This window comes from Sceloporus occidentalis, unplaced genomic scaffold (genome assembly GCF_023333645.1).
Source record: "Sceloporus occidentalis isolate IW3139 unplaced genomic scaffold, rSceOcc1.0.p SCAF_2, whole genome shotgun sequence".
Taxonomy (NCBI): Eukaryota; Metazoa; Chordata; class Lepidosauria; order Squamata; family Phrynosomatidae; genus Sceloporus; species Sceloporus occidentalis.
Genome location: NW_028316982.1, coordinates 19769703 through 19894431, shown reverse-complemented (window position 1 = coordinate 19894431; position 124729 = coordinate 19769703). Strand labels below are relative to the sequence as shown.

The 124729-nt window shown below is 40.7% G+C and overlaps 2 protein-coding genes across 2 annotated transcripts; one reads left to right on the top strand and one right to left on the bottom strand.

Moving 5' to 3' along the window:
• The first annotated feature begins 13178 nt into the window (after positions 1–13178).
• Positions 13179–34588, top strand: CLDN11 (claudin 11). Its single transcript, XM_089507674.1, has 3 exons — positions 13179–13635; positions 22166–22330; positions 33375–34588. The coding sequence occupies exons 1-3, from the start codon at positions 13410–13412 to the stop codon at positions 33602–33604; spliced, it is 621 nt and encodes a 206-aa protein (XP_089363800.1). The 5' UTR covers positions 13179–13409; the 3' UTR covers positions 33605–34588.
• A 23719-nt stretch (positions 34589–58307) lies between these two features.
• SLC7A14 (solute carrier family 7 member 14) lies at positions 58308–115504 on the bottom strand. The gene is made up of 8 exons (XM_089508858.1): positions 115413–115504; positions 91069–91574; positions 71131–71367; positions 69611–69828; positions 66823–66969; positions 63688–63896; positions 60677–61554; positions 58308–59643 (listed from the first exon to the last, which is right to left on the bottom strand). The coding sequence occupies exons 2-8, from the start codon at positions 91370–91372 to the stop codon at positions 59324–59326; spliced, it is 2313 nt and encodes a 770-aa protein (XP_089364984.1). The 5' UTR covers positions 91373–91574; positions 115413–115504; the 3' UTR covers positions 58308–59323.
• Between the last annotated feature and the right edge of the window lie 9225 nt (positions 115505–124729).

Below are 124729 nucleotides of genomic sequence, written 5' to 3'. Positions count from 1 at the left end.
AACGTTCCACATTTATTATGGCATAAGATTTCATGTACTGCAGTCTTATTTCACCAGATGCTCCTGATGTAGGTTTCAGTATACCAAACCCTGATATGCCACAAGACTGCTCATTAATTCTCTCAGTATTTCTGTTGGTTTCCATTTACTGAATACAAGTAAAAGGATAATTACTGAGATCACAAAATGATACCTAGATAGGTTACATCTACCCATTATAATAACTACATATGTGCAGGGGAAGGGAGTCTTACCTTTGCAGTATCCCTAAAGAATTTCTCCTTTAACATTAGATTAAGCAAAATATCAAAGTGTACTTTGGACAAGTTGTACTTTTCTTTTTGTTAGGTCTTATATCACTTAGCTTGAGCATTTGAAAGAAAGATAGTTACGGGGTATATTTTACATTCTTGAATTAATTTTATCATATATTTAATATATTGATAGTTGCAGAATCATTTGTACATAGTCAAGGTATCACAATACAGTCCTTGCAGTAAAGCATACAATGGGAAGTGCTACTGCAAAGCAGTTTGCCTATTCCCTGCTTCTTAGTCCCATGGTCTTGGAGCCACTAGTGACTGTACTGTCTTCAGTTTGGAAGTACAGAACATTCAGTTATAACAGCTATGTGAATGGCTTAGTGCTACAGCTTGGTTATATTTTCATATGATTAAGTAGTGGAATTCAAAATGCTTTCCAAATCTATTCCCTACATTTCTTTTAACCATTAGAAAATCATAAATGTAGATGTTCTCCCACAGAAAAATATAATAAATACATTTTTAAAACAACAACCCTGATGCAACAACACACTTTGAAACATGTTAATTTGTGCTTGAAATACTTTAGTTTATGCTGCAGCTGTAAAATATCTGTCCAGGAAGAGGCAGCTTGATCTCTTAACTATACTTTCTACAACGTGTTCATTCATTACATCTGTGGTAATGCAAGGCAGTCCATAATTTTCATACTGGATATATTTTGAATTTTTGGGGGAATGGGTTGCAGATGCCCTCAATTATAAAATTAGAAGTTAAACTTTTTACAGACTGCACAAATGTACTTTTTAGTACATCCAAATTTAGAGGATGGTTTGAATTTTTGTATTTAGTTTGGATTTTACAGTGCTTTGAAATCCTCAGGCACTATGAAATATATTTTCCCCAAATGAGTATCCAGTGAAGTATAGCAATCCATTTTATTACTTCAAATACCTCACTTTTATGAAAAAGGAAGCACAGTTGTAATGTATCTGAACCATTTTATTGAATATATACGGATAATTGCTCTAAATGTTCTGATGCAGCTGTGTTGCCTTCCACAATAAGCAGGCTTTTGACAGAGAACATTCTATTTTGTGTGTATTCATGATACGTTTGAAAGTATTTATTGATGCTGATATCTTAACATTTCCACAATCTAGAGGAGCATGTGATCATCTTTTGTGTGCTCAGTGGGAGCCTGCAACATTTTTGTCAAACAGCATTTTCCTCTTGCCATGTAGTTAATCATTCTTGAAGTTTAAAAATCAGCTTGGAATATGGCATGTAGTTTGTGGCTCAAATATACAGTATAAATGTCACACCCAGCTAATCATACACAATTCCATGGACAACTTCAAAAAGTACATTTCTAGATTGTGACCAAAATCTTTAAAGAATAATTTATAAAGTAAAATTTATAAATACAAAGAAAGGTTTTACAATCAAAGCAACAAGCGAGTAGAAAAACAACTTATGCCTAAGACAAACAGTATGGTGAAAACCAAAAGTTTTCTGTTTTTTGCCAATGATGTACAGTTCTACGGTTGGAGTTGCTGTGGTTGCATTACATGACACAAAACTGTCCTCTACCTCATGTGATACAAAAGCAGATATTTTGTATGGTTTTAGTAAAAACAAGATGCATTTATCTGGTCACTTAGTTTACAAATTTTGAATTCTATTTATTGAAACACAACATACTGTGCTCTTAGCTTATACCTCAATTGTATTTTGTGCGGTTTTCCATTTTTCATGCATTGTAAATATCCTGTATAGATTGTGGATCCACATTCAAATAAACAATTCTAATGTCAAGTACTGCACATTTGTGTGTTTTGTACATGTATTTTTTTTACTTGAATGTTTGTTGAAGGCATTTCTCAGTGCAAGTTTTGTGCACTGACAGTGTGCCATTCACTCTAGTAGATGGAATATATCAGCAGTCCTGTAAGGCTGGAAAAAAATCATTAGCTGTAAGAGTTGAAAACAGTTTGAGAAAGACTATTATGTATGTGCAGTTCTCTTGTCCCGTGCCTACCTCTATTCAGATGGATATTTAAGGTTTTCAAAACAGTGGAAGACCTGTTAATTTGTGGGTAGGATCTGAATCTCATTATTTAGCAGAAAATGGATTAGGGGATAGAACAATTTATAGGAAAAGTTTACATCATTTAGGGTCTTTAGGTCAGATAGAGGCATTATAAGTAGAGGTACATGATAGAGATGTATGAAATTATACCTAATGAGCAGGTAAGTAGGGAGAAAATATGTTGTGGTACAGTTACAGAATTAGCAAAATGTAATGATGGCCGTTAACTTGAAAGGATTTGAAAGAGGATTAGACAAATTCACAGATTAAACTATGAATTATTATTCATTGTGTCTAGACAGTACTTGCTGTATCAGAGGCAATGTAATAGGAGACATGAGCAGGAGGATGCATTTGGGTCAATACTCTACTTTGAAAACTTCAATCTCTTTGGCTATTACAGGTACAGAATACTGGACAGATTGACCTTTTGCCTCAACCAGCACAGAACTTCTGTTCTTAGGAGTCTGTATTAGGGACTAAATCCAAGATTGGTCTCAAAGAAGACCCTTTGAAATCAATGGAACTTACATTAAGTTTGACTAACAACTCCCATTCATTTTAGCGGGTCTTCTCTAAGTAGGAGTAATGTTGAATTTAGCCCATAATAAGCAGTATCCTTTTTACAAATTATATGTGGTTCATCTGGAGACAGGAGGAGGGAAACATATTACACATGAGGAGAGCTAGGTTCTGTTTCAGTTTTTAAATATCCCACTCAGTATGTAGCACCAAAAACAAGACGCTAAGTTCTTGAAGAATGAGTTTTTCTACTTCAAGACATTTTGACCTTGTGAAAACTTTTAAACAACACTCCCCTGCCATCTTTTCATGTGACTATTGGCAACTGCCTAGGAGGATGGAACTGATCAGTAAAACTCTTTTTGGCTGTTAATCATGTTTTCCTACACATAGGTCCAAAACACACTGCAGAAATAATCCAGTTTGAAACTGCTTTAACTGCCGTGGCTCATTGCTGGGAAATTCTGGGATGTGTAGTTTTGTGAGACAGCTGCCTCTGTCAGAGAGCTCTAGTGTCACAATTAACTAAATTTCCAGGATTTCCTAGTACTGAGCCAGTGCAGTTAAAGCGGCTTCAAACTGGATTACTTCTGCAGTGTGTTTTGGACCATAAAGAAAAAGTGAGATGGGTTGATAGCAAAAGTATGAAAATGTACATTGAAAAAGTAGTTCCAGATCCTAGGCCTTAAATGTCCTTGCCCATATAATTCTAATTTTACTTTCCTGCTATCAAAAATAAAAAAGATACCTTTGTTGTTGTGTGCCTTCAAATCGTTTCTGACTTATGGCTACTCTAAGGTGACCCTATCATGGTTTTCTTGGCAAGTTTGTTCAGCAGGGGTTTGCCTTTGTCATTGCCTTCCTTTGGGGCTGAGGGAGTGTGACTTATTCAGGGTCACCCAGTGGGTTTCATGGGCAAGTGGGGATTCAAACCCTGTTCTCCAGAGTCATAGTCAAAAGCTCAAATCACTACACCATGCTGGCTTGCTCCTAACCAGTAATGTGCTCCTAACAGAGGGCCCATTCCTCTGCGACCGCCACCACCACTGCTGTCCTCCAGGCTGCCGGAGCTTTCCAGAATCCCAAACTCAGGGAGGTTCCGGCAGCTTGGAGGACAGCAGCAGCAATGGCAGTGGTGGGGAAGACTGCTGGCTGGGGGACTTTGGATGTCCTGGACATCACTGGAGGACTAAGGCACGCCAGACGGAGACACATACAATGAGCCCCTGCCAGCTGCCTTCTCTGCCACCGCCACCACTATCACCACCGTGGGGGCCCCCAGGCAGGAGTTAAGAAGGAGGGGATGAGAGAATGAGGAGGGGGAGGAGGAGAGGAAGGAAGGAAGGAGGAGGGAGAGAGGGAGAGGCTGGGGAAGCCTCTCCTGCCATGTCAAAAAGAAGCCTGTCAAAGCAGGCATTTTGATTCCTGAAAGGAATCCTGAAACCTGTGCAAACATAGTGGAAACCACTGTGTTTGCTGAACCGGTTTCAGGATTTGGTTCAGGAACCAAATCTACAGGTATGTGGGAATGGGCCCTCAGTGTGCATCTGCTCAAAGGTAATAAAAACCTAAGCAGACATTAAATGGTAGGGATAGGAACAGCTGCTTTTCATTTTATCATAATAGTAAACATAGGCGCGTTACACACCACCAAAAAGTACATACTAGGTATGTACTACGGTTAGGAAAGGGTGTCTTTTCCGGACACCCTAACCCTAGTATGTACCTAGTACGTACAAAATGGCGGTGCCCATTCTACATGGGAGCCACCATTGGGACGTCACGACTGCGCTGCCTCTAAACGGAGCAGTGCGGAAGTGATGTCCTGGCACCACGTGAGGGCGCCTGGGGCGCTGGAAGGAGCTCCGAAATGGAGCTCCTTCCAGCTTTGCGGCGCTGGGCGCAGCCTTTACACAGCTGCGCCAGCAATGCAAAGCAGAAAGGGCCAAGCGGCCCCTTTCTCTTTGTCCCCGCCCCCGTTGGGTGTCCTTGGGGCATGAAGCCCCAAGAACACCCCTTTACGGGCCACGGGGAAGCGGCCTGGAAAGTGGCAGATCAGGGCCTCAGAGGCTGCCGCTGTGGCAGCTGAGGCCCCGATCCAGCGGGGAAAGGGGCGGGTACAGGCCACCCCAAAGGGGCGGCCTGTAAACTGCCATAAATGCCACGCAAGTGTATTTCAACATGTCTGCTTTAACACATTTATAAGTAAAGAAAGATATCCACAATACAGTCTTGAAATGGGGAGAGACATTCATCAAAAGGAATGTCCTCTAGATAAAGGATGAGCATGCACCAAAGGCCATACCGAAGTCCTCCTGACCTCACACTGGACTTGTATGTGCCTTCAAGAGGTTTCCAATTTATGAACAACCGTAAGGTGAACCTATCATGAAATTTTGTTGGCAAGATTTGTTCAGAAAGTTTGCCATTGCCTTCCTCTGGGGCTGAGAGACTGTGACTTGTCCAAGGTCACCCAATAAGTTTCCATGGCCCAGTGGATGTTCAAACTGCAGTCCTAGTCCAGAACTCAAACTGCTAATAAATGATAATAATTTTTATTTATAGCCCGCTTTTCCAGGGTAGATCAAAGCGGGTTACAACAAGGCAAAAGAAATACAAAAACAGAATACAAGACATATAATACAAACATCATAAAAACAGCTCATTATGTTTAAAACACTATAAAATACAACAGCATAAAAACCAGAAAAAACAGACTAGCTGAATGAAACCATTGTACAACAGGGGAGAACAGCATGAAGTCAGGACACATGGGGGAAAGCTTGTCAGAAGAGAAAGGTCTTTAATTCCTTCCTATAGAGATCAAGAGAGGTGACGGAGCGGAGCTCGTCGGGAAGAGAGTTCCAGAGCTGCGGGGCCGAGATGGAAAACGCCCTTTGCGCAGTCAAGGTGTATTTTGACTTAGGAACCCTTAACAAATGCTTCCCGGCCGATCTGAGAGTGCGGGGCGGATTATATGGGGAGAGGTGGTCCTCCAAGTACCCTGGGCCCAAGCCATTTAGGGCTTTATAGATTATAACCAACACCTTGTATTGCGCCCGGAAGCGAATAGGCAGCCAATGTAGATCTTGCATCGCTTGGTACTTCCATGTCCCCAGAAATGTGTTTTGCCCCCCAAAAACTGTATTTTTTTTTTACAGCCCTGCTTTTTTTGAACAACAGAAACAAAGGAATCACAAAAGGAGGAGAAGGAGAGAAATTGTGGTCTCTAGTGTTGACATCAGTATCTTTTCATTTACCAAAGAGAAGTGTAGGGCTGACAAAAATGCTGACCAGGCCCAGGTGTCTCCCAAAGAGTTGCTGGTAGGCTTGGATTACCTTGTTAACTGCTTTCATGTTGGCTTTCCCACATGGCTACCTTATGAGAGACCCCCAAGACACCTTAGTATTAACAGCCCTGCAAAGATCTTGCACATTCCAAGGTTGTGCCTTCATTGATTGAACCTCCTCACCTGTAATGCAGTTTTACTTTTTTCCTATTGTTTTCTACCTTATCAAGCATTATCATATTTTATAGGTTAGCTCTGTATTTCCTCCAGTACGTTTTCATATGTAGCGAACTGGATTTGTAACTGGATTTGATGGAATGAAGGATGAAAGGTGATGCTGTAATACGTTTGTTAGTCATTCAGGTGTCATGGTATTTTCTTTTTTATGTTGCAACAAACACAGCTAGCCCTTGGGAAACTGTCATGAATGGAATATCAGGAACTTTCAGGAGCACAATGTATTACAGTTAAATCAATACACACAATCAACTGCTAGTTGTCAAGCGCTGCGGACTCAGAAGGGATCAAGTGATAAGCAGTCATGTGTTAACTAGCTCTTTGCAGGGCACAGTTTGCCTATCTAGAAGTATCTCCCTGGAGCTACTTCTGTATTTATGATCAGGCTTGGGTGCAATGCTAAGAAAATTCCACTGGTGGTCACTACAAGCATGTTTTATGGATGGAAGGAAACTCAGTATGTTTTCTGAGTTTTGCATGCTTTTTGATATAGAATGCTTGTCTGAAGACAGGTTTTCTTTGCCATTTGGAAACTGAAATACAGAATGAAATGTATTTTTCACCTTTGACATTGGGGAATTGTCCCCCCCCCCCCCCCCGTGGGAACTTTTACAAAACTTTTGCTGTTACCCTGTGCCTTCAAGTCATTTCTGATTTATGGTGACCCTAAGGAGAACCTATCATGGGGTTTTCTTGGCAAAATTTGTTTAGAAGGGGTTTTGTCACTGCCTTCCTCTGAGGCCAAGAGAGTGTGACTTGCCCATGGTCACCCACTGGGTTTCCATGGTCAAGTAGGGATTTTCTCTCTAGTCTCCAGGGTTATAATTCAATGTTCAAACCACCACACCATGCTGGCTCCACACTGGCAAACAAAGTTTATCTGTCTATTACAGTATGCCTTTGGTATCCACTGATGTTTGGTTCCAGGTCCCCCCATGGATACTAAAATCTATGGATGATCATGTTCCATTAAATACAGTGGCATAGTAAAATAGTCTTCCTTATATAAAATGGCAAAATCAAGGTTTGCTTTTAGAAACACACACAAACACACATGTGCGCATGCACGCACGCACACACACACACACATTGGATGCTTGAATCTTTGAACAAAAAGGGCTGACTGTATAATTGCATGTATTTGTTAAATGCTGACCTGTTCTAGGACTTCCAGCAGTCATCCAGAGTTCAGCTTCTGTGGAAGAAAACATATGGTATGTCTGTGATACAAGGTGATACAGGTGAGCCTTTAGACAGACTCTGGCCTACAGCAATCCTATCACAGGGTTTGCTTGGCAAGATTTATACAGACGAGTTTTGCCACTGCACAGGCTGAGGGAGAGTGTGACTTGCCTAAGGTCACCCAGAGAGTTTCTATGAATGAGTGCGGATTCAAACCCTAGTCTTCTGAATTCTTACATTCCTGGTCCAACATTCAAACCACTACACTACACTGGTTCAAGGCAATACAAGTTTTATTTGCACACACACACATATAGGATGAGCATAAGTTGGGCATTCATGATATTGATGTTCTAACAAGTCCCTATGTCTCATCAGATTGAAGAGGAAACTATAGTGCCACAGGTGAGGGTTTCTGCAGGGAATGAATTGAGATCTCTGATTCTTTTTAATATCCAGCTCAAGCACAAATGCCCTGTCACATACAGAGACCTCACTTGGCTCCTGTTTCTGTCCAGTGTGGGGAAGGATGAATCACCTCTACTAATCATCTGTATCTTCCTAGTCTATCTCTTCTTGAAACAAGTATCACCAGATTACACTTTTCCTGCCATCTTTTGACACATCTTAAGAATTATTGTCTCTGGGTTTGAATCGCTACAATGATAACTTCAGCTGTACATATTTCTATTCTTCATTTTGGAACAACAAGGGTGCATGTACCCTGTAGAGATAATGCAATTTGACACCACTTTAACTGGCATGGCTCCATTGTTAGCATACCCAACATACCCACTTGTATTTGAGGTTGCAATATTTTCATATCTGGAGCCAGGCATGTTCTTAAGAGGTCATGATATTTGGAACACTAGGACTCTTTCCCATGAGAAGGATATATAGATTCAAAGACACTTGAAGGACCCAGGTAATACCAAGACAAAGGCTAAATGGGTTTGCTGATAGCTCTTCCCTTCCCCCAGGCTCTCCGCATATCCTCTTGAGCTAGAAACAAAGGCAAAAGTGAAAAAGCCAACACTTCTTCCCTGCTCCCAGCCATATTCCCAGTCAACTTCCCTATCCATCTATTTTGGGGATGTCCTAAATGCACTTGCTGTTTTTGTTACTCCAAGGTTAAATCAACCCATTGTTGATTCCCTTGGAAGACCATTAGGTCTTTGTTACATTGCAAGACCGCACCTCAAGGCTTGGATCTCAGATATAAATATCATTCCCAAATCTAGCCTCGATTAGCAGATCTACCTCCATTTTGTGTTGAGGGAAGGTGTGCACTAGATAGAAAATGGTGTGTGTGTGTTTGTGTTAGAATTTTTATGAGATTTATTTTAATTTTTTTTTTTAATATCAGGGTATGTGTGTGGAAAGGGAGGGCCCTGGAAACAAGTTGGGATGTGGGAAGAGAAAGGGTTTGCAGTGGTGCTCACACTCTTGATGTCACCTGGGTGCGGGGAGCTGCTGGGAGGGGAGACAGCAGTGGCCAAAAGGGTGCACTCAGCCCATTCCGTTGCTGCAGTGGCAGAGGTCTCCTCATGAGGAGGCCTTTACCACCATGGCAAGCTGGGAGGGCCCAACTGGGTGTCACCCTTCTTCTGGGGTGTCACCTGGTATAGGCCACATGCCCCGCACCCCACTAGTGATGCCACTGGGTGTTTGTGGAAATGCTGACAAGAATAAACAGAAATACAAAGAGCACCGCATGTGATGTTCTCCTAGAGACACTGTAGTGGCCTTCTGCACACACAGTAGCATACGGGAGTTTTTAAAAAGGTAGTACTGACTGAGCTCCATGTGGACTAGCGTAACATAAACTGGATAGTCACATGAGCGCAATAAACATTGAGCCAAATTAATCCCTTGGTTTTGGTTAGAATTTTTCAAAATTTGTAGATTTACTCACATATGACATGAAAACTGGGAGGAGGAAAGAATGTGGGAGAAACTGACAAATTTATCATTTTAAGCTGAGAGCTAAACCCTTAAAATTCTGCTTGTGTATTCAAGATTAATAATTGACATTATAGAATATTATGAAAAACATAACGAAAAGAAGATGGGGCTGCTTTTCATAGATTTCGAAAAAGCTTTTGATTCGATTAATTGGAATTTTTTATTGACATTACTAAAAAGAATAGACATAGGTTCTAACTTCTTAAATTGGATATCAAAAATTTATAATAAACAATTTGCGCAAATTAGGATTAATAGAGAAAAAACAAAAAAGATTCAAATTCAAAGAGGAACACGGCAAGGTTGCCCCCTTTCTCCCCTGTTGTTTCTGCTGACAACAGAACTACTAATTAAAAGAATTAGAGAAAAAACAGATACTCATGGAATTAAATTAAGAAATTCAAAAATTAAAATCAGAGCATTTGCAGACGATGTCGTTATCGCTATTGAAGACCCAGTAAACAATGCGACAAAAGTGATAGAAATTATTGATGAATTTGGCAGAGTATCAGGATCTGTAATAAACAAAGAAAAATCAAATATATTGACAAAAAATATTAGTAAAGAAGAGGAATCTACACTAGGAAATTTAACAAAAATTAAAGTGGTAAACAAAGTTAAATATTTAGGAATAAACATTACCAAGAAATCTAATGAATTGTTTGAAAATAATTATACAAAAGTCTGGAAAGAGATAAAAAAAGATTTGATAAGATGGAACAAACTAAATATTTCTCTGTTGGGTAGGATAGCAGCGATCAAAATGAATATCTTGCCAAGAATGCTCTATCTGTTTCAAACACTCCCGATTATTATGACAAGAAAAATTTTCAAAAACTGGAACAAAGATATCTCAGATTTTATTTGGAGAGGGAAGCGACCAAGAATCAAATTTAAAAATCTGCAGGATAATAGGGAAAAAGGAGGCTTGGGGTTACCCTCTCTACAATTGTACTATGAAGCTTGCAGTTTAGTCTGGGTACGAGAGTGGATGATGCTAACAAACAAAACACTGCTAGAGGTAGAAGGGGAGGATCTCAATGTAGGATGGCACAACTACTTGGTCTATGGAAATAGCTCACTTAACAAATCCTTTATGAATCATGCACTTAGAAAACCTCTTTTCGAAACGTGGAACAAATACAAGAGATATATCTTACCTAAGATCTGTGGTTGGGTCTCTCCGCACGAGGCCATTGGTAGGAAACAATCGAGCGCCGGGACTAATTGGTTAAAATACGATGATCTATGGGTAAAAACGAGAAAAGGGGTAAGGATAAAAACAAGAGAAGAACTAATTGAGGAAGGGGAGGGAACAAATATAGATTGGTTTACCTACAGACAAATCTATTAGAGATTTAAAAAGGATGAAAAGACAATGGGATTTGAACTGGACTCTAATAGAATTGAATTGAATAAAGTTTTATACTTAGATAATGTTAAATTAATTGGGAAAACTTATGGAGTACTGTTATCCTTAGAAATGGAGGAAGAGACAGTAAAAAGTCAAATGATAAAATGGTCCACATGTGTAGGACACCCAATCAGGTTAGATCAATGGGAAAAGGTATGGAAAGACCAAAAAAAATTAACCACCTCGCAAAACATCAGAGAGAACTTCTTCAAAATGATGTATTTTTGGTATCTTTCGCCCTATAAGCTGGCCAAAATTTATAAAACCAAAAAGGATAAATGTTGGAAATGCAAAAAGAAAAAGGGGACCTTTTCTCATGCATGGTGGGAATGCAGTAAAGCAAAACAATTTTGGAAAATGGTTAACAACTTAATTAATCAGATAATGGGAATAGATTTGGGGCTAAAGCCAGAGCGGTATCTATTGGGGATGGTAGATGAAGGAGTCAGTAAAGAGGACGAGAGAGCAGTTTTCTATATGGTCTCTCTCGCAAGAATTTGCTATGCGCAAAGGTGGAAATGTGAAAAAAACCCAACACGTGATGAGTGGTTATTAAAAGTATATGAAGGGATGGGGATGGATATCATGATTCAAAATTCAAACAATGTATATAGAGATAAACAATTAGAACATTGGAAGAAGGTGATAATATTCTTTGAAAACGAGTGGGGTAAGGAAACAATTATAGGCCTAATTTGAAAATATTGTAATTTGAAAATAAATAATTTTTCTGTCTTCTTTTTTTCTGGTAGTGGTAAAGAAGGAAAGTAATGCTCTCTTTCTTCTGCATTTTGTCTTTTCTCATAATGATTGGAAAGCAATAGTTAAAGTAGAACATAGAATAATCGATAGGCAAATATGATCAAAATGAAGCTATCTGGTAATTAGGAAGTCAACCTGTTTGTTAGATGTGGTGTTGTCTGTAAATAGGTGCGTAAGGATGGGTTGGTGAAGTGAGAGGGAAGAGGGATGACAGGGAACTGTAAGGTACGTGATTAAGTTTGTAGTAAGGATGTTTATATGTTTTATGTATTTTCTGTACTATGTGTTTGGGTATTTGTATGTATTTGTATCTATTTTAATCTAATAAAAATTAATAAAAATTAAAATTTAAAAAAAAATTCTGCTTGTGTATTCAGTCATGCTTATGCTCAGTGGAGTTTGCTACCTCTTTTTTTGTTTTGTTTTTGTTAGAAGCTCCTCATCTTTAAAATCTATGTAACAGGTGGGAGCAGGGATATAGCTACAGGAGGGCAAAATAAGGATATTGCCCCCTCCTCCCCCCAACAAACAAGGATTTTACTCTCCTATAAAATGTTTCTTCAGTTCCTAAACATTGTGGTTTAAAACATCAGCTTAACTTTTTTTTTAAAAAAAAATTATGCACAAACACAGAAAATATAAGAATTCTAGGTGTGAATGCTCAAAGTCTTATTCCCTGGAATGCTAGAAATTTGGGGACTGAAGAAATATTTCAATTGGGGACCAGGATTTCTGTTTGTGTGGCAAGCAGAGCCATCATGGTTTGAATGTTGGACTATGACTCTTGGCCAATGCCTACTTGGCCATGAAACCCACTGGGTGACCCTGCACAAGTCATACCCTCTCAGACTCAGAAGATGGCATGGCAAATCCCCTCTGAAGAAATTTGCCAAGAAAACCCAGTGATAGGTTCATTTTAGGGTCACCATAAGTCGGAAACAACTTGAAGGCACACAGCAACAACAATCCCTCATTTTGACAGGCACCCCCAGAGTTACACTTATGTATGTAACATGGTCTTCTCCTTAACTATATTTCTCAAATATATTTTCTGTGCAGATGAGGGAGAATTTTGTTTCTATTCATGCTGGAAGAATTTAGCAGTGTCTGCAACTTTCTTCATTTGGGGAATATCAAGAAACTGATACTGTTTTTTTTTTTTTTAACGAAATGGAGGCTGACAGTGAACCTGATAGTTTTCTATCCCTAGTTGCAAAAATGTGTGCTCAACCTGAAGTTTATAAATTGTCCAGTTTAGGATAAGGCCTTGCAGTGTGGCAGGACAGAAACTGAGCCTGCTTTTTCATCGCCTTTCTCTTTTTTGTTTTGTTCAAATAAGCCAGCCCCTCTCACTGTTTGTGGAAGGGAGTTTTGCAAAGAAAAAGAGAGAGAAAGAAAGAACAAAACTTGGCACATTTTGTGACACCTCCTCTCAGTCTGTGTGGGACTGGACTCCTCCCAGAGGCTGAATGAACTGATGTGAAGCATCTCCGTACCAGCCAGCACATCAGTACGTCCAACTCCAATCCCTTTGGCTTCCAGCTCCAACACAGACTTCATCACTTGTTGCCTTTCAGCCTTGAGGCTAACAATTCTGTTACCCCCTTCCCTCACACACACATAGATATTATTTGCATCCTTTCCCTTTCAGTCTATCTGGCTTTCCCTCTTGCGAGAGAAACATGGTTGCGTCTTGCTTGTACTTGACTGGATTTGCGGCTAGCTTTGTTGGCTGGATTGGCTTGATTGTAGCAACAGCCACCAATGACTGGGTCGTGACTTGTGGCTACACCATCACCACTTGCCGAAAGATGGATGAGCTGGGATCCAAGGGACTGTGGGCAGACTGTGTCATGGCAACTGGGCTGTATCACTGCAAACCACTGGTGGACATCCTTATATTACCAGGTATGGTGGTTTTTGTTCAGCAACTCTGTGTGGGTATTATCCTGGTTTCGATCCAGCAAATCCAAAGTGCTGCTCTGAACACGAGGGCAGATTTAAGTTGATAGTAGAGCTTTTATTGTAGTTTGTAGTTTTTATAAATGTAGCAGCTTTACAGAGTAAATAGAGTAGCCAGTCTCTGCCCCAAAGATCTTACAGTTTGTGCTTCAACAATTGGAAAAATAGCAGAGGGGCTGGAGGGAAGAACAAATGGAAGGGGCAATGTAAGCACAGCAAAATGGGTACAAATGCTTCTAGTTACATGTATTCACAGCTCACATCAAATTGGAGGCAAGATGCAGGAGTCAAGCCAAAGATGACAGAAAAAGTGGTTTTTGCAATTGTTTTTGAAGAGAGAGAGAGAGAGAGAGAGAGAGAGAGAGAGATGTAGCTCTATATACGATTCTGGGGAGAGGAAGCAGGAACTGGCTAAGAACTATTTCCTAATTAAATTGCTGGAGCTCAAAATTTGCCTGAAAGATTATAACCTCTGTTGGTAAAGCATTGCGCTTTAATCATTTACATTAAGTAGGCTGTGATGACAGTTTTGGTGAAGGAAGGTTGTTCACCTTTCTCACGACTGGCCAACTTTTCAGACAAAGGGTTTGGGCTGAGATCTCACTTCTCTTATTTTCAGTCTTGAAGATCTTACAATTCAGTCAAAAGTAGACACAAATTGGCATTGATTTCTTCTGATGTCAATGGACCTAATAATATTTGTTGTATCATGTAGAATTTGAGCAACAATATTTCAATGGATACAACCAGAGCCGGGTAATCCTATCCTTTTGGACTGTATTTGCTAGTATCCTCCAGCCAGCATGGTTTAGTGGTTTGAGTGCTGGATTACAATTCTGGAGACCCTGGGTTCAATTGCTTGCTCCAGCATAAAAACCCACTGGGTGACGTTGGGCAAGTGACATTCTCTCAGCCTCAGAGCAGGGCAATGGAAACCCCCCTCCATAGAAACTTGCCAAGAAAATCGTATGATAGGGTTGCCTTAGGGTCACCATAAGTCTTGGAGGCATACAATATTAGTGGGCTGTTGTTGTGTGCCTCTCAAACTTCCAAGCTCTTAATTTGAGTTGTGCAATTCCAACCTGCTTGCTGGTTTGAACTGCATAGTTCATAACATCAGGCACCGTCTGAGAATATTTGTTTTATGACCGCTGTATTATTATTTCTTTTTTAAAAAAAAGATTTTAATGTTCTAGTTATATCCTAGAAAACTATTGCTGAGCTGTATTATACTCAGGAAGCTGAACTGTATTATACCTCTTCAGAAAGCATGTTTTCCTAGCAATGAAAATTTAAATCCAAGACAGAGATAACAATTAGTGTTATTGTTTCCGCTAACAATTGGGACCCACAACAAAATGTTGCAGTGTGAAGCAACTGGGATCAAGATTCCAACCAGGCGGCCAGCAATGTCCTGTTCTTAGATACTCTGTCTCATCCCCTTTTCTACCCATTTTCCTATTCTCATCTCAAACAGCTAGTATTTCACAACCAGCAAGCACACTCAGTCCTTGTTGGGCTGTTTTGTGCTGCCTCTTTAGTATTTTCCCCCTGTGAATATTTAGCTTTTCTGCAAATTTATCTTGTGCTGATAACTCTTATCTTAGTATTTGCTTTGTTTATTAAAATATTTATGTTCTATATTGTAATATCTCTAGCTAGTAAAAAGGTTTAAAATAACTGAAGCCGATTAAGAGACAGTTTTAAACAGCTAAAAACATATAAAACAATTTAAAAACCATGTACTTACATAGAACTCTATAGTACTGTTTATCAGTGATCTTTATAATGTCCTTGAGAGGTTTAGTCTTGGGACTTCAGAACTAGCTTCTGTGATATATCAGGAACCTTATAGTTACTGGAAGGAAACCCTTCATTGCGGAGTAGGATTAATTCATGGAAGGGCCTGCCACAAGATGGTGGTGCTGACCACCTGCCTAAATAGTTTTAGAGGAGTATTAATTATAGAAGAGAAAGCAATTTAGAAGAACTTCCTGGCAGAGATGTTTTAGCAGTGACTTGCTAAATGCAGTAAATGACTTGGTGGGGTGTGATTATGGGAGCTATAGTCCAAAAAGGTTACATACTCAAGCTTTGTTTATAGGGAATCAACATGTTCAGATGCTCAATGCCACTGAATTTCAAGTGCTGGTAAGCAACAACAGGCGCATACCTGCTAACATTTTACAGGTGAAAACTGGGACACATGTGGCTGGAAAATATCAGAATATGGTTAAGATTAGGCAAAAGTTATTAATGAAAAAGAACAGACAAGCTAGGCTGCAGTAGCTTGCTTGTGCCTGAGCCTACTGGGAAAGGCAGGATTCTGTTTCTCCTCTGCTTTCTTCTTCTGCTGAGTTGTTGTTGTTGCTGTGTGATTTTATTCTGTTTCCAGCATATGGCAACCCTAAAACTAATCTTGCTTCTCAGCAAGATTTCTTAAAGGGTTTTGCTCTTGCCTTCCTCTGAGGCTGAGAAACTGTGACTTGCCCAAGGGTCGTCCAGTGGGTCTTCATGGCCTAGCAGGGGATTTGAACCCTGTTTTCCAGAGTCCTAGTCCAGTGTTCAAACTTCTATTATTATTATTATTACTATTATTATTATTATTATTATTATTATTAACCTTTATTTATAAAGCACTGTAAATTTACACAGCGCTGTACATACAATCTTTTTAATTGGACGGTTCCCTGCCCTCAGGCTTACAATCTAAAAAGACACGACACAAAAGGAGAAGGGAGTGGTGGTGGGGAAGGGGCCTCTCTAGTAGGATAATACATATAAAATACATAGCAATATAGGAAATGATTCAATAAAACAGGCAACAAAAGAACATCAAATAGCAAGTGACAATTCTACACCACACTGGCTTTCTCTCTGCTAAATTAATTGAGTGCAAATGGATTTTGCACTTTGAACTCAGTTTACACCAATGGAAGTAAACTGAGGAGAAAGGGGGAAAGTGGGAGGATGGGAGAGAAACTGGGACATTTTAAAAACAGCTGAAAAAAATTAGACAACAGGAGATTAATCAGAATGGTTCTTTCCAAATCAGGACAGTTGGAGGGTATGTTTGGGGTTGCCTTACAAAAAACCTCTCCTCAGCTAAGACGAAAATTACTAGAAATGCTTTTAGATCACTACAGCCACCCTCGCTGAAGTCTCCATGTGGGTGTTACTCTATGGAGATTGGATGTATCCTTCAAGCCTGTGCAATGGATTTTTTTTTTCTGGTGGAGCGCAGCTTGTACTCTATGGACTATCCTGGTAATGGACTACTCTTCAAATTTTACCACTACATCCCTGGTTGAGGCAGCTGTATAATCAGTTTCTGGTTCAAATGAGGTTTGAAGGTTCCTAGCTTGAAATGTTTAGAAAAAGTACTACAGGAACACACCAGCTTTTGTGTTTGGCCATCTTAGGCCCTCTTTATATATTGTGCCTTATGCATTGACAAAAAGGAGGAAATGCCCCACAGAGCATTAGATTTACTTGAGCTCAATGCATTTGCATAGATACAGATGTAGAAATGATTGCTATCATTTAAAGAAAAATACAAAACATTTCACTTTAGTGGGTAAAACTATGACTGAAGTGACCTCAGTTTTCTGGCCAAGGCCTACACATACTTTTACCATTGCCAACTGAGGCAGACTCCTTCTGAATCAATGAGAACCTGATTTACCAAATTCTCAGTGATTCAGTGGATTTATTCAAGTTGAGATTAGTGATTGCATTTAGGCCTAGGTATTATCACACCACTGGTAAGTTCAGGGCCAGCTCTTGCTCTTCCTTCTTATGGTTCTCAGGACTTTGACAAAATAGCACTTCCAGCAAAGAAGAACAAAGAAAGTAGAACACATGGCCACTTTAAAATAATACAATATTTTGGGTGCATTTGCCCAGATTATACAAATATTGAATCATAAAGCTGAAAGGTACCACAAAGGCAATCTAGTCCAACTATTGCCATGTGGAAAGGAGTACTCATCACCTTCTGAAGCAGTCTATTGCATCATTGAATAGCACTTACTATCAGGGAGTTCTTCCTAATATTTAGGTGGAATCTTTATTCTTGTAATTTGAATCCATTACTCCATGTCCCAGCAGAAAACAGGTTCACCCCATCTTCTACATGACATCCCTTCAGATTAAAGATGGCTTTCATATCACTGCTCAGTCTTCTGTTCTCTAGGCCAGGGGTCCTCAACCTGTTCTCTGAGGAGCCCTTAGGGCTCTGCGTGCACTTCCCAGGTGCTCCATGGCTGCTCTAGGAAAATTAAAGCAATAAACATTGGATGAAATTAAATAATAAGAATTAATTCTTATACAAACTCCTAAACACCATTAACTTGTAAGACATAGGATAGGCCTTTCAGGGGCTCTGCCATAGAAATAAGAGCTCAATGAGTGAAAAAGGGTGGGAACCCCTGCTCTAGGCTAACCATACCTAGCTACCATTGTGCTTAAAGAAGAGATGAGAAACAGAGGGTCTTCCAAGGATTGTTGGATTACAACTCCACCACCCCTCTCCATTAGCTATGCTGGATACACTTGATGGCAACTACAGTTCAATAACATCTTGGGGGGGCACACACCATTCTTGTGTTAGTTCCTGTTCCTACTTGAAGATTTCTTTTTGTGCTGCACCTATCGAATGTGCTTTGCACTTTATTATTTGCCTGTCTAATTTCTATGTCACCCCTCCTGGAATAGCAATTCCTCATTTTTGGTACTGCTCTAAGGCCTCAACCATCTGAATCTGGCCTAGGCTGCAATCCCCAGTACTATTTCCCATGCTGGTTTAGAAGTTCCTCCAAACTTCTGGAGAAGATTTTGGAGGAGCAAAATGACTGCAGAGAGAGAAGGAAGAATTTGAACCCCCCTCCACATTCCACCAGTGGAAATGATTCAGTGGACCTATTCAGAAGCCCACTAATGGGTGAAGGAGCTCCTTTTCTTTCCAAACATCAAAGACATGTTAAACTTCCCCACCACAGGATGTTTTTTTAAACCCCCAGCTTTGCCTAGGTCCTCACAGCTTTCTTATACTTTTTGCTAGTGGTGAGTGAGAATCATCCTCCATATCACCCCAAAATGTGGAATGGCTGCTTCCAGAGCCCTTCCAGAACTGCAGTTTTCCTTCTAAACCCATCCACACTCTCAAAACCACTAGAAGTTTGGAAATCTAAACAGGAAAAGACTTCTGGTCAATTCCAGGTCAGGTTTGGGCATGACTTTTGAGCACTGCAACCTGCCGTGGGTCTTCAAGGGTGAAAAACCATCCCCTCCAATGGTCTTGATTTGGCAGAGAGTGGAACAGTTCTGATTAATCCTACATAACCCATTTTTATAAAATCCCAGTTTTTCTCTCCTCCTCTCACTTGCCCTTTTGTCCTCAGCTGAGTTCAAAGTACAAAAGTAGTTTGTGTACAATCATCCCAGATGGGGAAGAGGAGATAAGGGGGTAGAATCTTGTCCTTCCCAGTAGGCTCAGGCAAAAGCAAACTAGTGTTGCCTCCCTTGACTTGTGTGTTCTTCCTTATGAATACATTTTACCATCTTGACCACACTCAGATGTTGCATGGCCCCATGTGCCCTGGCCCTCCTCTATGAAATATTGGAGGGTATGAAAAATTGGCCCCTAAGCCTACCACTTGAATGCCGTTTTGGGAGAAAAGTGGAATATAAAGCCAATAAATAAATAAACAAACAAATAAACAAACATTTATAGGGGGGAGGTGGTTGTCAAAAAGCTATTGTTATTCTGTGTCTCTACTTCTTGTGCATTTACACCTCTGGATCCTGAACAAGAAGAAAGATGGAATATAATTGCATAGTTCCTCCTTGCCCACTTTTCAAAGCTTCAAACATGTACCCAAGATGGTTTACTTGTTTATTTGGACTATTTATACCCTGTTCTTGTTCCACAAAGGCTCTCAGAACAGTTTACAAATTGTTAATTTGGCACTTTCCTGCCCTCTGGTTTACAATCTAAAGTTCAAAATAAAACACATGAAAGTATTACAATGTACTATCAGAAGGCATTTTAAAAATAGAGACATAAGTATTAAAATATATAATCTGAACTTCATTTAATCTTCACAACTGTCCTTTGAGGTAGGCTAGAGACATGAACTGGCTCAAGTTCATCCAGTGAGTTTCCAGGATGACTGGGGATTCAAACCCAGATCTCCTTAGTCTAAATCCAACACTGTAACCTCTACATTACACTGGGCCTTTCATATCTATTCATAGGGCCATTTCATTGTTCTAACAATAGATACCCAGTGCCTAGAACTAGTGAGCTACTGCCAACCAACCAGGAACAACAGGGACAAATGTCCTAGCTAATATTTTTGCTTCCTAGCCAGTGGCCAAAATGACAAGTGAGCAAGATTACTGTGTTTGAAAAATGTAACTCATAGATTAACAAACAGCTTTTGTGATGGGCTTTGTCCCCTTACAAGTGGCAACTGTAAGCTTCCATGTTAGTGTGGCAGTGAATCTGCTCTGTGTTCAAGTCTGAACTTTAAAGGATCTGCCCAAACTGAAACTATTTGGGGGGATAGGTTTCATCACCCTGGATAGCTCTTTGAAAATTTGGACTGGAAACTAAAGCAGATTCACTACCTCTGACATGGAAGTCAGTACCCACTACTGCACCCAAAACAACAACAACAAGAACAACAAGCTGGGCATTGTCCTGGACTTATTATGAAGTGAGGTAGCCCCATCATGATTATTACTGGTGGCAATATCTATATTCAGAGGAAACATGCCACTGAATTCCAGTTCCTCACATGAGGGCAACAGCAGAAAGGAGTGCTTTTGATCTGAAGTCTTGCTTCAGGTTCTCAAAGACATTCACTTGGGCAAGTAGGTTGCAGGACTAGATTGCTGGATTGATGAGTTCTCCTTTGAAAAACCACCAGGTTCATTCTACCTACAGCATCTGGATCTGTACTTGTCTCTGCCTTAGTATTCACCCAATTTGTGTTAAAGAAGAAATCCTTTTGCTAATCATCTTATAGGACCATTTCTCCCAACCCAGCACCTTCCAGATGGATAGGTCTACAGAGCCCATCATTCCAAGCCACCAGAATTCATGGAACTTCATTGGCTGGGAATTATGGTGTTGGTCTACCCTATCAGCAGGGTGCCAGATTGAAGGAGGTTATTTTGGGACATCGATACAATGGACCATGGTATCCTTCTGGAACACCTGAGGGAGTTAGGCGTTGGGGGCACTGCACTCCAGTGGTTCCATTCCTATCTCTCAGACAGATTCCAGATGGTGAGGCTCCTTAGGGAGCCATTCTATTCCCCATGCTATTTAACATTTACATGAAACCGCTGGGAGAGATCATCTGAAGACATGGAGCACGGTGTTATCAGTATGCTGATGACACCCAGATCTATCTCTCTATGTCTCTGACTGACACAGTGACTAAGGATGGCATCTCTCCTCTGGATGCCTGCCTTGGGTCAGTAATAGGCTGGATGAGGGAAAACAGACTCAAGCTGAATCCAAAGAAAATGGGGGTACTTGTGATAAGTTCCCGAAGTCCAGAGATGGAGATTTGCCAACCTGTCCTAGACGGGGTCACACTTCTGCTAAAGGACAAAGTTTGCTGTTTGGGAGTACTCCTGGACCCATCTCTACAGTTATCATCTCAAGTGGATGCGATGTCCAGGAGTGCTTGGTGCCAGATTAGGCTGATATGCCAACTGCGCCCCTACCTGGACTGAAAGGACCTTGAAACAGTGGTACACGCACTGGTAATCTCTCAAGTAGATTTCTGCAATGCTCTCTACATGGGGCTACCTTTGTTCGGAAGCTTCAGCTAGTTCAAAATGCAGCAGCCAGACTGATCACTGGAACATCCAGATCAGATCATATAACACCAGTTTTAAAATCTCTACACTGGCTGCCAATCAGCTTCCGGGTGCAATACAAGGTGTTGGTCATCACCTTTAAAGCCCTACATGGCTTGAGCCCGAGTTACTTGAGGGAACACCTCTCCCTACACAATCCGCCCCGCACTCTCAGAACATCCAGGAAGAATCTTTTAGAATACTCAAAAACTAGTGTAATATCAACTTCCCATAGAACATTCACTGCCATGGCCTCCACGTTATGGGACAATTTACCAGAGGAAATCTGTCTTATCACCACTTTAGATGCCTTCAAGAAGGCACTAAAGATGGATCTCTTCAGGCGGGCATACCCATCCAACCTTCTGTAAAGAAATAGAAGCAATCCCACTTCTGATAGTAACTTCACATTGTAACTGATATTTTTATTAGTATTGTTGATTCAAGTTTTAATTGATTATTGTTTATAATATGTATTTTAGATACCATTGTATTGTATGTGGTTTTATGGTTGTAATCCTGCCTTGATCCAGTGGGAGAGGAAAGAAAATATTATTATTATTATTATTATTATTATTATTATTTTTCCTTTTCACAGGATATGTGCAGGCATGCCGGGCACTGATGATTGCAGCCTCCGTTTTGGGACTTCCAGCTGTCTTCCTTCTGGTGACTGTTCTACCTTGCATTCGGCTTGGTCATGAACCTGGAGCAGCCAAATATCGACGGTCTCAACTGGGAGGAATCCTGCTGATCCTCGTGGGTAAGATATGCTGCATCTGGCCAGCTTACTCACCTCTGACTACAATCTGATTTACTAAAAGCAAGATGTGGCCCTCCAGTTGTTGGATTGAAACTCCCAGCAGCCCTTGCCAACAGCCAGTGGTGAAGAATGCTGGGAATTGTGTTCCAACATCTGGAGGGCCAGATCATTCCAATCCCTAAACTGTATCTCAGGATTACCCCAATCACCACCACCACCACAACCACCATCATAACCATATGGGGAGAAAAGAAACTTCCTTGAACAACTGCCCTTTGAAAATGGGGCTAAAGCCAGCTCCTCAGCATTATATATTTTTAAAAACTGAGATCTAGGCTATATTAGGGAATCCATTCTCAAACGCATACCTCAAAGCCCGTTAGCCACAACCAGCCTGATCAGTGATGGTGCAATGATGGGAACTTTCATCCAGTTCATTTGCAGGGCACCCAGTTAGGGTAGGCTGTGCCAAAGGCTAGTGGGGTCACACCAGCTTTCCCCAACTGGAAACCCTTCAAATGTGGTGGACTATAAACCTTACCATCCTGGCTATGAGGAAGGCACCAAGGTTGAGGAAGGCTGGGTCACAATAGAGATCTGTCTTGTTGGTAGTGGCTACCATTTCATAGCTGGTGCACAGCTGTGGACCTTGTTGATGCAAAACTGTAGTGAGAGACATGACCCTGTGTGCCCTCAGTAGCACTTCTTTCTCTCAATAATGGGTGAGGGTGGGTGTTACCCTAATTTGGGTCTGGAGCAACTCCCAGTCCAGTGTCTTTGCTTTACTGAACAGGGCAGAAGACCCAGTCAGTATCAGCCTGACAACAATGAGAGTTACAGTCTTCTTAACCAGCACCTGCATATTCTTGAGGCCTCCTCATCTGGTAACACAACAGGCCTTGGTGTCTTGTTTTCACCCGTTTGTTTAACTGAGGGGGTGGCGGGGGATGGCAGAGAGTAGACTGGCCCCTTTGTGCTGCCTTGCCCTGAGGTCGGTTCTCTCCCTCTGGCAGCCAGCACTGACATCATGCTTTATTGCAGAGGACACTAAACACAGCAGAGACGTGTCCAGCTGCAACAGAAACTCCAGGTTGTCTGCCCTTCGCACACAAAATTTGAGCAGAAAAGACACTGCTGACAGCATTGGAGAGCTGGACAAGAAAGGCAGCCAGTTATGTGCACCAGAAAGGAACTTTTTTTTTTTTTTAAAAAAAAGCAGAATTTGGGAAGTTCCTTTGAAAATGTATAGTGGGCCCCTAGTATCTGTTTGGTTCCAAAACCTCCTCTTGGATACCAAAATCCATCAATGCTCAAGTCCCATTAAATATAATGAAACAGTAAAATGATGTCCCTTATCTAAAATGGTAAAATCAAGGTTTGCTTTTTGGAATGTATATAAATTTTTAAATATTTTCAAGCTATGGATACTTGAATCAGTGGTTTAAAAAATCCATGGGCTAACTGTAATTTATTACGTGACTCAAGACAAATTTCCAGAAAGCAATTTGTTTCATTTAATATGACAAACACAAAAATGTAGAAACATTGCATTTTGTTGTTGTTGTTGTTGTGTGGCCCCAAGTTGTTTCTGACTTATGGTGATGGGGTTCTGTTGGTGAGATTTGCTCAGATTTGCTATTGCCTTCCTCTGGGGCTGAGAGGATGCAACTTATCCAAGGTCACTAAGTGGGTTTCTACAGCCAAGCAGAGATTCGAACTCTTAGCTCCAGAGTGCTAATCCAACACTCATTTTTCAATTGTTAAAGAAATAATGTGAAGTTAACTGTTGAATTAATGACAGTAATGTAGGAAAAGGAAGTAGGGCTGGTGCAGAGGTAATACTAAAATACACAAATGTGCCACAATGCATGAGATTGAAGGGGAAAAGAATTACAAATCTAAATAAATCAAGAAATAGGATAGAAACTGTATTGTAAGACAGACTATCCAGTAATACACAAGGGAACACAACAATCACAGGTATATCAGTAACATATGTTGAAGGCCTGTACAACAAAGTGAAACTTAATCAAATGCATGACAACACATTAGATTTTTCTAATTCTTGCCAATGTGATACTACTCAGTTTTGTATGGTTGAGAGACTGAGACAGATCCGCATCCCCTGTTTTTAGAACCACCCCAGCACTGAATTATGTTTACAAAGATAATTTTTGCTAATCAAGGTTAACTTCAAGCAATCAAGCAAAGTCATTATTAATGGATTCTAAGCAGTTTGTAAAAGCAAACATGCACCATGGTTTGCTCTGAGACTGGAAGGAAGAATAAAATTTGGAGGGAGGGCAGTGATTACTGAGGCTCTAACATGATCTAGAACACAGGCCATTTGGCCCTTCACATGCCATGGACTACAACTCCCACAATGACTATGACTCTGGAGAACAGGGTTCAAATCCCTACCCAGCCATGGATCCCACTGGGTGGCCCTGGGCAAGTCACACTCCCTCAGTCTCAGAAGATGACAATGACAAACCCTCTCTGAAGAACCTTGCCAAGAAAACTGCATGATAGGTCACCTTAGGGTTGCCATAAGTTGGAAATGACTTAATTGCACACAACAACCACAGCACACATTGGCTTTCAACTATAAGTTTTTTCAAAAACTTTGCTGTCTTTTTATTTTTATATCAGTTACTTCCACTATTCTCCAAAGCTGCAGGAATCCTCTTCCCAAAAGTGCCCTATGAGGTACCTTAGGTTGAAAGAGAGTGACTATGCTGAGGCTATCCACTGCACTGAGTGTGTGTGGGGTCTCTAACCAGTATGCAATACTACTGGCTCTCTTAGAACACCTTTATCATAGGGTTGTTCTGGTACTATTGTTGTTATTTGTTTTTACTTTTGTTAATAATAATAATAATAATAATAATAATAATAATAATAATATGCTTTATTTATATACCGCTCTTCTGAGATGATCAAAGCGGTTCACAGAATCATTTAAAAATTTCACATCATAAAAAGCAACCATCACAACACATCCATCAATAAAAATCAATAAAAACCGAACATCAAGTAAAACCAACATGGAATCTATCAATTTCAATTAGTCTCTTTAAGGAGTCTGAAGGAAATGCTAATCGGAAGAGGTGGGTCTTTAAAGCCTTTTTGAAGGCATCCAATGTAGAGGTCATAAGAAGCTCTTCTGGAAGTTTATTCCAGTACATTGGTGCAGCCGATGAATGCTCTCTGGTGAGTTGCTGCTAGTCTCACCTTAGGGTGTACTAATAATTTTTTTCCTGACGTTCTGAGAGAGCGGGGTGGACTATATGAGGAGAGGTGTTCCCTCAAGTAACTCGGACCCAAGCCATATAGGGCTTTATAGGTCATAACCAACACTTTGTATTGATACTGGAAGCTAATAGGCAGCCAGTGTAAAGATCTTAGTACCGGTGTTATATGGTCTGACCTGGAAGTTCCAGCGACCAATCTGGCTGCCGCATTTTGAACTAGCTGAAGCTTCCAAACCTGGTACAAAGGTAGCCCCCTGTAGAGCGCATTACAGAAGTCCAAACGAGAGGTTACCAGTGCATGTACTACAGTTTCAAGGTCCCTTCGGTCCAGACAGGGACACAGTTGGCGTATCAGCCGAAGCTGATACCAAGCACTCCTGACTATCACATCCACTTGAGATGATAACTGGAGATATGAGTCCAGGAGTACTCCCAAACTGCGGACTTTGTCCTTTAGGGGAAGTGTGACCCCGTCCAGGACTGGATGACAAATACTCAGATATTCTGAGTAAATGGCAAAGAGTGTTGTGCATTCAATACTGAGGCACATTGCTCTCCAAACCAACACTTACAAGAACAGAAAGCATGATGTCTAACTTGGCTCATGATGGAAGCTGACATGGAACACACAATATCTCTTGACAGCTTGCCAGGAAAATAGGGAGCTCAGATCTTCCAACTGATTTAATGACAACTGAAAATAGACGCTGACAATCATTACAGTTCAGATGATCACCTCTCCATCCGGCTTGATGTTTTTGTAATAGCATTTTCCAATGCATGTGGAATACACCTTAGTCTTTTTAATAATCCTGGAAGCTCAAAACAGTTCTGTTCCCCCACTCACAGCCAAAGGCTCCTGAATGGCTCCAGTATTGCTGTTTAGTGTCATCCAGATGTGGTTACACATCTAAGAGAAAAGGAACAGACTTAACCCTTTAGATTATCAGTATGATTACACTGTAAAGATTGATGCTGTGCCAGTTAGAGTTGTCAGAGTGAAAGCTGGAGAGGGCTCTTTCATGGTTGTATGGAGAGGTAGCACCTTTGAGACCATGTGAAAGAATTTATGGCATAAGCTTTTTGTAGACATGATCACCTTCCTCAGATGCTTGAATTTACTCTGATATTCCAGACTAACATGGCTATGTCTCTGAATTCAACTTTCATGGTTGTGTAGAGGAGGGAATTTCAGCAGATGTTGCTTGTCACCTGGTCAATTGCTGTACCTGCTGAAATCTCCTCTACTACACTATTAATGGCATAGGAATGCTCTCCAGTTTTCACTTGTTAGGAAACAAGATGCAGGTGCACCTTTAATAATATTAATTAGCAATATAGCAAGCTTCCTTATATACAATGACAATATTTGTCCATCCAGTCCAGCACTGTCTACTTTGCCAGAAATCTTCAGGTTTCAGGCTGTGATGGTCATTCACATCTTACTCATTTTAACTTACAGTCACTGAGAGATTGAACCTTTTCCCTCCTGTAACAGAATTTATGGCATCTAACACATGGAGCTATGATGATTGCTCTTACCACTGCTCCGAAAAATCACTTTTTGCATCCTTTTGAATTCTTTTTGGACAAATCCTAGCATGCTGGTGGGTGATTCTGGGAGTTATAGTTCAAAAATTAACTTTTCCATCCTTTGCTCCTACAGAGGTTCTGTGTCTTTTGCATGGTTAGAAAACAACCATCGAAGACCAGGATGTTCTTTTTATCCCGTACCATTGTTTTCAGGATGAGAAGCGGTTCTTTCTCTACAAGAGTGGCTTCTCTTTTGTTTTTTAAAAAAGCATTCTTACTGTTGCTGCTGCTGAATTTTCAGAATCCTTCTCCCCTTGAAACATAGACAGCAGCTATAATTGACTTGGAAATATGTGTTTCCCTTCTTTGACAGGGGAAAATCTGGTATTTTGATAACCCATAATAAATCAGTCACCAAGAGTACTATTGCTGTCATGTGGAGAGTGATTTTGTCTCATCATTTGCCCTTTCCACTCAACTTGAAACTGTTACAAGGTGGTCTTGCTTTTTAAAATACTCTGCATTTCTAATTGTGAAAACAAGCCAAACCAAGCAACACTTCTAAGGGAATGCCTTTGAGGATGTTCTTTGTCTCACAACCTAAAATCTAACCTACAGGCTGCCTGTAGCCTCCTTTCAGGCCATTTTTTTCATTCACCAGCAACCTTTCTTGCTTGCTTTAAAGGGAAAATATGAAGTCTTGCTTGATTTAAAGGCCTCAATGCAATTTCATTCAAACCTTGGGTGGGTGGATGACCTCCCAATTTTGATGTTGCTTTCATTTGATTAAGATGCCATGAAATTTTGGCAGTGTGTCTGACTTGCAGCAGGTTTGGAAGGGGTAATTGACCAAAGATGGACCAAAATTGTCCATTCTGGCTTAACCTGTTTCTCTTTCTCTTTTATTCAATAGAAGGGCTTTTATTCACTCTTAAGGTCTGGAAAGGCATCATCAAGATAGAGGGAAGGTTCATTGGCCTCATCCATCTCAATGTTTAAACTCTAGTGATCAGAGGCACTGTGGATGAGTGACTAAATTAAGCATGTATGGGATTAGTGAAAGTTTGCGTGAAGTATACCAGATTGAACGTAAAACAATAAGAAACTATTTAGACTGAAGAAGAGATATGCCGTGTGTGTGTGTGTGTGTGTGTGTGTGTGTGAGAGAGAGAGAGAGAGAGACTTCAAGTTACCTGTGAATTCGTGGCAACCCCATGAATTTCATAGGGTTTTCTTTGGCAAGGAATACTCTTAGTTGTTGTGTACCTTCAATTCATTTCTGACTTATGATTATGATTATGATTATTATTTACTTATATCTCAATTTCCCCCCAATATAGGAACTCAAAGTGTCCAACAAGAAATTGAAAACATTACAACTTAAAAACAATACAAAAGCATTCAAAAGTATAAATATTTTTTTTAAAAAATTAAAAGTTAAAAACAGTGCTTTAAAATGTTAAATGTTTTTAAAGTGCTATACAACCTTAAAAATCTAAACAGCCCACAAAGTCCAGCCCTTGTCAGTTTGAAAAAGCCTGGTGGCACAAAAATGTTTTTGTCTGCTGCTGAAAGGAAAGCAGGGATGGGGCCATCATGGCCTCTCTAGGGAGGGAGTTTCAAAGCTTGGGAGCAGCCGTGGAGAAGTCCCTCTTTCTTGTTCCCACCAAACAAGCCTGAGAGGGTGGTGGGACAGAGAGAAGGCCTCTCTGGAAAATCTCAACACTCTAGTGGGCTCATAAAGAAGACCCTAAGATGAACCTATTATGGAGTTTTCTTAGTAGGATCTGTTCAGAGGGAGAATGACTTTGTCTTCCGCTGAGGCTGAGAGAGTGGACTTACTCAAGGTCACTGAGTGGGTTTCTGTGGCCTAATTGAGATTCTAGTGGTCTTTAAATATGCTGTCATGTCAAAGATGGAGCAAATCTGTTTGCTACTCCTCCAAAGAGCAGAAATTCCAGGAAAACAAGTTTTGGCTAATGTTTACTAGAAGCTTCTTAATGGAAAGAACTGGCACAGGATGTAATTATCTCTGTTTCTTTCTTCTTCTTCTTTATTTATATAGCGCTGTAGATTTGCACAGCGCTGTACATAAAACAATAAATATATAAGAGTAAACCTGCCTATGGCGTACAATCTAAGAAATAACAGGATAATACATATAAAATACATAGGAATACAGGAAATGGTACGATAAAACAGGCAACAAAAGAACATTCTTGCTTCCTTGTCCCCAGTTTAGCTGGTATTGATATTCTCAGGTTTTCATTTACTCCAACCACCTTTCCTCTTCTTCCTCTCTGTCATGTAGCCACAGGCAGCAGACTTCATATTTTCTCTCTATCAAATGTCTATCTCACTTTAACAAACTTTATCTTATTAAAATGACCTTGCATTATTGATTCCAAGCACCAGCTCATGGGGAATATTGAAGCAGAGGCTAGATAGCCATCTGTTAACTTGTTGTAGGTGCATGAGGCCTTCCAAACCTTTGTTGAGCAGGGGATTGCATTAGATGACCTCTGTGGCACCCCCAATGATACTTCTAGGGTGATAGGGCTGGTGGGTATGTATCTGCTCTTTCATTTCTTTCCAAATCAATATGTCTTGAGTAAGTAATCAGCTGCAGTCCAAAGCTCCATGGAGTTTCACATGAACAAAGCCTGTTCCATTCTCTTTAATTGGGCCATCTAGACTATATCTATATTTATATCTATATCTATATCTATATCATCTATATCTATATCTATATCTATATCTATATCTATCTATCTATCTATATATATATATAGTATTTCTATCCCAACCTTCAGTTAAAAAGGTTCCCAGAGTGGCTTACAAGTCATTAATTTGTACCTTTCCTTGCCCTCTGTTTTACAATCTGAATAAGACACAAAACACAATAAAAAGGGAATGGCAGTGGTGGAGGGGATTAAATCTGACAGATACTGCCTATTCATCTCTCCCTCTGAGGTCACAGCAGTGGCATTTGGAATCACTTAGAGCTAGGAAAACTTATTTCTGGACTACAACTTGAAAATTCATTCTGTGTACTCCAAAAATAAATTTTCCAAAGCTCTGTGTACACCGTATGCAATAAAAACATTTTCTCCCCATAATTCCAAGTAAAACCCTCTCTGTAGAAAGAACAAAGCATGCACAGTTTCATGAATAAAGCTAATTATTTAGTGGTACTCAGAGACAGCTGTGTTAGTCTGTTATGGCATGAAATGACATCAAGGAATCCAGGAACAGCCTTGAAATTCATAGAATTAAGCTTTCATGGCCTACCTGAATTTATCGGACCTGAGCAGAGCACTGGAGGATAGGGGGTCTTGGAGAGGTCTCTTCTACAGGGTTGATCAAGACTACGTGCCCATTTGGAAGTGTGTGGGGGCGAGCATATGCCTCATTCATATTAACCCCACTCCACCCCCAGAAAAATCAACAACCTAAAAATGAACAATTGGAGAAAGTGTAACTGTGAACAGAAACACCCCATTCACTGCAAAATTTTGTTTCAAAGCTCCACTTGTGATGCTCTTATTCAAGAGTACACTCCACTGAATGTGTATAAAATTGCACTGCATTGCAGACAGCTGAACTGGATAGCTTATGTCCTGTGTCTTAATGGAGGCCCCATTAAATATCTGAATTTAGCATCCTCCACTCGCTTTTCTCTTATATAACCCAATCTCTCATTGTAATAGCCATTATGAGTTGCATTCTCTCACTGGCTGGAGACTCTGTAATGTGTTTATTGCTTTTAAACCAAACATTTTATCCCTGTTTTCTTTTCTTCATGTTTTTCTTCCTCTTGCAACCACAGCACTTTGACACTGCCTCAAGACATCTTTCACTCTGGTCTCTGGAAGGACACTGTTGGTTCTACCAGAGTTTTGTTTTTGTTTGATTGATTCTCAAATAGCTCTGGCGCTTGAATCCAGCACAGTTCTTCCCTGCAGGAAATAAAATATTGGCCAATTTGATGATTCTCAGATGTGGAAACTTTTTTGTTCCTCTTTCTTCTTCTCTTTTCTAAAAAAAAAAAAAAAAAAGCAGTTTGTAGGGCTCCATCTTTTCCGAACCTCATTGCCTTTGATACCTGTGGATTTAATAAGTTATGAAAGTATTTAGATCTTTGTTTGCAAGACCAAGAAGGCTTTCTTTCAAGAGAGCCCTCCCCCTTCCAAATAGTTATACAGTATGAGGGATGTAGCATTTTTAGAACATTGTGCACAACTAAGATTAGCCCTCCTCAGAAAAGATGTTGAAGAATCTGGAAGAGAACTGGGTTATCTTTTTTTCTTTTTAAAAAAAACAACCAACATACTCAGGGACACTGTTGTTACCAGGAATAAAAAACGTTGAGATGGGTTCAGAAGATACATTTCTGGGTGGTACCAGTTGACTGAAGTGTAGAGGTTAAAATTATTATTTTTGGGATTACAATACAGTGGTCCCCCGGGTTACGAAATTAATTCGTTCCGCTGCCCTTTTCGTAACCCGGAAGGCTTTCGCAAGCCGAATTGCCATAGGCGCTAATGGGGAAAAGCCGCGATTTGGTGCGAAATAGCGCCGAAAAGCACCAAAAGTTTTTTCGTAACCCGAAAAAACTTTCGTAACGCGGAACAGTTTTTTTAAATAATTTTTTTTCGTAACCCGGGAATTTCGTAAGGCGGCGCATTCGTATCCCGGGGTACCACTGTACCTGTAATCACTGTGAGCATGGACAGTGACTATGCTGATTTAGGAATTCTGGGAGCTGTAGCCCCCCCAAAGTAACATGTACGAGCTTTGCATATTAGATTGCTTAATAAATAAGGCAAAGATCACCTTGGAAGGTGGATGGCCTTTCTTTTATTAGAAGTTTTTAAGGAGAAACTGGATAGCCCTCTATGAGGGATGTAGGAGCTGTGTGTATGTGTGTGTTTTGACAGAGCATCGAATGAGCATCATGGTGGGCAAACTTCAGATACATAGGTTGTCCTTTGTATTTTTAGTAGACTCTCAAGATGTAGCCACCTGAACCTGATGCATAAGCCATACATTTAGAATAAAAGAACTCAGACTCCAGGAATTTGCTCTGAATGTATGATTCAGTTGTAACTTTCATGTGAGAGCTCTTTCCCCTCTCACATGGTGGTGGGGAGGTTTTTCTCTGAGTACAGAAACAACCCCCCTCCTTGAAGTGCTACTTATGCTCTGGGAAAGGGATATAAGAAAGATTAATGACATTGATCTTTGTGGGTGGCACTCAAACAATTTTCTTCTTCCCATGGTTTCATTTGGTGGACTCACCAAAGAACTGATGATTAAGTTAGTTTAATATGGGTAAAAAGGGAAGCATTTCACAAATATTATTATTAGTTTATTTTTAATTAATTATATTTTATAATTAATGTAATTCATTAGGGAATTGTGTGCATCATATCAGTTAAGAGCATGACCCAGGAGCCACACTCCTTCCTTTTAGGTCAATTCAGCTGGTGGCAGCTTCTGGCTTCCATGTATTCACAAGCTGTGCTTGTTAGATTGTGGAAAAACGAAATCAGAGACGAGACTATCTTGGTGGCTTCTACTTCATTACAGATTTTAAAGAATGAATCCACTCTACATTTTAATGCAGAGTCTAATGGAGCTGTCCAAGGAACCAAACCTACTTTGGAGATAGGACTTAATAGCCTGGATAGTTCTTTTAAAGTTTGAACTCAGAACCAATTTACTGCCCTGCTGACATGGGAACCACTGGTCATCCCTGAATTCAGCCATGACTTCAAAGAAACTTCCGTAGGCTTGAGTCTCTCCCTCTCAAACAGGCTTATAGAAACCACTTGTAATAGCTAATGATATTAATAAAGGACTAGATTACAAATGGACTCCACCACCATCAATCCCAACCAGCCTAGCCAATAGTGAGATGATTGTAGTTCAATAACGTCTGCAGGGCCAGAGGTTTTTCCACCTTTTCATGTATAAGATAAAATGTCAAGTGGTGTAAGTGGTTTTGGGGAAACTGCTTTGTCCATCTTATTAGAGAAATGGTTGATAAATCCATGTTAAATTCATATTGATAAATCCCAATAAGGTTGTTAAGAAAGCATGTGGATACAGTGGCATCCATGTCATGAATTCTGCCCATAGATACTCCTTCCTGTGTTGGGTTTTATAATGTACAAATTTGGGATGTGTACATTAATGTGGAATTTTATGCTCCCTGTCCAACAATGACCTTTCGCAAAAACATGTTTCCTCAGGTTTGTGTGGCATTGTGGCTACAATTTGGTTCCCTGTGAGTGCTCATCGTGAAACCATGATCATGAGCTTTGGATACTCCCTCTACACTGGCTGGATTGGATCCACTCTTGCCCTCCTTGGTGGATGCATCATTGTTTGCTGCTCGGGAGATGCTCAGTCATTTGGTGAGAACCGGTACTATGCCTCAGGATCTAGCTCACCTACTCATGCGAAAAGTGCCCACGTATAAAGGCTCCGGAGACTACCTACATATTTGTGAAATGTTTTTGAAACGGGTGGAGGGGGGATTGTGTCTCTTTTTGGGGGGAATCTTGCATCGGCTTGCATATTCACACACAAGTTGGCCAAATCCATTGCAGAATGTTTTAAGGAACAGATCAAATATTTTTAAAGCATAAATATCACATGTGTGCCTTAATAGAAACTTGTAGTAAAAATAGACCAGGCCTGTTCTTCAGGCCTGTGCACTCAGTGCTCATTATATTGTTGAAACATTAAGCATGATCCTTCCTTCCTTCCTTCCTTCCTTCCTTCCTTCCTTCCTTCCTTCCTTCCTTCCCCTCCCCTCCCCTCCCCTCCCCTCCCCTCCCCTTCCCTTCCCTGTTTTTCTCCAACTCTTGTGTCCTCCCCCACCCTCTGAGTCTTCCCTTTCCCTTTTGTAAGTTTTCATACCCATCCCATCACATCAAGGCCATCCTTTTTTGGCAAAGTTACAATGCCAAGGAAAGGAAGATGCTGTACTTTTCTGTCTGCACAAATGTTCTCTTTTCCATGAAATTAGGGGGTATCTTTTTTTTTTGCTTTCTTTGTTTAAAAAAGCAAGAACAAAAACTGTAAGGAATTTGATCACTTTAGTAACAGTATTTTTTTATCTAAATGCATCAGTATGAAGGAGACATAGCCAAGAGTTTCTAATTGCAAGATAAATAACAAAACACTTGTACATAGCCTTCAGTACATGTGAGGGGGCTAATCCCCACAATTTGCCCTCTCTATTTCATTTTGTACAGTTTTTGTTGTGCTAAATGTACTTTTATTTCCTTTTTCTTTTTCTCCTTTGTTCTGATTAATTTGTATTCTGACATGCACTATTGAAATAGAACTTATCTAATCAGATGCCAGTTCAGTAAGATCCAATGAATACTGATGATGCTTTTCATCTTTAAGAGAAATACTGTACAACATAAAGAAATAAAGTTTGAAATTACTAGTTTACTTTCTTCTCATTGTGCTAGTCAATATATATTCCCTTTTGGTTTAGCATTTTCTCTCAGTCTTAGTTATTCTGGATGATGTGGGTCTTTAATGTTGGGGAGAGGTGCTTCTGAACAATGTGGGTTGTTTGTTATTTTTATCATTGTCCTCGTTATTACTATTAACAGTAAACCAATGAGTCTGTTCTATTTTCATTTAGAGTGGAATTGGTATATTCATATCTTCTGTTTGTTTGCTTGATATTCCACTATAGTTCTGTGCATACCATTTGGGCTCTGAAAGACTTGATTCCTATGTCATTATTGGCAAAGTTTCCTAAAAAATAATGCAAAGATAAACATGTCCTCTCACTTAACAAAAATCAGGGGAGCAATATGGAAACATTACAGAATGTAGAGCAAACTTCATCAATTTGGTGCCCTGCAGATGCTTTCAACTACAACTCCCATCAAGAGATAAATTTCTTTAGTTGTGTAGCATGTTGAATCTACAGAAGATTCTTAAATTCTGGCTTTGTTCTGTCTTTACAAAGTTATTCTGCTTCCCACTTTACAGTTGAGGATGCTGAGATGGGTGTGATTTGCAGGGCTAATGCTAACCCACAAATGCATAGCATATAAAGTTTAGATCTAGGTTACCTGAAGGACTAAATTATCTCATACAAATCTGCCCATGTTTTGAGATCTTTTAAGGAGATCCTTCTCTATCTCTTACCACCCTCAAAGGTATATATGATAGAAAAAAAACAACAACAACAATAATAATAATATAATAATAAAGATTTATTTCTAGCCTGCCCTATCATGAAGAATCCGGGCGGGTTACAACAATAAAATATATCCGATTACAATAGAGTTAAAAAAATCAAACCCTAGACCTACCCCCCCCCCCCCAATTCCCAGTACTAAAACAGAATTAAACAGTAATAGTATAAAAACATTAAACAACCAAAAAATAGGCAGAAACATAGGGGGGAAGAATAGACAGATGAGGGGACAAATATCTCTATATCTGGGGAGGGTAACTAAGTTGGAAAGTCCTGCCGGAAGAGATCCGTCTTGAGTGCTTTCTTAAAAGCTGTCAGAGTGGGAATGTGACGGATCTCCTCTGGCAGGTCGTTCCATAGTTTTGGAGCAGTAGTAGAGAAGGCCCTCTGGGAAACTGATGTTAGCCTAAATTTTTTTGGCTGTAGTAGATTTCTTCCAGAGGATCTTAGTGTGTGGGGCGGACAATAGGGAAGAAGGCGTTCCCTCTAGTACTCTGGGCCCAAGCCATGTAGGGCTTTAAAGGTAATCACCAACACCTTGTACTTTGCCCGGAAACTAATAGGCAGCCAGTGCAGGGGCTTCAAGACCAGTGTTATATGGTCATTCCTAGAAGTTCCCATGCTCAGTCTGGCAGCCATATTTTGCACCAACTGAAGTTTTCAAACTTGGCACAAGGGTAGCCCCAAGAGAGGACCTTCTTGGTAACTGCTCCCAGGCTCTGGCACTCATTTCACAGAGAAGGTAGAGTAGCACCCTCCTTGCTGTCTTTCCTTTCAGCAAACCATTGATGACTGATTGCTTTGTGAAGACAGCCTAACATAATGTGCTGGGTTGTCTATTTGTGGTTTATTTTTAATGGTTTATATTTTTAATTGGTTTTAATTCTGATAGTTTAATTACATTTTAAACTTTTGTAAAATGTGATTTTTTTAAAGCTATGTTTGTTTTAACTATTGTAAACCTCGAATCCTGAATAGAGAAAAGGGTAGAACAACAAGAGCAGCAAGAGAGGCAGCAGAGAAGAAAGCTGAATTTCTGTTTGCCAGATTGAGACCTATCCAAGGTTATCTAACCAAGCACATAGATACTAGACAACATTTGCTTGCTTGTTTTTTTTTTACCTTTTACCCCACCTACGTTCTGTGGAAAATAAAATTCATACAGGGGATTCCTAAATGGTTAACTGTACAGGCTGGGGCAAGGCTGTTACCTGCCTGGGTACATCAAGGATGCTGCATGTGGAGTCTTCAGACCATGCCTCAAATCATGCATTTAATGAAATAATCTCTAGCTGATGCCACGATATTTTTACTGAAATCAATTAAGAAAGCACTGAAATCAATTAAGAAAGCAATTGTGATGGCAGCTCATCTAGTAGCCACATTCCTTAGCTAATATGTGACCCACTTATTCTGTAGTATTATCAACCTTTAGTGTGTGTGAGGTCTCCAGCACAGGGGCAAGAAGGGGCCCTTGGTCAGTCAGGGTTATAGAAGAAATACTTTTGGACTACAGTTCCCAGAATACCCCCACCAACATGGCCAGTGAGAAAGTTCACACAGAAGGAATAGCTCTTTAGATTGAAGCAATTACAAGAGAAAGATAAGGACAGGACATGTGTCATTGACATAGGCATGGACACTGTGCAGTCCTGATAGCTTCTTCCTATTGGCCTTCCAACTGACCACCTAGCCAACTACGTGAAGATCCAGTCCTATGTATACCAAATCTCATTTATTCCAATGCAATTTGAACCAGCTCAGCAAAGAACCCATCTCTCTGCATACAGAATAAGAAGATTGCCATATTGGCATTGGGCACACTGATGCTGAATTGTCTTTGGAGTTGATTTAGATTTAGAACAAAATGTGTGTTTTGTCATTCAGTCTAATTTGTTGTGTTAATTTCATATTGTTTTCCATTCTCTTTCTCTCTGACACAATGTTCACAATGTGAACTGTAATTCCACAGATCCTTGGCAGAACATTTGTGCTCATTACATCATAGGCTCTGCGTACAGTTACTTGTTGTATGCCCTGAAGAGAAACAATAAGCACTGCCATTGTGAGATGTGGGCGCCATAAAGGAATGTGTAACATACAGATGTGCAGCTTTGTGAAGACTGGCTGAGAATTGTGAACTGTGTTGTTTTTGTGCATGCCGCTGTCTCCTGAATGGGTCCCATTCAGAAGGCTGGAATGAAGTTGAGCAGTTTGTCTTGGGAGCAGAAGTGGCTGGGATGAAACCTCTGCAAAGAGGCTTGGGAAATGAAGGACACATAATCCCTGACCACAAAAATGACAGTTGGTCAGTTCATTTATCAGGACCAACCAAAATGCTACAGAATTCGGCATTGTTTAATTCTGGAGAACGCAAAATCTTGCTCCTCTTGCACATTTTCTTTGGTTCTAATAAAGATATTGACAAACTATAGCTTTACCCCACCCCCCTAGTTTTTATAAAATTGATCAACATATTTCAGAGAGTAAGTGGAACAAAAGGTTGTTACTGAAATCCAATAACAATGTAACTGTACTTTCAGGGTGTGAGCGAGAACTGTTTGCAGCTCTCATACTTGAAAAGTCTGATTGATGTATTTGGGCCTAGTTCTCCAACATTTTCACATTCATGTATAATGTTACAGCAATTGCTGAAGTGTATTATAGAGGGAGCAGTCAGACTTTAGTCTTCTGGGATCTATTTAAACATCATCACACAGACAGACAGACAGACAGACGATAGAGAGACTCACAGGGAAGGGTTTAGAAACCAAATAGCAGTGGTGTAGACTTAAGTTGATTGACTCAGACTCAGCTCACTTGAGTGACCCAACTTGGACTTGATATTGCAATACATGATGCACAGGCTCGACTTGCAACTTGTACATTTTTAGCAACTGACTTGCTGGCCTAACTTCACCCAGAAACATTATGGAATAGAAAACGGTTTTCTTCCTTTGAATAACACTTCTATCTCACCGCTTTTTGCCTACCAGTCATATGACAGAAGCTGTATATTATATTTGCCATACAGGAAGCCGCTGCTTCCTGTAGACTCCTACCTCAAATTCATTGCCTAATGCATTTGTTGTTTCCCTCTGAGAAGTGTGCCCCATGCTCTGAGCTTGAGGTCTACTCAACAGCCTGTCCCTGCTGTACATTGGAGGAGCCTTCTAAAGCTTTTCCTAGGAGCAGCAGGCAACACTCACCTACATAGCCTCATGCCCATTGCCTAAAGTGTTTGCTGTTCCCAAGCAAGAAATGTCCTGTGCGTAAGTCTTGTCTGCTGCTCCTAGGAAAAGCTTACACGACAGAAATAATGCAGATAGACATCATTTTAAGTGCAACTCCTGGGATTTGTAGTTTTGTGAGGCACCAACGGACTTTAACAGAGAAGGCTAAAGACCTTGTAAAACTACAGATCTTAGGATCCCATAGGATGGAGCTACAGCACTCAAAGTGGCATCACACTTCATTATTTCCCCAGTATAGATGCACCCAGAGGGAGAACAGGAGAGCAGATAAGCTTGGCTGATCAGCTCCACCCAGCGTGTTTTAAAACAAACAAACAAACAAACCAGATAGATCAATAAGTGTGGCCACTAACATGGAAACCAGGGGAAAAAGGAAGCTGATTATATATATATATATACACACACACACACACACACACACACACACACACACACACACATATTCATTCATTCATTCATTCATTCATGGTTGCATTTTGGAATAAGGTTTCATATGGTCTCTATTAGGTTCAAAATGTTTTTATTTACTTATGCAAGGTTTACCTGGCCTATTTGGTTCATTTTATATGTGCATATTGTTAGTTTTGGATAAAAGGTTTGCTGAAATATGTTAAACTGATCCTCATTTCTGTGATGCAGGAAATTATCCCTATATTTTTATGTTATTTCTGCCTCTGGTAACAAATTTTCTGTTAAATGCCCAGGAGCATATCTGTTTTGTAAACTTAGGTATAGGTGTCTATGCACTACATTTGAAAAAAACAAAACAATGGTAAACATCCCATTTGGGTCTTATCATCTTACAACATGGCGAAAGGAATTTGATTCCCCTTTCCATATCCAGACGTCTGGGTAAACAACAGCAATAATTTAACAATCTCCTTCCCACCAAGCAGGACAACCATGAAGGTGGGCTAACTCAGGTGGAAGCAGCTACACTGTAATGAGTTACTCTGAGATAAAGAGGTCACAAGGCCAGCCTAAAATGTTTTGCCAACTTTGCAAAGAACAAGATGCCCCCTGCCCTCCCCATTCTACACATATGCTGCATCTGCACTGCAGAATTAACACTGTTTGCCACCATCATGGTGCCATCCAATAGAATCTGGGATTTGTTGTTTTGTGAGACATGTAGCCTTCTCTGTCAGAAAGCTCTGGTGCCACAACAAACTACAAATCCCAGGATTCCATAGGATAGAGCCATGACAATTAAAGTGGTTTTTTGTGGGTTTTGTGGGTGAAGATGCCAGCCACAGATGCTGGCGAAATGTCTTCTAGAACATGGCCACATAGCCCCAAAAACTCACAAAAAACTATGGATGCCAGCCATGAAAGCCTTCAACGTCAAATTAAAGTGATGCCAAACTGCATTAATTCAGCAGAGTGGCAGCAGCCATAGATGCACGCCCTCCAAATCTTCACAGATGAAATTATTAGTAGTTACTCTCTATATGTTCTTCAGTTACTTTTTTGTTCACTTTTTCTATTATATTTGGTACCTGTATGGTTTTCCCTGAGTTTGAGGGGCATTACTTCTGTCATCCTTCAGCATCTGCCCTGTAAGGTGGTTACCTCACCCTGGCTAATAGTAGGACCTTGAAAGCTCATCTTTTTATTTTCCTATGGAATGGACTGCTCTGTAGTTCTTCCCTGCCATAAATAAGTCCTTGACTCTTCAGCCTTGTCACAGCACTCTTCTGACTTCTTAAGAGCTGGATCGACTTTCTCCTTGGGCTTGGTGCTTTATGATAATGAGGGTACAGATTGGCCACTCCTGATGTATGCATAGGGGGCGATGGCATGGGAGCAGGGATAATAGTGTCCTCTGTTGTCACACACTTTGGCTACACAAGGAGGGTACTGTGCAGAGGGGGCTATAAATAGTGATGAACAATGGATCACATGGCATCCCCCAAAGCTGGGCAAAGGCTTAAGAGCCTGGTGGGATCACTGAGGGGCATTGTGTTTGGGTGAGAAGCTCCCTAGCTCTCCAAGTGGGTGATGAAGGAGGAGGAAGAGCAAGAGGAGGAAGGCTGTATCATAAATACCAGTCAGTCTCTTCAGTGCCACCCCCACCCTGCTTCAGGCCCCCTCCACTAAACAGCTAATGGTGCTAGGCAGGAGTAGCTCTTACGTACCGTCTGTAGCCCTAACTTGGCTTCTGATGTGGTTCTGCAGGAGAGGGAAGACATGCCATTAAGTTAGTTGGCCTTACAGATGACGAGAAACAAAACAGGCATTGTTCACCACAATGAGGTCAGCTGCTGGTGCTGGTGAAAAGAACATGGTTGGCTTATATGGATAGAGAGGGCTGACCCAAGGCTTCTGGCTACTTAGGGCAGAGCAGCAGGATACGAAATATCCAAAGCCAGATGATGATGATAATGATGATTGTTTATTTATATAGCACCATCCATCCATCATCAAGGGAAGTAATAGTGCCACTCTGTTCTGCTTTGGTCAGGCCTCACCTGGAATGCTGTGTCCAGTTCTGGGCAACACAAAAAGGGATGTTGAGAAGCTGGAGCGTGATTAAAATGGTGAAGGGTCTGGAAACCATGTCCTATGAGGGGCGACTTAGGGAGCTGGGGATATTTAGCCTGGAGAAGACATGGTTAAGAGGTGATATGATATAAAGTATTTGAAGGGGTGTCATATTGAGGAGGGAGCAAGCTTGTTCTCTGCTGCTCCAGAGAATAGGACCCAGAACAATGAATGCAATGAATGCAAGCTACAGGAAAAGTGATTTCACCTAAACATTAGGAGGAACTTCCTGACAGTAAGAGCTGTTGACAGTGGAACACACTCCCCTCAGAAAGTGGTGGAGTCTCTTTCTTTGGAGATCTTTAAACAGAGGCTGGATGGCCATTTGTCAGGTATGCTTTGATTGAGAGTTCCTGCATGGCAGGGGGTTGGACTAGATGGCCCTTGTGGTCTCTCCCAACTCTATGATTCTATGAAAATACAATACTAGAATACAATAAAAAAACCACACATAATACAGAATAAAACAAAATTGTCAGTAAAGATAATCAAATATATATATATATATATGTATATGTATGTATGTTTATATTGGAATATATACCTTTGAGTCACCTGTCAACTTATGGCAGCCTCATGAATTTCATTGGGTTTCCTTAGGAAACCCTCCAATGGTTCCTATTTCCCAACAACAGTCCGAATTACAGTCAGCCCTCTGTATCCATGGATTCTTTCTCCACAGATTCAGCCATCCATGGTTTGAAAATATTTTTTAACAGATATAAATTCCTAAAAGCATATCTTGATTTTGCCATTTTATATAAGGGACTCCATTTTACTATCCCTTTGTATTTAATGGGACTTGAGCAGCCATGGATTTTGGTGTCTTGGAAACAAACCCCGCGTAATCTGTTATTGTCACACTTTTTCAGATGCTTTAAAAATATCCCAGTGTCTCTCTCGCCCCTGCACTTTCCCCCTTTGTTCTCAGTTTATATCAACTGCTGCAGGCTGAGTTCAACCTAAAAGAATAGCTTGTACTCAATTAACTAAGCCAGAGGGAGAAGAGAATGTAGAGTTTTGCATTGCTGCAGCCTCTCCCATCTTGGTTTTTTCATCATTAATAACTTTTACTATCTTGATTACATTTTGGCCACATGTGTCCCAGTTTTTACCTGTGAAATGGTGGAGGCAAGCAATACTCAGCTGTGGTTTTCCATTGCCTTCTGCTAAAATACAGCCTACAGCACCTGGTATTCCTTTGCAGTCAGTCATTCAAATATTAGTTTGTCCTGACCCTGTTGAGGTTTGAAGATCAGATGAGATTGAGTGTCGAAAGGATGCAGAAAATCCCACAAGCCACTTTCATCCTGCTTAGCAAAAATGCAACAGAAATAATGTTTTCTCCTCCTTCTATATCACCCAAAAATTAATGTCCGAAGTCTCACTTTGCTTAATGATAATCTAATCAGATTTACAAAGCAGTGCCATGTGATTTTAAGACTTGCCAGCTGTTACACCCGATAAGGACTGGGTTTTGTGTAGCCAAAACAGTACTTATCCAAGAATGAGAGGAAGATCTTACTGGATTTGGGAGAACTTCAAATGTGTGCAGAAGCACACAAACAAAAACACAAGCACACATATATCCTTTAGGAGGAAAAAAGATCCTAAGAGGAAAACCTCACACTCAAAAGAAAGAAACAAATATAAGCCAAATGAGGCCTGAGCATGCTCAGAGTGCGCATGAAGTTAACCGACCAAGTGTTTCTCTAGTGTAAACCAGATCAAGAAGGGAAATGGAAAGGAATATTCTGCACTGCAACATTTTGGTAATTCTGGGAATTATAGTTTGTTATGGCATCAGAGGTCTCTACCAGAGAAGGCTAAAAGACTCACAAAACTACAAATTCCATATTTCCATACCATTGAGCCATGGCTTTTAAAGTGGTGTCAACCTGGATTATTTCTGCAGTGTGAATGCAGCAAGGTCTCATTTACTTTGCAATAAAGATAATCTTATCTGTAAATATGACTTGATTAATTAGTTGTAGGGATTCTTTTTTTTAAAATCAGGTGAGTGTGCCATATATTTACTTTTACAGTTATGTATTTAAATGAGTTTTACTCTTTTTAAAATTAGGAATGTTTTAATATGATGACTTGTTTAACTGATTTTTAAAAACTTTTTAATCTTCAGGTTGTTAGTTTTATCTTGTTTTAGCCTTGTTGTAAGCTGCCTTGGTTTCCACTGTCAGGAGATAGTCGGGATGTTAACTAAAAAAATAAGCCAGCTAGCCCTTGGCAAAGCCCTATATCTTTTGCATCACAGTGTAATTAAGCCAAAAAACATATTATTCGAATTTATAATACACTATTGGAACAATGCTATTGTTGTTTTTTCACTTGCAAGTGTTTATTGACTACAAGCCTCTGTTATTTTATTCTTTGTAAATACACTGATGCCATAATCCCAACCAATCAATATTCATAACAATAGAAACTATGAAGTACCATCCACAATCTGAAGTATTTAATCTCAGACACAATCGACTACCTCACTGAACAGTTACAGCACAGAGAAATTAATAAAATATGTGCATGGAACCTGTAATCCATTTGTGCTTTAACTCCACACTTCTTTATTTCATTTCAAGTACACAAATGACTGCTTGGAAAAACATTTTCACCATCATGGCTGAGAAAAATTATTTTAGGGAGCTCCGATTTCCAAAATCCTCAAACAAGCATGACCAGTTACTCCCCAGACTGAAGGATTCTGGAGTTTGTAATCCAAAAAAGCAATATCCCGAAACTCTGCACCTAAAATCTCCAGGGGCAGGAGCAATTCTCCAATAGCTTCATGGAGTTGAAAATCACCCTTAGCCAGAAGAGCAGCTGAGTTGCACACTTTTAAAAATAGATTTTAACCCCCCTCCTCTCAGCAACTTTGTTGGCAGCCTGCTCACCATTTTGCATAATTTCAGAATGCTCTGGGACTAAGCAGAATTACCAGACTGAAAACTGGAGAAGGATGGTACATTGTTAATGACTGCGTAAAAGAAGAAATTGCACCAGGAGTTGCTTGCTATCTGGTTGTGTTACAAACAATACCTGCAGAAATTTCTTCTCCAGTTTTCAGTCTGATGACCATAGGGCCAAGTATCATTCCAGCGCACATTGGTTAACATCCCATGTTGGGGTTGCAGAGTCTTAATTAATTTATATGGAATTACACATTGATTATGCTGCATGACTCTTGGGGTCAGTGACAACGCTGATCAACCAAATGCATGACTGAAGGAGTTCTACTGATATTTCAACAGGCACAGTTGGATGGATACACACCAGCCATTTATGAGCATCTGCATGGGAAATATGTGCCATACATGCGGCTCCTACTTCTGTTATCATGAACTGAATGCAAATGTTGCACATCAGATAAAAATGTCCAGTCATTTCCACAGGGGAACATATACATATGTAAGATTCCAGCCTATGTATTTTTGGCAGGTGGGAGATGCTGACCACTACATTCAAAATTATGGGAAATATTCAGAGATGACTGCAAAAAGTTCCAGAAAATAGTTTTTAGTGGTTTCCCGGGCTATGTGGCCATGTTCAAGAAGAGTTTATTCCTGACGTTTCACCTGCATCTGTGGCTGGCAACTTCCTCTAGAACATGGCCACATAGCCTGGAAGATCCATAAAAAACTATGGATGCCAGCCATGAAAGCCTTTGAGTTCCAGAAAAGTTATTGTTCTCAGGTGAAGGTGAGTCATATATAACCTGGCATGCATCCCCTAGGAGCTCCTGGCTGTGGTGGGAGTATATATATATTTGAAAAAACAGAATTGACTTCTCACTTTTCTTCTGAAAAAGCCCCCAGACCTAAAATGGGGGGAGAGGTCGAAAGTAAAATCCACTCCACATCAAAAAGCTCCATGATGGGCCTTTTCCAGACCCCCCTTTTTTTAATGGCAAGGAAGGAGTGGGAGTGGTGAGGTCATTGATTGTGGGGAATGCATGCAGCCTCCAGATCTGGGGATGTCACCCACATTTCTGTTATGAGGGATTTTTTTTAAAAAAATCTCAGACATTTTCTTAGAAAAATGTCTTCTTGGAAAATTCAGCTCAGCTTTGTTTCAGTTCATTCTATGACTTCTATTTTCATCATGAAGGCAGATTCTCACCAGACCATGTTCCAATAGTGGAATCATAGCTCAGTGGGGGCCAGAGCAGATGGAGCAGGATATTATCATGGGTTGAGCCTGTGCTATGCCCCGGTGATGACCCGGGTTAGTCCTTGGGTGGGCGTGAGGATGGGCACCTATTCCCACACCAACTCAGGACCTGGGATCGGTGCACTGCTCTTGACCTTGCTGGAGTGTGATCCATTTGAGAAGGACCCCCCCCCCCCCAGGCACCCTGTGGGGAGTTTCTCAGATGGATCACTCACCAGCAAGGAAGGGAGTGCAGGAGGTGTCTGTCTGAACAGCCCAGTTTTGCCACAGGCCTTCTTAGAAACTCAGCAGAAAACCAGGGCTATTTCACCCCCGGGTAAGGGCTCTTTACTCTAGGGTTAGACTCGATCCTGCTGATCTGTGTCTGCACAAATAGGATCGGGCTTGATCCTGACATGGGTGTTTTGGCTTGCGTCGTCTAAACTAGATGCCTCCAAGGTCCAACTGCTCCAAATACTCCAAATGGGGGTGTGGGGACAATTCTGCAACAACTTTGCTCCCTCTGGCCATTTGAAGCCCAGTAGGGGCCTTTTCTAACAACATAAAATGACTTCAAAGCCACTTCAAGTTGCAACAAAAGACCTCTGCTGGCATAAAACAGCCTGGGTGAGCCAAAAATGTGGGAAATTGCCCCATGCCCCCAGAGGATACTTCAGGCAATTTTTTTTCTGGAAGTGTGTGCTGGGTGGATATGGACCTCCAAGGTTTCTTGGGGAGCAATTTAATCCTGTAACCCACATGCAGTGGCCCACCATGATGTAGAAATTCCTGGTTAAAAATAACTAGGTAGCAGGGGGTGGGAAAGACAGTTTAATGCCTGGGAATGTCTGTATATAGTTTTATTTTTATTGCTTTAATGTATTCTAATATTTTTAATTTTTTAATATGTACTGATTTTAATTGCTTTCAACTTTTTAAATTGCATCTTATTCTACTAATGAGTGATGTGTTTTAATACTGTGCTAGTTTAATTCTGTTTTAATGCTTACTTTTGTATGTCTTTAACTGTATTGTTCTTTTAATTTGTAAGTTGCTTTGTGTCTCAATTTTGGGGGGAAAGCATAACAACAACAACAACAACAACAACAACATAGACCAGTTGGAAAAATCATGGCTGACTTGGTGTATGGAAGTTTATTAGAATCTATAAGGATCATCTCAAAATATTGAATTCCACTATCTTAGGGCTTATCCTGAACGGAAAAGGTCTCTGAAAGTATCAAGACTTTCTAGTTCTTTTTCTTTTGCTTTGATTTTACTTACATATTTACCTACTCTAGTACAAGGTGAGTCTCCCTTCTTTGGAATGCTTGGGACCAGAAATGTTTCTTACTTCGAGGGTTTCTGGATTTGGAATATTTGCATATATATAATGAGGTATCTTGGAGATGGGATCCAGGTCTAAACATGAAATTCATGTATGTTTTCTATACACCTTATACACATAGCCTGAAGGTAACCTTATACACAATAATAATAATTTTGTGCATGAAACAAAGTTTGTATACAACGAACCACCAGAAGCAAAAGTGTGACTATCCCAGCCACGCATACGGACAATTTTGGATTTTGGACTATTTCAGAGTTTAGATTTCTGCATAATAAGCAGATAGCCATAGAAAGATAGATTTTGGGAAATACTGGATGAATTTAAACTGACCTGGGGAGTGCAAATGAAAAGGCAGTGTAAATGCCAGAAGTACTTCATGATGGGAGAAATGTCACGTAGATCTCCAAAATAAAATCAGTTTGTACAGGAACAAAATCTGGGACTTTCAGAGACATTTTTCTTGTCTGGAGATGCTCTTAATTAGTTTTATTTGTGTCTCTGAGAAAGAGTAATTTGGGACTGATAAGCAAGTTATTTTCTGCAGTACTTGTTTGTAACAATTAAAGAGCAACTTGTATGAGAAAGCTGTGTAGCCTTCAAGTACAAAGGGAGTACAATTGTCAGATTACAGACTGGAACAGGGAGTTTTAAAAGGTATAGCTGGCTGTAGAAGACAATGCACATATGTTGTGATGTTTGTTCATAATGCATGGTTACCATATTTTCAGAAGCAAAAAAAGGACACATTTACCAACTGACTAATTCAAACCATTGATTGCTATGGCAACTCTCACTTTAAATATCCCTACTATATGAGCTGTGATAATTAGTACTAGAAATATTCCTAACCTTCACTGTATTTAAAAAATAGTTTTGCCTTTCCTTCCCTGCCTCTTCTGACAGCTGCCTCACCCACTTTGCCAAGTCACCCTGTTCCATTGCCAGAGGCTCCCTGATCCACCTCCCTTGGCCTGCTCACCTTCTCACACCTGAGACTGTGATGAGGAGACAGAGGTGGTGGGCAGGAAGTGAAGTAGTAGTGGAAATTTTAAAAATCCCTAGAGATTAAAAAAAAAATCTTCTGACGTAGCTATGTTAGCTCTGAAAAAGAAAATATGTATGGGAAAAGGAGTACGTGTGGTATATCCTAAAGCAGTGGTTCCCAAACATTGGTTTTCCACATGCTTTGAATTTCAAATCCCAGGAATGTCTGGAATTCTGGGAGCTGGGAGCTGAAGTTCAAAACATCTGGGTGACCAAAGATTGGGAATCACTGCCCTAAAGGCATCAGATCCTGTTTGATCTTGGTTAGGACTGGAGTGAGAGACCACCAACAAATGCCAGGTGATGTAAGCTTTATTTCAGAGGAAGGAACTGTCAAAACCACCCCTGAGTATTCCTTGCCTAAGAAAACCCTAAGAAATTCATGAGGTGCCATAGGTTGACAGGCAGCTTGGAAGCACATAAACATACACACGGTAATCCTTTCAAAATCTGAGTGAAGCAGTGTTATATACATATAGTATTATGGATACACTCCTGCTTAGTTTCCAGAATGGCACAGCAGGCCCCTGAAGTCTATTCTACTGCTTAGATTAGGGGTAGGCAACCTACGGCCCGCGGGCCAGATGCGGCCCGGCGAGGCCTTGGGACTGGCCCCAGCCCGGTCCTGCCGCCGTTTGCCGCCGGGGCCTTTGGCCTTTTGTGTGAGGGCGCGGGGCCTTTGGCCTATCAGGAGGAGGCAGGCAAGTGGCGGGCAAGGGGTGGCAAGGGGTGGCAAGGGGGAGCAAGCGGGGGCAAGCGGCGGGCAAGGGGGGCAAGCAGGGGCAATTGTCTATAGAAGCCTCAGAAACATGCATTTATATTAAAAAATTTTTAAAAATCAGCAAATTTTTTCACGTGGCCTCGATTTTTTTTTAAAAAAAGTGTCCTACATTTGTCCTGGTTTTTATATATATATATATATATATATATATATATATATATACTATTTAATTATTTATTTTTTGGCTTCGGCCCCCCAGTTGTCTGAGGGACAGCAACCCGGCCCCCGGCTCAAAAAGGTTGCCTACCCCTGGCTTAGATGGTAGGTTTCCACTCATCAGAGAATCCTGGGAAACTGTTCTGGTCTGCCAGGGACAATCCCAATTAATTTTCTGTCATTCCACTTTGTCATTTGGTTTCTCTCTCTTCCTCTCACCAGGGACGTAGTCAAAGCGGGGGGTCCGTGGGGTCCGGACCCTCCCTTCTGTTAGATACAATGAATGGCGCATGCCGCTGCACTGCCACACCTTAGCCCCATTATAATGATGGCACTTAGTCTGGACCCCGCCCCCCCTTCCAAAAATCTTGGGTACAACCCTGCTCTCACTTCCCCCCTTTGTCCTCAGCTTACTTCAGTTACTGCAAAATAAGTTCAAACTGCAAAAGTCAGAATCTTTCTCTTCCTTGGCTGAATCCACATCTGCAAAATAATGCCCAGTATCCAGCCACAGTGTTGCCTCCTCAGTGCCACACTCATCTTTTAAAATCCAAACTCAAATTGATCTTAGAGTCACACATTTCCCGGACCCAAAGCCACATCAGTATAAAAGAGAGTTTCTACCATTGTCCATGTGTTCAATGAATTGGATTGTTTTGGGCTGTGTGGCCGCAGCAGCTGTGTGTGTGTGTTTTGCTTTTTGGCTTGCATGCTGATATACATATATCCACACAATCTGATTAATTAACCAGAAGCCTTTCTTGTACTATTTACCTGCACTCCCTTTGAATGGATCCCTTGCCAGGTTCCCTCATGCAGGAAAATTAGATGCTTCCTTACCCCATTTACAGAAGTAAATGGCTTTTAAGTGAATAAGTGTGGTGTAGTGGTTTGTACATTAGACTAGGACTCTAGCTTTTAAGAAAGAATGAAGGATGGAGATGGGAGGAGGATAGTGAGAAGGAAAGAGTTAAAATGAGTTCATTTCAGTTCCAGCTGACATCTTCCTGCAGCAAATCACTGAAATCTGTCCCCATCCAAAGTTGCTGCTATCTGAAGCCACCTCATTCACCTTTACTAAGGAGCACCCAAGGCCAGGAGGTTTTCCTTTGCATTCAAGCAATTTTCTCCACTCAATCCCATTTTCTGCAATTCTTACTCAGGAAATAAATAACATTTCTGTTTTGTCAATTTCACAGTTGCCACCCCCTGTCCCATCAGGATCATGGTCTGGACAATTATTAGCATAATTGCTATGCTTAAACATGTGTGTTCGTGTGAGATGATAGGGTATACTATCGTATTGATGAGTCTGGGAAAAGATTGTGCATCATTCGTAGTATGGGTTGAGATAAGTTGGGAAAAGTATGAACTGCAAATCACCAAGGTTGTTTTTTTGGGGAGCAGGAGGATAGGAGGGATAAGACCTGGGAAGGCAGCATGTTCTGAGTTGCTGACGAACAGGATGGAGGCTTTTGTAACAGGTCACTTGTTTAAACTTTTAAGTATGGTATACTGTGCAACTGCAGAAATTCTTCAGTCCTGACAGCAACTATGTACTGTGATCAACTCTGCTCACTGAATGCTTTTCTGAATCTGCTGAAGGGTTTGTGTTCCTGGAGTGGAGTTAGCTTGTACATTACATCCCCATGATAGGCAGTACTAATACTTGCATTTTTCAAACTTGTGCTTCCAAACAGTTGGGGCTGCTCCATGCTTGTCTTGGGGCTTCCTTTCCTCTTTGCACCTCCCACTCCTGCCAGAGCAAACTGCGCCCTATTTGACAGGGGACACTTCTCCTGTCCCTGTCCTTCCTTCTTTCTTAAAAGCTGCATGTTTCCATAAAAAGGGAGAAAAGCTCTTTCCACTCCTCCACGAGCATAGATTTTCCTTGCCAGATATTGGCTGGGTTGTTAGAAACATCAGTATTCATATTATTGTTATCATTATATCCTCAACAAAAAAGTTGAAGACCTCTATTTATAACTTCAACAGCAAAAAATGGCAAAAATATGCCTGCAGGGAATGGATACCAACCTGTCCTGCCTTGCCCTCCAACCACTGCACCATCCAGTTCCACGCTGAGCCAAATTTGAAGCATAGGGTGCAAATTTTGTAAAAAGATGTTTTCCCCTAAGAAACTGCATGATAAAAATGGTTTTTTAAAAAATGGCTTTAAAGCTCTCAGGCATAGAAAGAATGCGCTTTCACTCTGAATCCAGAGGAACATCATGTGTCCTAACAGCATCTGGATAGACATAAGCACAAATTATTTTACAGGTATGGATACAACACCTGTAGACTCAGGCAAAAGCAAACTGCTGCAGCCTCTTCTAGCTTGTGTGTCCTTTCCCATAAATAATTTCTGCTATCTTAACCACATGGATGTTGCTTGGCCACATGTTTCATCAGTGAAATGTTGGATGATATGGGATTCGAGTTCTGTGAAGTGAACTAGGGTCTTGGAAGAGATCAAGTGGTAATTCCCAAGGTTATTTGTAGAGATCCAGGATAGATAGAAATTGATCATAGATTTAGTTTAACTTGGATAGTAAAGGACTGAATTGACAACAACATCAACAACAAAAAAGAAAATTGAAAGCCAAGGATGACAGAAGTGACCTAAATCTACTGCAATTTCTCCCCTAGATTTTATTGTATAGATTAATAATCTGTTCCCCAACTCCATAACAATCCAATACCAACATCAGGCCATTTAAATTGCTCCTTTACAAAGGAAATGTTTCCAAGCTCTTAAGGCAAGATTTGTTTATATTTAATTCACTTTAGCATTGAAAAATATCAGACCTTCAGATATTGGTAAATTTAACAAATATTTGTATATATCAATATAGATACTGTGGGATTCCCCCCTCCCCACCTTTTTTGGTTTAAAATTTCATTTAAAAGCTGTTGTTTAAGATGTTACCTGTCTCTGGCTTTCTTTATAAACCTCCATTTTTAATTTTTTTGTAAATATAAAGGCACACAATGAAGCTTTATGCATCTATTAAAATATACACATTTGGTAAATTTAGATTTCTTTTCCAAGTGTCTCAATAAGACAGTATATTTATATATTTTATATAATAGTCAACAACACAGTCATTCTCAAAATAAAGGTCACTCTATGAAGATACCTGTGTAAACTTTCATCAAAACACACCACAAAAACCCATTGCATAGTGCACCAATGGGGTTTAGGAAACACATAAATAAATAAATGAGTAACTTTAAGAGAACAAACTTTTTTTTCTCTCTTTTTAAACAAATACATCAATTTTATACCAGAACTGCAGCAAATTGTTACAGAAGGAATGCCATCTGCTATATATATATATATATATATATATACATATATATATACACACACACAAACATAAAGAAATTGCAAATTGGACAATCTAGAGACCAAATGAAATAAAAGTAGGAAAGATCATTTACAAATTGAAAGTAGAACACAAATGCCATTGATTGACACACAGTGACAGTCTTTTGCAGCAACAAAGTTTAAGTGCAGGTTCCTGTAGCTAAATCATTCTAGTCACCCACTTTTCCAATGCTATGATCCACTGTGGGTATAGGGGCTCCACAATTGCCTTCTAAGGGAGTTTTCATAGAGGAGGAAGCTTGGAGTGTGTAAAGGGGTGCATCAGTGTATCCTTCCTCTAATGGCTATACACAACCTGTACCCATTGTATCTCTTGAGGTACAGCATATACAGAAATACATCAAAACCTCTTGAGGAACTTCAGTCTCCCAAGGGGCTGATTTGTACACATGCAGACACATTGATTTGATTTTTCATCACTGAATTACTCTGCACTGAATGCATGAACTGACTCCATTGCAAAACATTTTGTTTGAGACAGCATGAGGTGATACAGAAGTTCCATCTGGACCATTAGATCACCGGTGGCTCCTTCAGAAATGCAAGTCACCTGCTGATGACACAGCCATCAAGTAATAAACAAAGAAATGTGTGAATCAGCTCCAAGTACCCAGAACTAGGTGAGGTATTTAGAGTGGAGAAGTGATCATTTTTGAAGTGCAGGTGCTCACCATGAGAATCCTCATTGCTATATCCCTAAGGAGAGTTCACAAGTGCAGGGTGTACCATGTAGTGCAAGCATGTTGCGGTGGTTTGAGGGTTGAAATCGGACACTGGGAGACCAGGGTTCAAATGGCTGCTCACCTGTGGCAACTTACTGGGTGACGCTGGGCAATGTACAGTCTTTCAGCCTCAGAAGAAGGCAAGTGGCAAATCCCCTCTGAACAAGTTCTGCCAAGAAAACCTCATGATAGGTTTGCTTTAGGGTTGCCATAAGTCATAAATCACCTGAAGGCACATAACAACACAAATGTTGATCCATATCAAAAAATCTACCACTAGCAATTTTATCTTCACCAATAATTGATTTTTTAAACAAGTTAATGATTATCAGGTTTTTGTCGGGTTTTCAGGCTATGAGGCCATGTTCTAGAAGAGGTTTTTCCTGACGTTTCGCCAGCAGCTGTGGCTGGCATCTTCAGAGAATGCTAGCATGAAAGAGAGGGGTATATATACTGTTGGTTGAGGGGAAGTGATTTGCATGTTAATCTGTGTATTGTTCTGTTGTTGAATGGCAAGGTATCAGGGTGTCTATTTAATTAAGGATCCATTGTCTGCTGGGAACCCCCCCTCACTCTGGGTGGTTTTCATTTGCATGGGCTGGGTCTTGATTTTGGTGTTTTTCAGGACTGGCAGCCAAACTTTATTTACTTTAAGGTTTCTTCTTTCCTATTGAAGTTGTCCAGGTGTTTATGGATTTCAATTATTCTTAAGTGTTGTTCTGTTGCTGTGTGCATTCAAGTTGTTTCTGACCTATGATGAGCCTAAGGCAAACTTATCATGGGGATTTCTTGGCAAGATATATTCAGAGTGAGTTTGCCTTAGCCTATTTCTGCAGCTGAGAAAATGTGACTTGCCCAAGATGGCTGAGTAGGGATTTGAACCCTGGTCTCTCACAGTCTTAATACAACTCTCAAACCATTCAAATTCGAAAGGAAGCCATCTCAAAATATCTTGCATTACAAATGTGATAATTCACAACCATATATTTTTGCTAGAAAACCCATTGCTATGGCTAGTGTGAGATTTACAACATAATTTAGAAAGACACCTCCTTAGTGCTTTGACCACATGAGCCTTGCAGCAGCACACCACTGAATATTTATCAGAAATATACCATTTTCATGGTTTGCCATGTTAAAAGCAGCATCGGTTTAGCTAGTTTCATCCAAAGCTTTGACTTAAGAAAATTCTGCACCTATAATGTCTGTAATGCCACGAGTCAACAACTAATCTTTTGTGGCATAGTTCTACTAAAGGCACATAATGGGCCCATTTTTTGATCAAGAGCTGGTAATAAGTGCATAAAAACTCTCACTCAAAAGCCTTCCCTTCTATAAGATGCCCACATTGGTTATTAGATTTTTTGTATTGGTACAATGATGTTACTTCAACCTGTAGTGTATATGTTCTCATGCATACTGCTCCTCTCCCCTCAGAAACTAGTTTCTCATTTGGGAAAAAATGTGTTCTAGTAGGAAAATGCTCTGTTTCTCAAGATATATAGGCACTGGATTATTTGAATGCAAGAACTGCAGCTCAAGGACTGTCAAATGTGCCAAACAGTGTCTTCTTGGTGTTGCTTTCAACATGGGAGCACTGCCCTGTAGATCATGCTCCATGTTGATTAGTGGCAGTGAGATGTGCATCATGGTGTGCAATTTAGATTTTCTACTGTCTGGGGATTTCCAATCCATGTTAAAGACAAAAAAAAAAAAGGTCATTTTAAGCATTATTTCTGAAGATGCCCTTCTCTTTGCTCAGTGGAACTGAGGAAGCTTATTGGCTCAGTTACAACTGTTAGAAGTACTTATTCTGTTATGATGTCCAGCAGACACAGAAATCTAGAGCTCAGTGAAATTTCGTGGATTTTGAATAAAGCCTCATTGCAGAACAATGTTTTATGATTGACCACAGAATCTCTCGTTTATATGCCTTGTTGCTTGCATGATGAAATGATGGCTTTTGAGGGGAAAAAGAAAAAAAGACAGAGGCTACTTTATTGGGATAGACTCTACCCTAAAAGTTACCCAGTTCCTGGTGACTGATGCTGGGGACTCTAACAACATTAAACATTGAATTTGAAGGGCAAAGTAGCCAGGCCATTAAGTGGTATGATTGCAAGCCATTCAACTAGTTTTAAAATTTTAAATGGAAGTACTAGGGTGCCTAATCAAGAGTGGACCATGATATGCCATGGGCAGTGCCTGCAGAAAGAATGTCTTTCAGCCTGATGGCTACATTCAGTTTCAGAGAAATTACTGGGTGCAGCAGTGTAATGGCTAGGAGGGCAATGGAATAGGAAAATATCACCATATGTTAGCTTAAAGCTTTTACTGCTAGAAACTAAGCATGGGGAGAAGCATTTAAACCGTTTAGAAATAGTGAATCCAGCAAGTGATGTGATCAAGGGGAGGAGAGTGTTTCCATCTGATGAATCCTAGAGGGCTGGATTCAGTCTGGGGCCTTCATTTCCCAGTCTTCCATATCACAGTCAGAATAGAAATGCCCTGTCCTGCCACTACTCATAGCCTTGGGAGTCAGTTAGCACTATCAGAGGCTTCTGCTCCGAGGATAACAGCAATTTTGGTCTTAAGCGCCCTATAGAAATACATGCTGAGATGGGCAGCTGAGATAGCCACAGCTGTTTGTCTCAATGCACACCAGGACCAAAAGAAGGCTGCAAACATCATTTCCCAGTGGTCCAATATGCAACCCCTTGGAAATCCTTTGATTGGATTACTTCCTGCCTCAGGAGATAGGTGTTTGGTGGGTGGGGGTGGCATTGACAGAAGCAGTTACATAAATGGAACTCAGTCATTATAGCTACAGTGTCAATGCAGGATCGTAGCCGTCAGTGTGATATGAACAGGACTTTTTGTTTTCTAGGGACAGGGGTGAGGAACATGGAGACTTCCAGATAGTGTTGGTTGACAATTTCCATAATCTCTGGCCACTGGCCATGCTGGTTTAAGATGATGGGATCTGGAGTATAACAGCATCTGGAGAAGTCATATTCCCTACCCTTGCTCTAAGTCCTGGTCCTCAAAGCTAAAAGCAGACTCTTTGGGGCAGGGCCACAGCTCAGTGCAGTCAGGATGAAGCTTGACAGAAAAAGAGAGTGAATGGCACAAATCCCAGAGCCCATCCATCATGCTTTAGGAAATGTTTCTTCTGCTAAATTCCTCATGTTTTGTATGAACATCAGCCAAAGAGCACCACTCCTCTTCATGGCTCCATGGCCAGCTCTGAGCACTCTAGTTTGAGACAGATAATTTTTTTTGAGAGGGGCAGCAATTATTTGTTCTAGGAAATGAATCCAAGAAACAGTGTTTTTGCATCTTGTAAGACATTAAATTCTGAATCTTTTAGAAATGACAGGCATAATGGTTCTTAAATCCATGCTGTTCTGGATTTATCCAAAGGTATGTTTGACCTTACTTAAAGTTTGGCTTCCTCACTTATGGCAAGGGTAGCTGTAGCTCTCCAGATACTCTTAGACTACAGCACCAATCATTCCTGATCATTAGCCATAATGGCTGTAGCCAGTGGGACTTATAGTCCCATAACAGCAGGAGGACAGCAGGTTATTCACACTGGTTTTTAGCAGAATACAAGTACAGCAATAACATTAAAGGGGGAAGCCAACAGATTATTATGAGTAGTTCTGCTTCCACGTATCTCTCTTTCATAGACTGGAGCTGAGATTTACTTGGTGGAATTAAAAAAGGAAGGGCCATTGCAAGTAAAACTCTTGTAGCAGGGCTGCTCCTGGACCTCAGTGCTTGCTGTAATGCATTCAAGAGGTTTTACTCATAGATCAGCGAGAATAGGAATCCAACCTTTGTTGCCTCATTGGGTAGATATGCTGAGAGCTTCAGATAAAGCAAGAAAGAGGTGTCAGTGTATTAAATACTGTACTAACACTAACTGGGAACTCCAAAGAGAATATTCCTGGAAATTCAGTGTTGGATATTTATGGAATGGGAATGGATGAATCTTAGATATGGATTGATTTGGTAGTACCCTGGCTACATATGTTCTCAATCAAGGAAGGTCTGACCTTAATCTGAAATACTATTAAGAAGTTAAACAGCACTGTGGAATATAACACTGAGATTTTAAACACCAATTAAGGCTCACATGTGTAGTGTCCACAGTTTACATTTAGCTTCTTGTCTATATCAAATATTAATGTTTGCAGTTAATGGTGAACTACATGATTAGCAGAATTATGCAGTATAACTCTGGCTGGACTATACCACTGCATACAGCAAGTAAGAGATCTTACAACAACACCCTCTCAATAGAAACACAAAGCAAGCTACAGTGGAAGTTTTCTGTGTGTAGAAAACTAGCAGGGGTAAAATGGAGGAACAACTCTCCCCTTCATCTAGAGTCTGAAGTACTAAGACTAGCAAGAGGTGTGCCATGTGAGTCTGCTGGGCATGAATCTGTTTTTAGAGGGATGGTACCAAAATCAAGTTGAATCTCATTGTCATTGTACCTGTCTACAAGATTGTTCTTATTTAAAACTGAAATCATGGAATTTGGACAACTAATGAAATGGCTAAAGACATAAAATGAAGCATCCAAAAAAATCTAACCAGGCTGCATCCAAACTGGAGAAATAATCCAGCTTGGCACTGCTGCTTTAACTGCCCTGACTCAAGGCTATGGAATTCTGGGAATTGGAGTTTGTTGTGGGGCCCAGAGTGGTTTGCTCCGCTCTGGGCCCCACAACAAACTCCAACTCCCAGAATTCCATAGCCTTGAGTCAGGGCAGTTAAAGCAGTGCCAAACCGGATTATTTATCCAGTGTGGATGCAACCCCAGTATACTTATTTCAACCAGTTGACACTATAATCAAGTAAAGTGGTGATACACCACCATTCATCAGGAAATAAATCAGTTACTATGAAAGTACAATCTGTGAACAAAAATACATGGGGAAAAAATTGAAAGGATGTGCTATGAGAGGTGGTTTGGGAAGCTGGGTATTTTATAGCATTGAGCCATGGCAGTTAAGGCGAGGTCAAACTGCATTAATTCTTCAGTATAGATCAGGGGTAGGCAACCTTTTTGAGCCAGGGGCCGGGTTGCTGTCCCTCAGACAACTGGGGGGCCGAAGCCAAAAAATAAATAATTAAATAGTGTGTGTATATATATATATATATATATATATATATATACCGGGACAAATGTAGGACACTTTTAAAAAAAAAAAATCGAGGCCACGTGAAAAAATTTGCTGATTTTTAATTTTTTTTTAATATAAATGCATGTTTCTGAGGCTTCTATAGACAATTGCCCCTGCTTGCCCCCCTTGCCCGCCACTTGCCCCCACTTGCTCCCCCTTGCCCCCCCTTACCACCCCTTGCCCGCCACTTGCCTGCCTCCTCCTGATAGGCCAAAGGCCCCGCGCCCTCACACAAAAGGCCAAAGGCCCCGGCGGCAAACGGCGGCAGGACCGGGCTGGGGCCGGTCCCAAGGCCTCGCCGGGCCGCATCTGGCCCGCGGGCCGTAGGTTGCCTACCCCTAGTATAGATGCAGCCTAGGACACAGAGCGATGCATTCAAACTACAGGAAAAGAGAGTCTATTTGAACACTAGGAAGAGCTTCCTGATGGTAAGAGCTGTTTGGCAGTGGAATATGCTGCCTCCAAGTGTGGCGGAGACTCCTTCTTTGGAGGTTTTTACACAGAGGCTGGATGGCCATCTGTCAAGAGGGCTTTGATTGTGTATTACTGCATGGCAAGGAATTGGACTGGAACACCTCTTCCAGTTCTATGATTCTATGTGATCTCTTCCAACTCTATGATTCTATGAAAGGCCAAATAGGCCAACGTGCTAAAATATTTTGCTCAGTGAAAAAGTCTATTTGCTTTTTAGAATTGACAATGGAAATACTGGTCTACCTCAGAATATCCTCAAGGGAAAACACTGTGCCTACATTCTGAAAACATCTACCTATCAATGTACTTCCCTATGTTTATCTTCTTTTGAAAAAAGGTTAACAAACCAAAAAATGATATATTTGCCAAATAATCACTGGTTATCAGTATGTGCACCAGTGAGTATTCTCTAGAAGAAAGCACAGAGAATATAAGCATTATACCAATTTGAACTGCTTGTACTTATTTTATCAAGTATTCACTTTGTTGGATTTGACTTCCATTAAAAATATACAATCATGGCAGCACCAAGGCTCATGGGTAAAATGCTTCCTGGGCCCAGAAAGATTTTGCAGGCCAAGCTAGCTTATATCATAGCTAAGCTCTTGACAACATTCAGTGAAATAGAACTATGACTGGTGATGGTCTCTGGTGGGAAGGTATGAGAATCCAAAACTTTTTGTGTGTGCTAAAGTTGGTATTCTGTTGATTCAGGATAAGCACTAGAGAGAACCATCCTGAAAAGCAGAAAGTGACAGAGCAAGTGATGTGATTGCTGGGAAAACCCAGAACATTTATAGAAAGGCTGCATCTGAAATGGGTGCAAAAAAAAGGTCATCAAATTTAGCCCAAGGGTTAGCTTAGTCACACAGAGTGTTTCCATCACATCTACTCTGGTGAGTAGTCTAGCTCATCATTTGAAATTAGTGCATCTGAGTTCTGTTTGTGTTTGCCTTTGCTTTTTGATTTGCTACTTGTCCGACTGCTCTCCTTTGTTTCTGACATCTGCTGGTAAGAGAAACCTTTGTCATCGGCAGGATCCCAGTCCTGGTAGTTTTCACTCTCAGCGTAAGCAAAGCCATCTTCAACGGAGAAAGGATCAACATCGACATCATAGCGTTGGTATGTACTCTGATGTAAAGCTTCTTCTCGAGCGGTGATTTCCAGTGTGCTGTTCCATATGCCATAGCCAAAATAAATCAGCAGACCTGGGGGAAAGAGAGGAGACTCTGGCTGGTAAATGTCTATTGATACAATAGGAGTTTTTAATGCATTCTAGGTAACCAAACAAGAAACAGTTTAAGACTTAACAGATCTATCAATACTGCCGCAGAAACTGAGCTGGTATCTATAATTCACATGTGGAATAGACATGTGGCACACAAGTTCTAAAACTATCTTGAGTACATTGTTCCTGCTCTTCCCACAAGAGCTCTATTTCTAAAATATGTTTTATCTATTAGGCTTTTCAGCTGTACAGAAAAGTAGTATGGGAGAAAAAGTTGAAAAATGTAGGAAAACTACAAATTGCACTGTGCTTTCACTGTTCCTTAGTTTCATATATCTAGGGTTTTCACTGGAACATTAGTAAGTAACAAACACAGTCTATAGTGTATAAAAATATGATAAACACAAAGTCTTGGAAGTCTTGGAAGAAAGTTCCATATTTTTTAAACTATGTCTTTCCTCCCAAGATTAGAAAGAAGAGAAGAATGGGAAAATAAGAAGCAAAGCAGTAGAGGAAGATCACATGTAAATCAGTGATATTTCTTTTCATTTTAAAAATAACTAGCAGATTTTCCTTTATATTTTTATTGTATTCTGCTGTAGTGTCACATAGGTCTTCCACCCAAAGGGCCACCCTATGTTACTCTAGTCTCAGATGTTTCCAGGATATTCATCAGTTACCCACTGATATTATATTATGATGAAGTCAAGTGATGTCATCAAAATTCATCAATCAAAAGTACTTCAGCTATAGTTTTTGGTGAATTGTTACAAATATACTGGGAGAGGCAGCTGATGGCTTTGTCCATAGCAGGCCAATCTCTACTGGATTTTGTCAGAAACTACTATCAGTTTTGTGGAAGCTATCCAAGGTGTCACAGCAATTTGCTAACTAAGCTCCAGTAAATTCAGAAGTAGCTCCTGTAAAATATAGCACATATTCCACTCTCTGAAGCAATAGAGTTATCAGCTGCCTCTGCATACTGTTTTCAAACATTTGCATTCAAGACTTACCCACAAAACACCAGACAGCAAAACGGATCCATGTGATCTTTGAGAGTTTCAGCATGAGATAGATGTTCACCAGCATAGCAAAGGCAGGGACAAAAGGCAGACAAGGAGCCATGTAAGGGAGCTTTTTTGGGTTCTCTGGCTGTTGGAGAATGACAAACACCAGCACAACAATCAGCAGGACCATCAGTACCACTAGAAGAATTGCCCACCAACTTTGGTCATAGAGATAGTCCACCCCAAAAATGATGAAAGAGCAGAAGATGAACATGAGAACAAACAGCAAGAGCACACAGGTGGTAACAGTCTGGCCAGTAGCTGCTGTGGGACGATCCATTTTCCCAGGTAGCCCAAGGTGAATCCTCATAGTGTAGTACCGTGGTCCTATTAGTTTCTTTAGCTTGATAAGGTAGATATTTTCAGATTCATCTGCTTCTATTCCTGAAGTCATGTCAACTGTACCGTAGTTGGGGTGGTTGACATTGTAAGTCGTCTTATCTGACTTTCCAATGAGCATCTCATTGTCACCCAAGGATGGAAGGTTCTTTGCACCACATGTGTTGGTCGGTGGGCCTGCAAATTCCTCTCCTTCACTCACTGGAGAGCAAACTTCTTTCTCACAGTCTGCTAAAATCCCTTCCTTCTTCTTTGTATGCTCTTCAGATAGAAATTTGACAAAACCATCAATGTCACTCTCTGGCTGGTACCGGAGAAGTAGGACACAGACAGAGACCAAAGTGTACGCAAGCAGTGTGCCAATGGACATCATCTCTATCAGGTCCCTCAAGCTTACCAGCAAGGAGAGTAGTGCTGCAAGAAATCCTGAGACAATGCAAGCTACTACAGGGGTCTCAGTGTAAGAACTTACATGGGACAAGAATCTATAGGAGAAAGAATGAAAATTAAAATTGACCGTACATATATCTTCTATACTATCATTCAAAGTATCTGTTGGACTGCCATGCTATTCTAATTCACATGCTTGATCTCAGACTCAGCAAAGTTCATGTGTTAGCCAATGGGACCAAAATGAAGACTACAGTAAATTTCTGGACCCCATCCATCAACAACCTTAGGTGCCTCAAATAGCTGTATTTATTTTTTGGTCTAGAATGCAAGTTTATGAACTGAATTCAACCAAACCTAATATCTACAGACAGACTGTCATCCCAAATATTTTTGTACGAGTTGAGTACCAATCAGCAAACTTTTTTTTTTAAAAAAATAGTGATTTTGATCCATTTTGCATGGAACATGATATGAAAAGTATTTTAAAAATTGCAGTCACAGCTAGTCAAACTTACATTTTATCTAACTCCTAAAGGAACTTTTCAAAGTCATGCTGGGCAACACTGGGTAAATTTATCCACGCACCTACACATGTGCAATAATTCCCTGATGTAAACCAATAGGCAGTACAAGAAATTGCATGGTGTATTGTAATTCAAGAGGAAACCCCTAAAAACTCTCACATGGGATGTGTGTGATAGTCATAATTGCACTCCCATCTCAGAATGCCTTACTGAATAATGTTGACAGGACATAAATGTGTCCTTTCCTATACTTTCTCCAATTGTATTCTTTTGCCTTACTTTATTCACTTATAGTAAGCAATTTAGGGCAGCAAAACTAATTTTGTTTAGAGCAATCCTAGAGAAAAGGGTGGATGAATAATTTGGAGTGTACACCTATTTCCAGCACCTGGACATTTCAGTAATAAAGTACTGAAATGAAGCACTCAAATACTGAAGGATGATATTGTATTCTGATCCACTGCTTTTATATACTCTTGTGGCAATAGACAATGGATTTTAGTTCCCAGTATCACAAACAATGTTTATGAAGCCATGGAGTGATGCTGTGTCATATGATTTTGTCTGAGTATTTCCTAGCTCCTGTGGGTTATACATGGATTCTGACTTGCATTAAGTCAGAGTTCCCAGTTACATCTGGAAACTGGTATAGTGATGGATTTTAAATCTGGATTATAAACAAGAACTTGGTTTATTTTCATGATTAACTGAGATGAAATCAAAGTTCCATGATTCAGTTGTACTGAATTGCTCTGCCTTAATGCAAACCAGGATTAACTCACCAAACCTGGTAGGCAATGGAAGCAAGGGAGAAGTGAAGGAATATCATGTAGCTATGACACTTGCCCACAGCTTCACAAACCATATCATATATCATAAATGACTATACTAATGATCACTTGCCCTTTTATTGAAAGTTGTTTACACATGCTCCTCTAATGCATCACTACAAAGGAGGACAAAATGGGCCACAGATTTGCATAAAATTGAATGTATTCATTTATATGTATAGATGCCAATTTAGAAATAATTGCAATTATCTTAGAATTGTATTTCACCACTGTAGGAAAGGGCAGGACTGGATAACGTGTCACTGGTAGCTGGTGGCTCTCAAGTCAATGGGACAGTGAATGTGCTCAGCATGTTAGTCTTAATTTTAAAAGTAATATCTATGGTCTTGATGGGGCTCAGGACCCTGGGTAGCTCTCTTACCTGAAGCATTGCAACCACCAGCCCTGGCATCATCTCATGTGTCTGCTCAGTCTGCTATCCAGGTGATGAAGGTTGATAGGCTTTCTATTGGTTGTTTATCTTAAAACTAGAGTTGGACTGGTTTTGTTGCGGTAAGCCTTCAAGTCATTGAAGGCTTACCGCAACTCTATGGCAACTCTAAGGTGAACCTATCATGTTGTATTCTGGGGCTGAGAAGGTTGTAACTTGCCCAAGATCACCAAGTGGGTTTCTATAGCCAAGCGGGGAATTGAACCCCCAAAATTCCAGAGACCTAGTTGGACTGGACAGCCCTTCAAATAGAGCATTGTCCACTGGCAGCCTTTCATCTAGAGGGCTGTCTCCATAAAATACAACAGCTGATGTGCAAAGCCCTTTGAATCTGACAGTGATAATGAATATAATGACAGTAACAACAACCAGATGTTCCAGTGCCTCTTTTCTTACTGGCTCTGGTTAGATGAAACTTACCTGAAGAGAAGTCCATCACCAGCCATTGCATAAATGACACGAGGCATGGGGAAGAGGGAGCCTAACAAGCTCACAGTCAAACCAGCTACAGAACCAATGGCAACGATGAATTTAGCAGCATAGAATCCATGAGCTGCAAACATTTCCATCAGTGGGGATTCAGTATCAATCTCATTGTATGGCACCATCAGAGTTAAAATAATGCTCACCTAATGCAAGGATGGAGACGAGAGGGGAGGAGTTAGAAAGGGCAGAGTTTTGTGCTTTGCCAAAACATCAACGTACTGGCTTTTGAGATGTTTAAATTCCCAGATATCAGCACTGGAAAAGGCATCTCTTGAAAAGTCACTGACACTCAAGGTAGACAGAATGGGATGAGATGAACCATCATTCTGACCAATATAAGGTAGCTTCTCATCAATCCGTTTGCATAAGCAAAGACCACTTTGGATAAGCTGCAAGGGCTCAGTCGTATACACCAGAGGTATGAATTGTCTGGCTTTCCAGATGTTGAATGGCAAGTTCCAAGAGTCCTAGCCTGCATAGACAATAATGAAGAATGCTGGGAGTTGCAATCCAGCAACCAATGGAGGGCTGCACAAGTCCCACTCCTGCTATACGAAGTAGACATATATAGAATTGCAGTGTAGGAAGTTCAGCATGAGCATAAAGCATGGTCAGTGGGCACCTCCAATTATTTTCTGTATACTGCAGTCCCCATAATCCCTGAGCATTGCTTTGGCTGGCTAAGGCACATAAGAGTTGTAGGTTACCCCTGGCATTAAGAGAGATTAATGAAACAAAATTGCTTAGAAGATATATATTTGAAGATAAAAATAGTGGAGGGTTTCTTTGTCTCTACCTTGTCCTCTGATAAAATGAAACCAAGGAAAACCCTAAGGACAAATTGCCTCTGTAGCTATAGACTATTTGTACTGTGGCTTCATTTGTCTGAAATGAATCCTATAGTCATTGGCTGAGCTGCCGAGATGTAGAATGTCTATGAATATTCCAACAGATGATATTTCTTTTTAAAGAACTGTCGGCTCACAAAGCTGAGGAATAGATGGGGCTGTTGGGGTGGAGTGCAGAATGCAGCATAGAGAGTAGTAAGGATGCAGCACTATCACAACAGTAGTTAACTGTTAGGCACACAATATACATGGCATGAGTGGGAGCAGTATGTGAATGGGGGACGAGAGTAGTATTTGTATTGTATTTCAGTAATGGGGTGGGTGTGTGAGGGAGGGAGGGAGGGAGGGAGGGAGGGAGAGAGAATATGAAAGAAGAATGGACACAAATATAACAGATTATAAACAGCAAGCTCACTCTGCTCTTGGTCAGAAATTCTACTGCCTGACGAGAGACAATTAATGGGGTCCCTTCCTTGCTCCCCACCCCTCCTCAAGGTTGACCTAGTTATTTTGACTCCTGAGGCAAAATATCTCACAAGTATCTTTTCCTCCTCCCTGGCAATCAAACTAAAGCAATAATGAATAACCATCTATATGCCACACTTTCCTGATATCCAAAGCCAGTTATTTATTAAACCAATCAAAAACAACTGGCTCAAAGCATGACATCAGTCTGGGCTACAAGAATCAGATGGGTCAGTATTTCTACCAAATGCATATCCTTCAACTGTCTCAATTTGGGACATGATTAATCTTCTGTTACTCCACTTTTCCAGCTGCTTTAAAAATGTACCAGTATTTCTCTCTTCCTACCACCTTTCCCCTTTGTCCTCAGCTCACTTCCATGGGTGCAAACTTAAGGTCAAAGGGCAAAAGTAGTTTGCACTCCATTAATAGCTGAGGAATAGGACAGAAGAGGGCAGAATCTTGCCCTTCCCTGCAGCATTTCCTGGTTTGTGTGTTCTTTAGCCATGTTTACAATATGATGATGTTGCTTGGCCACATGTTCCCCAGTTTTCATCTTTGAAAAGTTGGAAAGTATGCAACTGCAATTAAATAAATAAAAAAATTGGGTATGTTGGGCCAACAGATATGTTGATAATGGGGAGTTGGATTGCTGGTCATGATATTCCCCCTTCCCTCCAAAATCAATACCCATAACATAAAAAAACACCCTGGACATTTCTTGCTTGTTGCACATACTGGCTGGTGTGCATAACCTTGTTTTGAGTTGTGGATAATCATGTTTTTGCAGATGTTATCTGTGCGTATTGGGAAGGATGCTTTGGTGCCTTGCATTATGTCATAATCTTAACAACAAACATAATGAATGTCAGCATTAGTATTTTCATACTGCACGAGTTGGAGGGAAGAGACATTGATAAATATACGGTATATACTCAACTATATCACTTTCATGTATATGTCGAGAGCAGGTTTTGAGACCAAAATTATGGATTTTGATATGACCCATTGGTAAATTGAGGGTAAAACGTAGGGGCAAGTAACAAAAGATGTAAAGGGCAAAGCAAAGGAAAACTGCCAAGATTCTGGCAAAGCATAACTGTTTGTGTTCACCCTAAAGGCTGGATGAATGAGGAAAGAACTGCAGTAAAGGTGGCTGTAGTATATGTGGGGGACATTAACAGGTGCAAGTGGGGCTAATAAAATATGCACATGTCAAAAAGGTAAAGCAAATGGCAACTACATTAGCAGTGATTATAGCCTTTAATTTTAACTTGATAACTTTGCCTGATTTTAACACAGAAAAGCTTACAAAACTTACAAACATACACAAATGTCTTCTTCAAAGCCTGATTCTTTTCAGTGCTCCTTTTGAAAGGAAACACCAAAGAGCTGCCACCATTGCCCTTTCCCCACCTAGGATTTTAAAAAGGTTAGAAGGGGCACTGCAGCACAGAGAGCAGAAAGGGTCAGTGATTCTTTTAGGTGCTCCTGGGACACCTAAAGGCTCTTACCTTTTGTTACTCTACTCAGAAAGGAGAATGGTTTCTTTTTTAATATATAAGAGTTAAAGTACATTGACCCATGGATCAGTCGACAGAGAGGTTTTTTTGACTAAAATTTCTAGGCTTGTACATGAGGATATACAGTAATCATTTGGGGAGATACTTCTTGGCTCATTGCTTCCATTTTTAGCCACCATATTATCTCTAAGGGGAGAATGGTTCTGAGCAGAACTTTGAAATATGTTACTTACAGACACATAAGCTGTCAGGCACGTGACCAGTGAGGCAGTGATGGCATAAGGGATGGAAGTGTTGGGACTTTTTGCTTCTTCTCCGGTGGTGGCAATGATGTCAAATCCAATGAAGGCATAGAAACAAGTGGCTGCACCTTGTAGAACCTGCAAAGCAGATAACATAGTGCTAGATTACATGTTAAGGGCCATCCTCTTGAATTTCACAGGATGTAGCCATGTCAGCTGAAGTGAAATCATTGTGCTATAACTGTGTAGTGTGAAAAGGCCCTAGGCCAAAGTGGATATTTATATCCTTTACTCATCCGCAGAGAAAACCAGGTTTCTTTCTCCATATGGTAGTTAACCCAAATCCGTTCAAATTCCCAGTGGAACTTTTCAGCTAATACATATACAAGAAACATCAACAACTTGGCAGTACGAGGAAAGAAAGCAAACACTTCAGGGCCTTCTGCTTTCTTTTTACTGTCAAGCAGCCAAACCAAATATCAGCTCAGTCTCTTCATTTTATAAGAGAAATAATACTGGTGCTTAGTTTTTTTGCTGCAAAGACCAGATGCATACTAAGAAGTAAAAAAAAAAAAACCCACTAAAAAAAAAAACATCAGCAGGATTCAACTCAAAGGAAGTGTAAACAAATCCTAGTGATTTCAGTGATAAAAATTGCATGTCTCCATGAGATTTTGGCTTGTTTTTTGAATTTTCAGACTGCAAGTTTCTGTTTCAATTATTTTTTTTAAAATACTATTTAATCTGATTACATTGTTCAGTTTGTTATTCAAAAGACCTCACTGATTATACCCTGACAACTACTGATATGTGGCAGCTTTGCAATATTCCTCAGTCAATCAATCAATCAATCAGTCAATCCATCCATCAATTTCTTTTCCTCTGAAATCCATGACACTATCTAAAACATCAGTTTTGGGTGCACTTTCTGTAAATATAATGATGTTTATTTCTGAACAGACTTATGTAAAGTCATGCTGTAGTAGATTTTAACTACAGTGGACCCTTATTATATGCTGGGGTTTGGTTCCAAGATCCAAGATATTGTGGATAACAAAATCTGTGTATGCTCAAGTCCCATTAAATATAATGACATAGCAAAATGGTGTCCGTTATAAAAAATGGAAAATCAAGGTTTGATATTTGAAATTTATACTTTTTTCAAACCGTGTATGCTTGAATCCATGTATAAAAAATCCATGTATAACCGACTGTAGTTTGTGTAAATTTTATGTATTTTGAACAGTGTATATTGTTCTGCTTTTCTCCAAAGAGAGGAAAACAAGAGTCAAGGTCATTTAGATGAGAAAGAATGCTACTGTTCTTGTTTTGAAACAAATCTACAAATGCTGGAAAAGAATGGTAGGTATTTGCGGGGAGAATAACAAATTGTGTCAGGGAATATACAACATGCAAAGATCACCCCGAAATCTCCAAATTACAGTTGTGTGTGTGTGTGTGTGTATCTTTAACATACTGGATCAGCATGAGACACGTCTGACATTTCCTTTTCAGAGAAAATGATGTCAGGAAGTAATGCAATGTCACTTCATTTATGCAATTAATTTTGTATTACAAAAATCTTATTTGTAGATGCACATGAACAATTCATTTCCATCTCTGTGATGTGGAATTTTAAAAAGTTGGTCAGCATGTTTGGTTCCTCTGTGCTTTTACTGTTAATAAAAGACTTATACTCCAAGGTTTGAAAGATAAACTTTCACCATCCATCACTCAACAGTCAGAAGATCTTACTGCTTTAACTGCACCTGAAGGGTTTTATAGAGATGTCAATTTCAAGAAAATTTATTTTGGGACTTCTGTGCCTAGGCCCATCTTAAGAGCTGGGCAGCATGAATCCCTGCATGCATATGCACAGCCAAATCTGTAACCAAATGAGCAACTGAACTGCACAACCAGAATATTACTGCCAATTTTGGCACGGGCAGACAGATGTATATCAACTGAGGATGTGCAACTGCATGCACAATAGCAATGTATGTGAATTTCCACATCTTCAGCCTTGAACTGAATTAAGATCTCGCATATAGTTCAAAAATGTCTAACTGCTTTTGATTGTCAGGCTTTTAGGCTGATAATGTCAACAGGGTATATCTCTAAGGTAGGAGGGGCAGGCTTCAGACTTGTTATGGGATGTACTTCTGTTTTCTGCTAGAACCTAGCAGCCTCTCAACTAGGACCTGTTACAGTGCCATGTGTATGCAGCTGTATCCAAAAGGAACAGAATGAAAAAAATAATAGGTGCCTCAGAGCAGATGCTTTACCAAGGCTTTTGTGATGAGTAACATACCTTGAAAAGGTTACATGTTTGGATTACAGCTCTCAGAACTCCCAGCTGCCATGCTGGTTGGCGGATTTGGGGAGTAGCAATCAAGAAATCTCTGATCAGTAGCAAAGCCAAGGCCACAAATCCTTTCACAGAATGGGATCAACTGGTAAATCTTGCTTGAGGCCAAACATTATTTGGCCTAAAATCTATTATTAGTCCCAACTAGAGTAGAGTCATTTAATCATTTGAATTTATATATATGTTTTCATTCTTCAACAACTGATTTGTGGGGATTCATTGGAGTTGAGAGTAAGCAACGGGATTCCAAGCCTTTGTCACAAACTGTTCTGTGCGTCTGCCTCAAGCTTCATAACAGTTGCTGTGAGTCAACTGGACTAGAAATTCTTCCTGTAACCTATGTGAACTGTGCAGAAATGTTCAAATTGATCCCAGTTTACCTGAAGCCCATCTTTGCTGTGAGACACTCACCCCTGACCATCCAAATGGCAAGAACTGCCCTTCAGCCCAGTTTTCTCCATTGACATATACAAGTCCAGCAATCATGATGAAGACCCAAACAGCCAGGTTAATCACGTTGAGGACGTTGTTGAATCCGACAGAATTTTTCACACCCAGAGCAACAATGATCGTTACAACAACAGCAATGACCAGAGCTAGGAGATCTGGATATGATTCTTCACCTTTACCTGCAAAAAAAAGTAAAGCATTATGCAGAACTTGGGACATCTAGAAAGAAGCCAAAGAATGGCTTTGTTGGAAACTGACAATTTATGAAATTCCAAGGATTTAGTGAGGAATCGCCATCCTTTTCTTCATATTTAATGGTAGATTTACATGATTCTGGCTTGGAGCCAGACTTTGATGTATTCTGTGTAGACCCACGTCAATCAATGGGACTTAAGTTAGTCGTGACTAACATGTAATGTCGGTTTCAATGGATCTACTTGTATGATAAGTTCAGCTCAAACCTTTGAAAAGTTACATTTTTGAACTACAATTCCAAGGAACCCCCAGCCAGAAAGCAAATTTGTGGGGTTTTTTTTTAACCAAAAAATCTGGAAGTTTCATCATCTCTTTCACCTCAGCACCTTAACTCCTGGTGCTTTGATACAGTGCCATTCTATGGTAATTTTCTTGACTTTCTGGATTCCAATTACAAGAAAAGTGATTGCATATAAGCATTAGGAAGAACTTCCAGACTGTAAGAATAGGACTAGCTCAGAAGGTGGTGGACTTTCCTTCTTTGAAGTCCTTTAAATTGAGGATAATTGACTAGCTTTCGAAAGTACTTTAGCTGTGTAGTTTCTGTATAGTAGAGGGCCTAGATAGCCCTCACAGTCTCTTCTAACTCTGTGATGCTTTGACACTATGAGCCCTCCAAACTGTCATACTATAGATCCCATAATCCTCAGCCAGCATGGCTATGAGTGGAAGCTATGGGCCAACATATCTAGTTCTGAGGCACTAGTTGTGAGGAGGCTACTCTAGAGAATTTTAGAAATCTAAAAGGTGATTAGACCAAGTTCTCAACATTGCTTGGTGCACCAAGGTAGATTGTTTTTAGGTTGAGGTCTGTGGTGGTTTCTGCCATGGTGTTGGATCTGGCAGCAGCTGTCCAAGAATGATAGGTGGACATACTTTGAAGTGAGATGTGCAAGTATTTCCCTCTGCAGGATACATCTGTATTCACTGAAGAAAGCCATAAATGGATTATTCAACCTGTTCTCATTCAGCACTGGTCACTATAGGAGACACAAGTGCATTGAGGATCAACACAAGTTGAACTACTCTGCACAGTGACTAGTAATGCTGAAACAGGGCACATAGCACTTGAAATTAGAGCCATCTTAACTCTCTTTAGTTTTCAACCATAATTTAGTTGCCTTTCAGAGACAAATAGCAGTGTAGAAAAGTTGTTTTTAAAACATTTCAATTGCCATAATCAGGCCTGGAGTCATTGCATAGCACATATTGAAGCTAATTCTTACCTAGCCCATTTAAAGTCCCAACGCTGTCAATCATCCAGTGACTGATGGTGTGATTGGCCAAGGAGTCAAACATGCTGCTCAGAGCACTGGCACCTGCTGCTGTGCCAATAAGATATTCCAGGATTAGGTTCCATCCAATGAAAAATGCCACAAACTCTCCTACTGTGACATAGCTATAAGTGTAGGCAGAGCCAGTGGTCTTTGGAACCCGCACACCAAACTCAGCATAGCAGACCCCTGGGCAAAGAAAAACACAGGAAAGGTGTGAAACCCTATAGCAATGTGGGAAGAAAGAAAATGGCTTGTAATACACAACATAAATAAACAAATAAACAAACACAAATAAAAATAATCCAGAGCAAAACACTATGTTGTTATAAGCATAAAAAGGACACAGTCCTTAAATCTAGCAAAACATCAACATCCTTTCACTGAAATGTGCCTTGGAATTTTCATTGCAATGTAACTCTTTTCATCAACACTATTTACACACTGAGCCAGTGTGGTGTAGTGGTGTGAGTGTTAGGCCAGGGCTCTGGAAGATCAAGTTTCAAACTCACACTTGGTCAGGGAAACCCATCTGATGACCCTGGGCAAGTCACACTCTGTCAGTCTTAGAGGAAGGCAATGGCAACCCTCCTGTGAAGAAATGTTGCCAAGTAAACTCTAAATTGGAGTCAACCTGAAATAACAATAGCATTTGCTCACATTCTTTCCTCCCTCTTTCTGTTCTTTTCACATTCTGTTTTTGATTGAAAAATCTGAAGGAACAGAGATCTGTCTATCTTGTCTGTGTAACACTGATGGGATCCTGTGTACTGACACGATTCAAATTGTGAACTGTTTAACAAAAGTTTGATAACACACGTTAAAGGAAAAAATCAATGGATTCTTTATCCTATGGCTTGAAAATATTAAAAAAAATATACATTTCAAAAAGCAAGCATTGATTTTGCCATTTTATATAAGTGACACCATTTTACTACACCATTTTATTTAATGAGGCTTGGGCATATACAGTCTTGGAACCAAACCCCAGCAGATATCAAGGGCCCAATGTATAATAAAACTAGTAGCTTTGTTCACCCAAACCATAAAAACTGTAGGAGAGGGGGAGAAGAGAGACCTTCTTCCTAGTACTCTCCTCTTGTTCTCCTTCTGCCAATCTCTTGACCCTTGCCCAGAGAAAAGGGACACCAAAGCATGCAGATAGTAGCAGCCCTTACATTCTCCTGTTCGCTCAAGACAGTTGCAGTGCAATCCCTCTGGGCCAAAGAAAGTGGGTGAGCAGGAGGCAAGAGGAGCAACAAGAAAGCTGGACTCCATTGGGAGCTCTTGCTGATATGTGGGTCTTGGCAGATTCCCAGCAATGCCAACCCCTGACGCCATCCCTGTAAGTTTATTTTATTTTATTTTTATCCTGTTTTTCTTACAATTTGGGAGTTATTGCACTGATGTTCCAACTTCTTTCTACAACATAATTCAAAGTAGCAATCATGGAGATCAGGCATTCAGGCAGTGACTAGATCCAGATTTGTTTAACTTTTAAAAAGTCACAGCATTATGTGCTTTCAATCAATACTCTGGGACCTGGAGAAGGATATTTATTTGTTATGAACATGATCGCTTTCTTCAGATTGTCAAGATACTTGAATTCAGTGTTAGCAAGCAACATTCTTGGGCAGTCACTGGGGTTTAGCAAGAGCTTTGAAAAAATACACCTCTCATAATCCCATAGTCATGTTGGCTGGTATTTTTTGGGAGCTGTGGTCCAAAAGAGTAGCATTCCTAAGGAGTTTATCACACTGGGGCTAATTTCGGCATTAAAGAGAGATGAAAGCACATTTAAAGAATCCCACAAATAAGGCAAAAATGGCAAGTGATTGCACAAATGATAATCACAAACAATTGCACAAATAAAGTGACATCGGAAATGAATTGTCACTGAAATCCCCAAAAGTAAAAAGATGCATGTTAATGCTCCCTTGTGACCACTTTAATGGCAGGTTTTATGTGACGTTGTGTGAAATCGTTTCATGTAATTACGTGATTTTCTGGGATATTCGCGGGATAAACTCTCAATCTCTTTCATGTGATAAACTCATAAATTCTTGAATTGCTCCCTGCTCCAGCTGACTCCTTCTCTGGGTTATACCAATAAGCTATTATTTACATTTCTAAATGTGCTCAGTTTTACTCTGTATTTTCTTTGTGGAAAGTAATACCTCCTCAGGAAATGCTGTTTCTGCACAGAAAATGCAAATTTTACACAGAATTATGTTAGTTTGCAATTGGAACTTTCTCGCACCGAGAAGAAAATTGCTACAATTTCTTATTTTTTTCCTCAAGAAAAAAAATAGTGAAGAATTACATCCCAATCTTAAATCATCCCAAATTATATTTAGTTCTGCTTGGGATGCTTAACAACACTTGGTTTTGAATCTGAAACTTTAAAGACTCTATGTACTGTAATAATAAAATATTAACTTTAAAGGCATCACTGTAACTGGCCCTTTCCGAACAATCCTTCTCTGGGTCGATAGTGGTAGACTTGTTACTTATTCAAAGCTGTTTCTTCTCTCCTGTTCTGACAGGCAGATTGTTATTAATGTCAATGGAGGCAACACCATCCCTGACTGTCAAAAATACTCTGAAAATAGAGTGCATGCTCACCAATGCTGTTTCCTTCTGGAGTTTTAAAAACAGGTATGACAAACACAAGGGCTCACCAATTCAGTGCTGTTCCAGGGACACAGATTAGATTATTTTTCTGATTGATTTCTATTGATTGCATTTCTTGCACAGTATATTCTCAAAGTGCATGCCAGGACACACACATCATACCATGAGATAATTTCTACCATGGTGTAGTAAACTATTTAAATTATTCAGGGCTCCCATGAGACTACAGAAGATCCACTGATATATAAACCTGGCTTCAAACTACATCTCAGTATGAGAGGCCGGGGGGGGGGGGGGATTGGCATGAGGACTGCAATCCCTTTCAGTGGCTTTATGTCAGAGCTGGGGTGGTATTAAAGTAAGGAGAGACTAAACAGTAATTTTGATTCACATTTGCACATGTGCATACACACTCTGTCTTAACACAAACATTTGTTGTTTGCTTTTATGTGCCTTCACGTTGACTCCAAATTCTAGCATATCATGGGGCTTTCTTGGCAAGATTTAGTCAGAGGAAGTTCCTCTGAGGCTCAGAGAGTGGGATTTGCCACAGGTCACTCAGTGGGTTTCTGTGGCTAAGAGGAGATTCAAACCCTGGTCTCCTGGAGTAAAAGTCCAACACTCAAATCTCTATCATGTCTATCAACATAAACATACACACAACCTATCCATTCATACATATATCTTCATATACCACACACCCTGTTACACTTTCTCAATTTATGCATACCTTCTGGGGTAGCTGTTCAATCTGCTCTATCTCTTATTCCAGACTTTAAAGTAGCTGTCCAAGGTCATGAACCATTTTGTCCAAACTGGTTGAACACCTTGGATTGCTCCTTTATAAACTGAAATAAAACCCAGTCTGGATTCATTGCCCCATTGTCATGAAAATCTCTGGCTATCCTGAAATTTATTCTGCCCCCTCTATTTCACAGTCTCTGGAGTATATCACACGGAGCTTTTTGGTGGTGGTGTGGCTCAGTTCCAGCTCACTTCCGAAGTGATTGCACTTCCAATGATGCGGTTTCATGTCATAAACTGATTGTTTTATCAGATTTCTATGGGAGCCCCTTGCGAATTGCTTCAGCAGTGTTTCTGAAGTCACAGCTCATTTTGGTAAAAACGGGAAAAAAGTGACTCCAGAGAATTTGCTTCCAGGCTGCCTTGGATTGCACTGCGATTTGGTCTGGTGTGGAAAAGCACTCCGATGCCACCCCCCTTGGCCCCTGCGTCCTGCTCCGTCATCCCCCTCCTCTTCCTTCATGCCATCTCCTCTCTGCCAACCAGCCGATCCCATCATCCCCTGCGTCCCCTGCGCCCTCTTAGACCCCGATCTACTCCCCTCCTTCAGCCTCCCACCAATTCCATCATCCTTGCCTTCTCCTAGACCCCGATCTGCTCCACTCCACCCTGCCACCAATCCCATCATCCCCTGACTGCTCCTGCATCCTGATCCTGGCCCCAGGGATCCCCAGCGACCTATCCCATCATCCCCTGACTGCTCCTACATCCCAATCCTGGCCCCAGGGACCCCGAGTGACCTATCCCATCATCCCCTGCCTTCTCCTAGACCCCAATCTGCTCCTCTCCTTCAACCTGCCACTGATCCCATCATCCCCTGCCTCCTCCTTCATCTTGATGAAGGATGACAGCTAAGGAGGGGGCAGGGAAGGAGGCCAGAACCCCACTGAGCATGCCCAAGGGTGCCGATTCAAATCGTTGACCCCTCAAAGTATGCTCTGGTGTGGTAATACAATGTGCACTCACTCCCCTTTGCTTGAGTCCGCATCACGTGACTTGCTTGGAATTGAACTGACTTCGCTTGCCCCTCACTTCGGAAGGACAACAGAAAGGCAACCAGGTGTGGAAAAACATGACGTTTTAACCTTAATTCGCATTGCTAGAGAGGAGTGACTCTGGATCTGGTGTAAAAAAACATAACGCTTTCCATTGTTAGAACAGGAGTGACTGCGGATCTGAGGTCCTCTTTCCTGAAAAAGCCTCCATGACACTGGGATCAAGGTTTTCAAAAGCCTTCATTGGTACAGATACAGTGGCCTGCAAAGTGACCCGAAACACCTTATTTTGGCCTGTCTTATTTGGGCCCTATATTAAAAATACAGGAATTAGTGAGGGGAAGTGAGCACTATCCTAACACATTTCCAGACACCCTATTCATTCTCCTGCAGCTTTGAAGTGCAACATATTTGTAAATAAAATGCACAACAGAATGCTTCCTCCCCTAAGAATGATCTTTGCCAACCCCCTTAGCTTCTAGAAACTAGTTTTTCTGGAATTGTCCTGGGGGGAGGGGGGACATATCTGTGCACCTAGAAAAGCAGCTTATCAGGAAAGTGCACACCCACCCACACCCACCCACACACACACACACAAACTTGACATTTCAAGTAGGTGACTGATTCCACTGCAGTCATTTTATCTTACCCTGTTTTTGTGATAAGGCCACTGAATGTGCAAAACTGCACATGCACACACCTGCTGGTGATATTAAATTCTCTTTTTATTGGAGGTCTTGCATATTTCATGCACTTTTTAATGTGCTCAGATAATAAAAACTTTCAAAGGGACAGTTGAGACTTTAATTTCTATCACACAGTTCAGAGAAATGGAATAATAATAATAAAAAAACCCCACCATCCCAACCCACAACCAACCCTCCAATTGTTGACTTGCACATAAAGTCATTATTCAAAGTTGATTAAAAATGCATGCAAGCTGCAAACGCAAGAGACCAGGGGATAAGTGCATGCCTGAAAGATTTATGAAACAGATGCCTGCGTGAAGACAGGTATTCTGTTCCAGACTCTGACTTGAAAAATTGTAGTGATGTTGGCTGCTAACTGTGCAGGCAGGTGAGGTATAAAGGCTCTCCTTGACATGCATAATAATAACCTACCCAGAGAAGTATAAATAATATATGACAAGCTAGCTAGAACTCCCATGACAATTTTCAGATGAAGTACTTGCTTCACTTCCCATGCCTTGTTTATAAACTATGCTTGGGATCCAAAAAGGTCTATGTGCACATGCCAGTGCTGGCTGCTTTCTGCCATGTCAGTGGGAAAGTGAATCTTCTGCAGGTTTCTGCACTCTTTGGATTCTAGGATAGCTTTTTTAAAACCTAGATTTTAAAACTTAAATCTGGAATGGACTGGCATGAGAGACACCAGCCACCCCAAGTGCATACCAAATATTTCTGTTACGTGCAGTGAGAAGAGGGTGATAATGTTCCTTTCTTATGTCATTTCCTTCAGATGTGTTCAAAAGTGTTCAGGTAGTGGTGGGAAAAGGAGGAGGAGGAACTGTTCTTCATAGGTAGTAACAGGAAGAACAAAGAGAGTGGAAAAGCTCTGGTGCACTGACTTATTTCACAAGGTTGGTTGGATCTCCGCTCTTGCTTCTGTTCATTTATAGTAAGTGGCAAATACCAGTTATCATCATTACCAGGCTACTAATATGCATATCTCCTTTAAAAGTTTATTTGGACTTATCTCTGCCCCAAGGGACCAACAATCTATAACTCAACGATGGTATAACAAAGGAAGAGAAGGCATATGGAGGAAGGGGAAAATGGAAAGAATATGCATTTATTTCACTTAGACAAAGCAATTGAGAAAGACTAGGTAACATGCAACTGGGGAAGAAATGTGCATCCTGTCCACTTTTGTGGCCCCCAGGATTCCCCAAAAATATGTGCATTTCTGTATATGTGGGTGCAAAAATGAAGAACTGCACTCCTAGATGCTCCTAGGAACTATTATTCTCTTGTAAATAATGGTGTGTTATTTCAGTGAAATGGGTTTTTATTTTACTTAAAAGAAAAAGAAAATAGCATCGAACCCCCTAGTCACCCAGTTTAAAAGTTGCCGCATGGGATCAGCAGAAATTGACAGGAACAGTAGCATAGATGCTAAAGCAACACTGACTGGGTTAGTGCTGTAGCAAAGGGATAGACCTGAAGTCAACTACATCCTATGGAATCTCAGAGTCTGCAGTTTTGTGACATGCTAGGCCTCTCTATTCATAGGCTGGATGGCTTTAAAGAGAGGCTGGATGGCCATCTGTCAGGGATGCTTTGACTGAGAGTTCCTGCATGGCAGAATGGGGTTGGACTGGATGGCCCTTGTGGTTTCTTCCAACTCTGCAGTTCTATGATTCTATGATCTTGTGAAACTTACCCAAGCTATTAGTTGTGGTATCATGGTTTGAACATTGGGCTATGACTCTGGAGATCAGGGTTTAATTCCTTGTTTGGCCATGGAAACCCACTGGGTGACCTTGTGTGATTCACACAAATCTGAACCCCACAAAACCCTATAATAGGTTCACCTCAGGGTCACTAGAAATTGGAAACTACTTGAAGGTACACAACAACAAACTATTCTAATGTCTTTTACTTAGTAAAAGGGGGGAAATTGGTTTCTCTTGGATGAAGCTAAGTGTGTTTTCCCCCCAACCCATTTTTCTTCTATAAAACAACACAGATCTAATGCATTCCTGATACCTTGAGGCTAGACATATCTGCCAGAAATCCAATTATTTTGCATCTAAGTCAATTTGTGTATGTGACAAGAATACAGTACTTACTGGCCTATTAAATATTCACAGAGGCAGAGAAGATCTGCTGTAGATATATTTTTTTAATGACCTGAGCTTCCTGCAAGAAGACCTAACGTGACACCACAACATTTCTTTGAATTAGGATTAGATCTGCCCAATTTGGCATAATTGTAGTTTTAGAAAATCAAAATCAAATGGCCCAGTGAAACAGCTGGTTGGGAATGGCTATATGGCAATTTACTTCTTTTTCTCTCACTGCCTCAACTCTCAAGTAGCATAACAATATCTCTATTGGTATGACACTGTTTTTGATTATATGATTCAGGAACAAACACAGCTGAATAGTTGGGACTTTGAGAGGACTGCCTACAGGGTCCTTTTTATAACTTTTAAAAATATATATACTATTATTTGATTCTTTAAAGCATGTGGGACCTTTCTCACATCAGAAGTGATCCAGAATTTATTGTTCATTTAAAGTTCTTTTTTGCTCAGTTTCGGGGAAACTGCAATGTTTTATCATTGTATTATTTCAAAATCTTTCCAGAAACCTGCAAAATAAGTTACGGTATATACACAGAGGTCAACATTTTCTTAGCGATGTAAACAAGTTCAACGTGTCTATATATTTCTTTTGTTGTTGCTGAAGAGTTTAGTATTCTGTCCCCTCTGCATTGACCAAAGCCACTCTTCAGGACTCACAATTTTGTTGTGATAGCACTGTTCCATGGCCATTCAGTGCCTGGTGGGCAACAGAGAACCTTCTGGCCATGTCCCCTTAGCCAGATGACATTATCTGCTGAGACTTCCAAATTATCATTAATTTGTTTCTGGCTATAGGTCCAAAACACACGGCAGAAATAATCCAGTTTGACACTACTTTAACTGCCCCTGGCTCACTGCTAAGAAATCCTGGGAATTGTAGTTTATGGTGGCACCAGAGCTCTGTGACCGAGAAAGCTAAATGCCTCACAAAACTACAGTTCCCAGAATTCCCTAGCTTTGAACCAAAGCAGTCTCAAACTGGATTATTTTCAAACTCACACCTTTCCTTCTTTCTACCAGCTACTGAATGGCATGGAGGATGGGGGCTGTAACCATGAAACTGAGACTAGTAAGAGAGGCTGAGAGGAGAGATGCAGACTAATTCTGCCTGCAGGACTTTTATTCTTTGTTGCTGAATGCCTTTGAGTTTTTTCTGACTGACATTGAACCTAAGCGGCCCATTCACACTCACGTTTTTGTACCAAGTAGATCTGGGAGACTCAGTGATGCAATACTGAATCAAAGTTCCCACTATGTTTACCCAAATTGAATCTCTGTGTGGTAATTTAACCTTGTTGACGTTCACATTATCATTTAGATAAGTTTAAAATGGAGCTGCCATTTCGATTGTTCTTGTTTTTTTTTAAATGTCAATCAAATGATGCGCATCTACATCACACTGTTTGGGTGTTTTTCCAGTCCAGATCAACATTAAACTGCATTCTCATGTTGTATATTATAGAGGAATTGTTAAGTGTGCAAACTGCAATAATGACTACTGGTGTGTAAATTGATGCCATGACCATCACCACCTTGGAAGATGGCAATGGTAAGCCCCTCTGAAGAACCCTTGCCACAAAACCTCCATGATAGCTTCACCTTGGAGGGATTCCCTCTTCTGTCAGCCTTGGAAGATGGACTTGGCAAGCCCCTATGAAGAAACCTTGCAGCTCTTATGAAGAAATCCTGTGATAGGGTGGCTCTATGGTTGCTATAAATTGGAAACAAAGGCAAACAACACACAGAGCAGTGATAAAACCCTCAAACCCCCCCCCCCAGTGGCAACCACGCAAAAGCAACAGTGTTTTTTTTAAATCCGCTGTCTCATCATGTTCCCAAGAGACCCCCCCCCCCCCAATTTTCGATTGCTCTGGGAATCAGCCATCAGTGGGGCAGATGAAGTAAAGGGGACAAATTCACCATCAGAAGAGAAAAAAGCCCTTTAAAGGGACTGCTCTCCAAGTTGTGGCAAATTTGAATCTGAACACCTTCTAATGTTACCCTGAGGAGGACATACCAACCACATTTGTGGAGCTGGCTTTTTCATCCCACAAGGGCACTTTGCAGGGAAGCCAAGATCTGTGGGATGGGTATGTCTTGCCCCTCAATACATAAGCCCTCCCTCCTGAGTGCTCTGAATGGGATCGATATCACATTCCCATTTGCTGCTCTTAAAAAAAAACCCCACGGTTCTTTTAAAAAGACACGCTGGGACCCCTGCACTCAAAAGAACTGGTTTAAATGGGCTTTGCGCCACCCCCAAATCACACTGGGTGTAATCGGCACAGGTATGAACGACCCCCCCCCCCCTTTTAACCTGGTTTCCACACTGGGTTAAATTGTAATGTGAATGAGGCCAAGGAGAATCTATCATATGGTTTTCTCAGCAAGATTTGTTCAGAAAGCGTTGGTCATTGCTTTAGTCTGAAGATGAGAGAGAGTGAGAGAGAGGGGGGGGGACTTATTCAAGGTCACCCAATGGAATTCCATGATTGAGCATGATTTGAACTCTGGTCTCCCTAGTCCAACACCCAAGCCACTATGCCGCATTGGCTCTTACAATATACCCAAAATACAGGATCTCAGTCACAGATCACAACTTGCCAGTGTCATTTTGCAGATAATATGGTGGAACAAGAATGTCAAACCTTGTCTCATATAATACCACACTGGAAACTATTATACTTACACTATAAATATTAGTATAAATATTATACTGTTATTAGCCAGGTTGGTCACAGGAACAGCAAGGAGTGACCATATAACACCAATATTGAAGTCACTCCACTGGCTGCCTATCAGTTTCCGGGCACAGTACAAGGTGTTGGTTATCACCTTTAAAGCCCTACATGGCTTGGGCCCAACCTATCTAAGGTATCGCCTGCTTCCATACAATCCGCCCCATACACTCAGGTCCTCTGGGAGGAATTTATTACAGCCCTTAAAGACCAGGTTGACGGCGACCTCCCAGAGGACATTCTCTGCAGCCGCTCCCAACTTATGGAAAGGCCTGCCGGACAAGATCCGTCAAATCACCAATCTAGAGAGCTTTAAAAAGGCCATTAAGACGGATCTCTTCCGGCAAGCCTTCCCGGAATAAATGCTCAGCCACAAATAAGACTTCCCATTCAGTAAACTCTGCCCATGATGATTTTTATTTAGCTTAGTCAGTTTTAATGTGTAGTTTTTAATCTTACATTGTTTAATCTTGTTTTAAGGGGGGTATTATGTATATATGGATGTATTTTAACCTGTTGTATGCCGCTTTGATTGCCTGGCAAAAAGCGGGATAGAAATAAAATTTTTATTTACTTATTATTATACTATTTTTCATGGGACCTGGGCTGGCTCTACCATCAGGAAGAGTGAAGCAGACATCTCAGACAGCAGATCTGGTGTGTGAGAGAGAGGGAATGGGAGCAAGATGTTGGTGGGCAGAGTGGATATCATCAAGTACAATGGGACCTTGTCACTGTTATACCGCCTACCCCTCAGTATCTGCTGTCTGAAATTGATGCTTCTTTGTGCCTAATGATACAGTCAGACCTTCGAGTGGTTCTTGAAAATGAGATCCTGAGAACTGAACCCAAGTGCTGTTTATATCCCAGATGTTCTTGAGAGATGCTACCAAAAGGTTAAGAAGAAGGCGAAAGGAAAGATTTGGTTACATCTCCTTTGTAATTTTGTAGCTCAGTTTCCCTTTTGCTTTCCAAGAATGTGTTGCTGTTATAAATAACAAAACTCAGGAATGATCAAAAAGGGAGAAATGGCTGCAGAGACTATAAAAATATATCTGGATGTTTTTCTTTGTGGGTATGAAAGCAAATGGAGATGAAAGGAGAAAAGGAACAATCAACATAGCTAACTTGCAAAAATCTTAAAATTTTTAAACATAACACCCCTCACCATGGAGAAGATACAATATCTATAGTTCTTATGTATATTACTGTAGATTATAGTGCAGTCGTGTTTGTACCAAAGCCATTTCTGAATGGAAAACTACCAAGGTCATAGGATCGGCTGGTTAGATGGCTCTTTTCTAAAACATAAGGGATGCATGATAAACTCTACAGCAAAGCACATCCTTGGCATACAGATGGTCCCAGGTTTCGTCTCCAACATCTCTAGGTACAGCTGCAAAATCTTTTGTTTGAAACCCAAGAAAGTTGTTATCAAGTACTGTAGACAATACTCAAAACTCAGATATGGTTGATCAATGAAGCATATTAAAAAATAGCTTGTTTTTATTTAGAATTCTTTAAAAGTAACATATTGCATTGCTCATTACTTTCCATTGTTTGTAAAGAGAGAACCTTGTGGCTGATAAAATAGTAATATTCAGTATTTTAAAATCTCAAGCTAAATTAGAGTTAGATGGAATAGTGCTGGCTGTATCTGTTTTCTTATAAGCTTTGGCTTATGTCCTTATTTTCATTAATAAACATTTCCTTCCTAGTCTAGTCTCGTTCCTGCATGGCAGGGGTGGCCATGCAGATCTCTTCCAACTGTATGATTCTGTGATTCTATACTTGATAATGTTTTGCCCTGTAAAATCAGCAGTTCTGGCCCAGATCTACGGTACATATCTTTTATTCAAGGTGGTTCTGTGCAACATGGATAAAAAATTAAGGAGCCTGCTTAGTGGGATGTGTGCAGGATGTAAAATAAAGAAAAATCATTTCACATTGGGCTCAGTTAACAAAGCCTCTGACAAAGAAACTCCATTTTACAAAATCTTTTCCTACCCTCCAAGCTCCTGCTTTCCTTTTCATCCTCCATCTTTCTTGCGGTGCTTTTCCTCTAAACAGTGAAAGAAACTAGTTTCATACCGAACACTTAGATATGTTCATTTCATTTTCATTCAGTTTAGTTGATTACAACTGCAAAATTACAGTACGTCACACCTAGCCATATTCTGCATAACAAATGTTACAATCTTTATTAGTAAGAGAAATAACAAACCCATTATTTTCTAGTGTAGGCCATCTGCTCCAGAAAGTGGCAACTGGCAACTGATAATGTGATGGTTTTAAGATTCCTTTTGTTTGTTAGAAGAAGAAAATGGCTTCTTAGATACTCCTGTGAGTTTAGTATCTATCTAACAAGAAATTATCTTCTGAATTTTTAAAAAAGAAACAGAAGCAAAACTCTCAGCAAAACAAAACAAAACAAAATGCAGAGAAAAACCTTTGTAAACTTGTAAGGGTTGCTACCATGTTAGCTCTTACAGATATGAACTTGAAAACCCTTATTTTGCGACATTTGTAAAACCAACTTAAGAATAATTAGAATACTTTTGCTAATACCTATGTTTCTGAACTGTTTGTGCCACCTGACAGCCATTATTCAGAGCTGCTTCACATATAGTTTTTTGACTTACATCTTCCAGTCCTAGCAGAGTTTCTTTCTGACGTTTCGCCAGCATCTGTGGCTGGCATCTCTGAAGATGCCAGCCACAGATGCTGGTGAAATGTCAGAAAGAAACTCTGCTAGGACATAGCCACATAGCCCAAAAAATCCACAAAAAACTATGGATGCCGGCCATGAAAGCCTTCGACTTTACATCTTCCAGTCCATTTCTTAGGTCCAGAGCTTGGAAATGTTATTTCTTGGACTATTATTTCCACAATCCTCTTGTCAGAATGGCCAATGAACATTCTGATTGTGGGTTTCTGGGAGCTATAGATCAAAAATGTTGCTGTCATGTATAGGGATCTTTTAGGTCAGAAATCCAGTCTTTCAGTGTTAACTCAGAAAAGCTTTATTCACAAAGTATAGATGCCCACCACAGATGTGTGTTGTCAGGGCTAAAGAGTCAGTGTTAGCAAAGCTATTTAAAGCATAACTAAATTTAAAATATAAATGGGCTACATTCTCATTCATCAATAAACCAAAACATTCATCTTCCCCCACTTTCCCATGGGAACCCAACTACTTCTCTCACTACTGACTTTCTCAAGGGACTGACCTTAGATGTTCTAGCACAGCATCAGCTCCCTTCCCACCTGTTCCTTAACTACAAGGAAATGAGGGCAACAGTCTTAGCAATTAACTCACTACTACATGTCTCATCCTTTTAACAACAGTACTCTACAGTACATTGTGAGCAAGCAAAGCAAAAATGCTGATACACAAACCCAACTCTCTTAACCATGAAGTACTCAGCTTCTGACAATTACTTTCAAGCTCCTGTTACAACTCATCCCCATTATGTATGCATCATGCATTTGATAAAAGGAGTACACTTTCATACAAACCAGATCCCATATCAAGGCACAGACAGAGTGACAAAGGACATTTTTATAGGCAGAAAACTGCAAGATTGGGCTCATGCTACTAGGTCTAGTGAGACAGTATTTCTGGATGGAAATATATCATTGCTCTGAATTTTGTACCACATTAAAAATATGTTTTATAAATGAAGAAATGATATAAAATTTGGTTTGGAAGGGTGATTTCAGAGGTACAGGAAAGTTCTACATCTATAGTCTGGTATACTACAACATCTGTCTAGCAATGACACTTGATCTGCAGAAAACTGGATTGGCAAAGGACAGAGTATAATCATCTCAGGAAAACCCTGCATAAAAGCATGGTTTGCTGTAGCTGTGGCTTGCATCTGTGAAGTTTATCACATGGGAGTGGGATAGAGATGGGATCGCTGCCCTGTCCTTATCCTGTCCATGACCCGACCGTGATCCCAGAGTGAAAGTGTTCATGCTAAACACTTTCACATGAAAGTGCGCTATCACAGGGTTTTCTTGGCAATATTTGCTCAAAGGAGGATAGCCATTGCCTTCCCCCGAGGGTGAAAGCATGTGACTTGCCCAAGGTGTCCCAGTGCGTTTCATGGCCAAGAGGGAATCAAGCCCTGATCTCCAGAGTGGTAGTCCAACACTCACACCACTATGTCAAGCTGGTATATTATCGTAAATTATCTGTCCAAAGCACACTGCAGAAAGAATCTAGTTCAAGACCACTGTAACTGCCCTGGCTCAGTTCTAGGGAATCCTGGGAACTGTAATTTATTGTGGCACCAGAGCTCTCTGACAGAGAGCAAAATAAAGTTCCCAGAATTCCCTAGCATTGAGCCAGGGCAGTTAAAGTAGTCTCAAACTAGATTATTTCTGCAGTGCTTTGGATCATCATCATCGTCATAATCATCTATCACAAAAGTATATACAGTGGATCCTGGATATCGGCTGGGGTTTGGTTTCAGGACTCACAGTGGATATCAAAATCTGTGGATTCTCAAGTCCCATTATATAGAATGGGGTAGTAAAATGGTGTCCATTATATAACATGGCAAAATAAAGTTTGGCTTTTTGGTATTTTTTAAAATCTATTTAAACTGTAGCTGGTTGAAACCAGGGATGCAGAATCCATGGCCACAGAGGGCTGACTATATCTCTCTGAAAGCAATAAGTATTGCTCTCCTTTTAGGAATGAATGGCCAACACATTCCTTTAAAAATGATAAATAAAGTGTGTGTGTGGAAACAGTAAAATAGCACATTTACCTGGAAGTAAGTCTCATTGAGCTTACTGGGTTGTACTGTCAGTGAAATTACATGATAGATGGCTTACCTTGTTGTTTTGTAATTTGTTGACATGTATAACAAAGCAGTAGAACTTTAATAAGAATTCTAGTTTCATAGGAGACCAGAATTAAGCTCTATGTGACAGGGAAGTAGAAGAAAATGAAAACAACTGACTTATTTTATAGCTGTATATAGCTGTATATAGCTGTGTGTGTGTGTGTGTGTGTGTGTGTGTGTCTCAGTTATACACCATTGCTTAGAGGAAAGACCTTTTTTTTCCAAACCCAATTTTAGCTGAAACATTTTATGCTATTGCATTTACAATTAATATTTCACATATTGATTTAATGTATCAATAACAGTTTTGAGGTGTAATGGTTTGAGAATTGGTCTACAATTTTGTAAACCAGTGTTCGATTTCTCATCCGGCCATGGATGCCCACTGGGTGGCTGTGGACAAGTTATATTCTCTCATCCTCAAAGGAAGGCAAGGGCAAACAAATCTTGCCAAGAAAGAACTGTGATTGCTTTGGCTTAGGTTTGCTGTAAGTTGGAAACTCTTTGAAGGCACACAGCAAAAGCAAGAATGATTTACAAATAATATTTCACCTATTGATTCCATGCATCAAGAACAGTCTCAGCAACAAAAACTCAAAGCCACTTTTCAATGACTTGTCTTGGAAAGTTCTTTCTGCTTGCTATCATTGAACTATAAAGGACAATTGTCAGGGGTAAACAAACTCACGTGGAAAGCACAGGCCAATTCATACCCTTGGTTAAATACAACCAAGGAAGGCAGGATTCAGTGACTTCTGTTTTACACTTCATTACTTCTTTATGTTTTCAGGTTCCAAACTAGTCCAGCATACTGTTTCTTGGGCTGTAAATTCTTGTTTTTAGTTTCTGACATCTGGTATTTAGAAAATTATAATCACTGTGCATGGTAGTTCCACTGAATTATCAAAGTTAATAGACCTGATAGCATTTTGCAAACTTCCTTTCTCTCTCAAAACTTGCATTCTCTTCCTTTCCCTCTCCCTACATGCTGCCAAAGGAGGGTGTTGGACAACCCCCTGCCCCAGAAATTAACATAAATACAGGTTGTATTGTATTCCTAGGCCAGTTAAATGAATTAAGAAGATAAATAGACTCTTGTTGAATCAAACCAAAGCTGGCCTATCTGGTACAGCTTTCTGTTCAGACAAGCCCATATCCTCTTGGTTAGTCCCAACTAAAATAGATCCATTAAATTAATGGGTGAGACAACATATATGTAAGTCACCTTATATGCATACCTCATTGATTCAACGTGTCTACTCCTGTTAGGACAAAGAATTAGGATTCATGCTATACTATCCAACCAGATGCTGAGGTGAAACCTACCAGCAGGACATGAATGCAACTTTAGTTCCTCTTTTAATATGTACACAGACACATGAAATTTTTGACTGAGGAAGTGATGTGTAGTCATCCAGAGTAGAAACTATGGATGACCCTAATCTCTATGAATTTATGTAATCCCTCTTTAAAGATGCTCATGTTGACAGCCATCACTATATAATTCCTGGGATGCACCTCCTCTGAAGAAATAATGCCATTTGGTCCCACTTTAACCACTTTAGGTTCCATCCTATAGAGTCCTGGGATTTGTAGTTTTGTGAAGCACCAGTACTCTGGCACAGAAGGCTAAAGACTTTTTAAAACTACAAATCCCAGGATTCCGTAGGATAGAGCTATAGCACTTAAGATGGTGTCAAACTGCACTATTTCTACAGTGCAGATTCACCCCTGGCTTTGAGAAAAAGACATGGTGTAAACAAAGAAGAGGAAGAAGGGGAGGATGGTAAGACAGTGAAATGCCCAGTTTCATGCCATACGTGAAGAAGTGCTTCTATTTATTTGTCCTGAATTTCCTACAATTTACAAGTAGTTTCAGTGGATGACCCCAGTGTTTTTGCATGATGGGTTTTAACACATATCTATGTTCTTCATAGTCATGCATAATTTTATGCATCTCTGTGATAAATTATTTCAAATGATATAATCTTTCATCCAGGGATGCTGTTAGAAAATATTTTGGTTGCCCTTCTCCGATTAAGATAGTTTATACAGATACCGTGTTCAATACAGCTGGTGATTCAATGTAGCATGTAATTAAATATAGAAGCCTTCCTTGCTAGCTAGGGACCCTCTGGAAGTATTTACCAGCTCTCATAAATATGTTGGAAAACGAGTATGTAAATGCAGCTCCCTGTAACTTAAGCAATCCTTATATTGAGTGTAGTGCTTAAATTATTACATATAAATCAGCCTGCTCATTCAAGTATATATAATTAAGCTGCTTTACTGAGATAGTTTTCAAAGATCCCATTTTATATTGAGCATGAAATCTTTGTACACTATACACTGTAAATTATGGAGGCCTCCAGAAGTTTCCTTTACTATACAGATGCTGTGGAGATGTTTGTTGACTCTTAAAGGGCCTGAAATGATTGGAACACAGACAACTTCCTAACAATGCAGGTAATCTTTATATTGATCACAGTACTTCCATCGTTACATAATATTTAATTTGATAAATAACCACAGTGAGTCAGAAAAGAAATGCAGAATACTTACATAATTAGACACAGTTAAGTTTAGGAGAGACCATGGGGTGCTATTTATTTTTTACATTTCATGGGTCATTGTTTCTTAACTGGTACTCTGAGAACATTTTTAAAGTAGTACTTTAAATGTCTTTATCATTGTTAATGGTAAATGCCAGTATTGCTGTTTTATTGGAGAGAGAGTACCAACAACATCTGATATGGAGATGATACAGAGTTATCAGTGGACAATTTAGACAGTCTGCAAGGATTAATCAATAGTGAAGGAAGTAATTAACATTGCCTAAAAATGAATATTAAGAAAACCAAGTTTAGGGTTAAAAAGCAAACAGTCCAAGCAATGTAAAGATCCCAATTGAAAGCATGGAACATGCTCACAAATCGAAATGCTTTGGAATTTGGTTTATTGAATGGGATCATTGTTGTGCAATAAAAGTTAGAGCAGAGATGGCTTGGGATAGCTACTTTGAGATAAACAATAATTTTTTCTTTAAGTTGGCTTTGAAAATTTTGAGAATTTTATGATGCTACATATTCCCAACTGTTGTATGGTATGCAATCATGGACTTTAAAATAGGCTATCATAAGAAGTATGGTGTAGTAGTTTGAGTGTTTAATGAGGACACTTGGAGATCAAGGTTCTTGGTTCATCCATGCAAACTCACTGGATGACCTTGGTTAAGTTTCATTCTCTCAGCTTCAGAGGATGGCAATGGCAAACCCCATCTGAAGAAACTTGTCAAGAAAACCCTGTTATAGGTTCACCTTAGGCGTCACCATATGTTGGAAACAACTAGAAGGCACACAACAACAACAATCATAAGAAAAGGGACAGCAGCATTTGAAGTTGGATTTATCGTAGGATATTAAGAATTATTTGGACTGAGTGGATGACCAATGAAGGGGTATTGAGAGTGCATAAAGATCAAGAAATTATAAAACACAGAAAGTTGGAATGTTCCAGTGATATAATGAGAAAGAGAGGGGACCCAATTATTCAAAGTAAAATAAGTGGGAAAAGATGTGCAAGAAGGTAAAAGCTTTACAAAATGGTTGGGATTCAACATAATATCATTTATTGGGGCTGCTTCATGCAACGGCAGAATCATCATGATGCCCAACCTCTAGTAGCAGAGGAAGGAGCACAAAAATATTTTTTTATCATGCCTTTCACTGAGAAATAGAGGTCCAGGCAGCTAACAATAATGTTAAAAAGGATTAAAAACAGGTTAGATAATAAAATCTTTTAAAATCACTGCATTAGTAATGCTATTAAAAGAAACCATATTCAGTAGAGAGTTTGAAAAGATGTGTCCTCATATCTCCCCTAAAACTACAGAGAGAAAGAGACATATTACACCTCTGAAAGAAGTGTATTCCATGATCTAAGAGCAATTCAGAGAGTCCTCGAATCAGTGTAGTCAAATAGGCCTCCACTGGTGGTGGCATTCTCAAGCTGTCCTTTCCTGAAGATGTCAACATCCAGGGAGTTTTGAAACAAGAGATTGGTTCTTAAGTAGCTACAGTCCAAGCTGTTTAGCATTTTAACGTTTAAAGCCAAGATCTTCAACTTGGCACATCCAACAGCTATCTAATCCAATTAGATGTCATGGTGGTCATTCTGGTGGGATACTGGAAATTCTCATCTTGGCAAGGGCATTTTCAGAATTTATTAGCATTAATTTGGGGTAACAATCATATGGGTGCTGACTTATTAAAAGACTAACACAAAACTCTTGTATGTTCTGCCTCTTTATTCTGCTTGAATACATAGTGTTAAGGTCAAAACTCTGCAAAATTTTAGCTGATCTCACAACATGGAGGTTCCAGAAACAAAGAATAGAAACAGTGGGGAAATAAGTGGTGCAAAAAGAGTTATAGCCAGAGAAAAGAGAAACAAATAGGCATCTTCAAGAGAGCAAATTCCTAGGAAATATATTTTCTCCAAATGGATAGACTAATTGATTAATGTTGCATATACACTGTAAAATAATGCAGTCTGAAACCACTTTAAGTGCTGTAGTTCCATCCTATGGAATCCTGGGATTTCTAGTTTGACAGGGTTTTTTTAAACATTCTCTGCCAAAGAGTGCTGATGCCTCATAAAACTACAAATTCTATATGATGGAATAATGGGAGTTAAAGTGGTATCAAACTGCATTGTTTCCACATTGTAGTTGCATCCTAAGAGTAATAACAGATGCTAATTAAAGAGAAGCCAAGTCTTTATCAGAGGTGATAGATGGGAAAAAGCATCAGGTGTGATTATTCTGTTAATAAATAATAAAAATGTTTTTAGACTATAGCTCCCAGAATTCCTAAGCCACCATGATTAATGGACATTGTTTGGGAGATTCTTGAAGTTTTAGTCTAAAAAATGAAATTTTCCAAGTTCTGGTAAAGAAAAAATGCACTCTCTCTCTCTCTCTCTCTCTCTCTCTATATATATATATATATATATATATTGGGAAGACTCACCTGACAAGATGGAGGCTACAGCAGCAATAATGAAGGAAACGATGACACCAGGCCCCGCCATCTCCTTAGCCACCAGGCCAGAAACCACATACATTCCAGTACCAACACAGCTTCCGACACCGAGTGAAACCAGATCCACGGTAGTGAGCACCTGGGCCAGTTTTGTTCCATGGGATGTGGTGGTGCCTGTCCCCTCTAGCATGGATTCCACTGGCTTGGTGCGGAGGATTCTAGAATGCATGGCATACCATGTGGCACCCCACTGGATCCGCCGTGGGTCAAGGTATTGGAGGATGCCACTCATTGTGATGTCAGGAGATGGAAACAGAGACCAAGCAAAATAACAAAATTCAGTTAGTTCTAGGACTGAAGCTTAACAGCATTAACATTTAAGAGATAAGCAATCTGCTGCTGAGAAAGTCCATGTCAGGTCAAAGCCACATCCTTCAGAAGGCAAAATGAAGCTTTTAAAACTCTTCTGGGGTTTACTTTCTTCTTGTACGCTCCTACAAAGAGAAGGGAGGAAATAACTGTGTCAGTGAAGAGAGAAGTACAGTCGGCCCTACTTATCCATAGATTCTGCATCTGCAGATTGAACCATCCATGAATTGAAAATACCCCCCCCCCCCAAACAAAATCCATAAAGCAAACCTTGATTTTGCCATTTTATATAAAGGACACCATTTTACTATGCCATTGTATATAATGGGACTTCAGCAGCCATGGATTTGGGGGGTTGCTGGAACCAAACCCCAGCAGATACCAAGGGCCCACTGTACAGAGAACACTTAACTATGAGGCCTTACCCTATGGGGAATGAAAATGGACTTCCAGTAATATTCATATGTACTCTTTGAGGGAGCACTTCGGAAGTGTTCAACATCATACAAAGAAGCTGACCATATGGGAAGAACAGAGGTGAGAGGTGTGGTTAATTGAACATGTTGGCATATGTGTTATATTTTGGAACTCAGGGCAAGTGGATATGCCTTTCATACAAAGGATCCCAAATCCAATCACGGCATCTCCAGACAGAGCTGGGGATGACTCCTACCTGAAGTTCTGCCTGGAGTGTCAGTGTCAGTTGGTGTGTAGATAGTATTGAATTAGACAGACCAATGATCTGCTTTGAAATAGGGTGCAATGTGATTATTACTAGCCTGCAGTGCTATCCACACCTAGGCTACATTCTACATGGCAGAATTAATGTAGTTTGGCACCACTTTAACTGCCATGGCTTAATACCATGGAATTCTGGAATTAGTAGTTTTGTGAGAAATTTAGTTTGTATATTTGTAGTTCTGTGAGATATTTAGCCTTCTCTGTCAGAGAGTTCTGGCATTACAACAAACTAGAAATCTCAGGATTCCATAGAATGGAGACATGGCAGTTCAAGTGGTGTCAAACTGCATTAATTCTGCAGAGTGGCAGCAGCCCTAGATGCAAGACTTATTGAATGCAGAGGGACATTTCAAATAAATATACATAGAATGATGCTGGAGAATGATGCCAGGTACTGAACATGTGGAATGACTCCAGTGTCTGTGTGCTTGCTTCTGTATCCTATTGCTTTTGTCTCATTTTATTGTTTACTCTAACTGTATATTTGGACATAGATTACTAGAAAACTAATATAAGACCCCTGCATTCTTTACTATAGAGCCATTTACTATTTAATGGTTTCCATGAACTTTCAATTGTTTGGGAGAGCAAGTAAAAGAAACAACATCTTTCCAACAACCTGGGGTGGAAAACCCCACTTCTCTTCATTTCCTAGCCAAAAATACATTTTTTTCTCTCCACTGTATTGAACTCTGTGTTTTAAATAAATACATTGATTTAGTCAAGTTAGCAAAAACATGGTGCTAACTCGGTTGTTTGTCTAGATTGTAGTACCAAATATCACCCCAAGTGAAACAGTGAACTGGAAAGAACTCAAAGCACACTCTCTTGCCCAAATATTTACTGCAAACAACATAGTGGTGTTGAAAGAACTTAAAGCACACACCACTTTTGCCAAGGGAGGTTTAAACATGCCACATCTATTAAAAGAAATGGGTTGCAAGATGCTCAGAGCCTCATAAGGTCCTTATTTTCTTTAACAGTGGACCTAAAGTGGTTTTCTAGAAGCATTGACCATGCTGGCTGGGAGACTGTAACCTCAAAATTCATTTTCTAAACACTGTTTCAGTGTATTCTACACTATACTGGGAAGTGAGTGTGAGTACTATAGCTCACCTAGGGGACATTCCCACTTGCCTATAAAGCGGATCATGAAGCGAATTAAAGAGGTGTCATTCCCACTGATGCCTGAATTAGTTCCTCAATGCCCAGGAATCATTTCCACTGCGATTCGATTCAAAATTGAATTATATCATATAATTCAAATTAGACGCCTATAAACCGGTTTAAAAAAATAGTAGGTTATAACGCAGGTTATTTTTGAAAGCAGTATACGATTTGCAGTATCCGAATGGGAATGAAAGGGTGTCTGATGCGGGAACCAGGAGATGGGAGGAGCAGCGCTCAAGGGGCTGGCCTGGGGGTGTCACCCTCTTTGTTCTCTTTCTGCATCGCCAGCACCATTTAATTTCTTCCATTCGCATAGCCTTTCCCCCGGTGGATTGCAACCTCCCCTCTGCTCCTCATTCATAGACTGATGTGTGAGGAGAGCCATTGAACACAATTTTTAACTATTATTTTTTCTTTTTTCACCTCTGCCTGAGCAGCAGTTGGACTTTGCAGTACATGCCTGCTTGATCTCCCCCCAGACAGCCCAGGGAGCAATGGGGGAGGCAAAGGGATTTTGGAGAAAGGAGGCTCCTTCCAGAGGAACTATGGGATGGGCTTTGCAGGACATCCCTGCTTGATTGCCCCCCAGACAGCAATGGGGGAGGCAAAGCGATTTTGGGGAATGGAGAGCCTGGACACCCAGGGATCTGAGGGGGGGATCGAGCCTTATCTTCTCTCTTCCCCAAAGATTCTCTCCCTAATAATGAAGCCCGCTGCCTTCTCCTTGATCCGATTTGCCAAGCCTCCTTCTAGTCTGGGGAGACACAACAGAAGAGCCTTGGATGCAGCCAATTTTCATTGGCTGCCCTAAAAATAAAAAAACCCTAGACTTGTGACGTCTGAAGCCTAGGTGCTTGATTGACAGCTTGTGGACACAAATGGGAACGGGGAGCAAGTTAATCCGCTTTAAAATAAAGCAATTTAAAATAAATGGAAACGAAAACAGGGTGTAAATGAATCAAGGTAATTTGCCCCTTTTGGTAATGGAAACGATGGAAAAAATTCGAATTATTCCTGGAACAAAATCCGAATCAGAATCGTGCCAATATAATCCATTTTATCTGCCAAGTGGGAATGCCCCCTTAGACCATAGCTTTCTCGCCACTAAATTCAATTCCTAGTTGTTTGCTTCTGTGGTGGATGGCTAGGCTGAAGAAACCTTGAAAAGACAGCACCAGCCAGAGTAGACAATAAAGTAGCTCCTAAGCCAGCCCTGTCATTAGAGAGAATGAAAGGACTGCCTCAATCTGCAGGTTTTGAGTGTAGTGAAATGACAGCAAATAGTTTGTGATTAAATTTTATTATATGTTTACTATTAATAACACCTTTTGGGATTTTCTGCCTCATTTGCCAAGATAAATTTGAATCTGTACTTTGACTTGACCAGGTGTGGGCTGCCCTTTGCTTCTGTGCCTCAGGTAGCAAAATGTCTTGGGGCAGCCCTGAGAATTGACCCAGATGGGCCAGTAATCTAGCTCCATATAAGGCAATTCATATATTCAATGTTCGGCAACCTTTCTCTGACATTGTGTGGCTTCAGTGAGTACCCAAACATCCCAGTTTCACAGTGATGACATTTAAACATCTGGATAGGTTTCAGCTGAGTGCTTTATAATTAAACTGACTCTTCTTTTCCAGCTTGGAAGCAGCCCATTGTAAAGTCATAGAAAACCTGAAGACGTATATTGCTTCCCAATAATTGTTCCACATGTATCACCCATTCCACTACTTTTGTTGTTGCCTGGTAAGCTGAACAAATGACACAGCATAGTTTGGTGAAGGATTTTATTAAAAATCAAAAGTAGGGGGCAGTTTGCTGAGTTTTCTTCCCCCAGAGAAAGATTTACACCTTTCTTTTGCTGATAGCTTCTGAAAACAACATCCAACCAAGGATTTGTATTTATAGACAAATCCACATGCAGAGATATACCTCTTGTAGCTGCAAATGGTCCAGCCATTAATAATAATAGGATTAAAGAAAACACACACCTGCTTTGTGTTAGATCAATGACACTATCCCCATTACCTCTCAGAAAAATCCCCTTTCTTACTGCAATCCATGACCTTTAATCTTTCACAAGCTTTTTCAATTGTTTTTGGTTTTCTCAAAGTGGGAGTAGTTAGGAGTGCACACAATTCTGTGTAATGACCCTGTGGGCATGCCAGTATCAACATCGCTCCCCCCCTTCTCATTTCAACATTGCCCATCCTATCTTTGTCCCTCACTCACAGCTCCAAATCTGCTGTTGAGGAACACAGTCTCCTGTCCCGCCCTGGAAAAATAGCAGCTCAAAACCCCTTTCCTCCTGGAGAGCTACATAGACATGTACATTTATGCCTCGTCCCATAGTTGCTCAGCCTTCCTATTCTGCCTTCTGAAAGCCAACTGGAGACCTCAGCCACTTCATCGAATAGTTCTCAAAATTATTTGTAAAGCAGGATGAGGAAGCAGCTCCCTCTCCTCCAGGAAACTCAGGAAGAGAAAGGTAAACAGCACAGACAACTAAAGATGATCCCTTACATACTCCAGAAGGAGTGCATACCTACTAGGAGTTCAAAGAAGGAAGATATGTCTGGGTGCACACATTGTAACTGTTCCCCTCCTCTCTGCCATCCATCCATCCATCCACAGAAAACAAGCCTATACCCAGCCAGTGGGGAGATGAAAAGATTCTAAACAACCTCATTCTCCAGAAATGTGAGTCAGCTGTAGAGCACATCATTGGACTTGGGACTGATGCCTCCAGCAACCACCCCTTTCCTAACTTATTGTCCTCTTTGTCTTGCAAGCAAAGACAGGAGATACTCAGGAGATGGAGGAACTCTTTTTTTATTTAGAAGTAGATTTGTCTCTAACACAAACACATACTTCTAATGCCTTGCTCCTCCTCCCTCAAGTCAATATATAAGACTCATCCAAAAGAGAGCACACTAACTTTCTTGGCACGCATAATACCATGTTTATTGTTGGGTACTGCAGAGAATTTTTGGAAATAGTATAGGAGAATGAACCTTCATTGCCCTCTAGTAAAATCACATTATGTTTTGGGATGACATTGACAGCATGAAAAGAGTTTAGAGAGATAGTATATTCTGGGTGACATAAAACAGGCAGGAGCATATATAACTTGTAGCAAGCAAAACAACCAGATGGGAGCAAATGCAATAAGCAACAGGTGCCATAAGCATTAACGGTCTGGAGGTAAGGGCCTTCCATGCCCTGGTTTCCCTTAAATTGTCCCCTTAAAAGTGCTGCTGATGGCAATAATACATGGGAATGGTTACAGATTAATTTAGATGTATCCTGTGAATAGAGGATTAAAATGTGGGAAAAGCTATATGCTATCAAGCTCAGATAGCATTACATTCACCTTGTCTGAATCCACGCAATGCTCACTCTCCACTACAGATAAGACCTCTGTTCATGAATTTTAACTGGCTTTCCCATCCTTTTTATTGTCAGTCAAAAGTCTACCGCCTACTGCTATGATGGTGTACTTATTAGCAGCAAGGATTGTTTGTACCTCAATACTGTTCTTCATTAGGGAGAATTAACCAAAACAGCAATCATACTGGAGACATGTAGACTTAGACATTTACAGGCACAAATCAACTTTAGCTATGGAAACATTTCCTGCATTATTCATGCCCTAGGAAGTTGCAATTAGTTACACAGCTGCCTTTAAAGCCACCCTAACTTCTCTCCTGAATTATATCAGCCACTGGATATGTGAAATTGGTTGGACTTATCTGTGTATATTATTAAAGAGTGGTGAAACAACCCACAAATTGGCTGATCTCTCACCCACCTTTTCCTTTCTCTTCAGCGGCACCTATGGTCTCTGGTATGATCAGCCTGACAGGAATACTGCTGAAGGAGGCTAGAAGCTGATCTAGGACTATTTTCCTAGAGCTTTCTTCAGCTCTCTGCAAATGGCCAAATAAGACAATGATGGATGCACTTCCTTTCCTTCTTCCAACAAACTGGAGTCTCTGCCTCAGAAGAAAGATTAGGAAGATTTGGATTTTTTGCAGCTCTTTGTGGAAATGGAACTCATTTGCATACAATTCCTGTAATACAAAAACTGTGAAAATAAAAAGATGGATATCTAGACAGGGTGATCAGACACCCTCCTTTTCCAGAGATTGCCTGAGTAGCTTGATGCTACTTTATCTGTCATGGCTCCATCCTATGGAATCTTGGGATTGTAGTTTGTTGTGGCACCAGAGCTCTCTAACAGAGAAGGCTAAATATCTCACAGAACTACAACTCTCAGAATTCCATAGCATTGAGCCATGACAGTTAAAGCAGTGTCAAACTGCCTTAATTCGGCAGTGCAGATTAGACCTAAATCTGTAAAATGATGCAATATCCTGAAACAGCACAAGATTGTGAAAATATGTAAGTTGGGGAAAACCCCAAGGACCTCAGATTCCAAAGGTAGTTTATTCTGGAAGGTCCAACAGGATTAAAGATAGGCAACTTTTGTCATCTGTAAAATCTGTCTTTTAGAGATTATTTTCCTTGTGCATTGTACCTCACCTATCTGACCCTTTCTCTAGTGTGTGTGTATGGATTCAGAAAAATATTACTCTTTCTTTCATCTCCCCTTCCTCTAGTAACCCTGGACTTCAGATTCCTTAACCCCAAAACCTCTCAGCCTTGCACATTTGTTCTTTTGTTAGTATTTCCCCATCCAGAGTACCCAGTGAGTGAGTTAGTTGTGTCTGCTGTGTATATTTTTGAAGCTCTACCCTAATATTTCCTATTCCTGAATACAATTATTGTATATACTTCAATTTCTGTGTGTTCAGTACAATTCTCTTATGGACACTATTATGTTATGCACTCCATTTTGCCTAGGTTTTACTACTGCCAAGGTTACAAGAGGCACATACTCAGTTCATGCATTTGCTCTGAGATCATACTTGGTAACAGAAATCAGTACATCCTACAAGTCCTCTGTCAACAAATGAAGTCCTTTTTTATCATGCATGGGTGAGCAAGTGTGCTGGGCTACCATCAAAATTCAGAAAGGAATGGTAACAGGTCACATGGAAGGATTTGCAAATGTAAAGGCAAAAGGATGGTGATAAAGCTAGAGACACACACACACAGACAGAATCCATGTCAGAGATCCATAGCTATTTTAGTCTCTTGTGATACTGGCAGCTGACCCTCAGCTGGATGGAGCAGATGGTCTCGTGCTAAGACACAGCAAAAGCTGGTTGCTGCTAAAGCTGCATCCCTGAAACAGGCTACGTCATGGCCTTGCAAAAGGGAATTATATGGTAAAGAAAAATGATCACAGGAAATTATTCTTCCTGTTCATAGGAACTGCTCTCTTCATACTACCGGCTCTTATGAAGCTGCTGATCTTCGTGGCTTTAACATTAAATGTATCTTTTTTCACAAGCATCCTATATTGGTGGCAACTCAATTGACTGCTGCAGCACAGAGTGATGATAGGTTTGTTCCTTTTACTCCTTCCCCCCTGTGTTGCTCTACCAGCCTTTGCAATGGCATGATGCTGTTTATCCTGCATATAGTATCATGAACTCTGAATATGAAGCTGGGAAATAAGGTCTTTTTATTGTCTGCTACCAGAGATAATAAAATAATACAAAAAAGATCAGCAGCTGGGAGAGGGGAGGTGAGGAGGGAGCAGATTCATGCCCATCCCAGGCAAAAGCAAACTGCTGCAACCTCTCTAGCTTTGGTGTTCTTCCTCATTAATATGTTTTGCCATCTTGACCACACTCTGATGTTGCATTAACACATGTGCTCCAGTTTTCACCTCCTGTGTCAATGGGTTCCCTCTTAGAATCATAGAATCGTAGAGTTGGAAGAGACCACAAAAGCCATCCAGTCCAGCCCCCTGCCATGCAGGAACTCTCAATCAAAGCATACCCAACAGGTGGCCATCCAGCCTCTGTTTAAAGACTTCCAAGGAAGGAGACCCCACTACGCTCTGAGGAGTCTTGTTTAGTAATGGGCAACAACAGTGCTCCAAAAAAGTTGCCTTTTAAATTTCCTATAAGGAGCTCATGCCCTCCAACATTTTACAGATGAAAATTGGGATGCATGTGGCAAAACAACATCAGAATGTGGTCAAGATGGCAAATGTTACTAATGAGTGGGGGCACACAAACTAGGAGAGGCTGCAGCAGTCTGCATTTGCCAGAGCCTACAGTAAAGGACAAAATTTTGCTCCTTCTCTCCTCCCTGTCCTCACTGAGTTAGTTTAATGGAAACTACTCACGCAAGTTGAACTCAGTTTGAAGTAACTGAAGTAAGCTGAGGACAAAGGGGAGAAGCAGGAGAAAGAAACGGGGACATTTTAAAAGCAGTGGAAAATGTGAGATGACAGAGGATTAATTAGAACTGTCTCTGACAAATTGGGACAGTTGGAGGTTATATGAATTCAACACAACATTTCTCTGGACCATTATGGGAAAAGAAAATGGCAGCTCCCTGGATTACTTGCAGTTCAGGTCACCACCGTCAATTCCTACAATGCTGCAGAGCAATGCTATGTTGAAGAATTCATGGGAAATAAACTAGCACTCAGGAACCCAGGGATTGCTTTTAAGGTGTATGTATGGGGTGAGGGTACCAACACAGACAGGCAGGTTGTTACTGATTTTGCCAATTTGTAGATACTTGCACAAGGAGTGCAAATTACTTTCCCCATTCATTATCATTGAAACACCCTTTAATATAAAGACTTTTACAAGCACAATGTGTACAGTATTTAGAAGGTCCCTGCATGCTCAGTGGAGCTTACTCCCAAGTAAGGATGCATAGAATAGATTGCAAGCAGCCTTTGTTATTTGTGGAAGAACTCAAAGTCTTAATATTTCTTAGTGCCTGATCATTTAGCATGCTTCTGGTTGATGGTGCCTTACAGGACTCAACTACATGAGTCTTAAAAATTCCAGAATCATAGAGTTGGAGACCACAAGCACCATCCAGTCCAACTCCCTGCCATGCAGAAATACACAATCAAAGCGCTCCCAACAGATGGCCATCCAGCCTTTGTTTAAAAACCTCCAAAGAAAGAGATGCCACTAGACTTTGAGGCAGCGTATTCCACTGTCATACAGATGGCCTCTTTTTGCCATATTATTCCAAAGGGGGCCTGCAATTTAAACCAGTTTTGTAGTGTCTTTTTAATTTGTTAACTTGTTTAATATGTTTTTAGCTTCCAAAAATCATTGCTTAAATTAGGTTGGTTTATTATATACCATCTTGAGATCTTCATCTACAGAGCTGGATATAAACATCTTAATAAATACATAGTTTTTGAGGTGGACTGAGGTCCCTATTCCCCTTTTCTGGGATCCATGTGGGAAACTCCTAGACAAAGGCCTGGGATAGAAGGGCCAAAAGTGACATGTTGCTGCCGATACTATGGTTCCGGAGTGGCGGCAATTGCATGCACCAGACCCTAGCATGTCACGGAGGTTGCCATCTTGACGTAAACAATGTGCAATGTATAGATGTTGCTGTGTATTGCTTACGTCACGAGTGCGTCAATGGCACACTCGAGACATGCATACACCATCCTAAAAAGAACCCAGTTTTTCCAGGTTCTTTTTGGGGAGGAGGGATGCTTGGCAGTTTGGCTGCTGTGGCGTCCCTCCGAAGGCAAACAGGCAGCCACCAGCCTACCCTCTTGGGGTGGTTTGTACCGGGTCTTAGATACCTGGAATAACATTTGCTTAAATAGGCTTCCAAGCAAATGTTAACAATCACTCCTGCCAGAGCTGAGAGGCCTCAGAGCAGCTACCACCTTTCCCGTTAATGAATGAGTGCCAGAAATCAAGAGCTAGAAACTGCTGCCATGAGTGACCAAGAAGAAATCATGAGGAGTCAAGGTCATGGAATGAAACTGCCATCTAGGCAAAACTCAACCATAGATAGGAAGCAGTGGTGTCACTATGGAATGTGTGGCACTGCGGACCACATCAGGTGACACCTTAATGGTGTGTGTGTGAGACACCATTGCTCCTCAAACATCTGCATATTGGCAGAAATGGGCAGTGACATTCACCTGTATCTCTTTAAAATGCTGAAGTGATGGCATGAGTGGAGTGAGGCTCAATGGGGGAAAAAAGGAGAGGCTGCAGGTTTTTTAAATTAAAATTTCAAATTTTAATTTTTAAAAAACATTATATATATATTTAAAAACATCGCATTTTACCAAATTTTCATTTTAACTAGACAAAACTAAGTATATGTAAACACATTTATTCTGTGCATATCATAATGTAATTTAAAGGTATAATTTTAATTTTGCTAGTTGTTTCTGTCACAACTATCACTATTACCTTCAGTGACATATGGGAATTATGATTTATGAGTAAATTAGTACAAAACACAGGATGGTGTGGTATGGGAAGAGATCAATGGCTGAGTGACACCATGAGTTACTGCACCGGGTGTTATCAACGCTAGTAATGCTACTGCAGGGAAGTCAATAGCCAGTACTGTTGTGTGCCTTCAAGTAATTTCTGACTTATGGAGACCCTAAAATGAACCTACGATGAGGTTTCCCTGGCAAGATTTGTTCAGAGGACGTTTACCATTGTCTTTCTCTGAGGTTGAGAGAGTGTGACTTGCCCAAGGTCACAAGGTTTTATGGCCAAGCTGGGAACTGAATCCTGGTCTGAAGAGTTGTAGTCCAAAGCGCAAACCATTATGCCACACTGTCTTGCAATAGCCAGTCTAGGTGGGTGAAATCACTTCAGAATCCAAAACCACACAGAGCAAAAGCACAGATATATAGGTTACTGTCTCCAACCCCAGCAGCTCTACCCATGATGCTATTTCCATACAGAAAGGCAATGTGTATGTCAAATATACATATCATTCAAAGCCTCATTTCTTTAAGGCTATATACATTTCAGATTTTAAAGTTCTAGTGCAGAATTCTAGAATCCCTGCCAATGTTTTGTCTGTATCCATATGATTTCCATACGCCTCTGCAAAGGTTTTTTGCAACCCTCACCACAACCATGCACTGATACAGTAATACCACCATCCTTTTTATTCAAGCAATCATCCACCTACCTGCTGAGGTTTGGAAAACCCTGCCGGCCTCTGTAATTTTATAGATGTAAATGAATTAACATTTTTTAAAAAACTGTGAGTTACTGTGCAGTAAGTCCTGTTTCTTTTGACAGCCTACCCTGTTGACATAATTTATAGTTATTAGGGAGCTGAGTAAATTATTGATATGGTAACATAAAGGGAGGAGAAAAGAGAAGCCATGGAATGGGTCTGGAGTCCTTTTGGAAGGATTTTCCACTTGCTGTTTTTATTTTCTATAAATGCTTGTGTTTCAGTATGACATTTTCATTAAAGGGGGGTTAGAGAATTATCAGGGTATTCTTTTCCAGCGACATTATGGAGCACAAAAAAGGAAGAGGGTGGAAATAGTACGAAACCCACCCACTTCCCCCACACACCCTAGTTTGGCATTTGAATCAATAAGCATGAAGCCCATCGGCAGAATTAATCCTTTGTGAATGGCAAGGGACAGAACAGCTAAGGAAACTGGGACGGAACACAAGATGCTGTAGCAGCAAGCTAGCTAGCATTTAACTTTCGTAGCTCAGTGGTGCTTTATGAATTAGTAATTGTTTATGAAGCTGTGATGTTTATAGCACTGACTCATTTCTTCACCCTCCTTATCTACGGTGGTGTAAAACAGTAGTAATTTGTACTGAAGCAATGACTCAGAGCAGAACCAAATAGTTACAGCACTTATGTGAAATATCAGTCACTGATTCTGCTGACCACTTCAGGCTATTAGCAGGAGGCTGCATGTTTCAATGCTCCAATGCTCTTCATATATTTATAGTCTGACTGCTATTGGTGATCCCAACTACAGTAGACCTACTGAATCAGTAGGAATTATCTATAAATTAATTCACCATTCAACAAATGTTTCATTTGGTCTACTCTAGTGAGGACTAAGCAACAGGATTCAAGCCTATGGCTGAGTAGGTAGATATAACTATCTATCACCGGCATCCTGTTAGTGACACATGTAAGCATAAGTCTACCTAATAATAATAATAATAATAATAAAGTTTATTCATATTTCCCGCCTCTCCCAAGTATTGAGGCGGGATTACATCAGTAAAAGGATACAATAATACAAAATATGATCAATAAAACACTTATGATGCATATTTCTGGGAGAGAGGAGTGTTATTGTGGAATAAAATATTATTTTCCAGTGACCAAGGTTCTTCTCCCCAAATTCATAGTTTTTCTGCAATTGCCCTCTGAACAGGAAATCTGTGGCTGGCGGAGAGTGTGGGAGATCAGAGAAGCATCTAGCTATGCCCCAGAGCCAGATGCAGACTGATAACATCATTGTTCAGACCCCAGTGGATCTCAAGGGAGACGTCTGCATCTGGCTATGGGGAAGATCCAGGAGTTTCTTCAATGCCCCCTTGCTCTCTCCCAGCCACAGAAGGACAGTAAAACCTGGGGATGATGAGCAGGGAGATATACTGAAGTTTCACCTCCAGACCTCCTGCACTACTCTGGACAAGGTAGGATCTCAGCCAATGTGGAACACAAAACCCTTATCTGAGTAGCAATGTATTGATTTTAAAGTACAGATGATCAGCATGACAGTGATCATAACCATGAATGTAAAAAGAGCACCAAAAATGCAAGTCACAGTGCTCATCCATATCAACAAAACAGTTCTATCAGTTCTATCATCTGCATTAGGAACTAATTGTTTGTAAAATTAATGTGTCTTTAATAGCTCATCTAAAACCAAGCCACTCCACAATAGTTTGCATTATAACTGGGATATATTGTTGCTAAGAAACTACTTTTCTCTTCTCCCCATCTCCCAAACTGTGAGGATTTCAGCTGAACTCCAAGGGAGACAGAAAGCTGAGATAGGGTGACAGATAACATCATCATCTCTGATCACAGCTGGCACACAAGCTTGGAATCACAAGTGAGACTTTCTGCTCATGTTCAATGGATTATCTTTCATTTGATGATGTGTAAATGTTAGCAAGAATGGGCAGCCTATGGCCTTCCGGGTGTTCGTGGACTATAACTCCCATCATTTCTTACTGTTTGCTGCCCTGGCTATGGCTGATGGGAGTTACAGTCAAAAAACATTTTGGGGGCTGCATGTTGCCCACCTCTTATTTATTTATTTATTTATTTATTTATTTATTTATTTATAATAGTCTATTTATATTCCTCCATCTATCATAAGATCTCAGAGCAGCATACAAAGCAGCAATTAAAAACCATTTAGAACAATTGAAAACATTCCAAAACATATAAACATTTTAAAAATGTAAAACAATTTAAAGCCATATACTTAATACAGAAGTACTAGAGAACAGTTGCAAAAGTCAGCTCATGGACTATGTGTGTTTAGACCATAATATGAGAGACATAGAGTCATGGCAGCACTATTAGGAATGAAATCAAGCCTCACTTAATACACAAGTCTTACGAATCAGAGCAGTGGGAAAGAACAGATTTCAGACAGTGAGCCCACTGAAGAGAAAGATCCAATTCTTATTCCACTTTTTATGTAATACTGTAAATATTTATACAGAGTTCTATGAAATTCAGATGGAAGATCATGCTTCAAAATAAATTAAATTAAACTCCAGAGTAAAAGATTGATGCATGATGTTACTTCCAGTCCAATTCTGTATGCCATAAACATATTGTAATGATTCATGCCCTTTAGAGAATGCTTGCTACTTCAACTTTGGCAGATGCATCAGATGATGCAGCCATCATTTGACTGATATCTGGTCTAAGGTTACCTTTTTCTTGCTTCAATCCTGCCCAGGTAACTTGTGTAATCTAACCTTTTGCTTCTAAAGTTATTGTTACTTCAGCAGCTCTCAAGAAACCACCTTATACAATTCATCCCTCTGGTCCAAGACTGGCCAGGATATCAGACAGAGGATATTCATGTCTCCTGCTTTTTTTTAAAAAGGAGGTGCATGGAATCAGGCCTGGCCTCTTTAAAAAATATTCTGCTATTATTGAATTATGGTTCTTCTTTTTGACTTTCAACACATATCTGGTTTCAGCTCTCATTTCATTTCCTGCTGGCTTTAATTCTACTGTTTTCCTTGCTGTGACACAATGGTTCACCTTTGGTTTTTTGTTTTGTTTTTGGCTTTTAGGCCCTTTTGGGCCCTTTTGGACTTCATTTTTTTATATTTACAAGGTGCTTAGATCTGAAGGTTCCAGTGTATAACAATAAAGCATATAATATGTTTTCCATGCTATAGAAAGTGGGTTGACTACACTGGGAAGCTTGCAGCATGAAACCTGGAAAGTTGTCAACATGCATTTAACAATAAAAAGTTGATGGAGTATGTTGAATTTCTGAGAGAAGGCTGTTCCACAAAGGGGGTGCTACCACATTAAATGTCAAGCTATGAACAATTGTGGAACACAGCTTAAAATAATGTGGCATCACCATGAGGGTGTCTTCAAATGGCTGTGAGGACTGAATGCATCTATAAGGAAGAAGAAAATATCTCTGGTAAGTAGATCCCAAAGTTGTTTAGGGTTTCAGCAATGAACATGACTTCAGCTTCTACTTCATATGTTGTACCTGTATCAATGTATATCAGAAATTCATGAATTAACAAAACAGACATGTTATATTAAAAGCTATTTTGACATTATGAGAGAAGCATGAGCAGCAGAATGCTCACAGTAGCAGTCCTCTCTACTATCATTCCTAAGGAAAAAAGGACCATAAGGCCCAGTAGAGCAGCCTTTACAAACTGATATCCACCTGATGCATTGGACTAGTAGTTGTGTACCTTCAAGTAGCTCCCAGTTTATGGCAGTCCTAAAGTAACCCTATCCTGGGATCTGTTGAGCTAGGGTTTTCCATTTCCTTCCTCCAAGGCTGAGAAAGAATGACTTGCCCAAGGTCACCCAGTAGATTTCTATGGCTGAGTGGGGATACAAACCTTGGACTCCTGGTATCTTAGTCCAACACTGTTGGAGTACAGCTCTTATAATCGCTGGCCCAGGATATCCACTGAAGAGGAATTTAATCCCTACTGTTTGAGACTAGGAGACAGCACTATAGGACATCTGGTGGGAGAAGATTATAGAAGTTGCCACCTGATGTAGAGCTTGGGGGATTACTTTTAAGATGAAGAGTTATAATGACATGCTGAAGTTATACACAACTGAACATTGGTAGCATGATGCTCTGGGTCCCAGAACATCATTCAGCTCATTAGGCTATTCCTTCATCTTAAAAATAATTTCCCAACCTATCTGGAAGGGAGCTGAATGGGGAATTCTTTTTTAAAAAATCTCTGTCACCCAAGATATTATGACACTCCTCTCCCTATGGTACACTTGCTCCAGCAAGAAGGAAAGAAAAGAAAGCACCTTTCCCATTGTATATTCTCTCTAGAAACATTCCTTCCCCAGTACAGCAGAAAATCCTCAGGCTTGTATTTTTCTCTCCCTTGCATTGGCAAAAGGAACCTACCAGGGACTCAAACCAAAGATCAAAGAGGGCACATATCATTCCCTCATCTGATGGTTGCACCAAGGAACTGTTTTTAGCACAGATGTTCTTTTTTGTCTGTATTCACACTTCAGTTTAGAGTCACAGATTTTTGAATCAAGCCATTTAAACCTGTAGAAGTATACATAGGTTTATCACAGGAGGAGAGGTGGTCAAGCTGGGCATGAGAATAGCATCTGCTACAGAGGAAAGCTCAGTATGCACTGCCTGCCATAGGAGTCCAAAACCTTGACTGGGAATGAAGAACATCGGGCTCCATTCAACTGCTTTTCCTCTTTTCCTCTTCTGAAATAGCCAATATTGACATAGCTTATGAAGCTGATATAAAGTCTTGCTCGATATGAGACTGAAAACTTCAGCACCTTGGACAGCATCCCTGTATCTTAATCCACTTTAGCATACTAGATTGCTGAGAGCCTGGCTCAAACCCAGAGGCTGGCACATGTATGCATATTTTAAATTAATAGTATATCTTTCCACCTAATCGACCACATGTTCTCTCCCAATAAGAGATAGAGAGAGATAGATAGATAGATATATATATATAGAGAGAGAGCACCCTGGACATTTGCTGCTGACCTTGTTTGCTTGGGATTGCTGTTGGTATTTAAATTACAGTCTCTATATCCTTTTTTTTTTTCAGGCTTTCCCCATGAGACAAACTTGCCGGGTGACTGAATCCTGGGCTATACGCAAGAAGAGATTTATTTAATATCACTTGTCAGTATTGTCCTCTCTCTCTCTCTCTCTCTCTCTCTCTCTCTCTTTGTATTATTATTTCTGCATATGGCCATATTGTTTATGTTTGGTCATTTTCTTTCTTTTTATTTTGCAGGTATTTTGTTGCTATTCTGTCACTGTATTATTTATTTGTAACAGCTGTGCTTGAGACATGTTTGTTCTTGTGGAAGTAATAGGGGAGGGTCTCATATCTTTAGGACATAGGGTTGTCCTTAGAATTATTGTGTATTCATTACAATCTGAAGAAGAACTTGGGATCAAAATGGAGGTTACCCAGAAGTCTATCTATTAATGTTGTAACTTGTTACAATTGTCTCTGTTGTATGCCTTCAAGCCATTTTCAAGAGAGAGATGTCTTAATAGGCCTTCTGTGCAAGGGGTATTCTCCCTAAACAGTGACATCCAACATGAAGTCCCAGAGTCTAAGACCACTGGCCATGGTAGTCGAGGCTTCTGATTGCTAAGACCAACAAATATAGAAATCAGAGGTTGGGAACTACTATCTTTTTTGACTGTTCATGACGCCAACATTACAAACCTTTAATCATCAAATTAAGACATTTTTTATTTGTCTGCTGTAGACATTTCAAACTGATTTTATTGTCTATGTCTGCAGTTTTATGGGAGATTTGCCTCACAGTTTTCTGTTACATTAAAGATGACAATATGTTGCTTTTATTGTACTACATTTTTATTTCTGTACTTTGCTCTAGAATCCATTAGAATAAAGGGCAGTCCATACATTTTTTAAAACAAATAAATAAATACAGACACTGTAAAGTCTTCATAGAATCATAGAATTACAGATTTGGAAGAGATGACAAGGGCCATCCAGTCCAACCCCCTGCCATGCAGGAATACAGAATCAAAGCACCCCCAACAGATGGCCATACAGCTCCTGTTTAATGACCTCCAAAGAAGGAGACTCCACAACACTCCAAGGAAGCATGTTCCATTGTTGAACAGCTCTTACTATCAGGAAGTTCTTCCTAATGTTGAGCTGGAATCTCTTTTCCTGTAGTTTGCATCCCTTGCTCCAGTCCTAATCTCTGGAGCAGCAGTAAACAAGCTTGCTCCATCCTCTATATGACATCGTTTGAAATGGCTTTCATCTTAACCTTTTCTTCTTCAGGCTAAACATACCCAGCTCCCTAATCCCAGCCCGCATAGGGCATGGTTTCCAGATCTTTTATCATTTTGGTAGAAAAGAGAGTGATGCTGGGAAAGAGAGATGGCAGTAGTAAAAGGGGAACACTGCATTACAGATGGATAGACTCCCTCAAAGAAGCCACAGCCCTGAGCTTGCAAAATCTGAGCAGGATGACTTGGACGTCTCTTATTCATAGGATCATCGTAAGTGAAAGTTAAAGGCAGTTAGCTACCAGAAGTAGTTTTGGTTTCTGCACGTTACTCTACCAACATGTATTTGTTTCAAGAATTTCAACATTTGCCTGGTGATATCTTTGAAGACAATAATATTCTAAAGTATGTGATGATAGTTTTCTAGATCAACTTTAGCAATCTAAGAAGCTGTTTTATGCTAGATTAGGACACGGATCCTTCTAGCCCCATACCATCTAAACTGGTAGTAGCTCTGCAGGGTTTCAAGTTGGAGATGCCAGGGACTGAAATTGGGACCTTCTGTGTACAAAGCAACGAAGCAGTGGTATTCTGCTGCTGAGCTATAGCTCTTCCCTTAAAAGAGGAGAAAACCTATGGCCACCTTGTGCCTCCAGTTAATGCTATGTGAACTGCTGAGAATTATATTGTAGATAGGCAATGAAAGTATGGAGCACAGGAGAATGAAAGCTAAAATGAGAAGCCCCCTCCAAATCATTTTAAGAAGAAGCATGAAAACACCCAGGACATGCAACTGCACTCCTCAGGTTTGCCAACTTTGCAGAAGAGAACTTCAGCTGTGAATAAGAATACATAAAGTTCAATTGTCTTTCCTATGGCTTGAAGAGGGACCAGGGCTTTTTATTTCACTACATATATTAACCAGTCCATTTATGCAGATTGTTTGTATTGTCACCAAAGTCTTGCCTGTTTGACTGCTATTGTGGCAATTTTCACCACTTATAATTTGTTGCATTTTCATTCCCAGTAGTTCTGCTCTTTCTCTGGGCTGGACAAGGATGATTTATCATCATCTGCTTACCAGTGCAATGAAATCCTTCTAGCCTCCAAGGGACTGTAAAAAGACTGCTGTTACAACCATAATCCTCTTGTACCTTATGCATTTCCATTCCCTGTGTAACCCCAGCATGGCTATAATAATTTGCCAACTGAAATCCCCTCCCAGCCCACCTTTAGAGCCAGCCGCCACACCGAGCAAAGGAGGTCTGTTCAACTATCAATCAGGGCACAAGGAGGATGATAATTCCAGCCCCCTTCTGCCATTGAGCAAGGCTGAAATGAGGAATTGCAACAGGGTAGCGCCTTCTGATTGGCACAGCCTTGCTTAATATGGCTGCTGGCTCTTTAGGTGGGTTGGTGGGACATTTATGATTGTGGCAATAGTGCCATCATTGTGACTATGTAGGTTTACTGACTACTGAGCAGCTAGGGATCCATAACTCTAGGTTATGAATCTGTAACTGCAATACAGAATGCCAGCCATAAACTACAACCGGAAGAGAACATAATACAATGGTGTAAGCAGGCATACAATGATGAAACTCCATAAAACCACAAAAAATGGCTCTGTATTTACCAGGGTTCTAAGCAAAAACAGGTAAATAAATGTAGATTTAGGAAAAGAAGAGTCATCCACATCACAGAAGCAACATTACAAAACATCACAGAAATCCAAAAGCAAAGCTAAAACATGCCACAATGAGAGGTGCCATGAACATATAATAGGAAAGCCTTGTATGTCAAAAGAAGTGCTTTGTCTACTAAATTCAAGGAAAGGAATTGATAATATGGAGTTGTCATCTGTTAAACAAAACACAAGACTGAAAATCCCTGCTGTGTCAGACCAAAGGTCCGTTGTTTCGGTATTTTGTGTCCACCAGCAGCTAGCCAAATGTCTCTAGGAAGGTGAAAAGCAGGGCATAAATCATCACCTCTCCCTAAAGTTTGGCTCCAGTGCCTACTCTGTAGATGCTAAAGTTTATAGGTATTTTGTCATTAAACCTTGAGGCTTAGCCTAGGTTTTATGTCTACTAACCACTGATTATATATATATCTCTTCATTTGTTTAATCCTTTTAAAAAGACCAACTCAGCTAATTACCATTATTAGATCAGAGGGAATGAATCCCATAAATTAGTGATATGCGAAACCACATAGTTTCTATATGAGAACACAATTTATGCTTTTATCTCACCACTAAAGAGTGGATCTATCCCATTGCAGATTCTACTATTAGATGGACTAGGTTGGTTGCCAGAGTGCCATAGGGAAGAAGCAAAATGTTAGTTATTTACTTTGTTATTACTGCATTTTTTCTGCCACAGATGGAGAGAGATGCTTGTGAGATTTACTGGCTTTTGTGCTTGCTCTGTAGACTATGTACCTAGAAATGTTGTATGGGGCAGGAGTGTGTGCCATTGGATACTTCACCACAGGTATCAAAATGTCTTGGACTGGCCCTCCCTGTACTTCACTTTTGACAGAATTACAGAATCATAGAGTTGAAAAAGACCACAAGGGCTATCAAATCTAACCCTTTGCCATGCAGGAATACAGAATCAAAGCACCCCCCATCAGATGGCCATCCAGCTTCTAATGATCTCCACAGAAGGAGACTCTACCACACTCCAAGGGAGCATGTTCCACTGTTGAACAGCTCTTACTATCAGGAAGTTCCTCCTAATGTTGAGGTGGAATCTCTTTTCCTGTAGTTTGCATCCATTGTTCTGGGTCCTAGTCTCTGGAGCAGCAGAAAACAAGCTTGCGCCATCCTCAATGTGACATCCTTTCAAATATTTAAAAGGGACTGTAATATCACCTCTTAACCTTCTCTTCTCCAGTCTAAACATACCCAGTTCCCTACGTCAGTCTTTATAGGTCATGGTTTCCTGGATCTATTCCAAAAGTATGAATGAAAACACTTTCTTTTTGGTCACTGAGTGTACCTCTTTGAGTATTGGAGTGACAATCAGTAAAAGTAATTTCGCACATTAAATGGAAGCAAAGTGAATGTACAATTGAGCATACATTCACAGAGTGCTGCAGGCCAAGGCCAAGTCCTTGTGCCCATGGCTGCATAATGCACAGATGTGTGAACACATATTGTTGCATTCATATTTCATGTTGTTACATCTACTCATAAAACCCTCTGTGGATATAACTTCATCATGCAATGTCCAGCAGCCTATTGGTGAGTCTCAGTTACACTAGGCCGATTGAATACATTGTTGAATGGCAAATCAACACACAGGTAAATGGCAAGTCAACACATAGGGAAATGCTCTTGATTCAATGGGTCTACTTTAATTAAGGCAAAGAGCATGATTTAGTCCAATGGAGCTGGTCTAGAAAGATGCTTCTGTCCCATCAGAAACTGCATTCCTGAGAGGCGTTGTTCAGAGAAGCTGTTACTTCATCCACCCTCAGCAGCCCTATCACAGGAGATGCTTTACCTGGTCACCTCTCCCATGACACACTGCTCCAAAAGGAATCAGTGGGAGATTTAGGAGTCAGGAGAATGATTTCTATAGGAAAGATCTGATGAGAGATAGTACACACGTATATACTACTCTACACAGCAGTGAAGTAAACCTTGGACTATTTTAGTTTTTTCTCCACTACTTGGGAAAATAAATAGTAGAATCACAGAGTTGGAAGGGGCTACAAAGACTATCTAGTCTAACCCCCTGCCATGCAGGAATACAGTGCTCCTTCACAGTATTCTCCCTGTATTCAAATGACGTAAACATTGAGGGGGAATTACTATGCAGAGAAAAACATGCTTATTTTTGTGCAAAAAAAAATATCTCTGAAGAATACAAGTTTTGTGTACAGGAAGCAGTGTTTTCTGTGCAGAGACTCAATTTTCTGAACTAAAAACAGGATTTGTGCACACACAAAAACCCATGGGCTCCACAGAATAATTCTTCCACAGTGTTTTGGGACACCAAATACCAGGAGGTAGCTGTACAAAATTCTCACTGGTCTATCATTCTTCCCATCAGGTTTTCCCAACCAGTAGGAGACCCATTTTTCAACGTAGGAATGAATCCATATTACTATTCTTTCCATTCCTGCCACACAGAGGAGAGCCCATGGGAATGTACCTCAGAGCAACAAGCCTCAACCCACTTATTCTGTACCCATTTTAAGACAACTATGTTGGCATAAACAACATGAGGCTTATGTGTCTAGCAGCATTACCATTTTTTTAAAAAAGCTTTCTTGGACAAAAATGACTTTTTTACCACTACTATTGTCGTTTTTGTTGTTATCATCCTCATCCTCATCTTTATACCCAAGATTCAGTAGCCCATTTCCCTCAAAAGGTCCTCCCATTACTTCACCAACACCAATTTACAATAATAGACTTGCTCTTTTTTGACATCCAGCCTAGAAACTGATCATTCAGTTTCTAGAAGAGAGATTTAACGCATCATCATGATAGATATCTTGCAACCTTCACTCCCTTGCTTGTGTTTTTTTCTCTCCTCTTCCTCAGTATATTAGAGATCGTTCCATCATTTCTTTCATCTATTTTCATTTGCTCCTGTATCCCTTGCATTGCTTTCTCATTGCGTTTCATAACCTGACACAAAGAAGGGTTATGTTCCTTCTTGTTGTTTTCAACAAGGGTGGGGGCAGACACAGCCACCGCTGCGATTTCAGTGAGATCCACTTGTGTTTATCCATTCACTCCACTGTCTCTTTCACTCTCAGTTTCTATTAATCCTTAGCTCATCAGTCTTAAATCCCTCAATGCCCTCTGCTCTCTCTTCCATGTAGGCGGCTGGAACTTTAAAAAACAAGATAACCCAACAACAGCTATAAAGTGACCTATAGCTCCTTCCCTGAGACTGGCCGAGCTGAGAGGCTCAGAGTAGCCCTCAAAGCTCTTACCTTGTGGACATCTTACCTTGTGGACATAAAGGAGCATCTCTGTGCCTGTTAATACATGAACTGAGTGGTTGCAGGAGGCAGATCTCTTAAGTGAATTCCTGTCCACATGGACCATCATTTCCCAGAGGTGGGAAGCACCACTGAAATGCTCATCCACCCTGCCTTTTCTGCTGACAGCGTATTATTATCAGCTGCTCTCACAAACATCCAAGGCAGTGTTTATGAAATCATCAAAGCTGATCTGCTTGTGTAATAATAATAATAAAACAAATACACCAGCTGAAAGGGAACTAGTGTGACTGACCGAATCGTCAATTGGGTGGCTCCTGCTTTGGGATCATGTTCAAACCCTCTTGCTAAGGATCTTACTCGATAGCCTTAGGCAAGGCCTCTTGTTTGAGTCTCATCCTTCTCTCTGCAACATGGGTCTAAAGGAAATGGCCTACCTCACAAAGTCATTGTGAGGGATGGTAGAAAGGTAGCAAATGTGTGAAGTGGCCCGAACAGCCTGGAAAACCTTGCATACATAAATCCTGCATGTTACTACTGTGGAGGAGGAGAGAGAAGAGGAAGAAGAGGAGGAGGAGAGGGAAAGCAAAGAAAACACACACCCCATCAATGTTCCTCTTCCCGTGGGTGGAGTTGGACATGCATATTGATTTCTTTAAAAGAGCCAGAGTGGTGTAGTGGTTTGAGCATTGGACTAGGGCTCTGGAGATCAGGGTTCAAATCCCTGCTTGGCCTGCTTGGCCATGAAAACCCAAGTCACAGTCTCTCAGCCTCAGGGGATGGCAGTGGCAAACCCGCTCTGAAGAAACATGCCAAGAAAGCCCCATGTCTGGAAACCTTCAAGTCTGAAATGCTTAGGTACACAATACACTGTACACAATACATTGTACACAATACATTGACTGCTATATTGTGCAGCCCTTCTATTAAGAGAGGATGAGACTTTTCCTAATACCTGTTTTGAAAAAGGTGACGTGTGTGTGTGTGTGTGTGTGTGTGTATCTGTGTGTTCCTAGCCCTTTGTCCCTGTGAAGCCCCATCTCCCTAAGAAAGACTCTCAGAGACCCTCTTCCTGGGATCCACTTCCCAGGCCCCAAGGAAGGGAGGAGGAAGGAGTGGGGAAGGGAAGGTGCTGAAGCCGGTCCTTTGGGATTCCCTGTCCCTGGAAGCCCCTTCAGGAAGAAGGATAGGAGAGAAGGCACCAACACCCCCCTCCTTTCCTCCCAAATAAGCAGGGGCCTTGTGTCCCATGGAGGGCCTTCTTCGGGCTGCTGCTTTGAGAAATGGGCAAAGATCCCATGAACTGGGGGACAGGAGGAGAGGGGGAAAGAAGAAGACGGAGGAGGAGAAGAAGTAGAGAAGGAGGAGGAGGACAAGGTGAAGAAGAAGAAAAGGAGGAGGAGGAAAAGAAGAGAAGAAGAGAAGGAGAAGGAGAAGGAGAGAAGGAGGTAAAGAAGAAGAAGAAAAAGGAGAGGGTGAAGAGAAGGAGAGGAGGAGGAGGAGGAGGAGGAGGAGGAGGAGAGGGAGGGGGCACCCTCTTTTTTCCCGCCCCCTCCTCCCCCAAACATCCTGTCAAAGCTGGTGATGGGGGGAGGGGGATATGATGATGATGAGGAAGGTGTACATAACCATAACAACAACAACAACAACAACAACAACAACCATAATAAACTGCGGACCCACCGTTTGCCCGGTCCCGGGAAGCAGGTGCCAAGGGCTGGGGCCGGTGGTGATGCTGCGCTGTCCGGGGGATGCTGGCTCTGCCCCTGCCTCCTTGGCGGAGAGAGCCTGGGAGCAGGCAGCAGCAGCAGCAGAGCCTCCCTCCCTCCCTGGGCCTCCCTCCTCCTCCTCCTCCTCCTCCTCCTGCTGCTGCTGCTGCTGCTGCTGCTGCTGCTGCTGCCACTCAGGGCCCGGCTGGGAGGCTCCCTTGGAAGAGAGGCGGGCCAGGGACTCCTCACCTGGGGTCCAGCAGGGGCTGCAGCCGGGCGCAAGGGCTGAGGATGCTGGGCGGCAGAGAACTCTCTCTTCTTCCCTCCACTCCGCTTCTTGGGGGGGGGGGTGCTCCCTCCCTCCCTCCCTCTGCCTCCGCCACGTGACCCCAGATGGGAAACCCCCCATTGGTTCGCCTTGAGGAGAGGAGGCCTCCCCTCGCCCCCCACTGAGACCCCCAACTCAAGGAAATAGGATCTCCCCTCCCCTCCAATTTTGCCTTAGCCCAGGTGCTGCTGGGGGGGACCCCTGCCCCCTTTGGCAAAGGGAAGAGCCCCCTCCGGGGGGGCAGGGGTCCCCAAGGAGGATGCCCCCCCAGCAGCACCTGGGCTGAGGCAAAACTGGAGGGGAGGGGGTGCCAAAGAAATGTTCCTTCCAAGTACTATTGCGAAGGCAAAATTGGGCAGAAGGGAGGGGATCCCCAAGAAGTATTTTCTTTCTCCCCCCATTCCTCCCCCCCCCCCCTACCTTTGCCAATGGGAAATGGAGCAAGGGGTCCCAAGGGAATATCCCCCTCCTCCCAGGTACTCTAAACCATTGCAACAGTGGGGAGGGACCCCTAAAGAAATAATTTCTTTCTCCCCCCTCCCCCCCAACACTTTTGCCAATGGAAGATTGAGCAAAGGGTCCCAAAGGAATATCCCCCCCCTCCCTGCACCACGCAGGCACTTTTGCTAATGCAAAATTGGGCAGGAGGTCCCAAAGAAATACCTTCTTTCTCTCCTCACCCCCAGCACTTTTGTCAACACAAAATTGGTCTTTGTTGTTGGTGTTGTTGTTAACTGCCCTCAAGTCAAACTCAGTTAATAGCAATCCTGCAGATGAGACATCTCCAAAAAAACCCTCCTCTACCTTTCAGCTTAGGTCCTGTAAATCCATGCCAGAGAGCTCCTTAATAGAGCCCGTCCATCTAGCATGCAGCCTTCCTCTACTTCTACGCCCCTCAACCTCTCCTAGCATTATTGTCTTTTCCAATGAGCCATGCCTTCTCATGAGGTGGCCAAAGTATGACAGCCTCACTTTGATCAGCTTGGCTTCTAGGGGTATTTCAGGCTTGATCTGTTCAAGGACCCATTTGTTTGTCTTTTGGTATCCTCAGCCCTCTTCTCCAGCATCACATCCCAAATGAGTTGATTTTCTTCTTCTCCACTTTCTTCACTGTCCAGCTCTCACAGCCATACATAGTGATGGGGAATACCATGCACAAGATTGGGCAGGACGTTCCAAAGAAATATTAACTCCTCCTCCCTCTGCCAATGCAAAATTGGGGTTTGTTGTTGTTGTTGTTGTTGTTAACAGCCCTTGGATTGTCCTTGACTCAAGTCGACCTGTGGATGAGACATCTCCAAGTTTCCTTGTCCATGCTGCTTTGCTTAGCTCCTGCAGATTCATTCTTGTGGCCTCCTTAAGTGACTATCCATCTGACATGCAGTCTTCTTCTCTTTCAACTATCTTCAATCTTTCCTAGCATTATTGTCTTTTCTAATGATTCATTTTACTTCATGATGTGGCCAAAGTATGACAGCCTCAATTTGATCATCCTGGCTTCCACTAGGAGTTCAGGCTTGATCTGTTCAAGAACCTATTTGTTTATCTTTTTGACTGTGCACAGCACCCTTCTCCAGAATGAAGAATGCCATCTGCATTCCCAAAGAAACTGGAGGATTCGAAATAAGGGAGACCCAACCTGTACTACATAATATCTGGGTTTTCTCCCCCTTCCTGTCTCCAAGTTACAAGACGTTAGAGACAAGCTCAAAATGAAGTAAGCAGACCGTGTGGCCGCTGGGACTGGTTTTGTCTACACTGGCAGCTGGTCCCAGGACCTGTTACCTGATCCTTTTGAGCGGCAGGTGTGTGTTCTACCTGTGATTCCTCCCTCCCTAAATAAACATTGAGAATCCCTCATGATTAAACAGCACAATTTCCAACAGCACTTAATTTTCTTTCAGTATAAGAGCGCCAGAACGTACACTGGCCTCTTTGAAAGATGCCCTCTGTTTATGGGTATATATATATGAGCAGAACACAATGGAAGCCAACTGGCATTTGTCCAGCAGGCAGGAACTCCGGGGAGAGATCAAAGCCTGCAACCTTTTCCTTTTCCTCACAATGGCAGCTAGTTCTACTTCCAGGCAGACCTAGGAAAGCTTGTGTTACAGTTGCTTTCACTCAGTTTCAGAGGTGCTACAAATTCCTTTGCATGCTAATTTTCCAGACTAACATTACCATGTCACTGAATTCAACTCTAATGGCAGCTCCGGTTCAAGTTAACTCTGGTTAAACCTCTCAGCTCTCTCCTTATTCTTAAGTAAATCCCTGAATTATCCCAAGTTTGGGAATCTGCCTCCAATTTAACATGCATCTGCCTTGGTTTCTCATGAAGCTGAAAAGGAAGACATGTTTTCAGAGGGAACTCTGTGGCATCTGGGGAAAAGTTGATGGAGAAGATAGGCCCTGCACTCAGGTATCCCCATGTCAAGGGGCAGCCAGGGTCAGAGTTTAAACACTTAGGACATGGGCTGTCCAGCACATAGGCAAGGATTGCCTAGAGAGATGAACTCTTGGCACCTTTTACAGACCCTGGAAAATGGAAGTAAAGAATCGCTGTCTAATTTGCCTTCTAAATCTAAAACTCTAGTTGCTTTCTCCCCTGTGGCTACAGTATATGCAGCCATGTAGAAGATTTTATGTCATGTAGAAGATGGAGTGAGCTTGTTTGCTGTTGCTGTAGAGCAGGGGTAGGCAACCTACGGCCCGCGGGCCAGATGCGGCCCGGCAAGGCCTTGGGACTGGCCCCAGCCCGGTCCTGCCGCCGAATGCCGCTGGGGCCTTTGGGGGGCAATTGTCTATAGAAGCCTCAGAAATATGCATTTATATCAACATTTTTTAAAAAAAATCAGCAAATTTTTTTGTGTGTCCTCATTTTTTTAAAAAAAGTGTCTTCCATTTGAAAATTTTGTCCTACATTTGTCCTGGTTTATTTATTTATTTTTTAAAAAATTATTTATTTATTTTTTGGCTTCGGCCCCCCAGTTGTCTGAGGGACAGCAACCCGGCCCCCGGCTCAAAAAGGTTGCCTACCCCGGCTGTAGAGACTAGAGCACAAACCAATGAATTCAAATTACAAGAAAGAGAATCTAGCTAAACATTAGGAAGAATGTATTGACTATACAAACTGTTCAACCGTTGAATAGAGGGTGATGAATCTTCTTAGGAGGTTTTAAACAGATTGGCCATCTCTTCAGTGTTTTAGTGTCCTTTCACACTACACAATTATAGAGCTATGTTTCCACTTTAACTGCTATGGTTCCATCCTGTGGAATCCTGGGATTTGCAAGTTAGGGCGGGGTATTTAAAAATCTCAGCCAGAGAACTTTTGTTTAAGGTATAGTGAAATTGTCCTTAGCAGATGATACCCCTTTCCTGACTGCATTATAGTCCCGTAGTCTTTGTCCTTTTCTTATCATCATTATCTTCTTGTTGATGCTACAGCTTTCCTTTTATTTATATTCACTGAACATGCCATGTGATAAACAGGACTTGGTTTTTGATCTCTGATTTGCATACAGCTGTTAATTTCTGATCCGGTGTGGGGTTTTTTTTTAAAGCCTTCTCTAAATGCCCTTCTGTAGCTGCTTATTAGACTCCTTCTTAATCCAGTTACATGAATCAGTTCATGGCCATGCATCTATAATGTTTATGTGTGTGCGTGTGTGTGAAAAACTGTAGTAATTTGAGTGTTGGGCCAGAATGCCAGGAGACCAGGCCTTGAATCCCTACTCAGCTATAGAAACTCACTGGGTCAGTTTGCGCAAGTCACATCCTCTCAGCCTCAGAGGAAGGCAATGGCAAGCCTCTGAATCAATCTTGCCCCATGATAGGGCTGTCATAAGATGGAGTCAGTGTGAAAACACAACAAACCACATTATTCTTTCCAAATTATAACATAAATATTCAGGAAAATTTCTGGATGCTGCCAGTCTCAAAAGTGAGTTGAGTGATAATTGTAGGAAAATGTTGATATAGAAATGATTTAGGAAGGTGGGCATGCAAGCAGCATTTTTCTATATACAGTACATTGAGTTAGTGCTGACATTGCATTTGTACCAATTCCAGTTAAGATCTTTTTTTTTTCTCCCTGGCTTGTAAAATGGAAATTTATTTCTCTGGTAATTTGTTTTATTCCTGTTTTACAGCTGATTTTATTATTCTTTGGAACTGCTGGTTCATTGATGTATCAAATGTTAACTGTTTTGTTGCTAAATTGATAAAAATTGAAATTAAAAAACTACTGCTGTTGCCCAGTTGCTGTTTGACCCATTTAGTCTGGCTCCTCAGCAAAAGCCTGTCTGACCTGGGAGACCTTACTAGCAGCACTGCTACCATTAGCATAGCCTCTTGCCTCACAGGAGCACATAATCCCACCCTTGGGGAAAGGCAGTGCCACAGGTCGGAATATATTAATACAGTAGTACTAAATGAATATAAAAATTCCCACTGTCATTAATATGAGCAGCAGCAGCAACCATAATAAGGTGCCAGTACTTAAATGAAGACAGTTAAAATCACGATGAAGTACTTTATGCATGGAAACATGAAATAAATTTTTAATGAAAGCTTGATCTGTATGTAGGACTTTTTCTTTTTCTGCAGTGTAAAAACCTTTATAATCTCTGCTTCTTTTCCTGTTAGCTCTTCAACAGGGATGGGCAACATCTAAGGTCCTGGAAGCTGTTTTTGCCCTTCCCTCATGGGCCACTCAAACAGTCCCCCAACCCTCTCCAAAAGAAATGTTGACCTTCAGAATGGCAAATTGCACTCCTAGAAGCCTCTGGAGAACATGCTTCACCATTTAAATATAATTTTGCCCCAGGAGCTCCTTCAGACACAACAAAAGAAAAGCAAATTTTTTAGTAACAGAAAATGACTAGAGTATTGAAGTAACAGAGGCTTTCTCTGGGAGCTGTCCTTGGTCCTGTAAAATATGATACAATTCCAGATACCTAAAACTATACTTGGCATTTCTTTTCCTCTCCAGCTGGCATTCCCAGTGCATTCCTGAAGGTTGTTGTTGTTGCTATTTGATTTCAAATCCAGTTTATGGAAACACTATGAATGACAGACCCTCAATATCTCCAGTCATCAGTTGCCCTGGTCTAGTCTTACAATTTCAGGGCTCTGGCTACCTCCACTGAATCAATCTACCTGTACTAGCATCTTCCTCTTTTCCTACTACATTCTACTTTATTAAGCATTATCACCTTTTCCAATGTGTAGCAACTTATCATGATTTGTCCAAAATATGAAAGCCATATTTTAGCCATCTGGGCTTGTAAAGAGAGTTCAAGCCTGATTTGGTCTAGGATTCATTGGGTTGTCTTTTTAGTAGTTCACAACATCCCTAGAAGTCTTCTCCAGCACCATATTTCTTTCTGCCATGTTTGTGTCATATCCAGTTTTCAGAACCATACATACAAATCAGAAATACCATGGCATGGATTATCCCCAGTTTGGTATTTAATGAAATATACCAAAGTATATATGTTGAGGACTACAGTGAATTCTTGATCATTGGTCATGCAGAATCTTTGACTTTTGGGCATACAATAATATCTGATGACTCAAGACTGGCAACTGCTGTGCTATCACTTTCTCTTTCCAGATCACTCACACCTAGGCTGCCCTTCTCTGGTCTTTAATGTGTTTCTACAAAATCTCAGGTCTTGAGACTTAAGAATTAAGCCCTCTTGGAGCTGAAGAAAGCTAATTTTGGACTGCAGCTCCCAGAAGCCACAGCCACTAGTTGTGCTGGTGGGAGGAATCTGGAAATTATAATTCCAAAAGTAACTTGCCCAAGCTCCAGACCCTCTCAGCATCCTACAATGATTTTCTGGGATTCACTAGAAGGCCACTCCCCTTTTCTTTGACACCATCATTTTTCAGCTTGTGTGCAGTTTTTCTCTCATTCCAAAAAGCTCAAATGAATCTCCAAAGACTTAGTCACTAGCAGTAAGAATTTTAAACTGAAATGTGTTTTTCATCCTACCCATTTGACTTTGGTTCCATTCACCATTGGCATGTGGCCCCCAAGAACTTATTTGAAATGGAATTCAGTCCTCAGGCTGGAAAAGGCCCCACAGCATTGTTTGAATGTAGGAAAGGGCACATGCCAAGGGCTGGGGCACAATTTTTGGCACTGTGCAATCCTCAATGGGCTGCATTGATGAAATCAGCACTGACCAGAAGTGATGTTTCAAGTGATCAGAAGTCACTTGTAGTTACCTTTACAGGCATTTCCCCCCTGTTTTGGATGGCTACTGAAAACAGCACTTATGGGAGCCTAGAAGGAATTTTCACTCAAAAAGCAATTTTCTTTTAATGTTGGGGTATAACATATCTGGGAAGTCCAAGGCTGCACAGGATTTTGCCAAGGGCTTCCTGTGGTCTGTGGATTACACAGTTCTCACCCTTGCTTTAATGGCTCTCCAAGACATACAGACAATGGACTGATAAGACATTGGTTTAAGATGCATCTTCAAGGATTTTTTCCTACTCTGTGAAGATTAAGAAATTACAAAAAGCTCAGTGTTGACTATTAGGCAATCAGCACAAGCCTTATATAGTATCACATGGTTTGCAGGAACTCTTCACTACCATAAGTCTTCCAAGGAGGGAAAAAAAGAGTAGTTATCTGTTCCATGCAGGATGCTCTGCTCTGCTCCACACTATGCACAAAGTCTGTTTGTATATGAATGATTTTAAAATGCACACTCACAGTGTAGAGAAGGTGCCAGGAGCAATGATATGATTAAGTTTTGCAGTCTTTTCTTTAAGTCTGATGAGTCAGGATGTCCCTTGGACAAAGGCTCTTACTTTAATTTGTTTAAAATGTAGCCAATGGAATAATTCAGTGACCAAGTTGCTTCAGGTCATCGTCTGAAGTGAGATTTTGGATGAAGACCAGATGCAAGTCAGAATTCTAACAGTTATTTTTAGAATGATGTCCAGAATACTTAAAGGCTACACTTGGTGCAGATTCCACCCCCCCAATCTCTCTCGTCAAGAGTTTGCACAAAACATACTCAGAACTCATGGTGATCTTCTGGAGGTCACAGAGACTGATATATTCCATCTGCAAGAAGAAAGAGAAATGCTCTTGAATTATTTTCATTTACAAGGCTATAGAACATTGTGTACAATAGAATATTGTACATAGTGGTGTAGGCAATTTCAGTGGATATGAAAGCTGGAAAATGAAGGAAGATGACACCAAAAATTACTCATTTGAGATGTGTTGCTGGAGGACAGTTCTGCAGATACCATGAACTACCAAATGAATGGATCAAATCTGAATCAAACTAGATGCTAAAATGACTACATTGAGGCTATTGTACTGTATTGTATTGTATTGTATCATGAGATTTCACATTTCATCAGAAAATATGATAATGTTGGGAAACATGGACTGTAGTATGAAAAGAGGAAGACTGCATTACTGATGCAGTCAAGGAAGCCATGGCCCTGAATTTGCTAGATCTGAGCAGGGCTGTCAATAAAAGAGTCTCCTGGAGATCACTCATAGGGTCACCATAAATTGAAACCAATTTGATGGCACATAACATAAAATTCAGAGGTTTGGGTCAGTTTTTGCTTCTATTTCAGAACCTGCCTGCGGGTCACACCAGCTGCTGATAAAACTGGAAGTGGATAGAAAATCACATGTGGTTTTTCATGTAAAGACATTGGGTGCAACATAATTTTAAAGGCAGCTTAGCCTTCCAGAAACATCATTATCCACTTTATGTTAATTTTTCCACCAGCTGGGCTTGGAAATCATGGAGGAAGGCATAAGAATGGGTGATGGGATCACATATGTGCTGCCTAACCCTGGTGTAAAATATTTTCCATCCATAGCATAAGGTAACATCTGGACAAGAAATCCTGGAAAATGGGTGTAGCTGTTCCATTCCAAACTGTCTCAAATCACATCTAAATTCATGTGTTGTTTTCCAGTTAAACACTGAATGTCCTGAATCCAGTTGAATAGTTCCAACTAGAGTAGATCCATTGAAATGGGGAATCAAGACAGGTTTATTCTACAGATCTACACTAGCTAGGACTAACAGTTAGATTCAGGCCCATATCATGAGCTTTCCATCCATGCCTGGGCTCAACTTTGTTCAGTGTTGACCTCAGCCAAATACATTTTCCCCCACACTCACAGTTATAGCATCACGATTCCCCTTTAGCTTCCATGGTTCAATTCCACTGAATCCTGAGACTTGCAGTTTAAGGAGGATTTTTTAGAACCTCACCCAACTACAAATTCCAGAGTTCTGTAAAATGCAGCTATGACAGCTGAAAAAAGAACAGGTCCATATTACCTTAAAGTGTCCTGTCATAAATTCTCTCTAATAAATTTGTTAGTTTTGGGGTGCCACTGAACTCATTGTTATATTTGCTGCAACAGGTGAATACAGTTACTCCCCACTGGATTCTGTTTGAAATCATGCTTTACAAAGCAACATAAAGTACATGAGTCATTTTACAACAGTTTCTCTGGGTGTGAATGTTTCTCTGAATAGTAAGCTTCAAGGGAGGAAATGCAGCTTGATGTGTAATACCTGAGGGATATATTTCACAATATTTGCCAGAACCGATAAGAAAGTTGTGAGGCATCCATGTGGAAAACAGGTACGTATACTATAGAAATGTGCCTTTGTGTTTCTGATAGATTTTAAAAATATTTGTTGAAAGAATTTGAGCACCTCTGCAATGGAACACTAAACATCCACAGTGAGCAAAGCTTTTGTAGACTGATGAACACAAAGATGCATGTATGTTGTGTATTGGGTTTCTCCAATACAACAAGGCTTACCTCTGTAAATAAAACTATTAAATATGAAAATAACTCAGGCTAGAATGCTGGGGAAAACATATGGCCTTCAGCAAGCTACTTTCTCTTGACATCATCAGTTATTCTTATCTATGAAATGGTCACTAACTCA

Coding starts and splice junctions, on each gene's coding strand:
- CLDN11 (XM_089507674.1), top strand. CDS start 13,410: ATGGTTGCGTCTTGCTTGTACTTGACTGGATTTGCGGCTAGCTTTGTT. Junction 13,636..22,165: donor GGACATCCTTATATTACCAG/GTATGGTGGTTT, acceptor TCCTTTTCACAG/GATATGTGCAGGCATGCCGG. Junction 22,331..33,374: donor AATCCTGCTGATCCTCGTGG/GTAAGATATGCT, acceptor ATGTTTCCTCAG/GTTTGTGTGGCATTGTGGCT.
- SLC7A14 (XM_089508858.1), bottom strand. CDS start 91,372: ATGAGTGGCATCCTCCAATACCTTGACCCACGGCGGATCCAGTGGGGT. Junction 71,368..91,068: donor TGTAGCCTCCATCTTGTCAG/GTGAGTCTTCCC, acceptor TTCTTTGCCCAG/GGGTCTGCTATGCTGAGTTT. Junction 66,970..69,610: donor TGCCATTTGGATGGTCAGGG/GTGAGTGTCTCA, acceptor TCTGCTTTGCAG/GTTCTACAAGGTGCAGCCAC.